We start from the raw sequence: 144,179 nt of genomic DNA, 5'->3' as shown, positions 1-144,179 counted from the left end.
CCACTTCCTTTTTACATACATTCGATCTAAAGGCTTTCCACCCAATTTTTCTTATTCATAATTTTATCTTTTACAGCACATATAACCCAATAAGTTGTTATCACCCTTAATTGTGTCTGAGTGCCTGGTTCCCAAGGGTCCTATCTGATGCGGAACTCCAGAATATGTTACAAGTATATTCATTAAGATTATTCAGCATTAAGGTAAATTTTAGCTCAAGGGCTTTTCGCAATATCTCGTCTGACACATGCTTCAATTGGAAATCAATTATGCTTACAATTTCTTTGGGGTTTATCCTCCATATTACCAATATGCACTTCATTTCTTTGATAGTTTATTTTTCTCCTCCCTTTGTTGACATGCTCCTATTTTATGTCCTTTCATTATCTTTCACCATTTTTCCTGAGATCTTGTTTTCCCTTCAAACTTTTATTCCTATTAATATTTATTAATACTTAAATATTAATAAATTTTATTCATATTAATATTCATAATTTTATTCATATTAATATCACATTAATATTTTATTCATATTATTATCTTTCTTTAATTCATGGTGATACAGCCGGTGACCAATTGATTCAGTTCTATATCTGTATTTTTTTGGTTATTCTACTCTAAAGAAGCTTTTCCTCTTCTTTTTCTCTGGTTTATAACATTATTTTATAGAACCTATTTCATTTATTATTATTATTGTTAATCTTTGAGATGTTAAAGAAAAGCTGAGCTATATTTAAAGTTAGAAAGAACCTTTACTGGTTCACGTAAAGTTCTTTATAAAGCACAAAGTTGTAGGAATGAATGACTTGATTTTTTCTGGACAAAAGTGACTGATAGCTGACATGTTGCTCATTTCCCTCCATTTGTTTCCTGAACATAGGTGTTCAGGAAACACCTGAACTAAGTCTAGGGATCTCCTGCCAATAGACACATTCTGTTTCTATTGTTGAAAATAAGAAATGTTGGTTTTCTCTTCTAATAAGTGTCATCTACTCTGCACTGCAACATTCTGTAGGTGTCTCCTTACATCATCTGCACCTCTGTTTAATTTTTTTTTCTTTTTTTCTTTTTTTTTTTTTTTTTTTTTTGAGACGGAGTCTTGCTCTTGTCATCCAGGCTGGAGTATAGTGGTACGATCTCGGCTCACTGCAGCATCCACCTCGTGGATTCAAGCAATTCTCCTGCCTCAGCTTCACGAATTGCTGGGATTATAGATGCCTGGCACCATGCTGGGCTAATTTTTGTACTTTTAGTGGGGACGGGGTTTTGCCATGTTGGCCAGGCTGGTCCCAAACTCCTGACCTCATGTTATCCGCCCACCTCAGGCTCCCAAAGTGCTGGGATTACAGGGGTGAGCCACCACGCCTGGCTACTTCTGTTTAATTTTGATGATATTTGACAACCTGTTCTTTTACATTATAGTTGATATTCATATGACTTTTAGCTTTATCCAAAATGAAGATAACATTTTTCCCTTCCTTTCTCTTTATTGTTTGAGGATAATTTCCAAGAAGAGAAAGACATTAAACTGTCTACTTTAATATTTTTAAACCAGAGTTTTATATTTATATTTTACACATAATGCATTAGGGATACAATTTTCAAAACTACTAAACAATGTATTTTTTACTCTTTTTCTTAATCATATGTTTCTGATTCTCCCTACACATTGAATCAGTGACATCACTTCAGAGAGAGAGAAAACACCACAGAGCATTTTTTAAAAGTACTGCTTAGCTTCATGTCTAAAATTAAATTTTGGCAAGTCTAATGAAAAAAGACTATATAGTAATGCTTTGTTGTAAATAACAATAAACTATTAAACAATAAATATCTTCTTTAATATATAACAAACAAAATGTTTGCTATAAACTATAGTTTTTCCTATTAACTATCATTTATGGAGGATGGAGAATATGACATAAGAAAGAACCAAGGTAGGAACAGAGGTCTAATAAAGGAAGAAGTAAGAGGGAGAAAAAAGGACAGAATCGCAGGCTGTAGCTATTCAGGCTCCCCTCTTGCAGTCAAAATATGGAGGAAAGTTGCAACAGGGGATAGTAACAAGAGTGTTATCTGGCGTAGCTAGCATAGTTAGCTCTCTGTGTGGCTAGTCCTTGCTTTCTAGCACACATCTCAAGAAAACTGCAAGCTCTTTGGAGAGCCTTATGATGAAGGGGATACCTGACATACAATGAGGAGAAACTGACATACATAAAAATGGCTAAAAAGATGATCAGCGTATAGGTCTATATCAGGACCTCTCAGTCCTTAGTGTTTGGTATGGAACAAGGGGGAAATCCAAAAGTTTCTATATACCCTGCTCAGAATAGCTGAGCAACCAATACACAAAGAGAGGGCAGCGATTGGGCCAAGGAAGTGGCTGAGTGTGATGACCTTGAGCTCAGAGTCCATGACAAGTCAGACAAATTTCAGGAAAATGTGCAGTTACAATAATCCAAAATTAGTGAAATTCTCAGAGACCACAAGCATAAACATGCAGTCCAATGGATTAACATAAACCTGCCAGACTGCAGATAAGGTCAATAGAAAAAAATAGGATAGTAGATAAAACAAAGTTCCATTTTTCTGAGGCTAGAACATATTTAACCCTCCCCAGTATCCAGGCACCATTTCAAGAAGGACACATGAAAAGAGAAACTGACAGAAAAAGGAAAAGAAAGAGACTTAATGAGGAGTAAGAACTCTGAAGTAACTTAAACTTTTTTAAACTTCAAGAGGCTAAATTATATTCAACTGGTAAGTTTCCAGTTTTTCTACCAAAAATCAGAAAAATAGACACATGCAATTATGGTTGTAGAAATATTAACAGTTTGACTTGTTTTTGCATATAGTAGCTATGAAAAATTGAAATTACATTATATACAAGGTAAACTTTTACCCTGTTTTCTTAAGTTAATGTCATGAAAATCACTTTCAATTTTATTAAAACTATTTGCAAACATCTATTTTAACGACTATATAATATTCTACCTTGTATAGACTGTAGTTTAAAAAACAATTCCATTGATGCTAGGTACCTGTATTTTTCTTTTATTTATTATAAAAATTATGACATAATAAGTGAGCTATCTCCTACTGTCCTAGAATTGTGTCTAATGTCAAAATCTGGGGACAATAATTACTAATTATTTCATATTTGAAAGGGAATCACTGGTGAGCAGTCAACAAAGCGAAGCAAATGTCACTCCTCAAAGCTTTTCAGAGGTGTGTGATGGTAAATCTTATATGTCAACTTGACTGGGCCATGAGTGCCCAGAGAGTTTGTCAACTATTATTCTAAATATTTCCAAGAGGGTGCTTAGATGACATTAACAAATTGATAGACTCAGTAAAGTAGATTGCCCTCCCTAATGTGGATAGATCTCCTACAATCAGTTGAAGGCCTGAATAGAACAAACAAAAGAACCAAACCCTTCCATAAATAAGGAGAATTCATACTAGATGACTGCCTTTGAGCTGGGATATCTGTTTTTCCAGCTTTTGGCCTCAGATTGAAGCATCACCTCTTCATGGGTCTTGAGCCTGCTGGCCTTCAGACTGGAACTACATCACCACCTCTCATGGGTCTCCAGCTTGCTGACTGCGGATATTGAGACTCATCAGCTTCCATAATCATGTAGATTGATTCTTTATTTATATATTTATATCTCATGTTGGCTTTGTTTTTTGAGGAACCCTAACACATGTGACAGAGCTTTTGCAACCTAAGCCTCATACTCACATATGTAATCTCTCAAATAAAAAGACAGGGCAGGAAAAAAAGAAGTCAATAGTCAAGAGACATGGGCTATGCCTAGAGACCAGCGTATGGGGAAGCAGGTTAGTCATTCTCCTCTCCCTAGAGAACTTGAGAGGACTGCTTCCTTCATACCCTAAGCCAAGTAAGGTGGCACCTCTGAGACACTTGCAGAGACAGTAAGGCCTGAAAAGTGGGGAGAGTGGCATCATTCTCCTTCTAGTGGCTTGCCACCCTGCATCCCTATAGACCTCTGCAGTGCCCCCAGCAGAGTGGAATCAGTTGTGGTGAGGTACTTGTGAAGAGTACTTACATGTATTCCCTGTTTGCAGATGTATGTCAACAGGAAAAACGGGGCTAGAGATTTCCAAAGAGAGAAGAAACTACTGGAGAAACCTGTGCCAACAAGACCTGAAGGGAACTTGGTGAAGAATGTCCCATGCCCAGTTGTTCTTAGCTCTCAAGGAGTGTAGAAGATGACCTAGTATGGTCTGCAGATCCAAGTGAAGTGTTACAAAGGTTAGAGGAAAAGGAGAGTTACCGAGGTAGATCTGGACCCCTCCCCCCAAAAAAAAACCTTCCCCACTGGGAGGGCTGAAGGGAAATTTGGAGTCTTCATCCATAGTTGGGGATACAATAAAACTAAGCAATCCCCAAGAAACTATGCTCACCATCAATTCAGAGATCAACACAACAGCAGGATGCAGGAGGAAATATAATCAGATGAAATCAGAGAGAGAACAAGAACACCTTCTTGAGATACCTTCTTGGTACACACACCTGGGACACAGGCCATGTTCATAATACAGTCTATTCTCCTCCTTGTCCTGCCCACAGGGGATATATTTTGATGGGGAAGTGTGCCCAAAGTCAGAGCTGCCTTTCTGCCTCATCTCAATCCCTTTGATTCAACAATCTAGTTTTGCTGAGAAGAGGGCAGGCTTTGAGTCAGATAAAAAATCTGAAATCTGAATCTATATAGTACTTACTACCCTTCCATAAGTAAAAAGTATTCAGAAGTTCATTAATTCTGCTCAAAATCTTGTTGAGAGATAGTGAAAAGGGGATTTAACATGCCACAACTTAAATCAGAGGCTAGAAGAAATAATACTATTTCAGGATATATACCCAAGAGGTTGAAACTTCTTAGCCTTTTTAATGAACCAATTATAACAACGGGTTGAAATTAAGAGTCTAGTGAATTATAGCTTCTAATTTTTTTCCCTCTGGATTTTCAGTTGTTTCTTTAGGACAGATTCTTAGAAGTAGAATTACTGTATTAAATATTTTTGGTTATGAGGAATCGAAACACATTTGAACTATCTTATATTAAAGAAGGAGATCTCACTGTGATATAATTTCAGAAGTGTGTCATGAACTCCATTGATGGGGATGATACTGGACTTCAGGCTAGGATGTACCCAGGAATTGGAATGCTGAAAAACTTTTCGCTTTATCGTTTTGATTGTCTGAACATCTGCCTATAATTCCTCTGTTGACAAAGTAGTTTCTTCTGCCTCTCTTTAGTCTGAATTTTACATTAGAAACTTTAAATAATCTACAACCAATGTTATTGTATTATTTAAGACCTAAGTCTCTTCAGGGAAAAAAAAAAATTCTCAACACCTAACCAGTTGTCCCAGCTTTCTAATGAATAATTCACCTTCCCTTGCTGATTAATGTTTCTACTTTATTATATATTAAATTATATAACAGAATTTATATATAATCAGACTAATTCTTCATATTTCTGTACTGATTTCATAATTATAGTTTCAGAACATGTTTTAAAATCTGGAAGAGCTAATCTTTCTAAAGAACTTTTTTTCACTGTTCTTAGCTATTTTTCACCTTTTCATGTAGTTGAATTTCAAAATCAGCTTGTCACAATTAAAAATGAAAGCGTTAGTGAAATTTTGACTGGGATTAGATTAGATTTGTGCATTAATTGTTGCTCCTCACTGGAATATGAAATATCTCCACATTTACGTATTTCATTTTGTGTGTACATGAGTAATTTTTGTTTTTTTTTAAAGATCATACATGAATTTATGAAAGTATCAATTATATTACTTTTTTATTTTCTAATGTATTTTTGCTTGTATATAGAAAATGTATTAATTTGTTGCATTTTTTACTAGTTCTAACAATTTTATCAGTAGATTGTTTTGGCTCTTTAGTTGGTTTTTGTATTTTATATAGTATTACTTCCTAGTTTACAACAGACTTGCTCTTTTCCTTTTTATCCCTGGGCACGTGGATCAATGCTTCTTCTTCCTGCTTCAATGATATGTGCACTTTTAGCTTGCAGTTGCAGTGCTTTCTTTTACATGGACCCCAAGAATTATAGTATGCATTGGAACAAAGCAATCCCACAAATATACATTATTTATAGTGTATTGATTAACAATATCTGTGCTCACAAAAATCAATTAAACAAGATTACATACTATAGCAGTTTCCAAACAGTGCCCTAAAACTATAAACTATAATTAGTGGTATATAGTTCATGTGACAAAATATACAAACAGCCTGCAGCCCTGGTGAAAGACTCTATTTCCTCTAACAGATCCATTAGTTATTGCTCACAGTTCAAAAACTGAATAGCTGTGTCTCCTTTTGAGAGTAAACCCCAGGTCCAGGTATGGTGGAAAGCCTCTGCTATCTAGAAGGATCCAGCCAATATCATCTTAATTGAATATGCATGAGTAGAGGTAGATGCTCTGAGACCAAGAATTTACATGAGTAGAGGTAGATGTTCTGGGTTCACTTATCTCTCCATTAAGGAAAACATCCTTCTCTTAAATTTATAATTACCCAACTGATATTTCTAGCTAGATAAAGATTCCTTCTGTTCAAACACTTAAATGTAGAGAAAATACCACTCAGGAACAAGATGAAGGAATTTGGTATCATTTTTCCTGCATAGATTCCTTGGAATCTCACATGAGGGTTCTGTCCTATTTAGGTTAGCCCTCTTAGAGGAGTCAGGAGCCTGGCCTTCAGTGGATGCCATGCCTAGGTCTTTCATTGTTAGCCTGGTCCCCCCACAGGCTTGTTGTCAATAGCACTGTCTTTGTTCTTGCCTTTTTATCTGAGAGCCACTGACCTGCTATTGCTTGAGCTGAGATAAAATAATAATATCTGTAGATATTCACAGTGGTCCGAGTGGGAGGCTTGACATCACAGTAACTCAGAAAAAGGATAAAAAGGTATAGCTAGCAAACAGCAGAGTGCACGAGCTCCAACTTTAATTGGAGCTGCTATGTTGAACAACAAAGAAAACAGGTTGACTCATTTGGTTTCTATTGTACTGGAGAGATGGGGTTATTTTAGTATGTGTCCTAGCTATTCCTTCTAGAGCATCAAATAGAAATAGATTGGTCCAAGCCCTAGTGAATGCATTTGGCTCATAATATAGTTTGCATTTAAATCAAATTTATAGTTGCCCAAAATAGATTCTCCAACTGCGCAGAAGTCACATAAGTAGCAGGCAGAATGATAAGGGTTTTTTTTTTTTCATGCATTAAAAAACACATAAATTGCTAAAGGTACACTTTTCAATTTTTATCCATCCTGCTGAGACTATTGCAAGAGTTCAGGTTCTCCTCAATTACACTGAAATGATGCACTTTTGTCTGCTGTTCTTTTAAATCCCTATTATCTCTAAATGTGTTTTTCTGCAATACTAAAAGGTGTCAAGAAAATACCAGGAAGCTCAAAAGGTTGTTGGTTCTTTCTTTATTTTTTCTGTTACTTTTTCCCCTTTTTCTTTCTTTTTATGAGGGTTCATGGGTACAGTTTAACTTTATTCTTCCCAAGCAAGGGTCCTCAACTGGGACATTTTTCTTCTTAGGGGATCTTTGACAATGTTTGAAGACATTTTTGGTTTTCACAACTGTGCATGGATGGGGAGATTTGCTACTAGCTAGTGGGTAGAGGCCAGAGATGCTGCTAAACAATCTATATTGTGTAGGACAGTCGCCACAACAAAGATTTATTCAGCCCAAATGTGAATAAGATTGAAATTGTTCCAGAAGAAAAATACAAGATTGATTAGAAATATCTTTAATATGACTTTTAGAGAAGGCGAATTTACATGTTTTCACTCTATACTTTTGAATTTAGATTGGGGGATTTGTGTCTTGTGGGGCTTATACAAGTGGACTGTGCCTTGAAGTTGCCAACATTACTATTTTTAAAAAGTAAGCCATAGATCTGATGCCACTTTTCTATTTCATATTCTCCTCTAATATATTGCTAATATATCTAATTGAAATTATTTGTCTGTGATGGAAAAATAGCACTGAAATTCTTGGCAGTTACATTTACCTAGAAAGAGTGGTATTTAAATAAATTTTAAGTTGTTTTTTTAAAGAACTTTTGATGAGAGGATAGAAGACACTCTATTCTAAAAGGTGGCATCTTGGCATTTGAAAAAGCAGCAGGAGAAGGAAGGTCACTCACACCTTCCCCTTGTGTTTCTTCCCTGAAGCAGGTCATAAAACCTAGGAAGGACACTCACTGACCTTCCTATGCTCTTCTTCCCTGAAGCACATCATAGGACTCTCAGTCAAAAAGAACTCTTCCTTTACTTAGAGCAAAGAAATATCCTTATTAACAAAGACACAGAAATACCAGGAACACTCCAAAAAATAAATAAATAAATAAAAACAGGCCCTTGTCAAGTTCCCCCTAAGTTTTTATCATTAGATCATATCTTTTTGTTCTCCAATCATATTTCTCGACAACTGTTCATTCTTTATCAAACATAAACATAAAAATACACAAGTTTACCAATTTCTTTGAGTCTTCATTTTCAAAGGCTCTCACGTCCTGCAAAACCTATATTAAATAAATATGTGTGTGTTTCCATTCTTAATCTGTCTTTTTGTACAGTGGCCTCAGCTATGAACCTAGTAATAGGTAAGAGAGAGATATTGATTTTCCTCTGTTACACTGAGAAGGCTAAATTTGTATGTATACTTTGATTCTATCAACATATAGTGAAGAGTCTTTGGTGAACCCTAATTTTGTAGTTTGAGTGTTGGTCTTTAATACTTTTACTTTTTATTCTTTACTTTCATTTTTACTTTTCTTTCTTAGTTTTTTCAAGGATTTTGATAGGTAACAATAGTATTTGAAGTTTTTCACATAAAAAAATGCTCTTATAAAATATGGAAAAGTTATACACATATTGAGAGTTCAGAAATCACTTGATCCAAGGCACAATGTGATCAAGGCCAAACAATAAAATCCACATGTGTGGAATGGCTGGAGCCAGTCATCATAAAAATAATAAAGGAATTAAAGAGATCTGTCTTCGGATACCTGTGTTCACATCTGGTATGACGTCTTAGATAAAGAAACATTTTACCTTAACCCGGACCTTAACCCCTTCTCAGGCTTCCAGGATTAGATTTACGCAATTACATTTAATTTTTTAAAAAATCCTTTCTAAAACAGCTCCAACAAAGGGAAAAAAAAACGTGCTTCCTTCAAAGACTCCTACTAAACATCAAGTGTTCAATCTGGTGTTTCTCCAAACCTATCAGTAGAAATAAAAATGTCAATATTAAAAGCAGTGCTCCTTCACTGTGGATGGTTCTGTCCCCCAAGAGATGCATGACCTCTGGAGACATTTTTGGTTGTTACAATTGAGGAGTTAGGTATCACTGTTGACATTGAGTCGGTAGAGGCCAGGGATGCTGCTAAATTCAGGACAGCTCCCCCACAACAAAGAATTACCCAGTCCCAAATATCAATCGTATTAAGATTGAAAAACCCTGATTAAAAGGATAAACCAAAGATGAGTTCATAGGTGAATCCCATTCTCTTTAATGCAGTTAGCTACAGAGTAAGAAACCACACTGGAAAACATGTTTCTAAAGTAATGGTTTTTTTTAAGTCTCTTTTTATTCTTTCATTTAGGGGTTTTGGATTTAAACTCATGATAGTGAGTGTGTATGTTTAAAAAATTTATAAAGCAAATTAAAGGCTACATTGCACTTTTATTCCCATTTTCTCATGTTACTAGACATCATTCCACAGGATGCAGACTTACAAGGCAAACTAGTCTGTCAGTCACTTGAGAGTGCAGACCACTATAGAAGCCAATTCTGACAAATCTGATTTGAAATCGTTCCAAAAAGATTCTCCTGAGACTGACTTTTCCATGGATTTAACCTAAAGGAAGCTCTAGGGACCTTCAACTGATATGTCACTTTATGAATACAGCAGCAAAATCCCTGACCACTAGTCCTCTTGGGTGCTCATAGCGTAAAGCTTGAGTAAGACATAGTTGAAATAAATAAAAATTAAGAGGTGGTACAAAGGAAAAATATAAAGAGCTTTGAATATAGTTTGCCAAAATTAAACAGTAGATAAACTAAAATAAGATTAAAGGGGGAAAAATAGATTATGATTATGAGTAACGGGTTATTAGTAAAAAACAGACATTCGGGCCATGTTCTTGACTTTTCATGTTTACAAGAACCATAGACAGCACTTTCACACTGCTGCCCCCTAACCCACTGTGGGCCAGTTCAGTCACATTGTTAGACTGAAAAACATCATGGGTCTGAATTGTGTGGTCAGTTTCATTTCAACTTTAACATGTATGAATTGTGAAAGGGCCTTTGATGTTCTAAATCACGTAAGCCAGCTAAGTTTATTTTGCTTAGCTCATAATAGATGCACACTAAATATGCATATGTTCCACAAGTATGAAAAATATTAATGCAGATAAGTTACTCCAATGAAAACAATTAAAACTGACATTTTATAGGTGAGCAAACTAAAGCACAGAGTTTATATAATTTGCCCAAAGGTTCATATACAGTGAATGGAAGAGCCAGGATCTAAACATTACTATGCAAATGAAAATAGAAAAATGTAGATAAGAATCACCAGTAAATTCATCGTAAGTATTTTTTTACATCTTTGTATATATTTAAGCCTAGATGTACACATAGGTTTTTAAAAGTAAAAGTATATTATTCATTTTGTCTTGCAATATTCTTTTCTCTCTTAACAATGCATCATAAATGTTATTCAAAATCAGCAATCAGCAAGTCCCATATTGGTAACTGATTAGTAATCTGTGAAACCATATTCCACAAAATATTAAGAGTTGTGCTGCCAGAACCTAAACCAAAGTAAAAAGATAAATAAAATTAAAGTGAATGGTTGCCAAGGGCTGGAGGGACGAGAAAATGTGGAGTTGTTGTTCAATGGGTATCAAATTTCAGTTACACGAGATGAATAATTTCTAGAGATTTGATGTACAACATAGTGCCTATAGTTAACAATACAGTCCTGTGCACTTAAAAAATTGTTAAGAGCCAGGCACAGTGGCTCACGCCTGTAATCCCAGCACTTTGGGAGGCTGAGGCGGGCAGATCACGAGGTCAGGAGATCAAGACCATCCTGGCTAACACGGTGAAACCCCGTCTCTACTAAAAATACAAAAAAAAAAAAAAAACAACAAAAAATTAGCCTGGCATGGTGGGGCCTGTAGCCCCAGCTACTCAGGAGGCTGAGGCAGGAGAATGGTGTGAACCTGGGAGGCGGAGCTTGCAGTGAGCCAAGATGGTGCCACTGCACTCCAGCCTTCCAGCCTGGGCGACAGAGTGAGACTCCATCTCAAAAAAACAAAAAATGTTAAGAGGGTAGGTCTCATGTTTAGTGTTCTTACCACAAGGGGAAAAGGGGAGCACAAAAACCTCTTGGAAGCGATGGATGTATATATTACCTTGTTGTGGTGATAATTTCATGGGTATATGCATATATGCCCAAATTTATCAATTTGTATACATTAAATATGTGCAGGTTTTGTATATCGATTACAACTCAATAAAGCTGTTAAAAAAGAAAAAAGAAAGAGAAATTAACAAAAACCATTTTAAAGGTCTTGTTAATATAAATAGCTATTATTAATATTTTGCTAATATTATTAACTATTATTTCAAAACATAGTGTACACTTAGGGTAAAGTTCATCATGATGGTAGTTGATGTAAATATATATCTTTAGTAGATCTTAAGTTCTAGTTTTTCAGCCTATTTCTTGTTAGATCCTATTAGACTGTTAGTGTTTTTAACTCATAATATGCCTGATTATGAGCACAAACAGAATATATATTACTGAACACTGCAATACACAGCAATAAGCTCAACGAAAACAGGAACATCATCTTTTTATGGATCTCACTCTTCCCATAGGAACCATCATGTAACTTAACATGCAAACTTCTGACATATGGACCAAGTGAGGTTCCAATGTCAATGAGAATATAAATACCAGTGAAAATGTACTTAGAAATTACAGCATTTTGTTTCCATATCATCGTGGATCAGCTTAAGAATCTTGGCCTTATGAAATATACTCCCGTGAAATGGTATAGGTAGAAGAGAGATTACTATGAACTAATGAGAGAGTGGGAGGAGAGGAAATAGAAATATTCCAGGTGGACTTGTATTTCAAGTAAACTTCCCAAGAAAGGAAGGAAGGAATTCTACATAAAAACATGAGGATGTCAAGGAAGTCCATGTACTTCATTTGCTCATTCTTAAAATTAATATTTCTTGAGTATGTCTAAATATCAAATATACGTTGGTGGAAGAAAAGCCAGTGGAGAAAGATGTATTCTTTCTCTCATGAGATGTATTCATTCCCTTATAGATGTATTCTAGTGTCTCATGTATTTTTCTCCTCTTTTCACTGGCTTTGATAAGGAAAAATTGAATGCAGGAGAGACTGAACTATTGTAACACACAAAAAGAGGGCTTTCTTTCTACAGTTAGTAGAAGTGGGTCAATATATGAAAATATCTCATCTAGAAAGATACAGCTTGGCTCAAGCTATGCCAGGGACCAGAAATGAATGCAGAAGTAGATGAATGGACAAGAACCAGTGTGGCAATACAGAATCAGAAAAACAAAAGAGATGGTAACCCTGAGGTGAATTGCAGCATTTCCTTCATCATCTTAGGATAAATTTGAATGATGGAATCCAGTGAGCAGAAATTGGAAGTTAAACCAGAGCCATCTCATATGTCTATCATCCCTTATCAATTAATTTCTAAATTCATAAATATCTACTCACTGTTTGACATATTCCAAACAATGCATTGGGTGTTGACAATACAAAAATAAAACAGACAGACATGTTTTTTGCTCCTACATTTGTTTTATAATTCTTGTTGTTGTACCTCTGAATTATTTAACAAAGTACATATAGTTTATTTCATAGTGTCAGATGTCATTCCTAAGTAAATTTTATGTACAGGTCTTGACCAGGAAAAAAAGACACCTTCAGTATTGGATAGGGAGACAAGTGAACATGGTGGATTCCCTAAGTGCACAGAATTGTTTTAGAGTAGTACATAAATCTGTATCATCTCACTGAGATATGCCAACAGCTTCAAGGACACAGGCATATCTTCTTGTTTTCTGGAAATCCATTATGTGAAGTATCTCAATTATTATTTTAAAAGAAAAAAAAGTCATCTGAGTAACCAAAACAGAAATATAGTCATGCTTTGTTACACCAGTGTGTATGTAAAAGAAATAGAGAATACAAAAAGATAACCCATTGACAGTACTATTGAAAGATAGTTTTAAATTTTTCCTCTCCTTTCAAAATTTAGTTTTAACTTTTAATATCCTCGGTCTTGATACCAAGCGATTTCATGAATCCTGCAGTCCCAACTTTATGTGCTATATTAAAAATATATATGCATTATTATTTCAAACCATACCAAGGAGATAACACTGCCTTCCCAGAGTGAATAGATCATTGCCAATGAAGTAGCTCAGAGGGGACAGAAAAAAGGGGTTGGAAAAGAAAATGACAGGAATAAAAGAGAGAAAGGCTAGATAGAGATCAAGAAAGGAAGACATCCCTTTTCCAATCCAAACAAACTTTATATTTGCAGCAAAATCTAGATGTGGTATGTTACTTTATTTTTCTTTTGGTCCAATATTTTTATTTTTTTAACTTTTATTTTAAGTTCAGGGGTACATATGCAGGAAGTACAGGTTTGTTACATATGTAAATGTGTGCCATGGAGGTCTGTTGTACAGATCATTTCGTCAGCCAGGTATTAAGCCTAGTACCCACCAGTCATTTTTTCTAATTCTCTTCCTCCTCCCACGCTTCACCCTCAAAAGGCCCCAGTGTGTGTTGTTCCCCTCTGTGTGTCCATGTGTTCTCATCATTTAGCTCTCACTTATAAGTGAGAACATGTGGTATTTGGTTTTCTGTTCCTACATTACTTTGCTAAGGATAATGGCCTCCAGTTCCATCCATGTCCCTGCAAAGGACATGAACTCATTCTTTTTTATGGCTGCATAGTTTTCCATGGTGTGTAAGTATCACTTTTTTTTTTTTTTTATCCAGTCTATCACAGACAACTTACAGTATGGGAGAAAATTTTTTGCAAATTATGTACCTGACAAAGGTCTATCCAATATCTATAAGGTACTTAAACAAACTACAAGAAAATAAACAACCTTATTAGAAAGTGGGCAAAGGCTATGAACAGATAATTCTCAAAAGAAGACATACATGTGGCCAACAAACATTTGAAAAAAAGCTCAACATCACTGATCGTTACAGAACTGCATATCAAAATCACAATGAGATACCATCTCATGCCAGTCAGAATGACTATTATTAAAATTTAAAAATAACAGATGCTGGCAAGGTTGTAGAGACAAAGGAATGCTCATACACTGTTGGTGGGAGTGTACATTAGTTCCACCACTGTGGAAGACAATTTGGTGATTCCTCAAATACCTAAAGACCGAAATACCATTTGACCCTGCAATTCCATTACTGGATATATACCTGAAGGAACATAAGTCATTCTATTTTAAAGACACATACATGTGTATGTTGCATGTTAACTTCATCCCTTCCAACCTTTTGTACTTCATGAAACAATTATTCCCTAATTGAAGAAGTTCTTTAATGTAAAAGAAATATGAATTAAGCTATGAAACTGATTAAACCTTTGGAATTCATCAGGAGGCTCTGCTTGAAGTCATCATTGTAAAGGATTATAAAGGATCCAGGATTCATAATAATAATAACAAATAAATAATAAAACAATACCATCAAAATTTGACATCCAAAAATGCAAATTGCTTTTTTGTTTGCAAATTAGATTCATTTTCATAGAACTGTTTTCTGTTAAACTATGGTTTTAATCCTACTTCCTTTTCTAAAACTTTCATATCTAAGGAGCCAGTCGAACAGTTGGAGCAACAAGAACAGCTCAGCTTTATGGTTTCCACCCTACTCATGGTCCCAACTGTGGCACATCACAAAGGTGCCAAGTCTTGGTTTCTGGTTTTTCATTTTTTTTTTCAAAGGGGGACTTGGAATACTTGAGGTAGGAAAGGTGAGAGAACAAGTCATTGTGTATTTGGATAAATTACCTATTATTTATTATCTAAATGCACTATTTTCCTCTTGTGATAATATACGCAGCCATAATCATGTGAGCTCTGAAAATGGGAGAGAGATAATTCAGTTCAGCAAAATTATACTGATTGAAATGGATGTGTAAAAAATATTGAATTACATTTTATAGGAAGCATCCCTTTTGTTCGTACGAATTATAGAGAAGTTTGAATAAACTGGACAGTGTTATAGGTGTCTATAAGACATTTATAGTTCTACTATTGAAGTACTACCTTGAAAAACTCAGCTCAGATATTACTGAGAATTACCTTCTCAATAATTCGGGCTTCAGCTGTGCCTCCCTGACCTATCTGGATTTAAAAAAAAAAAAAAAGTTATCCTTTACAAGGCATTTTGCAGCTTGACCCTTCTACATCTTTTCATATCTCACCATTGGGATATCAAAACAGTTATATGTTTACAGATTACAACACCCTTAAGAAGTATACTAACTAGTGAGCACAGAAATAATTAAAATCATGGAAAGAAAGTATGAAGGAATAAGATTGATTTCCTAAAATCACAGACAAAAACAATTTCTGCTACTACTCACATGAGAGTCATACTTTTTTGCCTGACCTCTTATTGCTGACCCCTTTCCCTAGGAATGTGTGAGCCCGGGCTACAGTTCCAGCATCTGAGATTGAGTGTGGAAATGGGGGAGGGAAACAAGCGTTTGATCAAAGAACCAAGTGGGATTGATGTCCAGGTCCCAGATGAGACTGTGGAAAGCAAGCAGAGTGGAAACATTGAGTGTAAACAGAAGGTGGAGACTAGACATTAAGGAAAACCTCAGGAATAAAGAGCAAGCAAAGTAGTCAAGACAGATTTGGGAGGTAAAGCAAAGACATTTCCAGACATAATGAGATGCACAGCACTGGAGCCCTTTGCTCTGTGCCACAGTTGAGCCCATGCGTGGGGTGGGAACCATGAAGCTGAGCTGTTCTTTTGCGGTAAGGATTCAATTGCCTCCTTACATATGAAAATTTTAGAAAACAAAGGTAGGAGAAGAGACAGCTATGAGAAGAGACAGCTAGTTGAAGTGTCCCATTTTGACAAACATTATCTGTGGTTCAGTGTCAACCTGGGGAGACACAGGTTTAACTTTTAAGTTCAGGGGTACATACGCAGGAAGTACAGGTTTGTTACATAAGTAAATGTGTGCCATGGAGGAATAAAAGTAGGAATAAAAAAGTAGATCTAAAGCCATAATTTCACAAAAAACAATCCTATGAAACAAATCTAATTTGCAAATAGAAAAGGAATTTGCATCTTTGAATGTTAAAAATAAATTAAGTCTCTGAATCAGTCCATGTTCAATAAATCAAAATGTTATCTTGTCTGAAAAATATCATTCCTTCCACAGTTTATGGGCATCCATATGAATTTATCATGTTGTTCTGTTGAGGAATCTTGCGCTTTTTCTTTTCTTTTTTTTTTTTTTTTTAATTATACTTTAAGTTCTAGGGTACATGTGCACAACGTGCAGGTTTGTTATATATGTATACTTGTGCCATGTTGGTGTGCTGCACCCATCAACTCGTCAGCACCCATTAACTCGTCATTTACATCAGGTATAACTCCCAATGGCACCCCTCCCCCCTCCCCCCTCCCCATAATAGACCCCGGTGTGTGATGTTCCCCTTCCAGAGTCCAGGTGATCTCATTGACCAATTCCCACCTATGAGTGAGAACATGCGGTGTTTGGTTTTCTGTTCTTGTGATAGTTTGCTGAGAATAATGGTTTCCAGCTGCATCCATGTCCCTACAAAGGACACAAACTCATCCTTTTTTATGGCTACATAGTATTCCATGGTGTATATGTGCCACATTTTCTTAATCCTCTTGTGCTTTTTCTGCTAGTGAAAACAATGCCTGTTATTGCTTGAGCCTGTTCAAGACAGTGATTTTATCAGTCAGAATGGAGTACATTACACCTGGGTAACAAATTAACCCTGAAATATCAGTTATTTAGCACAACAAAGAATGATTTCTTGTTCACACTACACATCCAATGTGAATCAATGGAACAGCAGATGTCTTTTCTATAATCAGGTAAGGAGAGGCTAATAGAATTCTCCTTCTGGAGTATAGCTGGTGGTAATGATACGATATGAGACATTAGAGAAACACAGAGGCTTTTTAATGCTTTAGTTTGAAGTTTGCACTGCACAACCATGGAGAGTTCATTGGCCAGACCTCGCCTAATGGTCCCGCTGAAATGCAATGTAGGTTGGGAAGTATAACCTCTCATAATGGTGTCAGAAAGGAGACTTGAATATTTCTGAATATTAGTAATATTTACCTGATTTAATATTAAAATAATCAAAATGAAATTCTGAAAAATCATCTTTTAGAGAAAAGAAAGCTATAAGAAAAATAGAAAAAAAAATGAGGACATGGACAGAATCAAGAAGGGACACCAGAAAGCTCATAAAAGTAGTTTGAGGCCAGGCATGGTGGCTCACGCCTGTAATCCCCCCACTTTGGGAGGCTGAGTTGGGCAGATCATGAGGTCAGGAGTTCAAGACCAGCCTGGCCAACATGGTGAAACCCTCATCACTACAAAAATACAAAAAAAAATTAGCCGGGCATTGTGGCATGCTCCTGTAATCCCAGCTACTCAGAAGGCTGAGGTGGAAGAATTGCTTGAACATGGGAGGCAGAGGTTGCAGTGAGCCCAGATCGTGCCACTGCACTCCAGCCTGGGTGACAGAGCAAGATTCCATCTCAAAAAAAAAAAAAAGTAGTTTGAAATGAGGGTGTTTCAGTTCCTTCATAAAGTGCAGTTACTGCACATATGAGATTTTCCTCAAATTCAGAAAAAAAAATAATGATTTGAACCTATGAAAGGTAAGATTTTTAAAAACAAAGTAGGTGAGGCTGTGCTTTCAGAAAACTAGTGAGACCATAGAGAAGTTAATGTCTAGAGGGAGCACTCTACTGAGGCCACATGCCCAATAGAGAATTAAGCCTTGGTCACAAGTTCAGAGCGGAAGATGCTGAAGGAGTGAGCCTTCATGACTCATTGCTATTAAGACAAACCAAATAATGAGAGAAGAGAAGGTAGGAATTCCAAAGGGCAAAAATAGATAATTTTTATGTCAGTACAGGATTATTTGAGTATCAGAAGAGGCTTCTTTGATAGTCACTCTCTTTCTAGTTGCCAGGAGGAAGGAAAGGATGCAAGAGAGCTTTGAGTAATTCTGGAACACTGGTAATAAGACTGAGATCCACAGAAAAAAACATAGAAGATACACGGAGAAAGCCAGGAAGCCTAATCCGAAAAGCATTAGCAATCCCATTGGACCAGCGGGAATCTATGAGTTTAGAATCTGAAGAGCTTGGTTTTAGCAGAATTTGAATGGATTGACATGTCTCACTTTTAGATTGAAACAAAGTGAATGAATCAAGATAGGTATTCTTAGACTTTGCTCCATTCGTATTTTTTTTTCTTTTTTATTATACTTTAAGTTCTAGGGTACATGTGCACAACGTGCAGCTTTGTTACACATGTATACATGTGCCATGTTGGTGTGCTGCACCCATTAGCTCATCATTTACATTGGGTATATCTCCTAATGCTATCACTCCCCTCTCCTCCCATCCCCCAACAGGCCCTGGTGTGTGATGTTCCCCTTCCTGTGTCCAAGTGTTCTCATTGTTCAATTCCCACCTATGAGTGAGAACATGCGGTGTTTGGTTTTCTGTTCTTGCAATAGTTTGCTGAGAATGATGGTTTCCAGTTGCATCCATGTCCCTACAAAGGACATGAAATCATCCTTTCTTATGGCTACATGGTATTCCATGGTGTATATGTGCCACATTTTCTTAATTCAGTCTGTCATTGATGGACATTTGGTTTGGTTCCAAGTCTTTGCTATTGTGAATAGTGCCGTGATAAACATACGTGTGCATGTGTCTTTATAGCAGCATGATTTATAATCCTTTGGGTATATACCCAGTAATGGGATGGCTGGGTCAAATGGTATTTCTAGTTCTAGATCCTTGAGGAATTGCCGCACTGTCTTCCACAATGGTTGAACTAGTTTACAGTCCCACCAACAGTGTAAAAGTGTTCCTATTTCTCCACATCCTTTCCAGAACCTGTTGTTTCCTGACTTTTTAATGATTGCCATTCTGATGTGAGATGGTATCTCATTGTGGTTTCGATTTGCATTTCTCTGATGGCGAGTGATGATGAGCATTTTTTCATGTGTCTGTTGGCTGCATAAATGTCTTCTTTTGAGAAGTGTCTGTTCATATCCTTCAACTACTTTTTGATGGGGTTGTGTGTTTTTCTCTTGTAGGCTTGTTTGAGTTCTTTGTAGATTCTGGATATTAGCCCTTTGTCAGATGAGTAGATTGCAAAAATGTTCTCCCATTCTGTAGGTTGCCTGTTCACTCTGATGGTAGTTTCTTTTGCTGTGCAGAAGCTCTGTAGTATAATTAGATCCCATTTGTCAATTTTGGCTTTTGTTGCCATTGCTTTTGGTGTTTTAGACATGAAGTCTTTGCCCATGCCTATGTCCTGAATGGTATCGCGTAGGTTTTCTTCTAGGGTTTTTATGGTTTTAGATCTAATATTTAAGTCTCTAACCCATCTTGAATTAATTTTTGTATAAGGTGTAAGGAAGGGGTCCAGTTTCGGCTTTCTACTTATGGCTAGCCAGTTTTCCCAGCACCATTTATTAAATGGGGAATTCTTTCCCTCTTTCTTGTTTTTGTGAGGTTTGTCAAAGATCAGATGGTTGTAGATGTGTGGTATTATTTCTGAGGACTCTGTTCTATTCCACTGGTCTATATCTCTGTTTTGGTCTATATTGATATTTCAGTACCATTCTGTTTTGGTTACTGTAGCTTTGTAGTATAGTTTGAAGTCAGGTAGCATGATGCCTCCAGCTTTGTTCTTTTGGCTTAGGACTGTCTTGGCGATGTGGGCTCTTTTTTGGTTCCATATGAACTTTAAAGTAGTTTTTTTCCAATTCTGTGAAGAAAGTCATTGGTAGCTTAATGGGGATGGCATTGAATCTATAAATTACCTGGGGCAATGTGGCCATTTTATTGATTCTTCCTATGCATGAGCATGGAATGTTCTTCCATTTGTTTGTGTCCTCTTTTATTTCATTGAGCAATAGTTTGTAGTTCTCCTTGAAGAGATCATTCACATCCCTTGTAAATTGGATTCCTAGGTATTTTATTTTATTTGAAGCAATCGTGAATGGGAGTTCACTTATGATTTGGCTCTCTCTTTGTCTGTTATTGGTGTATAAGAATGCTAGTGACTTTCGCACATGATTTTGTATCCTGAGACTTTGTTGAAGTTGCTTATCAGCTTAAGGAGATTTGGGACTGAGATGATGGGGTTTTCTAAATACAGAATCACATCATCTGCAAACAGGCACAATTTGACTTCCTCTTTTCCTAATTTTATACCCTTTATTTCTTTCTCTTGCCTGATTGCCCAGGCCAAAACTTCCAACACTAGGTTGAATACAAGTGGTGACAGAGGGCAACCCTGTCATGTGCCAGTTTTCAAGGGGAATGCTTCCAGCTTTTGCCCATTCAGTATGATATTGACTGTGGGTTTGTCATAGATAGCTCTTATTGTTTTGAAATATGTTCCATCTATACCGAATTTATTGAGAGTTTTTATCATGAAGGGCTGTTGAATTTTGTTAAAGGCCTTTTCTGCATCTATTGAGATAATCATGTGGTTTTTGACTTTCGTTCTGTTTATATGCTGGATTATGTTTATTGATTTGCGTATGTTGAACCAGCCTTGCATCCCAGGGATGAAGCCCACTTGATCATGGTGGATAAGCTTTTAGATGTGCTGCTGGATTCAGTTTGCCAGTATTTTATTGAGGATTTTCGCATTGCTGTTCATCAGGGTTATTGGTCTAAACTTCTCTTTTTTTGTTGTCTCTCTGCCAGGCTTTGGTATCAGGATGATGTTGGCCTCATAAAATGAGTTAGGGAGGATTCCCTCCTTTTCTGTTGATTGGAAAAATTTCAGAAGGAATGGCACCAGCTCCTCCTTGTACCTCTGGTAGAATTTGACTGTGAATCAGTCTGGTCCTGGACTTTTTTTGGTTGGTAGGCTATTAATTATTGCCTCAATTTCAGATCTTGTTATTGGTCTATTCAGGGATACAACTTCTTCCTGGTTTAGTCTTGGGAGAGTGTATGTGTCCAGGAATTTATCCATTTCTTCTAGGTTTTCTAGTTTATTTGTGTAGAGGTGTTTATAGTATTCTCTGATGGTAGTTTGTATTTCTGTGGGGTCGGTGGTGTTACTCCCTCTATCATTTTATATGGCATCTATTTGATTCTTCTCTCTTTTCTTCTTTATTAGTCTTACTAGCAGTCTATCAATTTTGTTGATCTTTTCAAAAAACCAGCTCCTGGATTCATTGATTTTTGAGGGAATTTTTATGTCTCTAGCTCCTTCAGTTCTGCTCTGATCTTAGTTATTTCTTGCCTTCTGCTAGCTTTTGTGTTGCTCTTGCTTCTCTAGTTCTTTTAATTGTGATGTTAGGGTGTCAATTTTAGATCTTTCCTGCTTTCTCTTGTGGGCATTTAGTGCTGTAAATTTCCCTCTACACATTGCTTTAAATGTGTCCCAGAGATTCTGGTATGTTTTATCTTTGTTCTCATTGGTTTCAAAAGAACATCTTTATTTCTGCCTTCATTTCGTTATGTACCCAGTAGTCATTCAGGAGCAGGTTGTTCAATTTCCATGTAGTTGAGCATTTTTGATTGAATTTCTTAATCCTGAGTTCTAGTTTGATTGCACTGTGTTCTGAGAGACAGTTTGTTATAATTTCTGTTCTTTTACATTTGCTGAGGAGTGACTATGTGGTCAGTTTTGGAATAAGTGTGATGTGGTGCTAAGAAGAATGTATATTCTGTTGATTTGGGATGGAGAGTTCTGTAGAGGTCTATTAGGTCTGCTTGGTGCAGAGTTGAGTTCAATTCCTGAATATCCATGTTAACTTTCTGTCTCATTGATCTGTCTAATGTTGACAGTGATCTGTCTAATGAAGACAGTTAAAGTCTCCCATTATTATTGTGTGGGAGTCTAAGTCTCTTTGGAAGTCTCTAAGGACTTGCTATATGAATCTGGGTGCTCCTGTATTGGGTGCATATGTATTTAGGATAGTTAGCTCTTCTTGTTGAATTGATCCCTTTACCATTATGTAATGGCCTTCTTTGTCTCTTTTGATCTTTGTTGGTTTAAAGTCTGTTTTATCAGAGACTAGGATTGCAACCCCTGCTTTTTTTTTTGTTTTCCATTTGCTTGGTAGATCTTCCTCTATCCCTTTATTTTGAGCCTATGTGTGTCTCTGCATGTGAGATGGGTCTCCTGGATACAGCAAACTGTTGGGTCTTGACTATCCAATTTGCCAGTCTGTGTCTTTTAATAGGAGCATTTAGCCCATTTACATTTAAGGTTAATATTGTTATGTGTGAACTTGATCCTGTCATTATGATGTTAGCTGGTTATTTTGCTCATTAGTTGATGCAGTTTCTTCCTAGCATCGACGGTCTTTACATTTTGGCATGTTTTTGCAGTGACTGGCACCGGTTGTTCCTTTCCATGTTTAGTACTTCCTTCAGGAGCTCTAGTAGGGCAGGCCTGGTGGTGACAAAATCTCTCAGCATTTGCTTGTCTGTAAAGGGTTTTATTTCTCCTTCACTTATTAAACTTAGTTTGGCTGGATATGAAATTCTGGATTGAAAATTCTTTTCTTTAAGAATGTTGAATATTGGCCCCCACTCTCTTCTGGCTTGTAGAGCTTCTGCTGAGAGATCCGCTGTTAGTCTGATGGGATTCCCTTTGTGGGTAACCTGACCTTTCTCTCTGGCTGCCCTTACCCTTTTTTCCTTCATTTCAACTTTGGTGAATCTGACAATTATGTGTTTTAGAGTTGCTCTTCTCAAGGAGTATCTTTGTGGTGTTCTCTGTATTTCCTGAATTTGAATGTTGGTCTGCCTTGCTAGGTTGGGGAAGTTCTCCTGGATAATATCCTGCAGAGTGTTTTCCAACTTGGTTCCATTCTCCCCGTCACTTTCAGGTACACCAATCAGACATAGATTTGGTCTTTTCACATAGTCCCATATTTCTGGAGGATTTGTTCATTTCATTTTACTCTTTTTTCTCTAAACTTTTCTTCTTGCTTCATTTCATTCATTTGATCTTCAATTACTGATACTCCTTCTTCTAGTTGATCGAGTCGGTTACTGAAGCTTGTGCATTTGTCATGTAGTTCTCGTGTCATGGTTTTCATCTCTATCAGGTCGTTTAATAGAGCACTGGTTATTCTAGTTAACCATTCATCAAATCTTTTTTCAAGGTTTTTAGTTTCTTTGCACTGGGTTCATAATTCCTCCTTTAGCTCAGAGAAGTTTGATTGTCTGAAGTCTTCTCTGAACTCGTCAAAGTCATTCTCCGTCCAGCTTTGTTACATTGCTGGCAAGGAGCTGCACTCCTTTGGAGGGGGAAAGGCGCTCTGATTTTCAGAATTTCCAGCTTTTCTGTACTGCTTTTTCCCCATCTTTGTGGTTTTATCCATCTTTGGTCTTTGATGATGGTGACGTACAGATGGGGTTTTGGTGTGGATGTCCTTTCTGTTTGTTATTTTTCCTTCTAACAGCCAGGACCCTCAGCTGCAGGTCTGTTGGAGTTTGCTCAAGGTCCACTCCAAACCCTGTTTGCCTGGGTATCAGCAGCAGAGGCTGCAGAAGAGTGAATATTGCTGAACAGCAAATGTTGCTATCTGATCGTTCCACTGCAAGCTTTGTCTCATAGGTGCACCCCACCATGTGAAGTGTGAGGTGTCAGTCTGCCCCTAGTGGGGGATATCTCCCAGTTAGGCTACTCAAGGATCAGGGACCCATTTGAGCAGACAGTTTGTCTATTCTCAGATCTCAAACTCCACGCTGGGAAAACCACTACTCTCTTCAGAGCTGTCAGACAGGGACATTTACATCTGCAGAGGTTTTTACTGCCTTTTGTTTGACTATGCCCTGTCCCCAGAGGTGGAGTCTACAGAGGCAGGCAGTCCTTCTTGAGCTGTCGTGGGTTCCACCCAGTTCGAGCTTTCTGGCCACTTTGTTTACCTACTTAAGCCTCAGCAATGGCGGGTGACTCTCCCCCAGCCTCGCTGATGCCTTGCAGTTAGATCTCAGACTGTTGTGCTAGCAATGAAGGAGGCTCCATGGGCATGGGACCCTCCAAGCTGGGTGCAGGATATAATCTTCTGGTGTGCCATTTGCTAAGACCCTTGGTAAAGCATAGTATTAGGGTGGGAGTGACCCGATTTTCCAGGTGTTGTGTGTCATGGTTTCCTTTGGCCAGGAAAGGGAATTCTCTTCCCCCTTGCACTTCCTGGGTGAGATGATGCCTCACCCTGCTTCAGCTCTCGTTCACTGGGCTGCATCCACTGTCCTGCACCCACTGTCTGACACACCCCAGTGAGATGAACCTGGTACCTCAGTTGGAAATGCAGAAATCACCCATCTTCTGTGTCTCTCATGCTGGGAGCTGGAGACTGGAGCTGTCCCTATTCAGCCATCTTGGCACAGTTCCTCTCCATTCGTATTTTTGACCAGAAATCCTATTATTAGTATTATTTTAAAAAGTTTTTGTAGATTTTCATCATCTTTATTATTTGGAATTTTAGAAAAATCTATTTCCTTGTATGTGTGCAGCGAAACCCTTAACAACTCCCAGTGGGGCTCTTTGTTCCAGAAAATACAGCGGTGGAGGTGATGAAAACCCAGGCGGGGTCACAGGCAATGGCAAGCAGGAATTACAGTAAACAATCAAGATGCTTTCATTTCATGGAAGCAAAGAAAAGATAAAGGAGTCAGTCTAGGATGAAGGTAGAGCCCAGTAGGAAGCCTTTGCCTGCCTTATAACAGTTTATTCAAAAGAGGTGGCATGTGTAATTGTTACTGGGATGTCTACTTCTTTATATAAAATCATCCATAACTTCTCCAAGCCATAGTGAGTTTTTAAAGTGGAGAAAAGTAGGTCAGGGAGTAGATCTGCTCCCATTACAAACTTTAGTACCTATCAGAAACATTCTAAGCATATTTTCTACTCCAGGATCTAAGTCACTGGTTAAAACGTTCATTGCCCAAGAAGCAATCTCAATGGAATGTCATTTGCTGTGTCTCCCTAGGTTGACACTGAACCACAGATAATGTTTGTCAAAATGGGACACTTCAACCAGCTGTCTCTTCTCATAGCACATGTGTTCACAGTTGTCAGTGAGGAATTAAGACTGTAACAGCAGGGGCAGTAAGGATTAATCTTGACAGTTTAGTAAAAGGAATGCACAGTTTAGCTTTGCCCAAGTCAGGATGGCTTCCTATTTTAGAAAGAGGATGATTTCAGTTAATAAAATTTAATTTGAAAAGAGCTATGGATAAAAGAACTATAGAAGATATCTTGAGTGACAGCACACCAGGAAAACATTCAGAGTTGTTGATGACTGCCTTTCAATCGAAACGCACAGAATTGCAATAAAGTTTTTGATGATAAACACAGGATTAGTGGAAGAAAAAATAATGCTTGGTAAAATAAAAAGTCACATAAACTTTTTGTCAAGGTTCAAAAGAACATCTGACAGATGCAATACTTCACTGTCTAACTCCATCCCTTGAAAAAGGAATATTAAGAAGGAAGAAGACAAATACTTTCTTTTACAGTCACAGTGAAATTATGCTTAAAATAACTATTGGGATTTTCTACAAATAGAATGTTAGAATGTTTGCTTTTCCAGCTTCCTAGAAATATGGTTCTGTGATTGGAACAGATGTGCTGTTTAGCTCTTTCTCCTTGACCTTTTCACAAGTCTCGTAATTCCAATCAGGTAATGTACAGCTGTTAAAATAAATCTGCCGTTTAGGGAGGATGATGAAGCCTTGCACACTGCAGCTTCTGACTTTGTTCCTGGCATCACGGAATAGAGGTTATAAACTCAGTAATCCGGAGAATATGATAAACACACCCTAATAATCTTGAAAAAAAGTCAAACTCCATTCTTTCCATAAGGAGTGAGATAACCAGGAGAAGGGTGCTGTGGTTAGATGGGACATGAGCACATTAAATCTTCTGATTCAATGCAGCAAGCAGATCTGTATTTTGGGATTGATATTCAACTTTTCTGCCTAAGTGAGGCTTGTACACAGCTCCCATTATTTTTATTATGTTTTTGGTGATCTGCACAACCCTTAAAAAATGAAGAAAGAAATTGTGAGTGAAGAGACACATAAGCCTCTGGTTCTCAGGTCAAAGGCTCAGCAAGCAGCTGTTCAACCCCAAGGGCCCTGCAGAGATTCCTAGCAGTCGTCCTGAGGATGAGATTCTCGGCTTGCATATTTGTCAGGGCACTTACATACCGGACAGCACTCCGGTGCAAAATTGACCAAAAAAGCAGGAAAGCCAGGCACTCACGCACCCCATCTGATAAAGCATCCACCCTAGAGTCTGATGTGTCTCTAGACCTGGGTATCTCCACTCCATGAAGTGTACCTGACAATCCCCAATGGACTGGAAAGAGAGAATGGAGCTTATGTTTATATTTATTTTTCTATTTATTTATTTATTTAGAGACAGAGTCTCGCTCTGTCACCCAGGCTGGAGTGCAGTGGTGCAATCTCTGCTCACTGAAAGCTCCGCCTCCCGGGTTCATGCCATTCTCCTGCCTCAGCCTTCCGAGTAGCTGGGACTACAGGCGCCCGCCACCACACCTGGCTAATTTTTTTTTTTTTTTTTTTTTTGTTTAGTAGAGACAAGGTTTCATTGTGTTAGCCAGGATGGTCTCAATCTCCTGACCTCGTGATCCGCCCGCCTCAGCCTCCCAAATATGTTTATATTTCATCACATTATTTTAAATCAATATTTTATGTGTGTTTGAAAATATGCATAATACACTGGAATACTAGATTGCATATCAAATAATAAATATACATCTATGAAAGAATGCTTAATTTTTTTTTTGGTAAGAAGACATGCAGTCTAAAAAGTTTGGAGACAACTGTTCTAGATTGCCCCCTCTCCCCAGCCAAATGTTCATTAAAAAGGCAAGGCCTCAGAAAGACATGACTGTCATAATAACCCTCTAAATGTCAGCAAACCTGCTGATCTAGGAAAGTGATTAGACTAAGGTTACTATAGGGCAGAGGGAAGGAATAAGGAAGGAAGGGATAAATGGGAAATGGAAGATCCTTTCCTCGGATGACACCTTTCTCCAAAAATAAACCTTTAAACCACAGCCCAAACTATCTACCTTCCTCATCCTCGCCTCTCTGACATACCCTACCTAATTTGGTTTGAACCACAGTAACTCTCATCTAATAATCTGTTAAACCCCGGACGAGATCCAGAGTAAAGGGTGCCATCTTGGAAGGGTGTGTGTCGTGAGTCAAAGAGACGAAGTACACTCAGGAAAATGCAATGACAAGATTCAGGAACATGCAGCTGCAGAGTGTGGTCCTCAGGTAGTTTGTCTGAAAGGTGTCCATGAGCGGAGGACACTGACCTCAAAATTGCAAAACAAGGTCAGGGTCAGTCATGGTGACTCTCTTATAGGTGACACCTATAATCCCAGCACTTTGGGGCAGATCACCTGAGGTCAGGAGTTCAAGACCAGCTTGGCCAACATAGTGAAACCTCATCTCTACAAAAAATACCAAAATTAGCCAGGCATGATGGTGGACACCTGTAATCCCAGCTACTTGGGAAGCTGAGGCAGGAGAATTGCTTGAACCCGGGCAGCGGAGGTTGCAGTGAGCCAAGGTAGCACCATTGCACTCCAGCCTGGGTGAGAGTGAGACTCCATCTCAAAAAAAAAAAAAAAAAAAAAAGAAAGGAAAAAAAGAAAAAAAAAGGCCAGGCGCAGTGGCTCACACCTATAATCCCAGCACTTTGGGAAGCTGCAGCAGGTGGATCTCTTGAGCTCAGGAGTTCAAGACCAGTCTTGGCAACATGATGAAATCCTGTCTATACCAAAACATACAAAACTTAGCTGGTGTGATGGCATGTACCTGTAGTCTCAGCTACTCGAGGGGCTGAGGCTGGAGACTGGCAAGAACCTGGAAGGTTGAGGCTGCAGTGAGTCATGTTCATGCCACTGCACTCCAACCTGTACAACAAAGTGAGATCCTGTCTCAAAAAAAAAAAAAGAGAGAGAAAAGAGGAAACCAAGAGATCAAGTTCAAGAACACAGGTATGAAAGAGCACAGATTGTAGACAGTTGAACCCCAGGCCAAGTCCAGCCTGTAAACATGGTTTGTTTGGTCATAGGTCATAGGTCTTTTATAAAATTTTGAACTGGCTGTAAACATTGACAACTTGGATGATTTTATACAGAAAATGTTTACATTTATGGTTTTCCTTTATAAAAGAAAGATCTGAAAGCACTGTACCCACATTTCTGAATAGCCATCATGGGCTGAGGACAAGTTTTGTGCTTCTTAAACAAGGAGGGCAGAGGCTCTCATTGTCACTGCATCCCTGCAAGGACTGCTGCATGCAGCTATGCTTGTTTCCATTGCTCTAGACTCACAGAGCAGCGACAGAGAAAGCTGAGAGAGGTCAGGAAGGCAAACAGAAACTGAGGATGAGCAGATCTTTCTCATACCTCCTCTCCCTGACCTCATTGCTGCCACGTGCCAGGCACTGCCCTAGGAATCAGCAGCAGGAAGAATCTAAATCTATTAGAAAAGATGAGGTGCCTACTTCTATTGAACATATATTCTAATTGAGAAGACTGGACAATAAATCAATAAATATCAGATATCAGGGACAATAATATCTAATATATTTCTAATGCTGTAATGATCCAGTCACCGTTCTCTCTCTTATGTAGTTTGTGTTCTTTTACACATATGAATTCCCATAGAAACTTCATGAAAGATAAATAATTACATCCTATTTACAAATAGGAAATTGAGTCATGGAGACAAGCAACTTTGATAAAGTCATACAACTACTCCGTGGTGGAGTAATAATGGGTCCCAGCAGTCTGGCTTCAGAGGCAAGGCATTTAACCCCCACGCCACATCATTAAGTATCAAGCAGAGTGTTAAAATGGACTGATACAAAAGAGAGGGACTGACCAGGCAGCTACTTTAGATTTGTAGATCAAGAAAAGCCTTTCTCTGGAGGTGATATTTAAGCTGAGATCTAAAGAACACAACTATGCAAAAACCAAAATAACATAGTAGGCAAAGGGAACAACTAATGTAAAGGACTAAAGTTGGAAAGAGCTTGGCTTATTAGGGACCTGGTGACCAGCATGGCTGTAGCTTGATGGGAGGGTGAGAGGGTTAGAATTACAAAGATGATATTGAAGAGGAAAGCATAGGCCACATTCTGTCTGGGCTTCTCATGTAAGGAAATGAAGCTTAGACTTTATTTCATTTGGGAGCCACTGGAGGGTTATAGATTGAAGGGTGCCATAATTGGATTTGCATTCCAAAAACATTGTAACCACATTTACCTGGACTTTTTATAAACTGACCTTAATGTATATTTCTAGATTCCTCTATTGTTTTTTCTCCTTCATACATTTTTGTCTTGTAACTCCAGTATTCTAGTACCTAGTGTTGTGCTGGAAAACCAACTCTGTGGAAACAGAACCCTGATTTGTAGCTGTAGCCAATTTCGGAGGTGTAAATGCTTCCACAATAGCTCATTTCAAGCTATCAACAATTTAGCAACTAACTTGCAAAATCCCTGAATATTTAACAATCAACTCTTGCGAATCCATTTCAGCAGGCCTCAACCCAAATATCTTGACCTTCTGAAACTCACCAGGTCTTTACATGACATGCCTTTCAATATCCTGTGTTTTTTGCTTGTAAAGCCTAGTCATTCTAGAGCTAATGGTTAAAAAAACAGAATCTTTGGATTCAGATGGACATGGATTCGAACTTCAGCTTTGCAAATCAGTCATGTGATCTTAGGAAAAGGCCCTAACTTCTCTAAACCTCTGTTATCCCATTTATAATACAGGAGTGGCAACAGTTCCTACTTCAGGGTGTTGTTACACAAGAATCAAATAATATTTAAGAAGCATTCAGCAGAGTACTTGAGATATTATTTTATGTACTTCATAAGAACTTTATTTTACTCATCTACTCACTCCTATTAGGAGTTGGGGAAAGCTGTGAAGTTTGTAAAGTTTACCTTTTGGTAGCCTGTGTTTCAAGAAGTAGGACTCTTGCCTGAGACAGAGATACCTCTGTGATGCCTTCTGGGATCCACACAAGAATCTTTGCCTTTCATGTGGAAAGTAATTACTAAATGAGAGAAGATATATTTGATATATAAGATAAATTTGATATATTATATAAGATAAATGGTGGTTTAAAGTATAAGCATTTATTTTATAATAGAGTTTTGTGATGAAAGACTTTATGATTCCAGCAGTAGATGTTTCTTGCCATTGGATTTTATCCTGCTATCCTGCTATTAAAGATTTTGTGATTTTTTTTTTTTTTTACTAGCAACCACTTGAGTTAGGTAGCTAAGTCTCAGCCTCCTCCTGTTGGTTTTTATTCATTGGAATCCTACAGACACTTCATCTTAATGTTTAGTTGTATTACCATGAAAAAATAGCTTTATTCATTGACAACTAAAGGTATTGGTGCTCATGATAGCTTTATTCTATCTTTTGACCTTGTTTAACTTCCAAACTCTCTGAGAATTTCCACATTGGAATGAATTCAGAGTCTATGTCTGCTCTAAAATTCAATGGTTATATATTTTAAAATATTTATAAGCCCCGAAATCACCTCCAAAGCCAACAGGAAAAAATATATTTGGCACTATTCTTGTAAGATTACTATAAAGGCCCTACAGCAAATCAAAGGAGAATATTGAGGCAATTGTATGAATAATTCAAAAGCAAAATAAAATAAAGCAAAACAAGAGCTTGCACTTCTAAAGGTATCAGAATTCATGTAATTTATAGTCTTATTTAGAAATCACTGGAACTACAGTGTGTTCTATACTCACGTTTAGGAAGTCACCAAAGTTGCATTTTCCTTTTGGGTTTTTGGGGGAGATCCTTTATCAAAATCTTGCTTACAGAAATAGTACAATACCAAGTCAAATGTGTATAAAAGCAATCCAGGTCTACTTGTTAATTTACTAGTCAAATTTTAAAAGATATTTAAGAATACTAGAAATAACAAGAAATCCATCAGATCAGATGACTGTATTCTATCATTCCTTTAAATGTATTCTGTCCTTGGCCAGGTGTCGTGACTCATGCCTGTAATTCTAGTACTTTGGGAGGCTGAGGCAGGAGGATCACTTGAAGACAAGAATTCAAGACCAGCCTGGACAACAAAGTAAGACCCTGTCTCTACAAAAATTTTAAAAATAAAATAAATAAACTGTTAAAAAATGTATTGTATTCTAATCAGTGTATTTATGAATCTAAAACCTCATGTGAGTACCTGCCTTAAAGTATGCATCCAATGTACCCCAATATTTTTAACTCAAAGATTGACATTGCAATGTTCTAAATTATCTCTATATACTGCCAACACATTTAGTTAGGGAAGCTGCTAGTTAGTTCCTGAAAGCTAATATGCAGGGTATAATATTCCCTGTGCAGTGTAACCAATGTGGCCAGTGGTATTTGGACTGCTAAAGTGGTTGTATATCTCACTTCAGCAAAGCAGGGCTTGAATTCAGAAAGGGATTGCAGCTTACTATTAAGTATTTTATATCAGCTAGTGAAATATCCATGACCAGGATCAAAGGAATTTTATACTTGCATATATTTCAGGTGGCAACAAGTAATAAGCCCCCAACATTGCTTGTTATCTCCAATTCCTAACTCAGAAATAAATTATAAAATATATTTTCTGGCATGTTTCACAGCTCTGGTGATAGCAAATCTGCATTATGGAACAAGTGCAATTTAAATTATCAATCACATTTTTCTTTATTGGGCCTTGAACATCTATGATTAGTTCAAGAGTAAGAACTATGAAAATTGAAAGAGAATTTAAAAATTAAGTTTAGAGTTTAAAATCTTGCATATTGAAAAGTACATGCCCATAAAGCAGGGACAAATGATTTAATAAATTCCCCATCCATATTTCTTCACTTGCATTATTTCCTTTATTCTGTAATTCCTACAAGATGAAAATTATCTTTTAGAGTCTTTGAAACTTGCAACATCTCCCAGGAGAGCATCTTCACAGTCCCAGCTGACTCTTCTATGTTGATTTTAGAGTTAGTTCATTAATTAAGCACTAGTCTCAGCTGAAGTGCACAGCAATTAGGATGCCAAGGACCGCTTTATGGAGATGCAAGTGCATGAGTACATCTGTAACATATTCTTGTCTGGATTCCTGAAAAGTAGAGAATCTTCTTTAAAAAGAAAAACAATTTTTTTCCCACAGTGTTGTCTTGATGCTCTATTGATCAACTAAGAGAATTAAGTGATTCATGTTGCTGCAAAAAGCTCTGCTAAATAAGGCTGGCTGCTTTTCTGTCCAGAAAAGTCCACAGAGGCCATGAAAGGCTGCCCTAATATATCCAGGCACTTTTCCACAAGAGGCTGAGAAAACTCCACCTATCTCATAGAAATGCTCAGCTTGGCCTTGGGGTGGCACTGGACCCCAGACAGATTTAGCACTGAGACCAGAATAGCCACCACAAGCCTTTGAACAGGCCACAGCTGTACCTGTTGCCACGGGTGAACCGGAAAACCCACATGACTGAGGTCTTCCGGTGGTTTGACATGCTCTCCTCAAGCTTTACTGGAGAGGTGTGACTCAGCTGTGAGCCACGACCGGGCCTTCCTCAGTCCTAAGGAAAGAATCAAAGAGACAGAACTGAATGTTTGCTAATGCAACTGCCATCTGCCACTGTTAAGTCTTATGGTGACAGAGTGCACGTTAATGCCAGATAGACTGAGAACACACACCATCTGTTCATTGCCCTGAAATAAAATTAACTAGGTCATCTGGATTTGGAAACCTATCTGGAATTGTTGACATCTATTCCCAACCTTGAGGATGGAAACTTTTCCCCTTCTTACATCATTCAAATTATCCAGATAAATATTTTCACTCTAATCCGCCTAGTGGAGAAAGTAAATAGATAATACATTGATAATAATTTATGTGTTACCAATGAATAAAGGATTTTCTATCCCCTACATTATTATATTTGTAAGCAATAATATTACAAATTGCTATCCAACTGAATCCTTCTACAAGGAAAAATGTATAATAAATTTAGTTTCAAGAAGAACGTGCAAACGCTGTGTGGTCTTCAGTCTTTGTTGATGAGCTAATGAGATGCAAATTTCTTTGTTTCCAGGCGTTCAGGCTAAAAAGGAGAAGTAAAGAGCTGTAAAACATTTTGCTGCCTTTTAACTACTAAAAGATGATAGGACTGTGGCAAGTAAATCTTGGAAATGACTGAAGGAATGGTAAAAATACATTTTTTTCTTCAAAAGAGTGGTGTGAAAAAGCTCTAATTCCATTTCTGCACAGAAAAACCTGCCTCAGATCTCCCTACTCAGTATCTCACCTTCCAATCAACCCCTCTTATTCTGTTCTCATATTTTTCAGTCTAGTATTGGTCCTGGTCAGTATTGGTCTAGTAGTGAATTTCAGATGGAAAGATGATACAGGAAAGAAAATAGAATAAATTATTGATTTTAGTTCTTTATATTAGCACTTAACTGAAATATAGCTTTCTTAAAGAATGCTCTTTGAAAGTTTCTATTTCCAAGAGTCAATCTAAATTAAATTACAAGAGAAGTTACTGCTTTTAAGAGTTATGGGTATCAATAACAGGAAATAACACAGTTCATTTAGACAACCTGTAATGTGCTGGCTTGAAATAAATCTAGTGAAGCCATCCTTAGGTCCCAAGAAAGTCAAGTGTTAAAATGACCTTCCATGAGCTAGATTATTGAGCAACCTCTGTTATTGGTAACATCTGGGAGCAGAAATTTTTCTAGCCTCGGTTTATGCCTTAAATTTTTAGTAATTTGAACAGACTATGTCTTCAGCCAATTCCTAAATGCATAATGAGTGATTATATGCTCACCATTAAATTTATAGTTCTGAAAAAGCAAGGAGATACACAGTGTAATGTCTTGTGTTTATATCTAGTTAGATAAATAAAACATAAAAACTATGCATAAAAATATGACAAAAATACCAAATTATGTAAAATGTGCCAAAGAAAAGGCACCCTGACTCTGCAATCTAAAGTAGGCCCCCAATATTCTTTCACAGGGTACCTTATATTTTTCCTTCATAGCTTCAACTGCTGTCTATATAGTATTTATTTCTATTTCTCTTAATATATGTGTCCCTACCTCACACCCATTCCTATGAGCTTCATGAGGATACATACTATATAGGATTGTATTCATTGCTTAATTCTAGTGCTTAAACAATGGCTGAAATATAACGAGTATTCTGTATTTGGTGAATCAATTTTTGAAATACACCATATTCATGGTCTAGTGGGATATAATAAAACTTAAACAGATTATAGTAACTTCCCCTCCTTCACTGACTAATTTATTTATTCAACAAGTTTGCTGGGCAGATGCTATGTCAACTTTGCTTTTACTGATATAGGTATATATTATGAATAAAATGCATAAAACTACTTGCCACATGGATCTCACAGTGGAGAAGATCATTAATAGATAATCAAACTCTAAAAGTACATAATTATAGGTAAACATATAATTGTAAAATGTAATGGTATTAAGGACTAAAATAATAACAGAGATTTGACGTACTCGTAGGGATTAGGGAATGGAGAAGGAATACATGCATGTAATTAAGCAAGGAAATTATGATTTTCAGGAATAAGAGGCCAACTGAGAAGAAACAACACGTTTCATCCAAGTTTCACAGAGAAGTAGAGCTGGTGCTGGGTGTTAATTCCTCTTTTCCTTGACAGCACAATTATGTACAAGCACAGAGGCATCTAATGGTACTTGAAGTTAATAGGCGAACAGTTGAATGTTGTAATTCTCAAGATGTATTGTTTTCAAATAACTTGAGCATTAGGTCTTTCAATTTTTTAATTTTACTTTTTAAAATTTGTTACTTTTTTAATTAAATATATTTACATTATGTCATGATCATTTTTGCAATTATTCAGTATAGCATAGATTATAATTTGGATACTTAAGAAGCATCAAGAGTCAAAATTTCTTTAAGAAATTAATTTCATATCTCTTTTTAAAACTGCAGAGATAAAAGCAACCACAAAATAGACTGCAGGAAGGTAAGTAAAATTAACAGAATCAAATTGTTTCTAAATAAACTACTGTTAAAGATTTTTCCAGAAGAGAATTTCACTCTTTAAAAAAAAATTTTCATGTGGAGATAATGGCAGAAATTTATTCCATGAATGATATGTCTACTTATTACATATTCATTAAATATTTAGTAGAGGGGATTAAATTGGGAAATATTTCCATTTAAAAGCTACTTATTTATAGAGTTATTATTATTATTTCAAAAGGCAGCATGTCAAAAATTACAGCAAAAAAAAAAAAAAAAGTATGTTTATTTGGAAGCCAGATCCACACACTATCAAAGCCAATAAAATTGGGCAATGACCACAAACTCAGTTTCAAAGCTGAGATTCTGAGTGCTTGGGTTGTGGCAGTTATGATTTCCTGAATAAGACTTTGTGCTGGGTCCAGAATTCACTCTCTCTGACCTTCAGCCAAGAAAGGAAGTAGCGTGGGTGACCACATTTAACACTTGCTCTGGGGATTTCTCTCTAGCCAAAGCTGAAAGGAGGCTATAACTGGGTAGCCAGGCCTGTCCTTAGCACATTCTGTATTTAGATGGCTTACTTAAACCCATTAACAGCAATATGACCCTGCCCTATGCCCCTACAGACTTCCGAAAGAAAAAAAGAAAAAAAGAAAAAAAAAAAAAACACTGGGGTGGGGTATTAGCTATGGAGCCAACACAAAGAGGGATGAAGAGGGGAAGAGAGAGAGGAAGGAAGAGAGGCCTTATTTATGTCTATGGGATTGGGAATCAAATAGACCAGAATGAAAACTCCAGCTCTTCTGTTTACTAGTGGTTTAGTTTTAGTTAAATTGCATGCCCAGTCTGAACTTCAAGCGTTGTAGTTGCAGAATGTGTATACAGCAGTCACCACTTTAGAAAGTGGTTTTCAGTACCTGGCAGAGAGGTAACATTCAATAAATCTTAGTTTTTGTTAATGCCGTTATTATTGCTTTTGTTATGTCATCTACAGAAGGGAGAAAAGGGATAAAATGCTGTTTCACGAGAGGCTTCGAACATGCCATTTTGTGTGTGTGTGTGTGTGCCGCCTTTAAACCACTGGTGTTCACCTCAATTAGCCCTCTCAAATTTTAATTTGGATCCTTCAGGTAAGAAGCAAAGGAGCTATTCAGCACACAAAAGGTTGAGCAATCTGCCCTAGGACTAATCTTCCCGACAGGCACTCCTGTAGATGAACTGTTTCCCATCAGATAGTTGCCAGGCATGCCCCAAACGTTTTTATTTCTTAAAGTAATTTGAGTAGATTCCTTAGGGGAGATACATTTTTAAAAAACCTTTTCTAACTAAGGCAATCCTTGCTCTCCGGCTAGTTTTAATACATCTTTGTAAAGAGCTCTTAAAAGCTCTAACCAGTTAATCAGAATGAAGATAAGTGCAGTTAAAATATATCATACCAAATAACTAAATAAAAGTAACATAAACAGAGAAAAAAAAACAAATTCTTAACAGTGCAGCTTGAAAATTAATTATAGCACTACAGAGAAAATAAAAATAACCTGGATACACAATTTCCTTCCAAAATAAAATTTTGGATATTGGACGCGAAGTCACATGCTTCTGAGAAATGGGGGAGTTTTATTATTTCCTGTGAAATTGACAAGATACACCAAGATATTTGCTTTTTTGATATCAGCATACTGTGCTTCCAGGGAAGTTTTCTAAAGAGATATACTTTAAACCTAAAAAGCTATACTTATTTTTTGGATTAAAAAAAAAATAGTTACTTTGTCTGACAAGTGAGTGAAAAGGATATTCCCAAAAAAACCCAAGAAGAAAGGAAAATAAGTTTTACCCTGACAGAAGGAATGAAATTCACAATACGGAGGGGTGGGGCAAGAATTTACATCTTCCTGTCATTTTGAATTTGTCAGAGAGGGGGAAGAAAACCAACTTCAGCTGTCAACATCAACTTCCCTCATCTTCCTGTACGTTTTTGAAAAGGCCTATTTCATAGAATGTCTCTTTACTACTATTTCAAATTGAAGGTTTGTATTGAGAGATTCCTTTTGGGATTCAGACAGTTCCCCAAATACAATATCCCTCACAAAGTCTCAGGTATTCACCAAAGGAGACTATATGTCTTCCTTAATCCTGCTTTACCTAGAACGGTTGTCCTATAGTGTTCCCTACTACACAATATTATGTCCTTATGTGGTAGGAATGATCACTATCCTTATGTTCCACCACTATTTCATTCATGTACTCATTTACTCAACCAGTCTTATTAAGCATCTACTATGTTTCAGGAACTGTGCAGATTAAGTAGACGGTTGTTGTAGCCATGGGAATAATAATTAAACAGTGTAGTGATGATGACTTATTCTGATTAAAATACTAGTAGAATTTGCTAATGGATTTTACATGGTGATTAAGAGGGAAGAGAGTTATCAAGAATGACTTCTACACATTTTGCATGAGGGATAGTCAGCAGTACCATTACTTCAAATGTAGAATACCACCAGAAGGGAGTGGGCTTGAGTGTTTGGAAAACAAAAGTTCTGTTTTGTACCTGCTAAACTTGACCCGTTAGGTAAATAGGCTTATATGTCCAGTAGGCAGTTGGATAAATGACTAATGTGCTTATGGGATATTCAGGGTTAGAAAGAGAAATTTGGGAATCCTTTGCCTACAGATAGTGTTAAAAGCCATGAAATGAGATAAGATCATACAAGATGAGAATTTACAAAGGAAAGTGAGGAGGATCCAGAATCGAGCCCTGGGAAACAATGTTAAGAGAAAAAAGAGGCAGCAGTGGAGAATAAGAAAGTGGTGGTTGTGAAGTAAAAGGATAACCGGCAAGTGTTGTCCCCAAAATCAGTTGAACAAAGTACATCAAGAAGGTTAACTGTGACAAATACTGATGGCTATGCGATAGATGAAGAATAGGGCACAGATTTTACCACTGGATACCATTGGATTGGACAAGAAGTAGTTGCTGGAGAGTTTGTGGAAAGTGTTTTCAGTGGAAGTGGTGCACACCTCTTAACGAAACTGCTTCCTTATGGTCATCCTACAGATTAGATCCTGGGTACGCAGAACACAGAACAGGAACCTTACTCATCACTGTATTCCTAGAGCTTAGCACTGTGTCTGACACATAACAGATCCAATAAATACTTGTGGAACATTGAATATTGGCCTTGATCCTAATACTTATTTCACACCCTACCCCCAAGTGCCTTGTGTTTTCCTTCACAAATGGCACACCTCTAAAAGGTAAATATGGCCCCATGTGCATCTGTCTTAAACATTCCTAGAACGTTTACCCCCTCTATTAGATGTTTAATAAAGTGTCTATAATAAAGGTGAAGGAATATGGTGGTTTAGTTCCGATTACAGAAAGAATTAGCATTCTTCCATGAAGAATAAGCAGGAGAGCAGATTGATGAAGTCAGGGAGGACCATTAACAAATAGTCACAAATTCTTTGACACTCTTCTCTCAGGAGGTGGAGTCTAATTCCCTTCCCTTTGAATGTGGGTTGATATTAGCAGTAAATTTCAGAGGCTTGACTTCCAAGACTAGGTCATAAAAGATAATATGGCTCCTGCCTGGCTCAGTCTCTCTGTCTCTCTCTTTCTCTCGTGCTTTCTCAGGACTCACACTTTGAACACTGATATGAGATGTCTATCCTATAGCTGCCATGATGGAGGGACCACATGGAGAGCACCTAAAGAGAAAGAGAGATAATCAAGGAATCCCAATTGTACCCAGACCATGTGCCAGACATGCGAGAGAGGGAGCCCCAGCTGCTATCTTACCACAATCATGTGGGGGATTCTGAGGGAGAACAGCCTGGCTGAACCTAGTCAAATCCTAGAACTATCAATGACTGTAAAAATTGTTTAATGCCACTAAGTTTAAGTTGGTTTGTTACATGTTAATGAATAATGAACAGATAACAGTGTGATTATTCTGCCAGCAAAGAAATAGATTCAAACAGCAAAAGTTACTTTCTGACTGGCCTAAAAAAAAGTTTATAGAAAAGACAGGATTAGAAGAGCTACTTGAATGGCCTCTATGACTTTTTATTGAGAAAACAGATTTCTGGCCTAACTAGAAGACTAATATTTTGAGATAGGTCATACCCCAAAGATCAATTCCAAGTTTGAAGACTATCAAGGATAGCATCTCAGACTAGTTCTTTCATCTCATTTTGCACCAAAGTCCACAAACAAATAACACAAAAGGTATTTGGCAATCGATGAAACACAGCAGTGTAGAAGTCACAATTTTTCTTACTTCTCTTCTTCTTTCTGATGGTATGCTTTAAGTTTACTAGTATAAGCACCTTTCAGAAAGTAAGGAATGCACCAGGTAACAGGAGCCGATAACTGCAGGCTGCTGCTTTTCATTCCAAATGAGGAAAAGGTTAATACTTGAGCAACTTCATTATTATCATAATCAAGTTTTACTTAAGCTATGTTGCCTGGAACCAAGACTGGATGCCAGATTTATGATTTCTTGTTTTGCCACAGTTACATAATCCAATTATATAACACTTATAAATCATCTTATGCAAAAAAAAAAAAAAAAAACTTTAAATTTTCCCTACTCATTGCATCACTGGGCTGACTAGATAGAGGCTTCAGTAAAGCCATCTCTCCACAACCAATCACATCTTTATCTGATAGTTTCCATGCTCATCCTAGACAAGACTCCAGCACTCTTATCAACTGGAAAGTTAAACTGTACCTTTTTTTTTTTTTTTTTTTTTTTTGACACGGAGTCTCGCTCTTTCGCCCAGGCTGGAGTGCAGTGGTGCAATCTCGGCTCACTGAAAGCTCCGCCTCCCAGGTTCACGCCATTCTCCTGCCTCAGCCTCCCGAGTAGCTGGGACTACAGGCGCCCGCCGCCACGCCTGGCTATTTTTTTTTTTTTTTTTTTTGTATTTTTAATAGAGACGGGGTTTCACTGTGTTAGCCAGGATGGTCTCGATCTCCTGACCTCATGATCCGCCCGTCTCATCCTCCCAAAGTGCTAGGATTACAGGTGTGAGCCACCGCCCCCGGCCAACTGTACCTTTTGACAGGCCTTTTAACACATGTGTCCTTCCGAGTCGAAAGACCTCTCTCCTCTCATATTCCCCCACATGGCTTTTCCAGCTTCATAAAATTAACCATAAATGATTATTTCTTCAGATGACTTACACCCAACATCTAAATTTTATTGTTTCGTGTTTTCTAAATGTCTTAAATATATGGAGCAATGACATAATGTGTTTCTTCGCTTCTCCTATTTTCTGTTATTTGATATATTTTAGATTATAAACCTCTAGATGGCAAGGTCAAAGTCTGTTAAATTTATTCTTGAAATGGAGTGATATAACACCCTATTAAAATAAGGGTTTAATAATAATTTAGGAATAATAATGCTTATCTGTCCTTTCTAATTAAAAAATTCAATCACTATATTGAAGTCTTTCTCATACTGTTTTACAATCTCTCTGTTCTTCAGTACTTAAATTTCACCAATTAATTTTGAGTCCTATAACTCCTTTTCTAAAGGGAGTCTTTTCTACATGAGATATGGTAGCTCTGCTAAATTGGTCCTCCTTTGCCTTTTCCTACAAAATAAATGCAGCAGTATAGGAATAAATAAGAGTCTACAGAGAACCACAAAAGAAAACTAATCAGCTGTACTTAATGATTTAAAGGAATGGACAAGAAAATTAAGAATGAAACAAGATAAAACTTCCCTACAGAGACATGTACGTCCAACTTCACACTGGCTGTTGAAAAATGACACCCATTCGGTTAAAAAAATAGTAATAAGAGAAATCAATTTTATACTTTGTAGTTTTTAAATTCACTGCCACTTTGTATTCCTGGGACTCACTCACTGATCCCGCTGGCCTTTACTAGGGGTACATGGTTGCTTTGGACAGAACTCTGAACATACTTGTTTGTATCCTAAGGGCTGGCCCATTAGACTGCTTGGTGAACTGTGGTGAGCAAATAGAATTGTTTTCCACCAATTCTGTTTTCAGCAAAGAATTCTTTTTAATTCTCCTGTCCTGTGTGCTGCCAAAATTCTTAAAATACTGTTCATGGAGATTTTTTTGTTACCCGCCTTGGAGCCCAGATGTAGGAACCAAGCCAGTGCAGCTGGTGAAACTTGGCTGAGTCTCACAGATAATTCAGTGTTTGAACAATCTTTCTTTTTTTATGTTGTTATTATTTTGGAAAATTTGGGAGTAAATGGTTTTAGATGTGCAGGTTGAGGGACTAGAATTCATATAGGCTAAAGATCTCCTATCACTCTTTCACAGAATTTCATCATACTGGGCAAATATAAAAAATCAAATCTCCTCCCTCTTCAAACCCTGTACCTTGAATTAAAGAGACTGACTTTTCAGGGGAATAAGGAAAGGAGAACATTTTCCTGTTGCTTGATCTTTTCTTTTTCGAAAGACTTAATGTCATGAATATAAACACATTATACCCAAAAGCGAAATTTTAAAAGCAAGAGAATTTTAGGAGCAAGAGATACTCATTCAGAAATTCCGATAGAAAACCCAGTGATGCTTAGGGCAATGAAAGTGATTTTACACTAGATTTTACTTCTGCTAAATTCTGGCACCACATTTGCTACTTATAAAGCAATTGCATTTTAGCTGACACCATATTATATTGATATGACATGAACATAATATTAATCTCTCTGACCTACATTCCAATTTTCATTCTTCCATGGAATAGGATAATAATAATAGCAACTACTGCTGAAGAGCTTACTGAATTGTGTTCGTGTGTTACATGGATTAACTCATTTAATTCTCTCCATAAATGAATGGGGGAGGTGCAAGTACTACGCCTAGTTATCCATAAGGAATCTACGACCTACACAGATACAGTGATTTATCCAAGAACTCAAAGCTAGTTAATGGCAGAGCTGAGATTTGAGCCTAAGTCATCTAATTCCTGAGCCTGGATCAGAAATGCTATATTGTGCCACATTTTCAAGGAAGAGGTGGAGTCACTGCTAAAATACAAGGAACTGCACATAACCATGGTCGTGCACACAGGAGTGTGTTTGGTTTTGAACATAACCCACCAATATGTTCGATAGAAAGAGCATAATGGAAAGAGCTTACGAACTGACTATTCAACGATGCTGTGAATTCTTTCTCTCGTCAATGGAAAATTGCCTGTTTGTTTTGCTCTTTCTGTGCAGACTGACTAGCTAATCTGATAGATAAATAAATAAAAGAAAGTGGTATAAATGACGCATAATTACTTGATATATATCCTTTCCAGACACATGTATGTTTTATTAGAAACCACCAGAGCCTTAATCTCCAGGACTGAGTAACATGAGAAACTCCAAAATCGGGATGCATTGCAGAGCAATTCTCACCCAGGAGATATTTCACTACCCTTCAAATGTATACCTTTTTATGTTAAGAGATACTCTACTTGTGAAAATCATTAACCTTTGGGACAAGTCACCAAAACTTCCTTACAATTGCTGATCTTAGAATTATCCAGTTTTTTTTTTCTTCTCCCTATATGTTTAATGACTCAACCATAGCATTAAATATGAAATAGGGTACTTGAGCTTATTTGTTTCTAGAACCTCCTTTGTTTCTAGAGTAATTTAAAACTTCCTTCTAATTCTCCCTGAATTCTAATAACATAATATTTGCACAAGTACAGTTGGTTTTAAAACTTAAAAAGCTATAAGCTTCATATAGAAAAAAGCAGCATTCTATTAGGAATACATGCTGATATTAGCTAAAAGTTATTATAGTGTATTAAATTTTTCAGGCCATATGGGAATGAAAAGAAAGGCATATGAAGATAATGTTTCTTATGTCAAATAGCTTTCATGATTAAAAAATATATAGTTATGAACTCTATCCCAAGGATCTGAAGGGTATTTAAAAACAGTATCAGTAGGTCTCTCCCTTAAATGAATTAGGCGTGGTCCCATCAGGAAGCAAGCTTCCTTTCAAGCTTATAACTGCAACTCGTGCAAACACACACAACATAAAAACGAAGAAAAGAGAAGAGAAGGGGAGAGTCCGAAATTTAAGAAAGGAAAAAATGTAAAGCTATTTTAGAAATATGTAACCTCTTCCAATATGGACTATTTTGCACACCATGTTGTTATTGCAAAAGCCATTAATGTTATGGTATGTCCTGAGATTTGTGTCAGATAATAAACACTCAAGTTGGAACTGGAAATATTGTTATAATATCATGAAATCATCATCATATGACACTAAAACATTAGTGAACACATCATGAAATAATCACAATTTGCAACTGAAGCCTTTTCCCATTTTGCAAGAGAAGTTGGCAAAGCTTGGGTCCGAACACCCTATTTTTCAGGGGGAACTTGGGAAAACAACTGTAGTAAGCAATAGAGGAAGGGTCATGGCATTCATTTAAATGCATGTAGAGTGACTTTGGATCATAAGTAGAATCTCACATCTTTCTGGCTTTTAGTCAATAACTTTATACTCATCTGATGGAAAACATGTGGCAAAAATTTCACCAATGTTCATAAAAAGCAAATATCTTTAAGTACTTGAAGAACTCAAGCATTGTACATTAATGTAGGCACATTTCAAAAATAGCCACTGAACCAATCCCATTACTGGGAGGACTACTGCACTGCATCATTATATTTGACAGGTTCTGCAAATCTCTCCTCCTTCAAATTACCTGAATTTGAGTGAAATCCAGAGGGCTATCTTGAAAATTAATGAAAAAAAAAAATGTACTTTTTTGAGGTATCAAACCTGATGTGCCATACACATAGGACTAAAGGACTTAGGTAGGATTTTTTAATGGTATTTAAAAGACTGCTTGCAGGACATGTCTTCAAACGTATATATTATTGTATATCAATAATGTCTAATGAACAAATAACCATTATTAAATCAGAAAAAAAAATGTCTCTCTACTGACACCAATGTTCTCAACCTGAGGTTATTCATTTAACCAGTACCTAGTATCTCCAGCAAATATGCATTCAACAAAAATCTGTGAAATTACCATGTGGCAGGCACTATGCAAGAATGAAAGATAGTCTCTTGTCCTTGAGATGGCTTCATCTATGGCAGAGACTCATATATACAACTTAATAGAATATAGTATCACAGATATTGTTCAGTTAGAGTTTTAAAAATTTGGTGAAATAATTCATAGTTTCTTTTCATATAATTCTCAAAATCAATAGTTTGTATATCCCGTTCTTGAATTCCATGAGTCTCTAATGAGTTAAATTTTAACAAATTTAAGTTTGAGAAAATCATTACATATTCATAGCTGATATTTGGTAAATTTTTTCTGCTTTGCATGTGTTTTTGTCTCCCAGAGGTTACCTCCTCTCGTATAGAAACAAAATTTTAGAATACTTTAAAATATTATTTCCATCAACATGTACTCCTTATCTGTGAATAGTGACAATAAGGAAGAGAAAGGTGTATTAACATGATATATGGGGCATAGAGAGGAGTGAGAAGAAAATATCCATTAATGTCACAAACTAATAAGCATATAGTTTATCTCATGGACAATATGTTGATAATCAAATAGAGATATTTACAGCATCAAACAATATCACATTTATGAATGAAATTTACATTTTCAAATGAATATATAGCACATACTAGCATCTTTATTTCAAATCAAGTTGTAATTTCTCTGTCTAGATACATCATCAGAGATTTAAAATGTATTCTTTTTAACTGTGTTGTCCTTTATTCATGTCTACAGCTTATTATTTTAGCCATAATAGTATAAGGACTTTTTTTTTTTTTTTTTTTTGAGACGGAGTCTCGCTCTGTTGCCCAGGCTGGAGTGCAGTAGCCTGATTTCGGCTCACTGCAAGCTCCACCTCCCAGGTTCAAGCCATTCTGCAGCCTCAGTCTCCCAAGTAGCTGGGACTACAGGTGCCCACCACCATGCCCGGCTAATTTTTTTGTATTTTTAGCAGAGACGGGGTTTCACCGTGTTAGCCAGGATGGTCTCGATCTCCTGACCTCGTGATCCGCCTGCCTTAGCCTTCCAAAGTGCTGGGATTACAGGCGTGAGCCACCATGCCTGGCCAGGAATTCTTAATCCTATATTATGTGTACTTTGGGTATACTGAGTTAAATTTATTTTCTACAGTTTAATTTCTCTTAGTCTTTTTTTCTCTTATGCATATTTATGTGTGTGTGTGTGTATTTTAAATTTACATTTGACTTCTGTTAAACATAATTATATTCACTTTAGAAAAAACAAAGATGGGAGGGCAAATAATTCCCATAGATGGTTAATGTTTTAGGCCACGTAAAGAGAGAAATACATCACCATCAGTTCATAATAATAGAAGTTATCTATTGAGCGCTTTGAGATCCATGTTGCTTCCTCCAAAGTCTGATGCTTCGTTTCTGTGAAGAGAGCTGAAGAATGTAATCCCTGGGAAGGGAGAGTCACTTTTGAGATTGCTGACTTGGAAGGAATCATTGAGATACCCAGATCCACCCTCTTGCTCTGAGGTCTGAGCTCCAGGTAGACAGCAAGTGACCACTCCACTGAGACCACTAGGATAGCCTGAGGCTGTACAGATAAATCTGCCTCATTCTGGAGTTTCCTTAGAATGTTTATTTGACTTTTACATATGCCTTCCATCCTGATTTCTATAATTAATATAGGTGCTATTTTGACCTCTGTCTTTATTCCTTTTTTATGTATTTGATTCTCTCAGCCAAGACACCGAATAGGAGGTTGCTGAGCCCACTGCTAAAAAACACCCGTCTTCCCCAGCTGGGGTTAAAGCAGATTGAGAATCTGATGCCAGACAGTGTGGGCCAAGTGTGTTCTATGCATGATCCTCATTTATTCCTCACTATAGCACTATAAGGGTGATGCAATAATTATTCCCATGTTGGAGAAGAAGAAATTCAAGTTTAGATAGATTAACACACTTGCCAAGGTTGCAGTGAGAGAGTTGACTTTTAAACCCTATCCAATCCTGGAACCATAAATGTTAACTGCTTTGCTACATGGATATACTGAAATCCTCACTAGAATAAAATTAGCAGAAACTATGGGAGAATCAGGGAATGAATACACACCAGTCCATCCTCTGCCAGGATTCATGAAATAATAGATGGCATTATTAAAGAGGCCCAACACAACAAAGATGGAGCTCAAGGAGAATGACTGATAGCTACTTTGATTATAATGGTGAACATTTTGTTCTACCTCTTGGTCAAAATTCAGAAAGCTGACTGCCTTTACTAGACTTGAAACAAGCAAGTTCAAAATGTCATCTATTTTGTTAAGCCCTAAAGCACAGAGGAGGTAGAAAGCAGAAATAAAATTATCTGTAACACATTGTAGTCAGGTGAGTGATATTATGTCACCTGTAAGTTATTTTGTCTATTCTTTTTTTTATATAAAATGTATTCTAATCAGATAAAGAGATCTGACTTCCAACTAGGCCTAATACCCACACTGTTCTGTCATCTGCAAAAGTGACACAACACTAGCTTAGCTTTACCTTAAGCAAAAAAAAAAAAAAAAAAAAAAAAAAAAAAATGTGTCTGGCAATAAATAGTAAATTTGAACTACTTCAGTTCTCAAAATAAGCTGATGACATTTTACTTCTCTTCTTTCCTTTCCACCTGCTTAGTTTATCTCGGATACTCCAGAATGTCCTTTCCATAGTTACCTATCGATTATTAGAAAAAAGAGGTGGCAGGGGAGACTTCTTCCCCCTCCTACCACTGTCTTTTCTTGGTCATTTTTCAATAATTTTTGTGAGCATATTAAATAAGAACAGAGATAGATGGGGAGGGGGGTTAAAGTCCCTTTGATGTTAATGGAGTTTCAGTTTACTCAAAATAATTCTCTAATTTTTGTTGTTGTTGTTGCTGATCACACTGACATGTAAACCTTAGAAGTAAGAATGAGTTGAGTTGAAAGAGATGAAAAAGAAACCGGGTATGTATGTGATTTCCTTAGGAAATGATGTATACTTAAGCATGATTAAAATAGTCACAAGGAAACTGGCACAGCATTAGATAATACTATTACAATCACTATGTAGTAATATGGGGCTCTCGTTAAAAGCTAAAAATATTTCTGGGAATGTTTTTTTTCATTCAGTACTCTTAGATTGCAAACCTTTTATAAACATCATTAGATATTTGTTTTTCTGCCTGTTTCAAATGAGAAAAAAAGACGTTTTCAATTATTTGGAATGTTTTACATAAATTAAAAAATGTTTGGAATTTTTTCAAAAGGAAGTATGGCACATTTTTTAAAGTTTATTATGCTGCAAAAAGTAACTAATAGAAAATAATTTTCTCTTGAAAAGGCACAATTAATTATTCTAAATAACTTTAATGAAATGCCAACAAAATGGGGGCAATGTGAGAAAAAGGGAAATAAAAAATAAATCTGCTTATAATACCTAAGAATGTCTATTCTTTGTCAATTTTTTTTGACAAATTACAAAATCTAGTTTTCCACAAAACTGCGAAGTCAATCAATACATTGGGGCAAGCAGTTTATTTCAATGTTTATTTCACATTTAAAGTTAACTGTGCATTTCTTTATTTCATAAGTGAATGCCTTAAGTTGGTTTTCCTGGGAAACATATCAAGACTCTGAGACAGGGCCGGGGCGGTGGCTCAAGCCTGTAATCCCAGCACTTTGGGAGGCCGAGACGGCCGGATCACGAGGTCAGGAGATCGAGACCATCCTGGCTAACATGGTGAAACCCCGTCTCTACTAAAAAAAAAAAAATACAAAAAACTAGCCGGGAGAGGTGGCGGGCGCCTGTAGTCCCAGCTACTCGAGAGGCTGAGGCAGGAGAATGGCGTAAACCCAGGAGGCGGAGCTTGCAGTGAGCTGAGATCCGCCCACTGCACTCCAGCCTGGGCGACAGAGCCAGACTCCGTCTCAAAAAAAAAAAAAAAAGGACTCTGAGACAGACATGTGCATGCGGGAGTTTATTGGGGCGGGGGGAGGGGGGGGTGGGACTCAGGAACAATACCTGCCAAGGAGTGAGGGAAGGAGGATTAGGCAGAGGAAGAAGTTGAACTGTGAGGAGTTGCCACAGAGACTTCAGTCAATCTCACTGAGTGGTGAGAAAGAGATATTTCTACACTAAACAGTCACTGGAAGCAGACTGCCCCCAGAAGTGGAAATCCTCTTATGAGAGATGGTTCCTTTTGGCTAAGGTCAGTTCCAAACAAGGTCTCAACTGTGAACTGCCTATCAATAGCCAACACTCTAGGCTGCTGAGAGAATGAATCCCTCACCAGTGAAAGGGGTTTCAGGGGCAAAGCTCTATACCATTCATCCCCTATCCATTACAATGAAAGGTAATGACTAATAAGGGGTGGGATAATTTGCTTCATTTTCTAAATGCCATACTTCTAAGCAAATTTTGATGCTAATGAGGAAGTTTCTATTTGTCTGTTTTCATGCTGCTGATAAAGACATACCTGAGACTGGGTAAATTATAAAGAAAAAAAGTTTTAATGGACTCACAGTTGCACATGGCTGGGGAAGCCTCACAATCATGGTAGAAGGCAAAAGGCACAGTTTACATGGCGGCAAGCAAGAGAGAATGAGAGCCAAGTGAAACCCCTTATAAAACCATCAGATTTCATGAGACTTATTCACTACCATGAGAACAGGATGGGGGAAACCACTCCCACCACTCTCCTGCAACACATGGGAATTATGACAGCTACAATTCAAGATGAGATTTGTGTGGGGACACAGCCAAAACATATCAAACATAGTACTTCAAGGATTATATGCTTTAAAATTATGTACTTAAAGAGAAATATAATAGATTGGTATTTTCTTTTGTTTTTTGCCCAAAATAATGTTCAATGTTATCAATAGGGGAACTATATAGCATAAGAATCAGAGAATAGCTTTGTGCTACTCTTTTATACCTAAAGCATTGTCTATTTACTTGGCCAAGGTTTGATTTCAAAGACGTCTATTAGCTTTATTGAGCACTTCACAAAATGCCAGAAATAATGCTAGAAATGAGAATTAGAGAGACAAAGAATAGCTTCGTTTTCTGGAGTTCACTGTCTAGTGGAACAAAATACAATTGAACAGAAAATTGCAAGCTGACATGACAAGTGCTTTGATAGAGGTGTCTTATGATGCTCAGTTTGAGGAGGACCACCCAGACTAGACTAGGCTGTGTTTTAATCATATTACCTTGAATGAGAGATACTGAAGCCAGAGCTAGTCATCAGGCAGAAAGTGGGAGGGAATCGTAAGCAAGTCCCTTTTTTTGTAGTTTCTGCAGGAACAAAAGGGGAAGGAGGGCAAGCAAGCTTAGCATTTGGCTTATTTTTAAATGTTCAGTGGGCTCTGGGACATTGAATCTGTCCTTGTGTATTAGTCAGGCTTACCCAAAGAAACAGAACCAATAGAGTATATATAGGTATAGATATATAAGAAGGGCTTTATTATGAAAATTGGCTCACACAACTATAGTGGCTGAGAAGTCTTGGAATCTGCCATCTGCAATTTGGACAACCAGAGAAGCCAGTGGTTTAATTCAGTCCCAGACCCAAAGTGTGAAAACCAGGGAAGTTGCTGGTGTAATTCTCAACTCAAGGCTGAAGGTCTAAGAACTGAAGTGGTGTTTGCTGCTTGTATAAGTCCCAGAGTCCAAAGGCTTCTACTCTCATATCAGAGGGGAGAAGAAGATGAGCACTCTAGCTCCAAAATAGAGATGAAATTAGCCTCTCCTCTCTTTTTTCTTCTGTTTGGACCTTCAAGGGATTGAAGGATGCCCATCCACACTGGTGAGGGAGTGGATCTTCCTTACTCATTCCATTTATTCCATTGCCAATCTCTTCCAGAAACACTCACAGACACACCCAGACTTAGTGTGTTTCCAGCTCTCTGGGAATTCTTTATCCAAGTCAAGTTGACACCTAAAACTAACCATTATGGTCCTGAGGCAATTAGGGTGGGTATATAGTGACTTAGATTATGACAGCCCAGGAATAGAGAAAGTTAGGAGTGTTGCCTCAATCAGCTGCTCAAGAACATGAACTGACTGGCCTCTAGCCAGGGCCTCAAAACTGGGTCGAGACAGCATTATTAAAAATCTATATTATAGCATGCTTGTGGGGAGGGAGCCCTGATGGGTGATTATTTTCCAGAAAGTATCATTGAAGTTGAGCTATGAAGAAACTCTAGTGTATGTTCTTTTTGTGTGGGATAGATTTACAATACTAATCATCCATTAAAAGACAGAGGGATGCTGGAAATTAGGGTTAATGTTTATTCCTTTAATCATAAAGAAGGATACAGACGCGAAAAATTACTATCATCATTAGTAATAGAATACTTGTTTTCTTTTGTCAAAAGACTCTTGAAGCTTTTCCACAAAATTAATTAATATCATCACCTATAACATTGCACAATAGTGACTAATGAAGAGCAACTAGAATTTATTGGTAGACATTGTTACTGTACTGATTTTTTCTTTAACCTAGGAAAGAATACTGAAATAATTCTAATTTTAAATCCAAATCAAAATGAAAAGTTTTTTGCTATAGCAGGAATGAAGACCACTAGTGATAACATTGTCAAGAGTTGACAGGAGCCAAACATGGTGGCTCACACCAATAATCCCAGCACTTTGGGAGGCTGAAGCAGGAGGATTACATGAGGCCAGGAATTTGAAACAAGCCTGGCCAACATAGTGAGACTTTGTCCCTACAAAAAATAATAACACAAAAATTAGATATGTGTGGTTGCACGAGCCTGTAGTCCTAGCTACTCAGGAGGCTAAGATGGGAGTGATATAGGATTTTTTGCCCTTAATTCAGCTAAATCCAGTTTCCTGTCTCACAATCAGGAAAAATTAGGCACGTGGACACATTGAAGGGTGATTGGTGGTGGCGGGGAGGGGATTTAAGTGAAATATTAAGTGAAAGGAAAACTCTCAGCAAAAAGAGGGGTTCTCCAAGTAGGTTTTCCTCTCACAACTGCATACCAGGGCCACCACACAGGAGGTGAAGAGGCCAGGCTCCTCCCCTGCATAAGGTGTGAATTCCTTGTGGCTCCACCCTATCCTTGCAGTGAGCATGGGGGCCCTCAGTCTGAGCCACTCCATAATGATTTATTTCTTTTACTGTGCATGTGTTAAGGGATGGAATTTTTCGCCTCAGGCATGTTTAGGCAAGTCCCCTGTGCACAATGGGCTGAGTGAGTTGGAAGTTCTCTGGGGACCTTCTGCTATCTGCCTAGGCGGTTTGCTGTCTCCTGCCTCTATCAGGAAGACTGCCTGAGGCCAGGAGTTTGAGGCAGCGGTGCGCTATGATTGCACCACTGTTCTCCAGTTTGGGTGATAGAACCAGATCCTGTCAGAAAGAAAGACAGACAGAAAGGGAGAGAGAGAGAAAGAGGGAAGGAGAGAAGGAAGAAGGAAGGAAGGAAGAGAGGGAGGGAGAGAGGGAGGGAGGGAGGGAGGAAGGAAGGAAGGAAGGAAGGAAGGAAGGAAGGAAGGAAGGAAGGAAGGAAGGGAGGGAAAAAAAAAAAAAAAAGAGTTGACAGGTTCTCCATCTTTTTCTGCCCTCAATATACCAAAACCCTAGTCCTTATCCTTCATTTCTTTTTCCACTGACAGTGTTATTTTCTTCCAAGGTGTTCTGTTCTCTCTCAGTCTCTCTTTCTAGTCCTCTTTCTAGCCTCATTCTCTCATTTTATTCCTACTGTTACATAATTATTGATTCAATATCCATAAAGCCTCTCAAAATAAACCGTGTCTTGATTCTGTTCCTCAATGTCTCCAGACTGTGTTATCTTACATGCCTCCTAACCTTAATCTGCCTTTCCTAAAATCCATCCCATAAGTGGTCTTGAGAAATATGTGGTGACTAACAGACCAAACCTGTGTTGACTCCCTAAAATACTGAACTAATCTTACCACTCTCCTCAGAAGCCTTAAATGACTTTCAGTTTTCTATTGTACCCAAAGAGGGTGCATAAAGCCATTTATTGAGATTCAGAAAGAAACTATTCAAATGTCTGTTTATGATTATCCTAAAACATTTAGAAATAGCCAGTATTTCAAATATTAAATTCCATTACTCACAATTTCCCAGCACTGCCCATGGTTAGAGACAATGCTGGTATCCTGAGAGATGATGCGATAGAGTCCATACACGTGACCCCCTTACTCCTTCATTTATTTTAGTATGGCAAAGTATAAGAGTGTATGCAGCATATAATCATTCTCTTTTAAATGGCTGATTAGGATTTTTGAAACACTTTGTAATGAGATTAAAGTGGCTATGCAAATTACATATATAATACAGAGATTTGCTAGCTATTTCATGGCAGAGCTTTTAAAATAAGTGTGATATTTAATGAAGAAATATGCAGTTTTCTTTTACAAAAAAGACTAGATTCCAAATGTACTACTTCTTTCTGCAGTGATAAACGGTTTTCAGAAATATGTTGCCCAGCAGATGTTAAAAGAATGAGTACACTTAATCTCTACCCTGAAGGTAAAGATTATAAATTAGCAATGAGTGAGAAAGTAACTCCTATTCAAAATAACTTATGCTATGTAGAAGGCATTTGTAAAACGGATATTTGGAACTATATCTGTCCATATGTGATTTTACTGTTAAAAAAAACTCTCCTATTTGCAAACTTTATTATTTTATTTTATTTTTTCAAATTATACACTTTTTTTTCTTTTTTATTACACTTTAAGTTTTAGGGTACATGTGCACAACGTGCAGCTTTGTTACATACGTATACATGTGCCATGTTGGTGTGCTGCACCCATCAACTCATCATTTACATTAGGTATATCTCCTAATACTATCCCTCCCCGCTCCCCCAACTCCCCAACAGGCCCTGGTGTGTGATGTTCCCCTTCCTGTGTCCAAGTGTTCTCATTGTTCAATTCCCATCTATGAGTGAGACCGTGCAGTGTTTGGTTTTCTGTTCTTGTGATAGTTTGCTGAGAATGATGGTTTCCAGCTGCATCCATGTCCCTACAAAGGACATGAACTCATCCTTTTTTATGGCTGCATAGTATTCCATGGTGTATATGTGCCACATTTTCTTAATCCAATCTGTCATTGATGGACATTTGGGTTGGTTCCAAGTCTTTGCTATTGTGAATAGTGCCGCAATAAACATACGTGTGCATGTGTCTTTATAGCAGCATGATTTATAATCCTTTGGGTATATACCCAGTAATGGGAAGGCTGGGTCAAATGGTATTTCTAGTTCGAGATCCTTGAGGAATCGCCACACTATCTTCCACAATGGTAAGTGAAAAAGAGATTTTCAAATGTGTTAAAATACCTTCCAAGTCCTAGATTTTACTAGGTTTATAAGCCACTTATTAATAGAATAAAAATCCAACACCACCTGATGAACTGGGGAGAATAAATGATTGATATTAATACAGATGGAAATTTACTACTCAAATTTCACATAAATCTCTGTAAGATGAATAGATAGGATTTAAAAATAAATATTGTGATTGATTAAGCCTAGACAATGGTGCATTTATTTCATTTGTATCTATGTTACTTTGTGACATTATTTTCATCTTCAACAACGGATAAAACTAAATAAGAGAAAACAGAGAAACAGTATTTTGGGTTGCCGTATAATGTAGAATTAAACTGAGTTTTCATAAACAATGAGGCAGATTCACCCATATTGTTCTCAGTCTAAATGATATAGTAAATGTTTAATTATTTTAAAAATATACACTAATATTTTGGACAAAGAAAAATGAGTCATGACTAATAAATAAAATGAAATATACATTAAAGTATTTATAATATTTCATTTATGTAATGATAGATACATATATAAATATATATATGCACATATACAGTTGTGCCTCCATGTGTGAAAAGGCACCCCTCTGTATACACAGATTTCACATCCCACACATACTGTATTTTCTATCTGCATTTACTTGAAAAAAATCCATTTATAAGTGTACCTGCACAGTTCAAACTGTGTGTTCAAGGGTCAACTACACACATACACACACACACAAACACACACACACACACACACACAGTTGCATGCTCAATATTTTTGTTTCTTTACTGATGGGGTACAAAGTTTAAGAGCTTGGGGTCTCATTTGGGTTTCACAATCTCGGCAGTATTGACATTTTTGGACCCAGTAAATTTCTGTTGTGGGAAGGGAGTTCTTCTGTGCCTAGCAGGATGTTTGGCAACATCCCTGTTCTCTATGCACTAGGTACTGGTAGCAACCAACCATGCTGTTACAATGCAAAATGTTTTCAGACATCACCACTTATCCCCTGTAAGGCAAAGGAATTTTCCACTGAAAACCACCAGTCCATAAGCTTAAATTTCAGACTCTTAAACCCAAATTAAAATCTTGTAATATCTGAATTCAACTTATATTTCCAATTTTCTGTTTTAAAATCTATATTTGTAACTTTATCTTGTACAACTTTGCTCACTAATCATCCTCTATTCCCACCCCTTCCTCGATAACCTCTTGTAAAACAGTTACATCAAGTCTGTCTTCATTATTGACCCCTTTGTTTCTGCTCATCACTGGAACAATGTTTCCCTGCATTGCTTGATGGCAGCATCTTAACTCACTCAAAGGATACCTCATTTCTAAGGTTTCCTTCAAATTCCCTTGTTAAAATAGGCCTGTCTTCCAAGTACAAAATACACCTTAATTACAGATTTTATGACAGGCTGTCTTGTGTTTCTGCCCCTTGTTTATTTTTCTACCTTCTCAAACCCACACTAGATCTCCTATAAAAGTGTTACACAAATTAAAATTATTGCTAATGCTATTGATAGTGTGATTATTCATTCAAGAGGGACAATGGACTATCATGCAAGCCTCGAGAAGAAAATAGAAGAGCTGTAAATATTTGCAGGGAAAGACGTTCAAAATATATTGCTAATTGAAAAGTGTAACTTACAGAATTCTACATATATAGTACCTTTGAGGAAAAAATATATAAACATTATGCTTATGTATGCAGAGAAAATTTGCGGAGAGATACACAAATAATCTTCAACAGTGGCTATTTCTGGGAAGTGAGAAAGCAGTGAGGGACTACAGCATTCTTCCTTCTGATATACCTTTACACGCAGTTCAGATTTCGTTTTATCATAAACGTGATTTACTTTTATAATTGAAAAGTTAAGAATCTAGTACTTTTCATGGTTTATCTGCATTTTCTTGTTAGAAACCCACTTCCTTGCAGACTGCAAATTTCAAAAGGGATCAAAGTAGTATCTCAGTCTGTGCCTGGAAATGGTTGCCATTTTGATGATTATCTTTGCAACACTGCTTCTCTCTCAGGCACAGTCTTGTTGGCTTGACAGAAGGTGTTTCTAGATCATTACCAGTTAGTAGTATATAGAAAAAATCCTATGTGAGTGTTTGTCTATAGATATCCAGATAGGCAAACCAAAATTTCTGTCACAGAGAAGCAAAGATATTTCTTGGATGCAAGGGTGAAAGGTTAATGCTTGAATTAAGAAGATCAGTTTATCTTCTGGTTTTATTCACGGGAAGAGAAAAATTTGGTCAGCAAGATGGTTTGGCTTTTCTAAGTTCTTTCTTGTAACCTACAGTAGGTATCACACTAGATCTGCTGTTATGAATGTAACCAAAAAGTCATTTAAATTTCTCTGCTTTAAAAGTCAATAACTTATCAATGTCTGCTGTAGGGATGAAGCTGGCCTCCAACTATTATTTTTCCATTGCATGGCTATTATTTTTTACATGGCATGGCTAATTAAGTGGCTAATTTTCCATGACATGGCTAATAACCGAACACAGGTATAAGTGGAGGGATGAATAGAATGTGGAAGACAATGGCAAGGATGATGGCTGTTGTGAGCCATCGGGCACCCTGCAAGTACAGAATTAAGAGATTGTCTTCTTAAAGATAGATGTCCCAAACTCAAGAAACCTTTCTTTTCAATCCGAACCAAGGCAAAAAGAAAATCTGAGACGTGAGTCCTGTGGCCCACATTCCTACCAAGATTTATGAGCATTACTTGCCATTTAGTACTTATGGTACAATCAGTGCTGATTGCATGTCAGCAATACAGGCTGATACAAGCAATGACCTGCTGTTATTGGAAACAGCCTGGTATTCCAGGAATTTCCTGACCTAGTATGCAGAGGTCTTCCATCTTCTTTTGATCCTGTATTTTCTTGGCTAAAACAGGGCATTTCTTCCACAGTGGAAGTAGAAACAAGGAAAATGACTTCTCTTATCAGCTTTTAAGTCCCTCCCATCAGGAAAAGGCAATAAACACATAATAGAGGCCCTTTCAGTGTTCAACTCTGAATTCTAAGAAAGCAGAATGTCGTATTTAGCAAGAAATCTTGGCTCTTGGGCTACCTTAGAAAGAACGAGGAAAATATCTGCCTATTTATTTCTGTATTCTTACCGCCATAAGCACTGAGGGAGGAGAATCTTTTCCTGTCTGCTCACTATTGTAGTTCTAAAAAACAAACAATAAATAGTTTTAAAACAAACAATAAATGCATATTTGCTGAATGAATGGATGAGTATTTAGATACTGCAATGATTATGGCAACTCCTGGAATGCTGATAGCCATGTAGAAAGCAAAATTGTTGTCTTCGAAGATAAAACACTGACTCGTATTCAAAATAAATATGATCTTAACGTAAATTTTGATTAAAGAAGTAAGTTTAAGCTCTTTGTGAACTTGTCAAGAAGTCTAATAGTTTGGGGATGGTAAGATGTTATAGTCATTTCAGAGTTATCTGGGTTTGTTTGATCAATTTAATTTTAATATGTAGGACCAAGTAGTATCAAAATTCTCAGATCTTTTTGAATCAACAAACATGAATGGGGACCTAGAAAATGGAGGTTATCTATGTGTATCAGTCAGGCTTCACACAGAAAAACAAATTTAGTAGGAGATATACATTAAGATATTTATTACAAGGAAATGACTTACATGATTGTGTGGGCTGGCAAGACAAGTCTGAAATCCAAAGAGCGGGCTGAATTGCCAGCCAAAGTTGCTATCTGCAAATTTCATCTTTTTCAGGAAAGCTTCAGTTCTTTACTTAAGGTTTTTCCACCAACTGAATCAGGGCTATCTAGGATAATCTCCCTCAGTTAAAGCATACTGATGTGGATTTTAATCACATCTATAAGATATCTTCACAAAAATAAATAAATTAGTTTGAATTCAAAAACTGTAACCTATAGTATAGCCCAGTTGACATATAAATCTGACCATTATAATGTGGTGGTTTGTTTAGGGGAAGGCAAAGATGATAAGATGCGCTTTTTTTGTTGTTGTTCAGGAAATTCCGTAATAATACTAATAATAAGCTATCCCACGGGCAGAATGTGATTGCTTCCTCAAGGAAATTTTAACTGAAGTGCTCTGGGGAAAATTTAGGAAGAAAAGATGGCTTATAACTCAAAGGATAAGAAATCTTAAGATGAAGATGGGATTTGGGCAGCAGGATCTATCAGGAGGGGATTAGACTCAATGCTATCTTCACTAATAACTCGGTGACTTTCAAAAACATTTAACCTCTCTGAATCTCAATATGATTCTTTTTAATGGGAATCTTGTGCATGTCCTGTCTAACTCTCAACTATTTTCAAAAATGAGATATGATACGAAAACATGTGAAAACATTAAATTATAAAATACCTTACAATATTGTCATTTGATGTTTTCTCTAAATTTTGATATGGTGGCAAGTAGACAAAATAATGCTTCCCACAGATGTCCACGTTCTAATCGCCACAGTCAGTAAATATGTTACTCTAAATGGCAAAAGAGACTTTGCAGATGCAATTAAAATTAAGGATCTTGAGATAAGGAAATTATTCCAAATAATCCACATGAGTCTAATGTGATTTCCAGGGTTCTTAAAAGAGGGAGGCAGGAGAGTCAGAGACAGAGACAAAGTGATGTTAAGATGGAAGCAGAGGGAGAAATGGAGCTGTATGACAGAAGCAGAGGTTAGTGTGATGTGATTGCTGGCTCGAAGGAGCAATGAGCTAAGTATTATGGATGGCTTCTAGAAGCTAGAAAAGGCAAGGAAATGGAGTCTTGTCTAAAGCTTCTGGAGCGAACATGTCCTGGCTAACGCCTTGATTTTTGCCCAGTGAAACTCACTTTGGACTTCTGGCCTCCAGAACTGTCAGATATTAAGTTTCCTTTGTTTTAAGCCACTAAACTGTAGTAATTTGTTACAGCAGAAATAGAGAACTAATACAGATATGTTGTTGTGAAGATGATTTGTTATGTCACAGAATGCTATTTGTCCGCAATATTTGTTCTCTCCTTTGTTGGCCTTTGGCTGAAAAGGTTTAAAATAAGGAGTAACTTTCCCAAATGTATTTGCTGCTGGAATGGCCAATAAAGTTTTTTTTTTTACTCCCTCTGTGAGAGATAAAGAAAGGTACATCCAATTTCTGTAAAGTATCCTTAAAGAAAGTAAGTCTTTCTTTCATCTCTCTTTTTTCTTTAATGCTGTCTATAATTAAGACATGATGAATAAAGCTAGAGCAACCAACTTTGACCACAAGATGGAAGTTCATGTTGAGTATAGCAGAGCAAAAATAGACAATAAGATAGAATTCCTGATAATTGTGAAGTTATTATATTGACTCTTGATCAAGCACCTAGACTTTTGTAGGAGGGATAATCAACTTTTGTCTTGTTTAAAACATGGTTATTTTGAGCTTTCAGTCCCTGACAGCTAAACTTAATTTTAACTAATACATTTCTATTTATCAATTCAGTCAACATTTATTTTGCATGCACAATAAAAATGATTATTCGGTAAAACTCCTACCCCTGAAGGCTGGGTAGAAGTTCATTAAATGAAGATACTAGAGAATTGAATGCCATAAGTAAAAGTATAGAATACAAATCTATTTGTTTTCTTCAGTTGTAAATAAGATGATATATTCTAAATAAAACAGAAATGTATTGATCCTACCTATTCCTCTTGTGCACAAGGTTTGGGATTCCACTCACTCACAGCTAAAGCTTCTGCTGGTCTTGATGGCTTACCTGGTGGTGTGATCCAGATCCTCATCTCTAAGGAATCTGAAGTACTGATGACCATGCCCTTCTCAGGTTGGTTCATCCAAAGACACCTGGGTTATTTCCAAAAATTGGGCAAGGAAGAATCAAGAGATACCCCACAGGTAATGCAATTAAGATAATTGCATTCTAGAAACAGAATAATTCCTTTGATTCCAATCTTTTGACATTTGTTAAGGTAAGCTTTATGGGTCAGTATGTGGAAAATATTTAGAAATGTTCCAGGTTAGCAAGAAAATATTATATATTCCATAGTTGTTTACAGTGACGTTCTTTGTAATGGCTACATATCAGGCTATTATTCATGTTGTTGAAATATTCTATACGTTCACTGTTTTGTTGTTGCTGCTGCTGTTACTAGGTCCATCCATTACTCAGATAGTAATGGATATTAACATCTCCCACAATGATCTATAATAGTAAATTTGTCTGTTTCTCTTTGTACTTCTGTCACTGTTTTTTTGTTTTGTTTTGTTTTTAATGCTGTGTTGTTAGAAAGATTCAAGTTTAGATTGTTTAGATTGTTTACAGCTTTCTGGTTAAAAGATTTTATCTTCCACCATAGAATGTAAGCTGTGTAAAGACAGGGCATACTTCTTTTTCTTTTGTTTACTCATATATCCTATTGAGTTTGAATTATGTTACCGGTGTGATCAAATATTGCATCTTCCAGAAATGACCGAAATGAACAAATGGCTGTTGAGGGCATAGCTGAGATAGCATCTCAGAGAAGTATCTAGGAGTGAGGGGGTGGAGGGGAGATAATGAGGAAATGTAGGTCAAAGCATACAAAATAGCAGAAACATAGGATGAACTAAGTCTAGAGATCTCATGTAAAGATTACAGGTAATAAAAATGTCCTGTGTTTGGGATTTCTGCAAAATGACTAGATTTTAGTTGCTCTTGCCACAGAAACAAAGAAAAAAATGAGTAACTGTTAGATAATGGATATGTTAATTTTCTTCACTATAGTAACCATTTTATTATCTAGATATATCCCATAATATAATGTTACATACCTAGAGTATACACAATCATATATTTTTTTTCAAGAATAGTCTCATGCACCGTCATTCTCAGTGACCCACTCTGGAGAAATTTGTACTTCCCATCCCCACAGTTCTGGGCTTTGCAGGTTTAAAAGTTCTGGTTCCCAAAGCAAGACAGATTTTACCAGGGAAACAGAAGATTCCCACATTTAACTTTCAGCTATGCCTCCTGCCCAGGCATTTTGGATTTCTTGCTTCCAGAAATCAGGATAAAAATGATAAGTTTTCCTGGTGGGGGAAACTGACTCTGATAATCAGGAGAAAGTAGGCTGCTGTCCCACAGTGCAGACAAGGTGAGGCACATGTGGTACCCAGGCACTCCTGTAGGGTATCTCTTGATTCTTTCTTGCCCAATTTTTGGAGGCAACCCAGTTCTCTGTAGATGAACCAACCTGGGGAGGGTATGGTGATCAGGAGCTCTCTTCTCCACAAATCTTTTACAGCTTTCTATAGCCATTCAGGTTTTTTCCTACACTTTTTCCTCTCTCTCTCACACACACACAGTCATTTCATTATACAACGAAGTTACTCTTTTTCTCTTAACAAAGCACACTCTATATTCCTTGCATACCTTACATATAAAATGTTGTTTCCCTTCATTCTTTTTTTTTTTTTTTTTTTGAGACAGAGTCTCACTCTGTCTCCCAGGCTGGATGGAGTGCAGTGGCGTGATCTCGGCTCACTGCACTCTGCCTCCTGGGTTCACACCATTCTCTTGCCTCAGCCTCCCGAGCAGCTGGGATTACAAGCGCCCACCACCATGCCCAGCTAATTTTTTAATGTATTTTTAGTAGAGACAGGGTTTCACCATGTTAACCAGGATGGTCTCGATCTCCTTACCTCGTGATCTGCCTGCCTCAGCCTCCCAAAGTGCTGGGATTACAGGCGTGAGCCACCGCACCCAGCCGCCCTTCATTCTTATTGTTGCTGGTAGTTTTATTTACATACATAGACCGTAATTGTTAACCATTAATAACATTTATTTTACAGTGAAACTAGGAAGTAAACAATTGTCAACTGCTTGTCACATAGCAGCACTTTGTAGTAGATAATCAAATTTTATGAATATATCACCATACAACTTTTAAAGATATATGCTTCTTTATAGTAAATTTTTTTTCCATATGGCAAATAACCATGCTTATCAATGGATCCAAATATTCTTAGTTTCTGTAAGAAAAAAAGGCAAAAATATGTAAACTTAAATTTATAACTATGTCAGTATTTTATCTTACTTAGAAATAATCTAGATGTATTATACATATTTATTGTTTAGCTTAGTTTAGCATAACTTTAAGATTGCAAGGTACTAAAAAGATTTTGGACACTATTTTTAGGCATATATATCAAATTACATATAATATATATTATATATAATTATATATGTGTCAGATGTATATTATTATATATAATATATAATGAAATATATTATTAATAATATATATTATAAATATATTATAATTATAATACATTATATGATTATTATAATAACATTATATTATAAATGCTATTTTAAAGAATGGCCTCATAAATCATCATTTATATCATAAATGTTATAAATATATTAATAAATGTTATGTATATAAATAAAATAGAAGTATATGTAATATATATTAAGTTTTTTTATTTTGTAATTATCCAATGGGTTTTTCTTGCCCACGGAACACACACAAAAAATATCAATTCACTGAGACTGCAGCATTGCAGTAGAGAAACAGTTTAATTGATTAGAGGCCAGCCATGTGGGAGAACTAGAGTTATCACTCAGACTAGTCTTCCTGAAAGCTTGAAAGTTAGGGTTTTTATGAAGCATTTTGTGAGCAGGTGGCTGGGAAATGAGTGCTGCTGATTGGCTGAAGATGAAATCATAGGAGGGTGGAAAACAATTCTTGTGTGCTGAGTTCACCTCTGAGTGGGGGCCACAGGACCAGTTGAGTCACAGGTCTTGGCAGGGTCAGTCATTTGCCAGAAAGTTTGAAGAGATTCTCAAAAGACCATCTAGGTTCCACAGTAGTGATGTTATCTATAGGAGAAGTTGAGGAAGTAACAAATTCTGTCATCTCTGGCCACATGACACCTGAGCAGTAAAAGATTACAGAAACTATGCCTATATCTTGACAGAACACAGGCCTCTCTTATAATCCTAACCTTACGGTCTCTTATTCATTTTTCAAAGGTAGTTTAGTTTTTGGAAGGGCTATTATCATTCTTGCTTTAAAGTTAAACTATAAACTGAATTCCTCCAAAAGTTAGCTTGGCCCATGCCCAGGATTCAGCAAGGACAGCTTGGAGGTTAGAAGCAAGATAGAAGAGCTTGGAGCTTGGCGGTTAGAAGCAAACCAGATTTATCTTACTGTTATAATTTTGCAAAGGTGGTTTCATTTTCTTCTCTCTTGCATTTTCTTATCATGTTACATAAGATGTAACTTTGTATCATCATGTTTAAGTATTATTAATTCTGAATTATAGTTTTTAAGTTGCTGGAAAACAAGGAGAAGATTAAACACACTCAAGAATGTTGTCTCCTCTTCTTGGAAAGGAATTGGTGCATTTTTGGTTGTGAGCAGGACAGCTGTATCATGTTAAGTAAAATTATGACTTTGTTATTTTCTTTATTTGGAAAATAAGTATGCTTTAAGGAAATGTAGATAGATGCCAAGTTGACAAGGGATGGACTTATTATAGTTGATTTTATGTGTCAACTTGACTGGACCACAGGTGTTAAAATATTTGATCAAACATTATTCTTTATGTTTCTTTAAGGACATTTTTGAATAAGTTTAACTTTTAAATGAAAAGATCAAGTAAAGCAGGTTGCCCTCCCTAATGATGGTACTCATTCAATCAGATGCATTTCTGAAAAGAACAAAATGCTGACCTTCCCACAAACTAGAAGAAATTGCTTATGCCTGAGTGCCTTCAAGCTAAGGCATTAGATTTTCCTTGCCTTTGGACTAGAACTGAAACATTGACTCTTCCTGTGTCTTACGCCTTGCAATTTTCAGACTGACCTACACCATTGGCTGTCCTGCTTCTCAGCTCCTTGGACTCAGACTAGAGTGCATCATGGCTCTCCTGAGTCTATAGCTTGCCTACTTACTCTTTAGATCTTGGATCTTATAAGCCTCCATAACCAGACAAGTCAATACCTTATCATAACTCTCTTTTTCTCTGTATATACACGTATGCATGTGTTTCTGTGTGTGTGTGGAGGCACATATATATATATATATATATATATATATATATATATATAATCTATTGATTCTCTGGAGAACGCTGACTGATATACAGATTTATTAAAAAACATGATTACTGTTGAAAGGTATATTCATAAAACTTGTATTCTATTTACATCAACTTTAATCACGTGTTCTTCATTATGCTTGGATTGTGTGTGAAAATTCAAAAGATATTAAACAAAGCTAGAGATTATCACAAGTTTTTTTTTTTCTTTTAACTATTTTTTACAATACTTACATGCCAGGCAAGTACCAAAAGAAAACACAAAAGCAAATACCCAAAAACAAAATTGTTTGTTTGTCGTCGTTGTTGTTTGATTTACTGCTGTGTTTTATATATATGGTCATGAAAATCAAGCAATTTATTTTTACTGCCTCATTACCTGCACATTGTTCTTAGGTTTAATTTATAATCTTAGTAATCTTAAAAATCCAGTAGATGTAAAATAAGCTTATTTGATTTTTAAACTCAGGTAGAATAAAAATGTATGCTAAAATTATACTTAATTCAGAAGACTTAACTTCTTTTACTAAACCAACAATATTAAACTAGTCTTATTACCAAAGATTTACACAAATCATGTGAACTTTAAAAATATTTGGGTTAGTTCCTACATTTCTGAAAATTTTAGGAATAGTCAATTTATTAAAACACTTATTTTTCTCTAAGCCAATCAGAATAGAGCTCTTTTACTAATTTGGTCATGACACTCAGAAGTTGGAAAGTACCACATACACTTAACATACGTACAGACAGATAGAGAGTTGCAAGTAGAGATCTTTATGGCTTTCATTCCAAATTTTAGCTATGCATCAGGCGTAAGTATACTAATATAAAACTCACTAGTATGTATTTGAGTTGGTTTTCATCTTTGCCTCACTGTGTATTTTTATCCAAATTACATTGTTGACAAATGGAACAAGTTGTTACCTGCTCAATATAAGGGCTAAAGCTTTTATATGAATATTTGTAAAGGAGATTTTTTAATTTTCATATGTAATATTATGGAGACTGTGAGCAATTTAACAAATTTAAGGTGAAGGGGCTGAGGATGCAGTAAGCAGTCACCCGCATGCCTCCAAAGTCCATCTGAGGGGATAAATATCCAGTCTATTTCGTTTATCCTCTTTAGCCCCAGGTGTTTTCTTTTGGGGCCCCTGAGTCCTTTGAAAGCCCCAAGTGCCCTGAAGTTCCAATGACTATAGGGAGTTGAGAGACTGGAGAAAGTAAAGAAAGGTCTTAGAGGTGTAAGTTTTCTCAAAGAAGCCATTGAACTTCTAAATGATCCTTGGCAAAGTCATGCCGACAAGAAAGGAAGCAGACAGTGGCAGAACTGTAGTGGTGGAACATGTAGTCATAGGGGTTTTATAAAGGCTGTGGGCAGGTTTCACTTCACTGAGAAGTTCCCATGAGAGAGCAGGGTAGAGTAGGGAGAACAAAAAGGGCTCAAAACAAAAAGTCAAAAAGAAAAATTGTAATATAAGAGGTACCTTCTCCCAAACAAAGCATTCTGGATTCTAACCCAGCTTCAGAAAGTACACTTATTCCAAATGTGACTCAAATCAATAAGCCTTTTTATGGCTTATCCATACACAGAAGAGGTGTCCCCAGAGAAGTTGCAGAATATAATGATCTTATGTATAAGTAAACCTTTTGTATGTTCCTGGTAATTTGTCTGATGTTAGTTAATTTTCAGATACTTGATTATTTGCATCTAAGCAGGTAGAGGAAAAGTTGGATGCAGCTTTTCCTCTACCTGCTTAGTTCCAAATAGTGGATGCAGCCACCATGATCCAAATTCACTCCCCAAAATAGCTGAGCAGAAATAAAGCAAGGACTCATGTTTTAATAGAGAGTGAGAAAAGGAAACAGAAAGAAGCAAGGGTGCTTATGAGTTGAAATCCTTTTGGATGTGGGCTTAGATGAACCCCCCGAGAGCTGGCCAAAGTTCAATAGGATGCCAGTTGCAAATGGGGTACCCAGACTACCCACATTTCTACCTGGTTGACTACAATTCTTGGACCCTAACCTGAGGGTGGGCCACCTATGAGTGCAGGCCTGACAATATGTGCGGCTGCAGGGCATAGAACCAGAGAGAATGTTCTCTCTGTGTCCAAATTAAGCTCTCTCTGGACACAAAATTGATAGAGAAGGACAATCTCATCCAATTTAATAGGTGTCTCACAAACTCACAAGTTAGTGAGGCCATCTTGAACAACAGCCTAATATGCCTATATTCTGGCCTATGATTCTCTTCCTTATGATACACAACAACAGCAACAACGACAACAACAACAAAAACAGAGATAAATGGGCAGACACAGTTACTATTACTGGAAAGGGAAGGATCTATAACAAGAAAATTCAAAAGAAGAGAAACAATACTCTAAAGAACTAGTCTCTACAAGTGTTTTCTCCTGCCAATCTAAAGTTTGGAAAGGAAAGACAAAAAGAGGCTAATACCAACCTCGTTCTGCTTGACCTGAAGCAGACACCCAGTAGTCTGCCTGGTAAGAAAATTTGCCCTTATTGACTTAATCAGATGTCCCAAGTTCTCACCTGGAGTCCCAAGAGTGAACAGGGAGTTCTGACCATCCCATTCTCATCATCAAAAAAATTAGAGGACAACTGTTCCTCTACCTGCTTAGGTTCAAATTATCAAGGATCTGAAAATTAACTAATATCAAATAGATTACCAGGAACATAGAAAAGGTTTACTATACATGCACACAAAAGTTGCTCAAGAGTATTCACTAACCCACTGGATACTCAGAAGTAAAGGTATACATACCAACTTCACAATTTAACAACTTGATAAAAGCAGGAGTAAGGGAGGGAGATGTTTCAATAAGAAAATATGGAAAAGCAATTTTTAAAGCCACCGGGAATGGCCAATCAGTCTTCTTCCTAGAATTCTCAGGAAACTCCTGGGGTGGGGTAGGAGGTAGGAAGCAGAGAAGTTAATGACAGCTCTGTCTCCAAAAGTTTCTGTTTGGATGCAGCTTTTCTTCTACCTGCTTAGGTCCCAGTAGTGGATGCAGCCATCATAATCAAAAGATAAGAGAAATACAGATAAGATTTTAACTGTTTTCACTTTAAAATAACTTTTATGTCAAAGCTGTGATCCTTTTGAGACCAGCCTGGCCAACATAGTGAAACCCCATCTCTACTAAAAATACAAAAATTAGCCAGGCATGGTGGTGCATGCCTGTAGTCCCAGCTACTCAGAAGGCTGAGGCAGGAGAATCACTTGAACCCGGGAGGTGGAGGCTGCAGTAAGCTGAGATCACCCCACTGCACCCAGCCCAGGCAACAGTGTGAGACTTTGTCTCAAAAACAAAAACAAAAACAAAAAAAACCCAAAACACTGTGATCCCTTCATAAGAACAAAATGGGGTACATGGAAATAAGTCCTATTTTATTATGATAAGAAATAATATATTTATACTTATACCTTTGCAGTTTAACTGTCTATGAATCTGGATGACAAGACACACTCCAAAAACAAAATGAAATTATTCTAGTTTTGTTGAATTATGTAGACAGGGATGTCATGTATTTGATATAAGGTGATCTCATTATTAAAGAAAAGGACAAGGGGAAATTAATCCTCAGGAGCAATCTTCTACTTTATTACTCTAGCTGACTGTTTACCTCCGAGCAAGAGGCTAGACCTCTGTATTTCACATTATTATAAGTACCAAATATATCATTAACTTGCATTGTTCCCACATTTGTAATTCAACTAGCAATCTTTTCACAAATTTGCATAATAACTGCCAGCTTCAATATGCTAGTAAATTATTTTCAATTGTATAAAATGTGAGAGCTCAGTGATGTGGGAAGTTGTTCTTCCAGCCTAATCTACTGAGTGACCTCTCTTCTGCGCTTAGCATCCTCATACGGCCTTCAGGCCAGCAGTGGCTCCCAAGAATCCTCCCAGAATCTCAGTTGCCCAAGGCACACTTCATGCTTTAGATACTCCTGCATACTCTTAAGCAATGAGAGAGAATGGATAAAAGAACGCACAGATGGAGAGATGATAGAGATAGATAGATAGATAGATAGATAGATAGATAGATAGATAGATAGATAGATAGATAGATAGATAGATAGATAGATAGATAGATAGATAGATGGATGATAGATGAAGACAGATAAGATAGACAGATATTGGTAACATTAAAAGATAGATATTGATAAATAAGAAGGTTATTTGAAAGAGACTTTTTGAGTGCTCAATATGTAAAATCAGACTAATTTGTTATTTTACTCATTTATTCATTCAAACACTTACTAATTATGAGTTATTATGGTAGAATCTGGAGACACATAAGCAAGTTTTTACCCCCATAGAGATTAGAGTAGGAATGAGATGAAACTTGCAAATAATTAAAATTTAGTGGGTTACATATTGCAATATAAAGCAAGGGAGATTTCACAGATTAAATATGTGAATTTGACCTGGAAAGAAAGATGAAATATGGTTGGACCAGATCTAGGGAGTCTCCATTCTTTGACTCAGCAAAGATCTATCAAGCACCTTTACAGTGCTAAACACTGTGTTAGGTACTTGGAATGTTAAAAAAATAAAAATAAAAACCCAACAAAAACAGTTTCTGACATCAAGAGTTGGGAAATTGACCCATAAATAAGTAATCGGAAGATTAAATTATAGCTTAGTAATTTTGTATATACATCATTGAAAAAAGTATCAAATAATTTTGTCTGCCTAGAAGGAATTAGGAAATGCTTTCCAAAGATGATATGCGGGACTTCAAAATTTCTCAAAAAAGCTTTGGCCTATATTAATTCATATAATTTGGGGTAATACTTACATTTACAGTGTTCATATATCCAACCACCCCAACATCACCAAAATCTAATTATAATTCCATATGTATTTTTTGAAATATCTTTATATTTTTCCCAAACATGTCACTTTCTTCTTATTTTCAGATTTTTTAAGTAGTTTGTGTGAAGCTGTGCTATTTCTTAAAATCTACAGATTTGCTAGACTCTATTGCTTCTTAAAAACAAATACGTCCTTTCTTAACAAGGTAACTATGGAAAGTTTAAAACAATTTTCCAAAGAGTATTTATAAATGGTATCCTACTTCTTCAGATATAAATATCGACAATAGAACTATGGAATGGTTGAATATAACAGCAATTATAAACTCAGACAGTGATTATGAAGTCTAGATCACATAAGCTTTGTTTTAAATACTGATGACAGGCATGCTCAATTTAAGGACCTATATGTTAACATTTTTTCTTTATATTTTTATACAAAAACCCAAATACGTTTGAATTTGACAAGTATTTAATGATCATCCATTGCAAGCAAGGTGTCATGCATGATAAAATCATTAGCAAGCTGTGACTGCTCCTTGAAATGTATACCCCAATATCAAAAATAATGCAACGAAGTGTGAATGTATTAATAGAATTAACAAAAAAAGCCTACAAAGTAGAAAAGAGGAAGAGCTTATGTTTGACATGGAGAATAAGGCCTCACAGAGGGACAGATTTTAGCATCTGGTCCAATAGAGAGGTAGTGGGAGAAGTGTCTTTCAGGTAGAAGGGACTGCATAAGTAAAGCCTTTGAGTTAAGAAAGATCAGCAAGTGCTCAAAACATATTGAAGAGTTATCAACATTCCCGTCTCCCGTGACTAACTGAGTTCAATTTGATCAGATTATAAATCTGAGTTATCAACATTCCCATCTCCCATGACTAAGTGTAATGGATGTCTGAATTCATAAAAGATTATATGGCTATATCCAGGCTCAATAGGAAAAACTGCCATAAGCAATTAGTCATGGCATCTGTGGGTGAGGAGGAAGGAATTGTAGCCCACGGCCCATGTATTTGCTAAGCAGAGAATAAGATATCTGAGCAATAGAGAGAGGTAAGCATAGATGGCTAAAATAACTCAAGCTCAGAAATTCAAGGGCTTTATATTCCAAGATGCCAACAGGTTTATGTTTTATTCTACAGTAGTAGAAGAAAAAGTTATTTTAACTTCTACACTTTCGGGATCTCAGCAAGGTCTCTGTAACAAAAGTTAGAGGTGAAGGTGAGAGGATAGCTTGAACCCAGGAGTTCAAGACCAACCCAAGCAATAGAGAGAGACATAGTCTCCATAAAAATTTAAAAAAAAAAAACAAAAAAACAAAAACAGGCAGATGTACTAGTCTGTTTTCACACTGCTATAAAGAAATAACTGAGCTGAGTAATTTATAAAGGAAAGAGGTTTAATTGATTCAGTCAATTAAACTGGGAGGCCTCAGGAAACTTACAATCAGGGCAAAAAGCAAATGAGAAGCAAGTACATTATTCACAAGGTGGCAGGAAAGAGAGAGAGAACAAAGGAGGAACTGCCAAACACTTATAAAACCATCAGATCTAGTGAGAACTTACTCACTATCACGAGACCAACAAGGAGGAAACCGCCCCCACTAGGACCCTCCCTCAACATATGGGGATTACAATTTGACATGAGATTTGGGTGGAGACACAGAGCCAAACCATGTCAGTGGGCATGGTGCCACTCACCTGTAGCCTCAGCTATTCAGGAGGCTGAGTCAGGAAGATTTGTTGAGCCCAGGAGTTTGAGGCTGCAGTAAGCTGTGATCCTGCCGCTAGAGTCAAGCCTGGGTGATAGAGTGAGACCCTGTCTCAAAAAAATAAAAAAAAAAAAATCAACAAGAGGAAAACATACAAATCACCACAAATTTATTTAGTACGAGTTCTACATGACATAGGAACCTTCATGAGGAAATGACAAGCTAAATAAATGGTTAAATCTGGGGATTTTATGCTAGATTTAATGAAGTATGAAGAGTTATAGAAAAATGTGATAGGAGATAGAGTCTGAACTAAGAAAGGTGAACTGGGGAAAGCTTTTAGGTCCTGTTCATTCATATTCCTCTTAGCATCTCTCCATCTGAAGAAACTAGAATGCTCATTTCCTCTAGAATAGGGAGAGCAGCTCTCACATGACAGTCATATGACTTGCTTGATATGCATCCTTTTCAGGGGAAGGTCAGAAAGTCCTTTTAAGCCCCTTAGAATCCCATTAGGTCTCATAAGAACTTATTCACTATCACAAGAATAGCACGGAGGAAACCACACCCATGATTCAATTACCTCCCACTGGGTCCCTTCCATGACAGGTGGGATTACGGGAACTTCAATGCAAGGTAAGATTGGGGTGGTGACACAGCCAAAACATATCATTCTGCTCTGGCCCCTCCCAGATGTCATGTCCTCACATTTCAAAATACAATCATGCCTTTCCAACAGTACCCCAAAGTCTTAGCTCATTCAGCATTAACCCAAAAGTCCAAGTCCAAAGTCTCATCTGAGACAAGGCAAGTCTCTTCTGCCTATGAGCCTGTAAAATCAAATGCAAGTTAGTTACTTCCTAGATACAATGGGGGTACAGGCATTGAGTAAATATACCCATTCCAAATGGAAGAAATTGGCCAAAATCAAAGCTCTACAGGCCCCATGCAAGTCCAAAATCTAATAGGGCAGTCATTAAAACTTAGAGCTATGAAATGGTCTCCTTTGACTCCATGTTTCACATCCAGGTCACACTGATGCAAGAGGTGAGCTTCCACGGCCTTAGGCAGCTCAGCCCCATGGCTTTGCAGGGTACAGGCTCCCTCCTGATTACTTTCTCAGCTGACATTGAGTATCTATGGCTTTTCCAGGCACATGGTACAAGTTATGTATGGATCTACAATTTTGGGGTCTGGAAGATGGTAGCCCTCTTCCCATAGCTCACCAGGCAGTATCCCAGTGAGGACTCTGTGGAGATCCTAGTAGAAGCTCTCCATTAGGGCTCCACCTCTGCAGCAGACTTCTGCCTGGACATCCAGGCATTTCCACACATCCTCTGAAATCTAGGCAAAGGTTCCCAAACCTCAATTCTTGGTTTCTGTGCACCCACTGGCTCAACACCACATGGAAGCTGCCAAGACTTGGGGGTTGCACCCTCTAAAGTAATGGCCCAGGCTGTACATTGGCTTCTTTTAGCCCTGACTGGAGCTAAAGCAGCTGAGATATAGGGCACCATGTCCCGAGGCTGCACAGAGCACGGGGGCCCTGGGCCCAGCCCATGAAACCATTTTTCCCTCCTAGGCCTCTGCACCTGTTATGTGAGGGACTGCTGGTGAAACTGAAGGTCTCTGACATGCTCTGGAGACATTTTACCCATTGTTTTCGTGATTAACATTTAGCTCCTTGATGCTTATGCAAATTTTGGCAGCTGGCTTGAATTTCTTCCCAGAAAATGGGTTTTTGTTTTCTATCCCACCACCAGGCTGCAAATTTTCCAAAATTTTATGCTCTGCTTCCTCTTAAATGCTTTGCTGCTTAGAAATTTCTTCCACCAGATACCCTGAATCATCTCTCTCAAGTTCAAAGTTCCACAGATCTCTAGGGCAGGGGCAAAATGCAGCCAGTCTCCTTGCTAAAGCATGACAAGAGTCACTTTTGTTTCAGTTCCCCACAAGTTCCTTATTTCCGTCTGAGACAACCTCGGCCTGGACTTCATTGTCCATATCACTATGAGCATTTTAGTCAAAGCCATTCAACAAGTCTCCAGTAAGTTCCAAACTTTCCCACATCTTCCTGTCTTCTTCTGAGCCCTCCAAACTGCTCCAACCTCTGCCCGTAACCCAGTTCAAAAGTTGCCTCCACATTTTCAGATATCTTTACAGTAGTGCCCCACTACTCCCAGTACCAACTTACTATATTAATCTGTTATCACACTGCTATGAAGAAATATCTGAGACTGGCTAATTTATAAAGAAAAGAGGTTTAATTTATTCACCATTCCACATTGCTATGGAGGCCTAAGGAAACTTATAATCATGGCAGAAGGGGAAGCAATCGTGTTCTTCTTCATGAAGTGCCAAGAAGGATAATGTGAGCCAAGCAAAGGGAGAAGCCCCTTATAAAACCATCAGGTCTCATGAGAACTTACTATCACAAAAATAACATGGTAAAAACCACCCCAGTGATTCAGTTACCTCCCACTGGGTCCTACCAATCACATGTGGAGATTATGGGAACTACAATTAAAGATGAGATTTGGATAAGGACATAGGTAAACCATGTCAGTCTAGTTAAACATTTATACCTCATTTTGAGAGGCAGTGATATAAATGGGAATAGCTGCCAACATAAGTTAGGCTGCTATATGGTAAGAGCAATCAGGTATTTAATAAGATGCATTTCTATGGGAACAAAAGAAAAACAAAGATTAGTAATTGGTTAACTAACCAGTTTCTGACTACCGAGGGCAGCCAGTCAAGATTTCTAGACTTGAGCTTGAAACAGCTTTAGATGGTGCAATGAGGACAGCGTTGCAATTCAATTCATTTCTTGGTTTGCAGTTTGAATTAATATCTGGTTATGGTATCATAGTCGTGGTTACTTCTCACAGCAAAGTATGGAAGTTTTTGCCTTTAGAATCTTTTATTGTCATTTTGGATAAATCAATATCCAAGGTCATATTTAGTCAAGTGTTGTAGATTTGCAGGACCTTTTTAGATGGAACCGTCAGGTTTTATTATCTCAATGACACCTAGTAAGGAGGATGAATATACTGGAAACATTAACTACTGGCTTTTTTTCCCTTTCTCTCCTCTTTTTATTTGCTTTGCTGAAAGTTTTCATGAGGAATAATAGGTTAGACTTAGACTTTTAAAAGCCTCTCAAGACTAAGGAACCAAGGCAGGAATTGAATCCCAGATTTTACCTGGAATATGTAATGATTTGGTTGAATTTCTCTCTTCTCAAAGTTCTTACTATATTTTAAAATTGTTGGGCCTACCAATTCTTTACTCATCTGTAAGGCTAAGACTCTTATAAGCCAGGAACTAGGTCATTCAAGATTGTGTTGTAAGTATTGGCTCCATAAAGTCAATCCTAGTTTCTTAGAAGTAGACAGTCCCATTAAAACCTTAGTAATATAAACAATGTTTCTAATTAAGTCCTGTTATGTTATGAGGAGAATAAATTCTTCTTGAATTTAGCAAATAAACATACTGCCATGAAAATAAGAATAGTCAAGAAGAATTTCCAAATTCTGGAGGCATAAGTTAAGGAGAATAAATAAATGTTCATGTTTGCTGAAAAAGGTATAATTTATCAAATTGTTGTTAAGTCATAGTTTAAGAGAAAAGGGAAGGGAGTTCCTTAAATCTGGCAAACAAAACATTAAAGATCCATTAATGTTTCAAACAAAAATCATAAAAATTATAATCATCCTTATTGGTTCATTTAGTTCCATATAATTAATTCTGGTTCTGCCTGATCTCAGGTTAACAGTTGTATGAATCCCTCAGTTTCTTTAGTGAGGGATTAGTGTTCTGGAAATTCTTACACAGCCCATTTGTAAGGTCTTAATGTTACCAGAAACTGAGTCTTTTCCATGAAGCATTTTGGCCTACAGTTGATAGTAAACGTTTTTATATAAGAATCAAATTAAAACAATAACTCTCTGTGCATGAAAAAGTCTCAAAGATAGCCATGGTTAAAGACTTGGTCAGAGTTCAGCAAAAGAAACTACCATCAGAGTGAACAGGCAACCTATAGAATGGGAGAAAATTTTTGCAATCTACTCATATGACTAAGGGCTAATATCCAGAGAATACAAAGAACTTAAACAGATTAACAAGAAAAAATCAAACAACCCCATCCAAAAGTAGGCGGAGGATATGAACAAACACTTCTTGAAATAAGATATTTATGTAGCCAACAGACACATGAAAAAATGCTCATCATCACTGGCCATCAGAGAAATGCAAATCAAAACCACAATGAGATACCATCTCACACCAGTTAGAATGGCGATCTTTAAAAAGTCAGGAAACCACAGGTGCTGGAGAGAATGTGGAGAAATAGGAACACTTTTACACTGTTGGTGGGACTGTAAACTAGTTCATTCATTGTGGAAGACAGTGTGGCAATTCCTCAAGGATCTAGAACTAGAAATACCATTTGACCCAGCCATCCCATTACGGGTATATACCCAAAGAATTATAAATCATGCTGCTATAAGGACACATGCACACGTGTGTTTATCATGGCACTATTCACAATAGCAAAGACTTGGAACCAATCCAAATGTCCATCAATGATAGACTGGATTAAGAAAATGTGGCACATATACACCATGGAATACCATGCAGCCATAAAAGAGGATGAGTTCATGTCCTTTATAGGGACATGGATGAAGCTGGAAACCATCATTGTGAGCAAACCATCACAAGGACAGAAAACTAAACACCGCATGTTCTCACTCATAGGTGGGAACTGAACAATGAGATCACTTTGACACAGGATGGGGAACATCACCCACCAGGGCCTGTCATGGGGTGGGGGGAGCAGGGAGGGATAGCATTAGGAGATATAATGTAAATGATGTGTTAATGGGTGCAGCACACCAACATGGCACATGTGTACATATGTAACAAACCTGTACGTTGTTCACATGTACCCTAGAACTCAAAAAGTGTAATAATAATAATAATAATAATAATAAAATAAAGAAAAAAGATTTGGTGAGAGTTCATCATAATGTAATTGACAAGGAAATTTGGTTGTTTCTGTGGCCTATGATATTTTAAGAAAACAATTGGCATTATGGCAGACAACATTATACCAGACATATGATGAGCAGTGAGGATATTGACAAAGTTTTTGGGAATTTTATACAATTTCTGAAATGGTTATATTAATAACACAGTAAATGTAACCTAAAGAAAACCTGTCATCACTTCTTATGTGACAATGCTTCCCATATAATTTAACATATCGAAAAAACTTGTTAGTTTGATATCTCTTTTACAAGATGAGGGACAAGTTCTATGAATTTTCCAAAGACCTTCTGAAAAATCTCGGAGTTACTTTGAGGTCAAAACGACTCTTTATTTAGAATTTGATTTGAGGAAGTTTATAAAAAATGTCAAAAGATTTTAACACAATTAAATATGACCTTGGTGATCTATTTAACCAAAATAGCAATAAAAGACTCTAAAGGCAAATACAGAAAATTACACAGATGTGAAAAAATTAACCCTTTTAATATTGAAAATACTTGATTTCCTTAAGTAAACATAAACCTGATAAAGACAACATGAAGCATAGGAAATTATTTTAATAAGACAGAATTTTTATTTCCTAGGCAAATTACTTGAAAGGTGAAGAAAAATCTTTCTACAATCTTGTATTAACAGCAGACCAATAATCCAAGAAAACGTTGTCCTTTTGAAAAAGTGAAAATCAAATTCTAGTTTTACATCAGTGTACTATTCTTACTAAAACTAACTTCAAAAAAATCTTATAAATAAATCCATCCAATCTTAGCTGCCTTTGACTACACAGATGCTATTTTTCCAAAATTCCTTTTCCACAGACCTTCTACAACCTTCCTTCTTCTTAATATTGATTTGGCTTTTGTCTTACTCTTTCATTGTTTCTCATTCTGAAACAACTAGTCATTTTACTTTAGGACAACATTAATTTATTTTTTCTTTAACAAAGATCACATCTTTTATGCTTTGAGTACTTTTCCTTATCACAAACACATCTTATTGTTCTTGTATTCTTTATATACAGAGAGGTTTTGCTTTTTTTTTTTTTTACCTTTACTATTTCTATAGTTTCATTTATATAGATTGACTAAAGTTTTAACAAGTTTTAACCCTTAGTAGTCCTAATTTCTGGTGAGAACTACGAAGTAAGCAATTATACACTATCACATACTAACATTTAGTAGTAGTTTAGAAAACTTTTGTGCAGGCGTAAAACAAAAACAAAAAAGAAATTTATGAATACACAATTTCATAATTTCTAGAGGCATGTTTTCTCATACAGTTTTCAAAGTGACAAAGGCATTGTTTATTAACAAACCCAAATATCTTTTGCCTTCAATAAAAATCAAGAGGCCAAAAGTAAATAAACCTTAACTTTTATTAAGCAATTAATGTTCCATTATTTTATTAAGAAATAATGTAAATATTAAATGAATATTCATTATTTAATGTCACTTAGTATAGCTTTAAGATTTTCAGTTATCAAAAGGATTTTAAAATCATTTTTAAGTAGACATTATAAAACAATTATTGTCGAAAAGTTCATTAATACAATTTTTCCACTTAACATCTATTTAACTCACTTTTTCTTAATTATGCTTGAATTGCTCATGAAAATTTAATTAGCCATTAAACAAAGCTAGCCATCATATTAAGTTATTTTTGTTGTTGTTGACAAATCAGACACATATCAAAAATCACAGAAGAATCTAAAAAGTTAAACATGTGGTTTTAATCTTTTTTTCTGTTTTTCCTTTTTTAATGGCTGTGCTTGACATACATAAAGCATACATAAAGCAATTCATTTTTATTGTACATTTCATTCTTAAGTTGGATAGTATTGTAATTCATAATACCTAGTAGTGATAATGTAAACTTGTTTGAGTTTAAGCCTAGGTAGAAAGAAAATTATGTCTGTATTACATTTAATGTTGACAACCCTGAAGATATGCCTGTTTTATTTTACCAACAATCTTAAGGCTAGCTTTTAAAAAAACCAATTATTATCTAAGATACCATAACTTAAGAAGAAAAAAAAAAACACATTTGAGTGACTTTCTTAGTTTAGCCAGTTAGAGGAGGAAGAATGAGTAAAATCAGTGGGAAGAAAGAGGTCTTAGAGGAAACACTTCGGGGAGATCTTAAGTTTCCCAAAGAAAGCCAGTGATGCTCCAAATTATCCTCAGCAAAATTATGCCAAAAAGAAGGAGGTGAACAGAGTTCGTAGAGCATATAGTCAACAGTGGTTGACTGCAGTGGAAATTTGGATTTCAGTTGACTGAGAAGTTTCCATGGGAAGAACAGACTCAACTAGAGAGAACAGAGGTTTTAGAAAAATAGCACCCATCAAGCTTTGAATATCAGCTCCCAATTAGGCCAACTTCTGACCACAGAGCTCTTTACAAGAAGGTAAAAATCCTTTCAGATATCGCATTATCAGGTTTCAGCCAGAACAAACTGTAGATATTCTTGGCAGTATTGAACTCTTTTTTTGTTTTGTTCTGTTTTACCAATGGTATACCTATTTCTAGATACTTAAAATAAAAACCAGTAAGTCTTTTATGACATAACCATGGAGAGCAAGGAGCATCCCTAAAGAGGGTGCAAAAGATACAACCCTTTCAAAATCTAAGCCATTCCCAAAGATAACGAAAGTAAAGAAAGATTTAGACAACATCCTGAGGGTTGGCAAAGGCTGGTAGGACATTAGCCACAAATGAAGTGTGACGCACATTGCTGTCTGGCCATACTCTTGGGCCCTCAACCAGACAGTTGGCTGCCTGCTAACACAGGTCCAAAACCTGCGCACCCCAGCAGGTGGAAAGTCAAGCCAAGATCTCAGGACACAAAACAAGACAAACCAGAAAGCAATAGCTGTCCCTGGGAGAGAAAGGATCAATAACCAAGTGATATTCCCCCCGGAAAATTAACCAAATTGACCTGAGTCACAATTCAAAGAGCTAATTTTTACAAACTTTTTAAAATCTAAATTTGGAAAGGAAGGGACAAGCAAACATTTTACCTTCCTTATGCATCTCTGCACTAAAAACGAGATCCAGGAAACTGACAGAGTAAGAATTTATACTGACAGCTTTTTTCAGTTGTGCCATATCTCAACTGTAGTTTCTGGAGTGATTAGAGTACCCCAATCTTGGACACCCCAATCTTTGTGATCACCAGAAACTGTAGGGGAGGAAAAATATCTTTTTCCTTCTACCCTTTTTGGCTCTCTGTCAGGTCTCTGTAACAAAAGATAGATTAACAAGAGAAAAGCATACACATTTATTTTTCCTATGACGCAACAGTCTTCATAAGGAAATGATGACCCAAATAAATAGTTAGATGAGTATTTTTATGCTAGGTTTGATGAAGTACAGAAAGTTTTGCAAAAAGGTGATAAGACAAAAACAGGTATGAACGAAGAGTAGTGAACTGAGGGAAACTTTATAAGACCTATTCATTCTGATCCTATTAGCATTTCTCCAAATTTGGAGATAAAGATGATCATTTCCTCTGTGTGTAGGGAGGGCACCTCTCACATAAGGGTCTTATGGCCTACTTCAGCGAGGTTCAAACCCTGACACTCCTTTTGAACTTTACATGAGTAGTAAAATATTTGTTGTAAGAGGTTGTATAAAACCCAAAAGTATGTATAGAAAAGTAAAAATCTCTAACACTACTCTAAAGAAGAAATAAATTAGTGTACATTCTCCTAACTTATATGTATACATGTACAAATAGGTGCAAAACATGTACTGCATATAAATTATGAGTCTAAAAGTAGGTTGCCATTACATGGATAGTTCTACAACTCGTTTTTTTACATCAACATCTTTTCATGAAAGTACATAGAAATTTATATCATCTTTTTAAACTGGAACATAACAATTCAATGTATCGTCTCTTATTGACCTATCCTTTAACTAATTGAGAACCATTGAAAATGTTCTGTAGGAAAAAGTAAATTATAAATTTTTAAAAATCTGCAAATCAAAAGGATAAATGTTTACAGGAGAAATAGAAGATGGAAAAAAAAAAAACAAACTTATGTGACTCATGCCTGCAATTCCGTTACTTTGGGAAGCTGAGATGAGAGGATCACATGAGTCCAGGAGTTCAAGACCAGCCTGTGCAACATAATGAGATCCCATCTCTAAAAAAATAAAATAGGAAATCAGCCAGGTGTGGTGGCTTATGTCTGCAGCCCCAGCTACTTGGGACATTGAGGCAGGAGGATCTCTTGAACCCAGGAGGTTGTGGCTGCGGTGAACCATGATCACACCACTACATTCCAGCCCCAGTGATGGAGTGAGACTCTGTCTCAAAAAGAAAAAACAAAGAAAATACTTAAAAGATTATTACAATAGTATAAATAAACTACAATAATGAGAGCTTGGATTAAGACTAACTGTAAAAGATGTTTCAGATACTGTAGTGAAAACAGTTTATAATTATCCTAGTTTACCATGTGACAACAAAAAGAGCAATGAGATGAAAGGCCAACTATGGATGATCGGGGATATCAGGAAGTTATCTCTATAGAAAGGCAACTGAGCAACACAAAATAGTTTATCTGGGGATTCTCCTGCTGTTCACCCTGAATTTTCTTACTTACCCCAGCATCCTATTACTTTTCAAGTTACGTCAACCTGCTCACAACAATATTTCCAAATCTGTACCATTTTATCTATTCCATTCATCACTATCCTCCTTCATGCCCTCATCATCTCCCTCACAGCACTGGTCTCCCACTTCTAATTCACCCAAAATGGCTCTCAGATTAATTTTACTACATGGCCAAAAGTCAAGATAATTCAGGTGGCTAAAGTTCACTGCGTTAGTCAGTGTTCTCCAGAGAAACAGAACCAATAGGATATACATAGAGAGATGATAGAAATAAAGATAGCAATATATAGAAATTTATTTATGATAGGAATTGGCTTATGTGATTATGTAGTCTAAGAAGTTGCACGACCTATCATGTGCAAACTGAAATACCAGGAAAGCCAGTGGTGTAGTTCAGTCCAAAGAATAAAGACCTGAAAACTGGGAGACCAATGGTTTAAATCCTGGTCTGAGTCTGAAGCCCCAAGAACCAGGAGCATCACTGTTCAAGGGCAGGAAAAGATAGATGCCCAGCTCAAATAGAGAGAGTGAATTCACCCTTCTTCCTCCGTTTTTGTTCTATTCAAGCTCTCGAAGGTTGGGTGATGCTCATCCATATTGGTGAGGACGGACCTTCTTTACTCAGACTACTGACTCAAATTCTAATCTCTTCCAGAAACCCTCAGGCACATACCCACAAATAACATTTTACAAGCTATCTGGGGAACCCTCAGCCCAGTCAAGTTGACACATAAATTTCACCTTCACTGTCACTAACAGATACTGTACATCTGCTACATGCCAAGCACTATGTTTGCTTTGAACATATATTGTTATGTCATTACATTTTCACAAAAAGTCATCTTTTGGTTTTGTGACTTTAATAAAATCATTTAATATTTCCTGAATAGTCCATTTCCTGATCTATCAAATGGGGATAATAGTATCTGCTTTGTGCATCTGTTGCATGAAAAGTCTTAATGAATATTAGTCGGTATGATCCTGCCACACAGTTAAGCACAGTTATCTTAGCTTCCATCATCATGAGTCCTCAATTGTATTAAAAACTACCTCTGCAGCCTGACAAACTTTCCAAAAGTCTTGCCTATTATGTATTTCTACATATGCTCCACGTGTTTACATCTTACTGCCTTAGCCCATGCTGCTCTGTCTGACTACAGAATGCCTTTTCTGCCATCTCTACCTCCATACTTGTAAATGCTTCTCACACTTATAGGTATCAATTACATGAGCATATTCTGAGATTTCACATCTAGTAGTATTCTCTCACCTCTCTCATGCCAAAACATCTTATATGTAGCCACTTTATAACACTTTGCTGTATCTTAAATTCTATTTTTATACACATTTGTTTGCATGCCTTATACACGTGGTTTATATACTTATAAATACATACATCTTTATTTCTAGGTTCTGAACTTCCACAGAAGTTGGGAGCAGAGCCAATTCTTTATTTTTTAATGCTTAAAAAGATTATTTTACTATGGTAGGCACAAAAAAAATTGGTTAAGATTTATGCTACATATCTTCCAATTCTTTCTCCAAACACACACTCCATCCTGCTGTCTATGCTGGCAAGCTGATCTATAGGCCTTATCACCAAGCAATGGAGAGGAACAGGCAAGAGATGAGAGGATGGGAGGAAAGACTCCCTTTAATAACCCCCCATCCCCAAATTAATGACATAACTTGATTATGTCATTTTCTTTTTTCTTGTTGGGGCCATCTGCTCAAAATTCTCAGAGATTTTAGATAAAGAGGAGAGGATTTGGGAAAGTAACTTCTTAAGTTCTGTCCTTTGAATCAAGTAAGAAGTCTTTGCTTAGATTGAAGAGGATAACAGTGTGGTAGGAAACTGGAGGAAACTGAAATTAGGATGAGAACAACTGCTGAAGAAAATGCTTTAGGAAGTTAGTTAATGATAAGTAAAAAGATAGCAGAACAGCATGAGGAGCCTAATTGCACAGAATTTGATTGTCAAACTAGCCTGAATTTCTCCAGCAGTGCTTAGCAGAACAAGATCAAGGGGGTTGTTAAAACAAAGCAAAGTAAAACAAAATGCAAGTGATAGAGTTTAACTACATTGGGAACGATAGGAGACTAAGAAGTCCTTGGCTCCAAAGGTGCTAAGAAGGGTCATGAACAGGACCCAAATAGAAGTCTGAAGGGAGACAAGTGAAGCCAAGAAGAAGTTAGTGGGCAATTTTGACTTTTAAGGGAAACATTGATCAGACTAATTGTTCAATATTACTAACAGCAAAAGATACTGATTGTTTTCATTTTTAATTTACAACCAGAAATGGCTTTGCTTACTTGCAGTATAGTTTATGTGCCAAAAGTTAGGCTTCCTATTTTAAGCTATCTTTTCAGATAATATAAGATTTGGATAATATTCTTGTTATTGTTCTGAAATTTTGGGCTCCCTTTGAAAATTTGATTTTACAAACATATTTTACTTTCTAAAATTTAAATTTTTAAAACTTCCTCTCAATTTCTCCTGAATTCTTCTTTTTGTTTCCAAAAATTTGCGTCTTTGACAAATTAAGAACCACCAGATTTTAGACCTTAATGTAAAGTAAGCACAAGGGAAAAGAAAAATGAGAAGAAATGCCAAATGATCGCATTAACAAAACAATCAAGTTCTTGATTGCAGTATTAAAACAGGAGAAACTGCTGTGCTAACTCATATCCTCTACACAAAGGTTACCAGGGGAACCATACTTGCACACTTCCTGGTTCCCAAAAATGTACCAATGTGATGCTTGTGTCTGTCTCTTTTCTTTTCCTTTTTGGAAATCTTAACCAAAAATCTCCTGTACTCTGTGGTTTCCTTGTTATTCAACTTGTAAATTCATTTTTTTTTCAATGCTCACATCACAGAATCCACTAAGCTGGCAATATATAAGAAGGCACTGACATTTTTTTCTCTAAAAGTTATGAGTGCAGCATACAATGCAAATTTCTTCTCCTTCTGGAGCCCCTAAAAGTAAAAAAGTGTAAATTGTTTTTGCCTTTAAGTATCTTTGATTTTTGTTTACTCTCTTCCTACTTTTAGATTATAAGTTCCTCTAGGGCAAGCACTAGATCTATAATTTTCTGTATAATTCCCTGTAGAAATTAGACAGGTCTAAAGCCACAGTGAGAGATAAATAATTCTTTTCAGCTGTTGTTACATGTAAGATAAAAGAGTAGTTTTGGAAATTATGAATTGGCTTTCTTTGATTTGTTAAAATAAACTCAGGTCTCAGATTTTTTTCCCCCATAGGTAAATACCCACATCTAAGAAAGAGCCTGCAGAAAGAAAAGTGTTTTTGTTTTGTTCTGGGAGGTGCATTTACAGGCTGATTGAAAGGGACTGCCACTCCCTCCTCCAGTATCTACACTAGCTTTGCTGCCTGGTTTATGAAGGAGCGGGGTTGTCTTTCAATTCTGTATCAGAACAAACCAAATGGATTGGGCATGAATAATTTTTACTATATTTAAGGGTTTACTAAAATTAATATTCAATCATTAACAAAGGCTATAGGTTAAAGACATACTGATTATGAAAAGAAAACAAATTCTTAGTAAAATGATGAATTTTAAGAACAAATATACATTAATTAATACACTTGTCAAACACAAACACGTGGATTCACCAAATGTTTATTAAACGTTTATATGAACGTACCATGTTATGTGTAGTAGGTATATAAAGTTAAAGACAAATACAACATTTTTACTCTCAAGAAGCTTTAAATGCACCAACGTGTTTTCATGGAAGGATTGCTCCTTCTATATTATCCTGGTTCCAACTGGTTTATCAGCAAAATTTCAATTTTAGACACTACTATTCAAGAAAATCATATAATTTTGACATGTTTTAAAACTACAGGAAAGACTTTATTTGGGATTATTACAATAGGTGCAAGACTACTGCAACAGGAGAAAGATCTGGTTCAACTTCAAACACAGCAAAGACAGCTGAGGATTTATAGCCAATGAGCTGAGCGAGGGGTTTAGTGGCTGGACAATTACTAAGAGGAGGAGACACCAGGGGTAGGGAGATTCATGTAAAATTGACTTAGCACGAATGTTGCTGAAGGCAGGCCAGGAGGATCAGGTAGTAAGTGCGGAGGATGAGGAATTTCATCAGATATTGAGGGTGGGAGGATTATGGCTAACTGAGGTAGTGAGAGCTTTGCTACAACTGGACTAGATAGACTGAAGACAAGGCCCAAGGTCAAAGCCTAGTTAAACAGAGGACTCAGAGGAAAGTGTCTAAAGTTTGGTCTAGCAAGAGAGTCTTTGTTACTATATTGAAGCTGCATTGCTAAATCATTAAAAGTCAGAGTCTCTTGGACTCAATTTGTATGTCTGTAAAACCAACAATGTGGCCGGGCGCGGTGGCTCAAGCCTGTAATCCCAGCACTTTGGGAGGCCGAGACGGGTGGATCACGAGGTCAGGAGATCGAGACCATCCTGGCTAACACAGTGAAACCCCGTCTCTACTAAAAAACACAAAAATCTAGCCGGGCGAGGTGGCGGGCGCCTGTAGTCCCAGCTACTCGGGAGGCTGAGGCAGGAGAATGGCGTGAACCCGGGAGGCGGAGCTTGCAGTGAGCTGAGATCCGGCCACTGCACTCCAGCCTGGGCCACAGAGCGAGACTCCGCCTCAAAAAAAAAAAAAAAAAAAAAAACCAACAATGTACAGTATACCAGAGAGCTCTCCGATTTTATGAAATCCAGCCTTTCTACTTATTATTATTAATTAATTTATTTATTTTGGTAGCTTAGGTAAATCACTTTTCTGCTCAGGGCCAGTTTCCTCATCTATAAAGTGCAGACAAACCCTGCATTAATGAACTCTTTGTAGCATATAAGAGGATATATTGAAAGTGCCTTGAAAACTCTTAATTTCCTATTCGAATCAAAGGTTCTTTTATTGTCAGGAATGCCTGTATTTTCTGTATTCATTCAGTGAACTCCAAGAAACCATAGTCTTTTGCCTTCTGGACCTCAGACGAAGCAGCCATTATCTCCTACAACTCCCTCTGTATTTTGTTAACACCTGTATTGCAGCCTGTTTGACTCTGTATTACAATTATTTACTCATATAGCTTGCCGTTCCACGACCCTTCCTTTAAGGCAAGCAGCTTAAATTATTCTTCTTTGTGTTCGCAGTGCCCATGGCACATATTTGGTTTCAATAAGTATTTGCTGAAAAGATGAATAAATAGTTACATCTTAGTTCCAAGAATATCTACTGAGAGTTCTTTGTCTCTCTAGTTTTCCTGAAGCAGTATCCTCCAAGCAACTAAAGAAACCCTCATTTCCTGACTTTCCAATTACCTTTAATGGTAGCAGACTAAAGTGACACATTACATGGAGTTTATGTTCAAGAACATAAACAAAAACATGTGAAATAAAAATCACATAGAGTCAAAATTGTCTTTGAAAAATGCCAAAAGTAGCCCTTTGATTTTCTTTTGTCATCTTTCTTTCATTAGGGCAATGAAAGCAAAAGCAATAGCTAAAAGAGGATTTTCCACACAGTCTTTCAGCTGAGCATGAGCACTTTCTCTAAGTTAAATGTGTATATAATGAGTTCCATTATATTGTTGGGTCCTAATTCTGACCCCCTCATTTCCTTCTTTCTCCACAGCTGGTACTTTGTAACTCTTGTTTTAGGTTCAGATCTATATTAGTCTCTATTAAAGGCAATGCAAAGCAAGATTTATTCAATAGGTGGGCAGTTAGCATCAAGTTACTGCCTCCAAAGAGTTTGGGTTGATCCTGATTCTGGGTCCCAATTAATCCTTAGTGAATTCTACCTTCTTTCCAAGATTACAGATTTTGCCTAATGGAAGTTCATTGTATCTCTACCCTTTCTCTGATGCATTGATCTCTGTCTGAGGTATCTCCTAGTACCCTGTTCCTCTTAGATTTGGAGATGGGCTTACAATTGCTATTTAGTTCCTATTTACTTAAAAAGGAGTTTTGTTTTCTTTGTACTACTTTCATACTGTACTTACCTTCTTGATATATTTCAAATAGATTTCATAGCAGTACTTCTTTATGTAGTCAACAAACCCATCAAATACTATTTTCTTTTGCAAATGGTGCTCTCTGCCTCCAAGCCCAGCCAACATCTTCTTTGAGGTCCTCACAGTCCTGTCTTGCTACTATGAATCGTATCATCGTACCATCACAGCATCACATCTAACTCAATTGAGGAAACTCAGGTGAATGACTGACTTTTTAAGGAGACCAGACTATTATTCTGAACCAAAAATAACATAGCTTAAACAGAATTAAATCATTTAACACAAAAATCATGTATTAAATAGTAACACATTTCTTCACACATTGACTATCTGCTGGATTTTCTACTTTATTAAAAAAAAATCCAAAAATTAGTCTCCAAAGCATTAGGTTTTGGGGTCATGAAGAGGGAACTGGATTAAACATTAGCTACAACTCATACCTTTGTATATATTTAAAAGATAATAAAAGATGACCTCCCTACCAGGAGAAAACAAGAAGAAATAAGATCCAGGCAATGGTCACTGTGAGATACGCTGAAGAAAAGTGATTTATTTCAAAATCCAACTCAAAGATATGAGATTACTTAGTGTGATGTTCTCCAGGTTCATCCATGTTGTTGCATATAACAGAATTTCCTTTTTTAAGGCCCCATGATATTCCATTGCATGCACGTACCACATTTTGTTTATCTCTTCATCCATTCATGGATATTTAGGTTGTTTCCATACTTGGGGTATTATGAATAATGCTACAGTAAACATAGGAGTGCAGATATATCTTCAAGATCCTAATTTCAATTCTTTTGGATATACACCCAGAAGTGGGATTGCTCGATCATATGTTAGTTTTATTTTTAGTCTTCTGAGAAACTTTCATACTATTTTTGACACTAGCTGTACCAATTTACATTCCCACCAACAGTGCACAGGGATTCCAATTTCTTAACATCCTTGCCAATACTTGTTATCTTTCATTTTGTTTTGTTAATAATACCCATCTTAACAGGTGTGAGGTGATAACTCATTCTGCCAAGTGAAATAACTCTGGTCATAGAAAGACAAATTTTGCATGCTTCCACTTATATGAGGTATCTAAAATAGTCACATTCATAGAAACATACAGTAGAATAATGGTTGCCAGGGAGTGGGAGTGGGGGGTGGGAAGGATAAAATGAGGGTTTGCTGTTTGACAGGCATAAAAGTTCAATGAGTAAGATAAATAAGTTGTAGAGATCTGCTATACAGCATTATGCCTATACTTAACAATATTGTATTGGGCACTTAATTTTTAAAAAAGGTAGATCTCAAGTTAAGTGTTCTTCTCATAATAAAAAAAGAAAAAGAAACAAAAGAATCCCACAATTACAGGGTCAGTTTTTTTTTCTTTTTTTTCCAGTTTGGAAATAATGTGTCTCTGCTTATAGAAGAATCCTACATGTAAACAAAATTATTCATCAAACAGTTTAATAATTTTATATCTGCTTAGATAGTATCCAGCAGTGTGTGACACATATACATATATCCTGTTTTATGTCTTGAATTCAATTTAGAATGTGTTGGAAGTGAGGTATAAAATCAGATCCAGGAATGAGGTGATGGTGAAGATTAAATTTTCCTTATAGACACACCAAAAAACTATGAGAATTGGCTCATTTGTGCAGCCTAAGTCTTCAAACACCTTCGCTGAGATATGATGAGAAATATGTCTTATTTCCTACAGCAGCATGATTTGAATTAATTCTTTCCTACTGCTGTTTCTCCTGCAAGAAAGTACAATACATTTGACCCAACTGCACAAACACAGGAAACTCAGGGGCTCTTTATGAGGCTCTTTGTTCTATGAAGAAGCACCAATAAAAATCAAAGTGAATTTTAGAAGTATCATGTGAAAAGTTGGCCACATGTTGAAAGGTATTTGTATTTTTGTAATTCAGAACCCTCTCATCTAAACGAAAAAAAGAATTGAGAGCCAGAAACTTAGATTTCCATCTATGTCTCTTTATTACCGGGAGTCCTGTGTGATTCTCTACATTTTAGTGCCTTGTAAGGTAAGTATGCTGACCAATATAAACATCCTGCTCCTTTGTACAGGTTCTCATTGACCATACTTCATGCCTCTTCTAATCTGGTCTGGTAACTACATAAAAGTTGAAAAAAGATACACTAAACAACCATATTTAATTAATCTATCACAGGTTCAGGGAAGATATAGTTACAGGTATTAGGTAGTTCTTTTTTTCTGCGCATTTTGTATTACAAAGAAACTAACTTTGCACAGAGAATAAAAAAGAGTTAGGACAATGTATTTGATGGGGTCAGTTGTTCAAATGGGCCTGCCACAGAGGAGGAAAAAAAAAAGATTATTTACAGCATGATTTTTTCCTCGAAGTTCTTTCCAACTTCTTACGAAGCATGACAACACTTTGCTAATCTGCTTTCCTGACTGTGATCTCAGATTTTAAGTCATACGCACAAAAAAATTCTCTCTACTGTTCTCAGGCTTGAGAAAAAGACTCTGTTGCAGATATACTAGAGGAATTTGACATTTTGACGGAGATCAGAATAAGACTATACATTCCTTATGAAAGAGCAGTGTGAGAAAATGGATTCATGAGCTCATATGAAGAAACAATTATTCACAATCTGACAAAAACTGGGCCTTCACAATCATCAAACTGGAAAATGGTATGAAAATAATTTACCAGTCAATCAGGCTTACCAAAGAAAATGCCTTTCATTGTTACGACTATTGCCCCACTAGATTTAACCAAAAATAAATTTTTGCTATGAATGCTGTTGATAAGGGGAAGAAAGCTTTTTCAATGTATGTAAGATTAGGCTTTTCCTTTTCTTTTAATTGCCTGGGAATCAACTATCATTTCATTGCTAGGTTCACTCCTGTAATTTATAGTCTAGAAGTACACCGGAGGTTTAATTCATGGAGCACTAAGCTAGCTTTGCCTGAGCGCTCCATCCCATTATTCAAATTCCTCACGATGTGGGAACTCACAGGACAGTTGTTTTCTTTTCATTTCCATAATTTCATGCCTACAAGTTCTCTTCATATTTCTTACATAACCTGATAAATTATAAATAATTTCAAAGTTACCTTATAATTTACCTCGCTCTTGCAAATGAAGAGTCTCTGAACATGCTGTGTGTTGGACTACTTGTAAAAGAATTTGAGGAGGGGCCAGCACTAGAGTTGCTTTAAAGCACCTGTGCCTTGTCTGGAATGATAGAAAAGCAAAATATAATATAAAATACTAACAAAAGGGAAAGAGGCGGAGACAGAACAAGTGAAATGTCTAAGAACTACTTTTCCTTTTTCTCTCAATGATTTTGGTTTTATAATTATTTTCCACATACCCACAAAACCTGTAAAATATTCACTCAGACAACTCATCACTCCTTTCAACAGCACAGTCCCCCACTTACCCCCACAGCCCCTGTACCATTCACTCTCACTTTCCTTCTGAGGTATATCCTGGATTGGAAAATTGTGACTGATTAATATCACCCTCAAGATTTTCAAGACATTTGCAAATTCAGTATTATTTTCCTTGAGAGCATGTCAGTAACTTCAGGATGTGACTGTGTACAAATAACCCCAAATCATTTCTTGATATATAAGATTATATTTCTAAATAACAGAAAAAATATTTCCTAGTCCCATTTTCTGTGGCGTTTCCTAACCATACAGAGTTTTCTGGTACTTTAGTTTAAAGTAGTAAAATTATTATATAGTACATTAATGTAAAATATAAAATGAGAGTTATATCATTAATTTAATGTAAGTCTGTGAATTGAATACATTAGTAACTGCAATTAATACTGCAAAATCCCAGCTGTTCAGCTGATATATGCCTCCCATTGATTATAGCTTGTATTATGTCAATAAAGAATAGAATTAATTTAGCAGAAAATCATTGGCAATTCATATGTCTATAGTAAAAAGAGGCTCAATTATACATAGTTTATATAATCCTGCATAAATAAAAGAAAAGAGTAATTTAGAATTCCTTTTTAGAACATATTTTTGTCTTTTCATACACAGGGAGGTGAATTCAATTGTTAATAAATATTTATTTTAAATACATGGTCATTAGAGGTTCCTATATAACTCATTATATAAGGGTTCTCCAGATAAATAGAATTTTTAGGAGAGATATATACAATAGAGCCAACAGGATTTGTATATAATATATATATTTTAATGAAGTTTCTAACCTATTATATATGCATATATATTTTACATACACATATATGTGTGTACATATATAGAGATTTATTATAAGGAATTGGCTTATATAATTATGGTGGATGAGAAGTCTCAAGACATGCAATCAGCAAGTTGGAGACCCAGGGGTGATGACAGTATAGTTCCAATCTGAGTTCTAAGGCCTGAGAAGCAGGAGATTTGACAATATAAGTACCGGTTTGAGTTCAAGTTTGAAGGCAAAAGAAATCAAATGCCCCAGTTTAAAGAGAGTCAAGCAGAGAGAAGATAAATTTCCCCTTACTCAGCTTTTAAATTTTATTTAGGCCTTCAAGAGATTGGATGGGGCCCATGCACATAGGAGAGGGCAATCTGCTTTATTCAGTCTACCAATCCAAATGTTAAACTCTTTCCGAAACACCCTACAGATACACCAAAAAATACTGCTTTACCAACTATCTGGGTATCCTTTATCCCAGTCAAATTAACACATACAATTATCCATGACACTCATTATCTTTAAAAGGGTACACGAACTATCAATTTATATCAAAGCTATTACAGACAACATTCTTTGAAATCAAGTTGACTCACTAACCAAAGTTAATGCTAACTCATCTTATTGTTGAAATAGTATATAAGCTAAAACTTTTTAAAAGTAAATTCAGGTATTTTGGTATCATAAAATCTGAACAATAAATGCTTTGGATTCAGAGACCTGGGTATAAATCCTAGTTATGTATTTTCAGGCACTTTCTTTTTAATCCTATGCATTTGTATTTTTCATCTGTCAAAGCACTATCAGTTGGTAAATTAGCAGCATAATCACAGTAGTAGTGTTTTGCACACTACTATGTCCAAAGTTGTGAAAACGTTGGACATCATCATGCAAATTAGAATTTAGATACCTTACAGTCAATCACAGAACCTTTAAGGTAGAAGTGACATTTAAAATGACATATATTAGATATAAGCTTTGCCTTTGGGGTCAAAGAGACCTGTGTATGACAGTCACTGTAGACTGGGTTTTTCAAAATTCACTTAAGTCCTTCAGTTTGCCTTTTTCTACTGCAGAGGCAAAAAAAAGCTAAAAATGTTTCTTATCCCTTATATCTAGAACTCCAAATGGGATTTAGCTTCTTACATTCAGATGGACTTATGCAAGACTTGAAAAGAATTCAGACTGAGTTAATTGGGATAAAAGGTCAGGCATCCATTTTCACATAAGATCACAGCATAGGTAGGAGTTTGTAACATTATCAACAACTGCCAGATTTGGCAAAGGAGTCTTCCTGAACTAGCAATGGCAGCAAGACTCTGGAACTGACCATTGTAGAAGTGGTTCCTTAATTCCACAAGCCAGACCCCCTCGTGGCAGAGTTCCAGCTCCCTTTGTGGTACAGTCAATAGTGTAGAGTTTCTACTACGGAGTCTTCTTTCCCAGGAAACACAGGATGAGAGAGTCTCTGTCTGCCCAAGATACATCTAGAAAATCTGGACAAGAATTACAAAAGGACACATGGGAGCTACAGCCCAGCCAAGGCATCCTTTTATGACAGATAAAGAAACTAAGCTCCGAAAGGCTGGGGACCCACCCCTGGATCACATTTTCAAGATCCATCTAGAAAATCTGGACAAGAATTGCAAAAGGACACATGGGAGCTACAGCCCAGCCAAGGCATCCTTTTAAAACAGATAAAGAAACTAAGCTCAGAAAGGCTAGGGACCTGCCCCTGGATCACATTGTTGTGAGAGAAATTCACATTCAGTGTGACTAGGCCGATATTCGGCCAGAAAGCACCAGTGCATCAATAATAGTTGTATTAGTCTATTTCCATGCTGCTGCTAAAGACAAACCCGAGACTGGGCAATTTACAAAAGAAAGAGGTTTAACGGACTCACAGTTCCACATGGCGGAGGGGGGCCTCACAATCATGGTGGAAGCCAAGGAGGAGCAAGTCACATCTTACATGAATAGTGGCAGGCAAAGAGAGAGCTTGTGCAGAGGAACCTTTCTTTATAAAACCATCAGATTTCATGAGACTCATTCACTATCATGAGAACAGTGCAGGAAAGACCTGCCCCATAATCCAATCACTTCTCACCAGGTTCCTCCTAGGAGATATGGGAATTGTGGGAGTTACATTTCAAGATGAGACTGGGGTGGGGACACAGCCAAACCATATCAGTAATTATTAAAATCTTGAAATATTTCTACATGGATGACAAATTGCTGTGGCCATTAGTACCCTAGATGTCTATGGCTTTTCCCTTAGGGCCCAGTGGACTATCTCACCATGTAGAAACGAAAAGGCAATGCTTATTATAGCAGCAGGATGCTGGTGTTCTAGCTATTATCCTTTCAGATTGTATGCTGTGCACCATCTAATCGTTCAATATTTTTATTCTCCTCCCTTGGGTATGACTGCAGCAAGTGCTTTCTACCACACCAAGTTATTTCTTTACTTAATAAATGCTTTATTGAATTCAATAGAATACTTAGATTTTAAACTGAGATAACATGATTTTTATCTCTTTTTAGAACAATAAAACCACTACTGCTTGTAGAGGAGGGAGGCAGTACTAGAAGCTCAGCAAACTTCTTTTGTTAGGGGGAGCTCATCCAAAGATGTCAATTTAAAAAATTTAATTTTCGACAAGTGAGTAGCAGCATAATATTACTGGTGAGATGCTTAACCAACTGAAAAATGAATCTGAGGAGATAAAAAACCTCAATCTCTAGCACTAATAACAGATACAGAACATAGCCTTGCATATATAATATTTTATAATTTTCACATTTATAATTTATAACAGAAGCTATTTATCAATGATAAGCCAAGAGAAAATAAGCCAAATAATCACTTGGCTATCCAGCAGTATGCAACTGGGTTATTTTACTTCCGGAAACACTAGATGCTTTGAGAATGTTCTTTTTTTATCACATTTATGCCTGTTGGCATCTGGGTTTGACAGGTGCATTTAGCAACAAACATACAAAATCACTATCTTCCCATTATTGCTTGTTATCATAAATTACTCCCAAATTCTCCAAATGCAAAATCCCCATACTTTCCAGACTCTTGATCAATAATGAGTGAGTCATTACACAAATACTGCTGGGATAATCATCCTTTATCCAAGAAATGGAAGATAGATTTTCTGATCTTTCCTGGCATCTAATTCTGCTGTAAAATAAATGTGTCATAATTTATTTAAAGTTCAGGGAAAGGAGAAAGCCCAAGAGTTCCTGAAGTCTAGTGTACTTACTTCATTTAAAATGGACAGATACCTCTTGCTGCTGAATTTAAAAAATCAAAATAAACATAATAGCATAATAGATAAAACTTGCAGAAACTACAAGATTCTCAAAACAAAAGACACCTCAAAACAAAAGTCCTCATCTGTAGGACTTATAATTTTGCTGAAATAATGTTTAAAGAGTCAAAAGAAAAATGTTTTAAAAATATTCAAATAGTTGAAAAATAATGCTTGATATTTAGGTAAGCATAGAAATATGAAAGCACATATTTGTTTCACTGTGCTTTAAAACTCCATGAAAATAAATATATACTTAAATATAAATAATTTTTAAAGTGGGATACCACTTTGCATAATCAAAAACAATGTGAGAGGAGAAAACAGAAAAAGAAAGATGACAATAAAATTTTGAATATTGAAATAGTAATTGACAGCAGGGTGACCAAAGCTGAAACTAAGTACTTGTATTTTTCATTCACCAAATACTCACTGAGCACCTAGTAGGTGCCAGGCACTGTTCTAGAGAGAAGCAAGAGAACAGTGAACAAAAGACAAAAACGGTGTCCTCATGGAGCTTAAATAGAAGAATCCAATCAGAAGAAAGTTAGTTTGTGTCATAGAGAAGCTGAAAACAAATTAAAGGCATACAGTAACTCCGAAAGTGTAAGTGAGGAAAGGTGCTAAAAATAAAAGGGAGAAAGTAAAAGTCCATTTAAGGGGAAATCAGACTGGTACATCCCTTCTCCTACCCTGCACACTCAAGTGACTGCTCCTTCTTCACTTGAGAACAATGTAATTTGCTCTCTGAAGAAACTGAACAAAACAAAGTGGAGGGGAGAAATGAGACTCCCTATTGAAAGCAGAGGAATTAAATGATCACACATTAAACTGTGACACTCGCAGTTATGAATGAATTGTGTCCCCACTCCCCAAACCTATATGTTGAAATCCTAACCCCCATTGTGATGAGGCCTCTGTGAGGTGATTTTCAATAAGGTCATGAGGGTGGGGCCCCATGATGGAACTGGTGTCCTCATAAGAAGAGACATCTCTTAATGAGAGATCGCTCATTTTCTCTCTGCACAGCCACAGTGAGAGATCATGTGGTTATACCATGGGATAAACAGCCATCTACAAAGATAAGAGTCTTTGCCAGAATTCCAGCATGTTGGCACCTGGATTTCAGACTTCCAGCCTCCATAACTGAGAAAAGAGATGCTTGTTGTTTAAGCCACCCAGTCTATGCTATTTTGTTATGGCAGCCCTAGGAGACTAAGATACTCACCCTCCCCCTAGCTGTCTTTCTCTGATTGAACAGACAGACCACAGAAGTTGTGCTTCTTTTGAGAAGCTGAGTGCATTTCAAGACATTGAGGATGTGAGGGAACTTCCTATGAAATAGTTATGTATGCACCAACATGCACTATCTATATACTTGGATTTCAATCAATTGTAATGTCTTCTTAAATGTGAAGGGACAGTAGAGAAACAATGTGCTTTCAGAGAAAGACTCTCTCATAAAGATATTTTTTAAAAGCAGAAGAAAAAGAGAAAAAAATTGAGAAAAACAGAAATACTAAAAGACACAATCAGTGTTGTCTTACCAGAAATGAGAGAAGATACTGTATCTTTTAAGAAAAGAACAAATGCTTGAAACATATTTAAAGAATAAGGAAAAACACTTAGACATTAAAGATACAATTGTACAAATATAAAATTCAGAGAAAGTGGAGAAACAAAGAAAGTACTTAAACCTCTTAGGAGGCTGAACAAGAAGGTAGAAAGAATTACAGAATCAGTTTAGGAGTTGTAACTTCTCATTAACAAGTGCAGAACAGACCAGTAGAAAAGATGAAAAACCATTGAAATAAAATCAAATAAACTTTGCATAATTGAAAAATTGAGTTTCCAGATTGCAAAGGATCACCAAATGTCTATTACAATGAAAAATAAAAGAAGCACAACCAATTATACCATATCAGGGATAAATTTCAGATAAAAAGACACCCTAAAAACTTTTAAAGATGAAAAAAATGTCACAGCCATTCAGAAATCAGAATACCAATCAGAAGTCAGAATGGCAAGAGATTCTCAAAGAAAAATTTGAAACTAGAAAATAATGTGTAGTGTTTTCAAATTATGTGGGAAAAAACTATTTCTAAACTAATATGGTATGCCCATCCTTCAATATCAAGATATTGGGGCATAGATATTTTTGGACATGTAAAAATCTCTAAAAATTTACCTGCTGCATCATCTCCCTGTAAACTACTTGAAGAGTACTCTACCAAAATGAACATATCATTTAGGATATGATAAAAAAAAAAACTCAGAAATATTCTACGTGATATAGAATAGAGGATTCACTGTAAATATTAGCACATAACATTTTAGGAACTGTTGAGGTAATCTCTGAGGCATCTAATGTTGAGCCTGAAGTTGCTATAAGCTAACCAGACCAGGAGCTGGGAAGGAAAGCTGATGTGGAAAAGAAGGAGGACAATGGAGCCAATGAGGATAAATTGGAAGCCATGAGGACAGCTGGCACCTATGAAGACAAACGAGCCTGCAAAGAGAAACCAGAACCCACATCTGTCACTTAGCACCTCCAGCTTCTAAGCCTTAGATGACCTGGAGGAGAAGTTGGTGTGTTTTTCTCTGGAACTCCATTCGTACTGGCCCAGAACTCAGAGATGTTGAAGGAGAAGCCTGGGAGGAGAATTTGTGACACCAGGCATTGTTCCATGCCACTTAGATGAGCCAGCATCGGCAACAATATGAAAAGATTCCACAGTGCCTGGTGTCTTACACTAATTCTCTCAAACTAAGAAATATGGCTCCTGTTTCACTGCCATCCTCCAAATGTTCACCAAAATGTCCCATGAAGTCAATGCTAACTTTGAACCACATTGGGAGGAGCATTCTGGGAAATGTAGCTCCAGTTTGTCTAATTCAACACAATACAAAATCACCATCAAGAAAGACTTAGAATTCAGGAAATAGGGAATCCAAGTAAGGAGAAAACGAAGAGTACTCTGAGAATGATAATGAAAGCAAGTACAAGAAAAAACTCAACCAACCAAAATGCCTGGAAAGAAATCAATCCAATTGGAGCAAGAGGACAGAGTGCTCTAAGAAATATGAATTCAAAAAAAAAATGTGAACTAATAGACTAACTGGGGTATTTGATTATAATTAGAGGTGTTTTTTAGTTCCTGCTGGAGAGTAATTAAAACTACAGAAAAAAAAGAATAGCTGTACAAAAAACAAAGAGTAATCAAAATATGCTACACTGCTCAGTTGATAATGATATTTGCATCATTATAATCATCTCTACATTGAACAGTGATTTAACAAAAATGAAGACAAAATACATAGAGACAGGAGGAAAGGTAGTATGAGAAAACTAAAACAACCTCAGTCATAGTGGGAAGTCAGAACAGAATGTGAGGTTATTTTAACCATTAATAATAGAATTTATTTTTAGAACAGTTTTAGATTTACGGAAATATTGAGTGTATAGTACAGAGAGTTTTCAAGTAACCTCCATATACGTAGTTTTTCTTATTATCTTGCATTAGTGTAGTACATTTGTTACATTAATGAACTGAAGGTGATATATAATTATTAACTGAAGTCATAGTTTACATTAAGGCTTACACTTTGCATTGAATAGCTCTATGGATGAGGAAAGGGGCTAAAATGCATAATTTTATGCATTCACCTTTAAAATATCATGGAGAACAGTTTTACTGCCTTAAAACTTTCCTTCATTTCAATTATTTGTTCTTCTCTCCACTCTCTAAAGCCTGGAAACGACTTATCATTTTATCGTCTCTATATTTCTGTTTTTTTCAGAGGGTCATAGAGTTGGACTTATACAGCATGTAGCCCTTTCAGATTGACTTCATTCACTTAGTAATATTCATGTAACATTGCTCTATGTGTTTTCATGGCTTAATAGATCATTCCTTTTCATCATTGATCATTTTATTCTATGCATGTACCACAATTTGTTCATCTACTACTGAATGATGTCTTGGTTGTTTCTAGCTGTTGGTGATTATGAATAAACTTGCTATAAACATTTATGTGCAGGTTCTTGTGTGGATTTAAGTTTTCAACTTATTTAGATAAACATTTAAAAGAGCAATTGCTGTATAATATGGTAAGATTATGTTTAACCTTGTATGGAACTAACACTGTGACTGTACCATTTTATATTCTTACCAGCAATGAATGAAAACACCTGTTGCTTTGCATCCTTACCAGTATATGATATTGTCATATTTCAGATTTTAATCTTTCTAACAGATGTGTAGTGGTATATAGTTGTTGTTTAATTTTCAATTCCCTTATGACATACAATTTTTAAGTTTTACATGTATATTTGCTATTTGTATATCTTCTTTGGTGAGGTGTCTGTTCAGAACTTTCTCCCATTTTAAATTGGATCATTTTCTTATTTTTGAGTTTTAAGTGTTCTTTGTGTATTTTAAGTGCAAGTTCTTTATCAGACATGTATTTTATGCATATTTTCCCATTCTGTGGCTTGTATTTTAATTCTCTTAATAATGTATTTGCAGAATTTTTTTAATTTGAACAAATTTTACTTTTATAGTGTGCTTAAGAAGTTGTATCCAAAAACACAGGGTCACCTATATTTTCCCCTATTATCGAAGTTTTATATTTTGTGGTTTTTGTTTAGTTCTATGATCTATTTTGAGCTAATTTTTGTGAACTGTGTAAAGTCTGTGTCTGGATTTTTTTTTTTTCCAAGTAGATATCCAGTTGTTCCAGCATCACTTGTTGAAAAGATTATCTTTTCTACAGTGAATTGCATTTGTTCCTTTGTCCAAGATCAGTTGACTATATTTGTGTGGGTCTATTTCTAGGCTCTCTATTCTGTTCTGTTGGTTTATGTGTTTATTCTTCCATAACATGCTGTCTTGACTATTGTAGCTATATAGTAAATCTTCAATTTGAATAGTGTAATATTCTTCTTTGCTCTCTTCTTGTGTGTTATGTTGCCTATTCTGAGTCTTTTTGTATTTTAATATAAACTTTATTGTCAATTTGTTGATATCCAGAAAATAACTTGCTTGGATTTTGATGGGAGTTGCAGTGAATGTGGAAAATAAGTTGAGAAGAATTGACATCTTAGCAATATAGAGTCTTTTCTGTCCCTATACATAGAATATTTATTTAGATCTTCTTTGATCTCCTTCATCAGACTTTTCTAGTTTTATTTGTATAGATCTGGTACATATTTTATTTGATTTATACTTACATAGTTTATGTAAACAATTGACTTTTTAATATTAACTTTTTATCCTACACCCTTGCTATAGCAGCTTATTAGTTCCAGGAACTTTTTGTCAACTCTGGGATTTTCTTCATAGAAATCATGCAAAATATGCAGTCATGTCATATCAAACAAATATAGTTCTATTTATGCCTTCCTGATATGTACACCTTTTATTTCTTTTTCTTGTCTTATTGCATTGGCCAGGACTTCCAGTACAATGTTGAAAATGAATGGTGAGATGCAGTATTCTTGTCTTTTTTTTATTTTAAGAGCAAAGCAATCCTATTAATAGTAGGCAGTCAGAACATAATACATAACATTTTTAAAAGCAATAAATTGACATCTAAGTGAGTTATTTTAAAATCTAGAGTTTAAAATCAAATAAAACTAAAGGAATTTAATAGTTTGTCTCTGTATCATGGAATGAAAGAGTTAACAAGAGGTGACAAAAGAATCTGCTATTTATCACTGTCTTTTATTAGTATTTGATTTTTAAAATATATTACTATTAATCATATTTTAATATTTTTATTCATAATATAAATAACGATAAATTATAAAAAATGGTAATATTTTCAGGATAACTAGGACAAGTTATGTAAATCAATTAACATTGTTTCTAGCACATAGAAATTAACCATTGAATGTTGTTCTTCACATAACTCTTATTGTTGTTCACATAACTCTCTAAAAAGAAAAAGATGGGGATATTTTGAAAAGTAATTATATTACTATTACTTTCAAAGGGAATAATAGCTAGAAAGGCAAAACATAGTAAGTTGAGATACAAAGGTGAATTTCAAAGTAATGATGGCAAGCAGTTAATGGTTGCTTAGTAGATTTATGCAAATTTACAAAAGACTCATTTATATGACTTGGTCATGAGAACCTAGCTTTATTGAAATAGGTGGACATTAGCTCTGAAAAGATGGAGGAGAAAAAAGAAAAAAGATAGAATTCAAAGAATATATGGAGAGTACATTCTTATGGTAGTCACTATGAACACATTTTTTTAGTCCTTCCCAGTTAGTATTTGATTAGATGTCATTTCTTTAGAGTTAAAAAATGAATTAATGTCTTTTTCCTTTTTTCAATTTCTCTTTTTGAATATCAAATCAATGTAAAGTCAAAACGTTAACCATATAAAGCCAACATAACTTACCAAACATCTTTTTCTCACCCAAAACTGCATTTTTTGGGGGATGAGAGAAAGAAAGGTCAAAGTTCTTTCTTCCAAGAGAAAGTAATATGTTCTTTGTACTCTACATGTCAATCACAAAACACATTTTTTTTCTCATTTCAATTATAAGAATTGAATTTGAGGACTTCTTCGTATAAAAGTGAGGCGATCTAGACACCCTGAAAGACCATCTTGCTCAAGATAATTAGGCTTCTGATAAAAAAAAAGTTTTAATGCACTTTGGTTATAAAGCAATTAATAGAAAATTTTTATCACCTCTCAAATTCCTCATCTTAAACACCATCAACCTTTTATGTCTCTCCTAACACCTTTGAGAAAAAAAAAATAGCTGAAACAAGGACAGAGAGGAGTGAAAAGCAAGCCATCAAAAGGTAGGCTTTCTCTAAAAAAAAAAAAAAAAAAAAAAAAAAAAAAAAAGATAATATCAGACTTTGAGTTTCTTTTCTATGCTACATAACAAATTATCACAAACCTAACGACTTAAAGCAAAATATGTTTATGATCTCAGAGTTTCTATTATTTAGGAGTCTTAGTTTAGCTAGGTCCTCTGCATGACAGCAATCAAGCGGTAAACAAAACTGGATTCTTATCTAGAAGCTTGACTGGGAAAGGTTTGTTTCCAAGCTCACTAATGTTGAACGAATTTATTTTTTTACACCTATAAGATTCATGGAAGCTTCTTTCTTCAAAGCCAGCAAGGTCAAAACTTTAGATCTAGTCTGATAGAAAGATGTAGTCTCATACAATGAAACACAATGATAAAAATACCTTCCAGTTACCCTTGCCACATCCTAGTAGTTGGAATCAAGTTGCAGGTCCTCCACATTCTCATCGAGAGGGGATTATATAAGTTCTTTAAAACCAGGAGGTGAGAATTATGGTGAGAATTATAGTAGCCATCTTAAAGTCTGTCTATAACAAGACTAACATATAGACCAAAACTAAGGACAATGAGATGAAAGAGAGTGGAACTTCAGATTGCTTTGTTTAGGCAACACCTCGAAGGGGCCTAAAGAGGTTACTCACTGTTTATAGCACCATCTGGCTTCTTGCAAAAGATAAGCGAGTCTTTCAGATATTTACCTACATAAAACTCCTGTTTTCATGTTATTTCCAAATAAATTTCATTTCTTTTTTTTTCTTGTGAGACAGAGTTTTGCTGTTTCACCCAGGCTAGCATGCAGTGGTAAAATCGCTACTCACTGTTGCCTTGACCTCATGAGCTAAAGCCATCCTCCTGCCTCAGTCTCCCAAGTAGCTGGAACTGCAGGCATGTACCACTGTGCCCAGCTAATATATATATATAAATATATATTCTATATAAATAATAGATATTATATATAAATAATATATATTTATAATTCTACATAAATAATATGTATTATAAATATATATTATTTATATATACACACACACATAGAGAGAGAGAGAGAGTCTCACTTTGTTGCCTAGGCTGGTCTCAAGCTCCAGGCCTTGAGCAATCCTCCTACCTCAGTCTCCTAAAGTTCTGGGATTACAGGCATGAGCTGCCACACCCAGCCTCCAAATATATTTCAAATCAACATATATTTCAAACCAGCTTGTATTTGAAAGTCATCTCTAGATAATAGCATTCTCTATTTAGGTTTCTAGGCTTAGTAATACTAAGACCAAAAAAATTTAAATTTATTATTTAAAAAATCTAACACACAAGGAATAAAAATAAATGAGAGTCTGAAAAAGTAACAAACAGTAGCATTATGGACGCAAGGCATTCAGATATTACAATTATCAGAAATTGTTTATAAGCTATGAATTCAATGTCTGAAAAGTTAAAAATGAGATTTCATTTTAAAAATATTCGAAATGACATAAAAAATAAACCAAATTTTAAAAATAAGAAAGTAAATGTTTCAAAGATAAATGAAATTGTTGAAATCAGAGTTAATGAACAAGTTAAAAAGCAGATTAGAAACTGTTGAAGAGGTAATTAGTACATTGGAAGACAGAAAGAATAAACACAGACTCCTACATAAAGAGAAGATGAAAATGTCAAAGAGTAGCTTAAATGATATAGAAAACAGAATGAAAATTTTTAAATACATTTTACCAGAGTCTCAAGAAAAAAAGATAGAGCATATAAGGGATAAGTGAATTTGAATAAATAATGGCTGAAGTTTTCCAGAACTAAGAAATACCAATCTACTTTTAAGAGACCAAATTAATTCCAAATAGAATAAACAAAAAGAAATTCATACTACCATCTACTGTCATTAAATCTTAGAATATCAAGCTGATTTTCAAATGTATGTGGATGAGAAAAAGTCTGTGAGTTGTTAAGATATTGTTCAAGATGAAGTATAAAGAGGAGCTACTTGCTTTGCTAGATATCATCTTATTACAATGCTATTGTAAATGATATAGAGATTTAGTGGTGCAGGAATAAATAAAATAACCTGTGGAACAGGAAAAGGAAAAAAAAAACAGAGCCCCAAATAGGGCCACATATATATGCAAACTCAGGATATTACAAAAATTCCCTTGAAGATTATGAGGGAAAGAAGAAAAATTTAATACAATTCATTTGTACATATGGATAAAATCAAATCAGATTTCTACCACACACTGTAGACAAAAAAACATGCAAGATAGATAAATTCTTAAATGTAAGAGGCAAAACTTTAAAATTTTGATAGAAATTACGAGAGAACAAATTTTGAATTTGGGTTAAGGAATTTTTTTAAATGCTAACCATTAGAGATAAGATTGATAAATTTGTAATAAAATTAAGAAATTCTATTTATAAAAAGGCACTGTGATGAAAGTGAAAATCAACCCATTGTGAGAGACAGTATCTGTAACATACATAGTCAACAATGGATTAGCATCCAAAGAATAAATAACTTCTACAACTCAATAAGCAGAATAAAATAACACAAGGAAAAATTGGCATAAAAACCAAGAGTAGGAATATCACAAAATAAGAAGCATGAAGAGTCAATACAAATAAAAATATATTGTCATATAATTACAGAATTGTAAATTAATACCACAGTGGATCAGCTGGTTGAAATATAATTTGACATAACTGCATTGGAAACAATTTGGTCCCATCTTACATAGATGAACATTTCAAAGTTCCCATAACCCATCCATTTTACTTCAAGGGATGATCTTGGGGAAATCCTTACATGTACACACTACTAGGCATGTACAACAATGGTTATAATAACATCATTCATAATAAAAAGAAATATTTGAATGGAAGCAATACAAATACCCATCAACAAGAAAATGAATAAATCCTGATGAGGAATATTACGTGATATGTAAGGTGACATTTAGAAGTATAATGTTGAGCTAAAAAGTCAGTCACAAAAGAGGACATTAAGATTATTATTTCATTTTTGTAATGCTCAAAAGCAAGCAAAGCCATACAATAGATTGCTTAGTGACATATGTATGCCACTAACAACAATGACGATAATAATAGTTAACAATTAAAACTTACACACTGCCTACTATTTATAAGACCTACTTTTGTATGCTACAAATGTATTAAACAATACAATTCTTATATGAGGAAAATATAATGATCATCAAAATACTAATTTAGAAACTGAGGCAAAGAGGATTAAAAAAATGCTTATTGCAAACAGTCTGGCTCAGACTGCCTTCTTAACCATTATGGTACACTACATAGAAATTATAATTGGGAGGCATGTGTTAAGGCAGGGAGTTAGGATGAAAAGGAGCACACAGATTGATGCAAAGGCACTGGTAACATTTAAGCTTTTAGGTTCAGTGGTGAGTTACAGGTGTGCATTTTGATATTTTCTACACACACACACACACACATATATATGTAATACATGTCATTTTGTGTTTTCAAGTTGTATAAAAATATTTTTGAAAGAATACAATGTAATGATAATTAGGTTGTCTCACATCAATGGCTACTTCCAACAGCAAGATCAGATCTACTTTTCTCTACTATTCTACTTAATGATGAGTCTCCTGTAAGTATCACTAGTTGGTTATTTTCCTCCATAGTAGCATTGTCCAAAACATTTTTTATGGATTCATTGTCTTATTAGCTACAATAACCCTATGCTTTAGATATTTTTATTCTCAATTTATTGTTGAAAAAAGTTAAAGCACAGAAAGAGGTTAAATATAACAACATGATGAAGGTGACACAGCTAGAAAGTGCCCTAATCAGAATTTTAACAATTCTGACAAACGTCTTGTCTTTGTGAAGCACAAGTTAGTTTCATCCACTTAAAGCAGAAAAAGAAAGTAAATTAACTATAAAATAGACTATCTTAAATTCACATACATGATTTTTTGCTAGTATTAATTCCTTATGCCAGTAGTTTCTAAGCATTAATTTATTTACCCTTTGTTCATAATAAATGTTTACTGAAGCCTAATATATAAGACTGATAGAAGCAAAACTCCTTTGGTTAGAACAAAAATAAAGATTCACCTGCAAAGACTTTCCCAGGGTTTCTACTAAACATATTTAGAAAATTTACAATATTTTATTGGATAATTGAAAGATGTCAGTGATAGACTGAATTATTGTATCCATTCTCCTCTCTCTCTTTCCTGTGGAAATGTAACCCAGGCAATTGCCAGGATGCTTAGACGTGTCTCCCTTTAAAACAGGCAAAGTATATTTTCTCTCCTTGTTGCTGTCAACATTAGCCATGTGACTTGCTTTGGCCAGCGGAACAGTAGCAAATGTGACATGAGCCCTTTAAGTGCTGTTTTGTAATTTGGCTTGAATTTTTGTGCTTCCACCATTACAGTTAGAAGAGCACGCTCTTAATAGTGCTTGTTCTACAATGGGATATGTGGAGTAAAGTCCAACCTGAACTGCAGATAAGCCCTCAGCTGAATCCAATCAAGTTCAATCAAGATCGGAAAAACTTCAGCTGACCTACAGATATTTTCACAAAGAATAAAAATGGTTATGGCAAACCACTGGTATTGGGGATTGTCTGTCATGCAGCATTATTGCAGTAAACATTGTCTAATACAATAACTGTGTTACAATTCAGAAAACATTTATTAAAATAACAAAGCTTGGAAGTCCAAAATATACCAAGTTCCTCAGAGTTTAAAACACTTCCATGAGATACATTACCACATAGTGAAAGAAGCATGTCTTGGCTTCCAGTGTCTCACAGATTTGATTTGTAGAGAGAAATCTGAAATTACTAAATATCTGGGCCTCAGTATTCACAACCAACAAATAAAGTATTTTTCTGGATTAGAAATTATATATAGAAAGAGTTTAGAGCATGTACACATTTTACAAATGGTAGTTTTTATTTATTACTATGCATTCTATTAAGCAAGTTAGTGGAAACCCAAGAACTGTTACAGAAAAAAAAGCACCCTGAGAGCAGAGATATATTATATTTTCCTTTATTTTATTTTCCCATTTCTTATCTCAAAGAAAAGAAAGTGGCAAACTCACTATGTCTATGGCATATGTACAAAATAAGGTAGTAACTAATGTAAAATCCCTTTATTTGAGATTTCAAAGCAAAAAATTCAATAATTGAGTTCCTACTATATTCTTTGTTCTAATTATATTTTGTCATTTAATATTTACAACATGGTTAGTCTTTAGAAAAAGCATAGGCTACATATGGTGACAATAGAAATGCTCAGAAATTGCTTTGTAATCAGAATATACCTCCCACCAGAGAATCTGAAGCATATTTTGAGCTAATGCAAATATTCTCAGAAGGGATAATACTTTAGGTTATATTAATCATTTCTACATTATGATGAATAATTTTATCTGCTCTATTTATGGAAATAATTTTTCCATTATTATATACTTCCAATTATTGCTTTTTAAAATATAAAATAGTAATAATTAGAAGTATATAATAATGGAAATTTAAATATAATGGAAGTATTTAATAATGGAAATTTAAATAGAAATTTTTTATATTTAAAAAAGTAATAATTGAAAGTATATAATAATGGAAAAATTACAACTTATTAGATAGCAGACTGTATTATGAAGTAACAACGATCCGAAGGGTGAGATACCAGTGCCAAAACAGAAATAAAATACAAATAGAAATCAACACATAAATCATACAACTGATAAGAGTTTAGTGAATGACAAATGAGGCATTTTTAAATCAGAAAAAAAAAAGTAACAAAAAATCTTGGCTAACTACAATGTGCCAAATTTAAATTCTTAGCTTGTACTTTTGTTGTTGTTGTTTGGTAGAGACTGGGTTTTGCTATGCTGCCCAGGCTAGTCTTAAACTCCTGGGCTCAAGCAATCTTCCTGCCTCAGCCTCCCAAAGTGCTGGGATTACAGGTGCGAGCCACCATACCTGGCCGGCCTTCCACCTTAAGTCAAATTAAATTCCAAATGAATTAATAATTTAAATGTAAAAAGTAGAAGGGTAAAAGTCCCAGACTGAAAAAAAAAGATCAAATATTATATATCTGTGTGTTAAGAAAAACTAAAAGATAAGCCAAAAATGAAAAATTAATTGATCTAGCCTTGAAAAAATATAAAATATCCATCAAAAAAGACCCACAAAGTTAAAGACAAGCAACAAACTGAGAAAAATATATAAATTGTGTATGGTACATCAATTAATTATATGACTAACACATAAAAAGGTCTTGCAAATGGATCAGAAAGATAATATCACAAATTCAAAACTTGGAAATGCCTGTGAGTAGCCAATTCATGAAAGAAGAAAAGTAAAGGCTAGGCCTGGTGGCTCATGCCTGTAATCCAGTGCTGCTTTGAGGGCGATGAGGCAAGAGGACCACTTGAGGCCAGGAGTCTGAGACCAGCCTGGGCAACATAATGAGATCCTATGTCTACAAAAAAAAAAAAAAAGAAAAGAAAAAAAAGAAAAGAAGGAAAGAAAGAAAGAAAGAAAAGGAGAAAGGGAGAAAGAGAGAGAGAGAGAGAGAAAGAAAGAAAGAAAGAAAGAAAGAAAGAAAGAAAGAAAGAAAGAAAGAAAGAAAGAAAGAAAGAGAAAGAAAACAGAGAAAAAAAGGAAAGAAAGAGAGAGAGAAAGGAATGAAGGAAGGGGAAAAAAGAAGGGAAGGAAGGAAGGGAGGGAGGGAGGGAGGGAGGGAGGAAGGAAGGAAGGAAGGAAATCATTCACGAGAAGGTAAACCATAAATCTTGGTACTATTTTTTTTCTTTTCTCATTCTGCATTTCCTAAACCAACAGAAATATTTCTAGTACCAGACAGTGTATCAAGTGCTATTAAGTTATTTGACTGGAAAAAAATGACAGAGATTTCTTGCTCAATGGTCAAATTTTCATCTTGTGGAGCTCAGTGGACTTGCTTGCTCTTATTATCTGCTGAGAACTGAGAGTTCTAAATTCAATTCAAATAATTAAAGGAGGTTTAGTGCCTACAAATATAAGTTAGACAGATGTGGAAAACTAAGCATGCTACAGAAGAAAACTGTCACACTAAAGTTAATAGGAAACAAAATTTTTGAATATCTCAGAGAAATAAGAGATACTTTTCTAAAGGGAAAGGAGAAAGCTAGTTGGGCAAATGGCTAAATACTTTTGAAGAGAGAGAATGACTATAAGTTCAATCTTGTTTATCCTGGCTAGTTGTACCAAGAACAGTGCAAAAACTTGATAGGAATAGTCTGAGGCCATCCAGCTAGGAAGTCGTATTTACTCAACCCTCAAGTTTTAATTTCTAATAATATCCATGATCTCACACTTGTCCTCTGACAACTACGGTCCTAGGTCTTTAACTGTAGCCAGTATTTCCACTCACAATGGTAGTGAGCACCTGCAATCCAAGAGTCACATATATTGTATGCATTTAATTAAGGCCAGCCTTTAGCTTAATTTCTGGACACACTACTCATACTAGCATCTCTGTTGCTTGGTGCTATTCTCTGTGCTTATCATCTGCCTCTGTCCCTTGTTCTTGGTTTAGTCTTTGTAGACTTTTATCTCTGGCACACTGTGGGTGTCTTTACAAGGTCTAGGCCTAAAGGCATCTGATTTGTCAGACTACTTCCCACCTAACCATCTTTCTTCTGCCCTGTCCTTCAGGAGAATTGGATCCAACATTTCAGGTTCTGCATTGACAGAATTGGGGAAAGTAGATTTGGGAAGGTTCTGGAAATCTGATAGCAACTAACATTGAATAAACAGCTGTAGTATGTTCTGCAAGGTAATATGAAGACTATGAAGTGCCATTCCTAGATGTACAAGCGGCGTAGAGTCTAATTGGAGAGACAGCAGAACTGTGCAAAACGCATGCAACTTAAAGCAAATGTTTACCTGGTACTCACAAAAGCAATGGAAATAAATTTTCTCTGTAATTTAAACCAACAACTCCTTCCTACAATTATGAATAACTAAGTCAGAAGTGTATTTGGGGATGTGAATGATTCAAAAAATGGTCGAAATGTCTTGCTTTCGATGTATGAATATATACAGCTTTGTAATAGAATTACATTTTCCATGACATACAATTTTCTATGTCATCCTATTATCTTCAGGCAAACTATTACTTCCTTTACCTCTTTACTGAAACTAAGGACTGAAAACAGATGTGGGGCTGGGCGCGGTGGCTCAAGCCTGTAATCCCAGCACTTTGGGAGGCCGAGACGGGCGGATCACGAGGTCAGGAGATCGAGACCATCCTGGCTAACACGGTGAAACCCCGTCTCTACTAAAAAATACAAAAAACTAGCCGGGCGCGGTGGCGGGCACCTGTAGTCCCAGCTACTCGGGAGCCTGAGGCAGGAGAATGGCGGGAACCCGGGAGGCGGAGCTTGCAGTGAGCTGAGATCCGGCCACAGCACTCCAGCCTGGGCGACAGAGCGAGACTCCGTCTCAAAAAAAAACAAAAAACAAAACAAAACAAAAACAAAAACAAAAAAAAAAAAAGAAAGAAAACAGATGTGAAGTTTGAAATGAAATGCTGAAAGTAAATAGTGGTGCACTGAAGGCATTGATTTCTTTTCAATCTTTCTCTAATGCATTAATTTAAATAATGGGATAACAATTTGAAGCATGTCCTTGATTTGTCATAAAGTTTAGCGTTCTAGGAATTTATTTTGGATGTACTCATGGAAACAAATGCCATCAAGTATGATGGCCAGTGTGTTTATCCGGGAAGTCACCTTATACTTTCAAAAAAAACAAAGAACATGCCTCTGGTAGTGAGTCAGTATTTTCACTTAAAACAGTAGACTGAACTTGATGTGGGAAGAAAGGGTTGTGTCTGATTCTTGATTCTTGTTTTGTTTTTGCTGCAGAACCTGGCATTTTACCTGGTAACTCAGAAGTGCTCAAAAAGTCTTTTTTAAGCTGAGCAGGACTCAGCCGTTGTGGTAGGCAGAATAATGCCCACTCAGGGATAGATGTTAAGGCCTGGAATCTATAAATATGTTAGATTATATGGTAAAGAATGACTTTAAAACAAGGAGATTATCTTGGATTATCTGAGTGGGCCCAATGTAATTGAAAAGATTCTTAAATAAAAAAGAAGCAGTCACAACTAAGAAATCTGCAAAAGCAGTAGTCCCATACTATGGAGTCCACCAAATGATTACTACATTGAATATGGTTTGGCCACGTCCCCTCCACCCAAATCTTGTCTTCAATCGTAGTTCCCATAATCCCCATGTGTTGTGGGAGAGACCCAGTGAGAGTTAATTGAATCATGGGGGCAGTTACCCCATGCTGTTCCCATGATAGTGAATGAGTTCTCACGAGATCTGATTAATTTAAAGGTGTCTGACATTTCCCTTGTTGGCACCCATTCTCTCTCCTACTGCCTAGTCAGGAGGTGTCCTCTGCCATGATTATCAGTTTCCAGAGGCCTCCCCAGCCATGCAGAACTGTGAGTCAATTAAACCTCTTTTCTTTATAAATTACCCAGTTTCAGGTATTTCTTCATGGTAGTGTGAAAACGGACTAATACAACATTCTTAAGATAGTATCCAGCAAGCTTGCTATTCTCCACACAAAACGACCTACATCATACTCCACCCAGCCTCTCACATAGCTTACCAGATGTATGTTCAGTCATTCAGGCTGTCTCAGTCTACTCCAGTTGCCCTAACAAAATACCATAGACCAGGTAGTTGAAACAACAGAAATTTCTTTGCTTCCAAGTTCCGGAGTCTGGAAGTCTGAGATCAGGATGCCAGCATAGTCAATTCTCATGAGGCCTCTCTTCCTGGCTTGTAGGTGGCCGCCTTCTCTCTCTGCACTCCACATGGCCTTTCTTCCGTGTGTGTGCGTGGAGAGAGAGAGGGAAATCTCTGGTATCTCTTCCTCTTCTTATAAGACCACCAATTCTATCAAATCAGGCCCCTACCCTTTGTGACCTCACTAAAAGTTAATTACCACCTAAAAGCCCCATTTTCATATACAGTCATATTGCGGGCTAAGGCTTCAAGATAAAATTTAAGGGAACATAATTCAGCGCATAGCACAGTCTCACTCTCATTTACATTCTTTCCCAGTCTCCCTGGCTAGATATAAATATTTCCTCAGCTATAAGGCTTCCTGTTGTGTCCTGCTCCTCCTTAGGCATGCCTGCCTTGAATGACTGAATACTTGCCCACATAGAGAAATCAATCAATTCTGTTGTATTCCTCAGCTCAGAAAAGTGAACTAACTGAAACCCTGTAGTGTGTAGCAAAAACAGGCCTTTCACCCACAATTCTCATAAAGTGGATACATCGTTCCAGACTTGTCAGTTGTAATAAAATATACTCTTCTCCAAGTTATTCGAAATCTCCTCTTAGCATATGAAAGAATGGGCTTTTGAATGCAGAAATTTTGATCCCTTAACTTTTTTTAAATTAACTGTAATAAATTTTGACTGCCAGACAACTTAATCATGGAGTATGAAATATCTAATTTCCAAGGTATTAGACCTTCTCCTTGATAGTTAAGCATCATTTTCAGGTAACCTCACTGTGAACATTCCAAGAACATTTAACATGTTTTTATTATATGTGTTATAATGATAATATTATTATATGTGTACATGTAAAGAACATGCAAATATTTAAACCCAGCCCCTAAAGGAGCTGGAAATGGTACGTCTTATGTTTGCTTTACTCTTGCCAAAGAGAAAGAAAAAATAACACATACACAGGAGAGAGCAGATTCAGATGATCCTGCCTGAAGCTTCATAATCAATTTACGAATCCAGTAAATATTTCTTGAACACTTACTTCAATAGAACTGGAATTATGAAAATTAGAAAAATGGAAAACATCCATTCTTATGAAAAAACATAAATAAATAATCAACCACATAATGAGCTCTCAATCTAATAGACAGAGAACTATAAACAGACAGGTACAAGATCAGAGCTATGAACAAACTGTGATAAGCAGGGACAAGTATGAACATTGGAGCAAGATACCTTGAGGCTACTAGGTAACCAAATAGTTTTTTCAGAAGAGATAATAATTGAGCGTTTCTCCTCTGCCCATAAGTGAGGAGAGAAGCTTCTGCCCAAGCTTCTGTTTTTCTCTAGCCATGTCTTAGCAATTTTCTGAGGAAACATTGTTAATCTAAATAGTCAAATCTCAGAATATTCACTGGAACCTACTTTATACTGGGGCAGTTCCTGAGTTGTAAAAGGCATAAGGCCATGCTCATAGTCTACTCTTCCATTTCTTGCTTTCACTTCCTGCTCCTATGAGATGAGCATGAGAATGTAGCCACTCTCATTCATGCAACTATTCTGATGCTTTGGATATTCTAGATTACATAAGAGGAGTAGGACGTCCCTCTTATGCTGGTCCTAAATCATATACTATATCACAGTTCATCAGAGATGATAGACAATGGAACAATAGAAGGTGCTTTTCTGGCATGTAAAATAATTATAATTCCCCATTTGGCTATAATTCCTTGCTTATAAAGCTCCCTTACTTTCTAATAGGGAACTTGAAGGAGGAGGATGAGTGGGTGTTTGGATTCAGGGACCAAAATTGCATTTTCAAAACTTCATCATCAAAAACAGCTTGAGCTGAGTCTTAAATGATAAGCAGGATTTTCTAAGTGAGGGGTAGGAGGTGGGGGTGGGAGGTATCTGAAACAGGCAGCATAAGGAGAGCATTTAAGAGCAGAGCAAACAGCACCAGCAAAACTGATACAACTGCAACATAGATAGGGTACATGGAGGAGAAGAATAAAAGATGGCATGGCTGAATAGGACTGGGTCCAGGTCAGGAAAGCTTGGTGGTCATGCTAATATGATTGGATTGTATTCTGTAGACTGTCAAATGCAATAGAAGAAATTTAAACAAAAGAACAACATAAAATATCAGTATTGTTGAAAGGTGTCTTTGGAAGTAGAATGGATAATCACTAGGAGGATGACAGCAGCTAGGAGACAATGAAATAATGCAGACAAACGAGAGCAGTGGCAAAAGAGGAAAGAATGAAATAAATATTTGAGTGTCTTTGAGATCTAGACCACTGTTCTAGGTACTTCACAGCCATTTACTTTTATTTTCCCAAAATAACCCTGTGAAAATGTTGGGACTGAGAGATTGCATGGTACTTAGCTCAAAGTCTCAATAGCCATAAAATAAGAGAATTAGAATTGGAAGCCATGTCTGTCTTATTTCAACTCTTACTCTCTTTTTACAATGAACAGTCTTATACATCAGAGAGAATTTTAAAAAATCAATATTGAGACAAAAGAAACTAACTAAATGTGGTGGAGGGAAGAAGATGAGGGATGGGCCAGTTGATTCATCACTGAGACAATAAACTGAATAGAGGTTATCATAGAACAGCTAAGCATAAATGCCCCATATAGTTGAATGTTCAATATACGGAACAGCAAAATGGCCTGTGCTATAGGCATAGACTTGAGTGTCACCACCACACAGAATAACATTGCCCAAAGAAAAGACAAAATGAGAAGAAAATAACAGTAAAGATGTTGTATACACATCAGAAACCAAATCAGTTTTGTGGGTTTTTTGTGTTCTTTTGAGCATATAAAAGTTAACATAAAGATTCTTAAATCAGGATTGAAGTGCTGCAAATGTCAAAATGGAACACTATGGTAAATATAGAGGTAGCAATAGCACAAACAGTTGCCAGCACTAGAGTTAGAGGGCAGGAGAATTGGAGGTTATTAAAACATAGAAGCTTAAAGAATGGGTCCTGAGGAAATATAATTTAGACCTCTAAGGAAGAGCATGCCGGGTATCTCCAAGACTACCCTCACACTCAATAATTAGCCAGAAGGACTCACAAGACTAAGAAAAGTTCTTATACTCATGGATATCATGTATTAAAGTGAAACAATACGGATGAAAATCAGCAAAGGGAAAAGGTATATGGGCACCATTCTCAACAACAATAGGTACAAGTTTGCAAGAGTCCTCTCTGAGTGGGGTCACACAGATCCACTTGATTCTCCTAGCAACAATATTTGATGACACATATGAGATATTGACAACCAAAGAAGCTTACCTTAGCCATGTGTACAGGGTTTTTATTGGGTGTAGTGAGTTGTCCCCCACCTCCCTAAAAGTTATATCCCAGTCTTACCTGTTAGTGCCTGTGTGTGATTTTGAAATAAGGGCTTTGCATATATAATTAAGACTCTCAGGATAATATCACACTCTGGAGGCAGGGACAAGGGTGTGGAGGACACAAGGCTAAAAGATAGTAGATGTGTGGCTCCAAATTACTTGGATCATATGAGGTTGAATGGATCCTATCAATCAACTGAGAAGAATCCAGGAATCAAGATGTGATTATCCAGGAATGATCTCTGAAGGAACCTTTGGTCTAATGTTGTCTAATGTGTGGATCCTTGTGGCATATATGGGAAAGTCACAAGGGTTTGAGTGTCATAATAGACTTCTCAAGAGATCTGGTTGTTTAAAAGTGTGTAGAACCTCCTCCTTCACTCTCTTCCTCCTGCTTCCACTATATAGGATGTGTTTGCTTCCCCTTCGCTTTCCACCATGATTGTAATTTTCCTGAGGCCTCCTGAGAAGCAGAAGCCTGTATATACCACAGAACTGTGAGCCAATTAAACCTCTTTTTAAAATAAATTAACTTGTCTCCAGTACGCCTTTATAGCAGCACAAGAATGGACTAATACAGAAAATTGGTACCAGAAGTGAGGTATTGCTATAAAGATACCCGAAAAATGTGGAAGCAACTTTGCAACTGGGTAATGGGCAGAGATTGGAAGAGTTTGGAGGGCTCAGAAGAAGACAGGAAGATGAGGGGGACTTTGGAAATTCCTAGAGACTTGTTGAACGGTTTTAACCAAAATGCTGATTGTGATGTATGAACAGTAAAGTCCAGGCTGAGGACTCAGGCGAAGATGGAGACTTATTGGGAACTGGAGTATATGTCACTCTTGCTATGCTTTAGCAAAAAGATGGGTAGCATTGTGCCCCTGCTCTAGGGATCTGTGGAAATTTGAACTTGAGAGGGATGAATTAGGGTATCTGGCAGAAGAAATCTATAAGCAACAAAGCATTCAAGATGGGACCAGGCTGCTTCTAACAGCATATTCTCTTATGTGTGAGCAAAGAGATGATCTGAAACTGAAACTTACATCAAAAGGAAAGCAGAGCATCACAGTTTGGAAAATTTGCAGCCTGATCATGTGGTAGAAAAGAAAAACTCATTTTCAGGGGAAGAATTTAAGCCAACTGCAGACATTTGCATAAGTAAAGAGGAGTGAAATGTTAATAGCCAAGACAATCAGGAAAATGCCTTTAAGACATTTCAGAAAACTTTGTTGAAGCCCCTTCCATCACAGGCTTGGAGGCCTAAGAGGGAAGAATGGTTTTGTGGGCCGGGCTCAGGTCCCCACTGCCCTGTGCAACCTTGTGACACTGTTCTCTGTGTCCCAGCCACTACAGCTCCAGCCATGGCTAAAAGAGACCCAGATACATCTCAGACCACTTCTCCAGAGGGTGCCAGCCATAAGCTTTGACAGCTTCCACATACTGTTAAGCCTGAGGGTGCAGAGATGGCAAAAGATGAGGCTTGGGAGACTTGCCTAGATTTCAGAGGATGTATGGAAATGCCTGGATGACCTGGCAGAAGTCTGCTGTGGAGGAGAGCCCTCATGGAGAACCTCTCCTAGGGAAGTGCAGAGGGGAAATGTGGGGTTGGAGCCCCCACACACAGTCCCAAATGGGGCACTTCCTAATGGAGCTATGAGAAGAGGGCCATCATCCTTCAGACCCCAGAATGGTAGACCCACCAACAGTTTGCACCATATGCCTGGAAAAGCTGCAGGCACCCATTGCCAGTCTGTGAAAGCAGCTGCAGCAGGAGCTGTACCCTGCAGAGCCACAGGGATGGAGCTTCCCAAGGCCTTGGGGGCCCACCCTTTGCATCAGTGTGACCTGGTTGTGAGACATGAAGTCAAAGGAGATTATTTTGAAGTTTGAAATTTGGGGCTGGCAAGCATCCTGTAGTCCCTTTGTTTTGGTCAATTTCTCCCTTTTGGAATGGGAGCATTTACCCAATGCTGTATCCCCATGGTATCCTGGAAGTAACTAGCTTGTTTTTTATTTTACAGGCACATAGGCAGAAGGGACTTGCCTTGTTTCAAATGAGACTTTGGACTTGGACTTTTGAGTTAATGCTGGAAAGAGTTCAGAGTTTGTAGGACTGTTGAGAAAGTATGACAGTGTTTTAAAATGTGAGAAAGACATAAGATTTGGGAGAGGCCAGAGGCAGAATGATATGGTTTGACTCTGTGTCCCCACCCAAATCTCATGTTGAATTATAATCCCCAATGTTGTAGGTGGGCCAGGTGCTAGGTGACTGGGCCAGTTGTGAGGTGACTGGACCATGAGGAGTCGTTTCTAATGGTTTAGGACCATCCCCATAGTCCTGTCTCATAATAGAGTTCTCATGACATCCGGTTATTTATAAGTGTATAGCACCTCCCTTTTCATTCTCTTCCTCCTGCTCCCGCTGTGTGAGACATATTTGCTTCCCCTTCATCTTCCACCATGATTGTTAGTTTTTTGAGGCCTCCCCAAAAGCAGAAGCCTGTACAGCCCACAGAACCATGAGCCAATTAAACCTATTTTCTATATAAATTATCTAGTCTCAGGTATGTCTTTGTAAGAGTGCAGAAACAGACTAATTAGTTTAGACATATTAGTTTATTTTTCTATTGCTATAATGATCCAAAGTAACCCTAATTATCATTATAAAATAAAAATAGTTTAGAATGTTTTCTTTAGATTCCCCACATAACTTCAAGGTAGAACGATAATCTGTTTGTGTTCTTATGTAAGAGACTCGAATAACACAGAAGTCTTTTAAATGATCAGAACAAAACTGAAGAAGAATATAAAAAATTGTGACAAAGATTAAAAGCCAAACTAGAAGTAGAAAGAAATTTTAAGTCCCAAACTCATTAGGAGGTAATGGAGCACAATTTTTAAGGGAATGACAAATTGCCTTTAATTTTGTTATTTTATGTAACAGTTTAAAGCAATAGTTTTTGAAGTTCACACAAATTGTGATTTACAGAGGTTAACATACTTCTAAAATACAACCAAAGTAGACAAAGGTATGAGAAGAAAATGGAGAGACATGGGATAATATCCAGGGAAGAGCACCACCTTTTAACATTTCTACTTAGTCAATTTTTAAATTACATGCTTAAACAACCTATAATAAAAGTGTGAAACTACAGAAAAGCTTTGGAGAGCCTACTTTTAATTCTAGGCATTAAACTTAAAAATTGTTCATATCATTCTGATGTCACTTTTACCTGGAGATTAATGAATTCCCATTCTTAAGAACTTTTAGATACAGTCAAGAAGAAATTCATAAATTTATATGTATTTAATCCTCTACTAGAGTGAAGAAGAGATAATTTTTTAAGGTAGCAATGTGACCTCCAATTATTTAACCTGCCCTGCCAGGGACAAGTGCTGTGGGACTAAAACCAATCATTAGATGACTGATTTGAAAGAAAACCACTGGAAGCAAAGTCAACAGTACAATCAGCCACTGATAAGGTAATTAAAGTCCCAGCTTCCTAGTGTAGATTGTTAGAAATAAAAGATTATTTTAGTGATTCTGTGATCTTGCCCCCACCCCTGCATCATTGCCTACTGTTTTCCCCAAGAAGAATCAATCATCATCAGCCATAGTAGCCTCCCTTCTTTTTCCAAATACATTTAGCATGGTGATCTAGTGGTTAGGGTACAATGCGCTCTCTCAAACACATCTAGCAGGCCCTTGCCTCATGGTCTTTGCTTCTGTTGTAAGGTGCCTGGAGCACATGTAGATTCAGATCTTTATGTAAATGTCACTTTTATACATAGTAGTTGCATTATTATCCTATATATAACAGGTGCCCCACTTCTACACTCCTCCCATTATTCTTTATTGTATCACTTGTTATAGTTTTCCTCATATGTGTTATCACTACCTAAGCCATACCATAGGTTTGTTTATTCATTTGTCTTTCTCTTCACCCTAAAATAAAAGCTCTAAGAGGGTAAGGGCTTTTTGGTTTAGTCCATTGTTTTATTCCTAGAACATAAAATAGTGCCTAACCCTAAGAAGTCTTTCAATAAATATTTGCTGAAAATTGTTCACATGATCCCATTATTATTTTAATCTGTTTCGGTCTTTGTATTTTCCAAAGATCAAATTTAATGCCTTGATGATTATAACAAGGATAGTTAGCTTACCTTTATTAAGGTCTTGCTACGGGTGAAGTGCTGGGTGAAGCACTTTGCAAAGATCTCACTCCCTGCAAGCCTGTGAAGAGAGGTATTAATAAATTTTCCATTGTATACAGTAGAAAGCACAGCCATAGAGAGATGATTCAGTTGATCAAGGTCACTCAAGGATCTCAGCCTAGTTCTGGCTGACTCTAACCTTCTGCTTTTGGCACTCATAGCTGAATTAAATTCCATTTTAAGTAAATACAAATACAATCATATAAAGGCTGTATCCTGTCCTACAGGTCTAAGTGATACGTTCTTTATGTGGCTTTTCCTTTCTCAAGGCTTTTGCTAGTCTATATGGCATTTTGGTATGATTTGCAAGAAGTACCTTCTGGGTGGCTCAGGTGGAAAAAGGTGTATCCACTGGGCAGTAACAGCCCTAGAAGTAGAAAATGCTTTTGTGAAAAGAGAAAAGTGTCCCTTTTCTCCTGGCTGATCCAGCCCTTCTCTAAGAAATACGGCCTAGATAGTAGCACACAGGTTGGATTTCAGTACCACTTGCCTCTAAGACTGATGCTTGTTTGCACAGCACAGATGCACAAATTCCAACCACCTTCTCCTACCTTTCCTTCTTCTTTACTCTGCTGTGTCTACATTTTCCTTTCTCTTGTTCCTTGAACACTGCAAACCTACTCCCCTCTTAGGGCCTGCACAGTTGCTGCTACTTTTGTTCAGGAAATCTCTTTCCCCAGATACTCTCCTAACTCATTAGTCTCTGTAAATGTTATTTCTCAAAGAAGCCTTCTGACCATCTTACATAAAAATAACACACCATAGTCATTTTTTTATATTGTGATGCTACATTTTTATTTTATATAATTCATCACTATCGCTTGATATTATGTGATAGGTATTTGTTTAATTCTTTCATGGGAGGCACCCTCATATTATTTTAGGTGGAAGGACCCAGTTCTACTAACACATTTTTCTTTGTAAACTTTAGCTAACTGATCTATACGGCTGTCTGTGAAGTGATTTAGCTTTCAATTACTGGAAATACGTCATCTATGCTATAACTTGACATGAGTTCTTAACGCATTAACCTAGAAAGTGGCAATAAAATAAAAATAAACTTAGGGTCATAAATACAAATGTACCTGAATATGATAGGTATCTATATAAAGTAGGATATGCTTAAATTAATTTTTAATATCAACATGGAAACACATAATTGTGAAGTGTTCATCAATGACTTATGGATCCCCTCCTCTTAACTTCTCAACAAGAATATATCACACCTAAGCTTTTAAAATACTATCTTTCAGAGTTTTCATGAAGCATAAGAAAGCAAGTGATTGGAACATAGTAAGTGAACAATAAATATGAGTCCTTGGCTTTATTCCCTATAAACTCCCCCCACCACACACACACACACGCACACACACACATCATAACATATGTTTACATTTCAATTGATCATAGACTATATTTTAGGAAAGACTGGCTGTTTTACCTCAATGATTGCAAGTCTATAACTAAAATAATTAAATAAAGCCAAAAATGTTGTCAGTATGCTCAGATATTTTTATTTTGTAGCATTTATCTTAAGGTTACCAATTCTATTTCTTAGTCAACTAGTCAGTTGCTTTCACCTTGAATTCACTGCTTCTAGGTTTGTCTAAAATAAGTATTAAAAAAAAAACAGGCTATTTGAAATAGCATAAAATTCATTCTTTATTTCTTATAGAATAGTGGGAGAAATTTTAATGTAGTTAAAAATACTATAAACAAAAGTTAGATAATATCTGACATATAAGTTGCTGCATAGCATATTTTTATATCCAGTATATCTCAAAAGATACAAACTACATTTTCACAATTTTATAACTGTAACAAATCAGACCAGAGTCTTTTTTTTCCCAGATAAATGTAACCCTTTCCAGAGTCTTTTTTTTTTTTCATATAAATGTAACCCTTTCCATAGTTTAAATTACAAGAAAAAATATGCAGAATAAAGAGTCTTTCATAAAGTTTCTAGAAAAATAGAAAATATTCTTCTAAGAGCACAAAAATATTTTGCAGCTGGTGACGGACAGTTAAATATTATTATTTCTCATATGTTTTCTGCAATCAAAATCTTTGATTAGCTGATTCTGAAATAACTACCAATTAGTCAAAGACATCAGGACCCTTTAATTATTTAGAACAAAATGGGTTTATGACTTCTCGTGTATAAGCATAGACTTTAATTTTTTTGTACTTTTTGCTGTAATTCTAATGCATTAAAAACTGCAAACATGAATTGCAAAAAGGTGTCTGGGGAAAAAGAGAAGAGAAAGAACATGGAAAGAAGCATAGTTCATAGTAGAATATAATTACTAAATCTTCATTAACTCCCTGGACTAAAATTAACTCTAAGAATAAAACGTATTCCTAGCTTTAGTCATTTACAACAAATCTCCATGAGAATGTTCTCTTTACACTTAAAGTAAATTTCCATATTACAGTATACATTATTGTCATGAATAGTAATGACGGACTTAAAAATTTTATCTTGGTAGATAAGCATTGAAATCTAATATAACCCATATTTCAAAGGAGTTGTGACAAATAACTAGGGATGAAGATAGAGTGTCTTGGACCATGTATCAGAGATATAAATCAAACCAAATATTTCTATCTCTTCCTTAGCAGGAACAATACAACTTTTTTTGTTTCTGGATGGAAATGTAAAGAGGAGTTACATTTCATTTTATATAGTCAATAAATAAAGCTGTTATTTCAATGATTGACAATTATATGTGTATTATATTTAATACATAAAAGTTATATTATATATTATACATTTAGAAATATATACATGGAATATAGTTATATAACTATAAAACATACTATATATTATGTACATAAAATTCTATAACATAAGATACCTCAAAACGCAGTGGCTTAAATATGATACTTGTGTTTCTCTCACATGGTAGTTCAGAACTGTGTAGATTTGGCAAGGTAGTTTAGTTCCATAAGCTTATTCAGGGATACAGTCGCACTATCTTGTGCCTCCACCATCATCATGAACATTGTCCTTACCTGCAAGGTGGAGGCTTGCCACCTTCACATTCCCATTCTACCATATGGAAAGATAAGAGAGAAGGTCCAAGAATAGAGGGCTATCTTCTTTCAGCAGATTAATTAGAAGTTGTAGGCATCACTTATACATGCATATACTAAATGTGATCACATAGCCTCACCTAGCTGCAAAGCAGACTAGGAAATATCCATAGCTGAGTGGCCACGTGTCTGTTTTAACTTGAAGGATTCTATTACCAAAAAGCAAGAGGAAATGGAGGCTGCTGATCCACTATATTTATAATTCCATATACACTTGCATAGTCTATATATGTATAATTCCATATATATGTGTATGTGTGTGCATGTGTTATATATACATACAAATAGCTTTCTTGAAAACTATGTATATATGTACGTGTGTGTGGATATATATATTTCAAGTCAAATTCAAGAATTAGCTAGTGAAATGTAACAAGGACTTTAACCTAGAAAAACAAAACCAGTTTTGAATAAAAAACCATAAATTTTTAATTAAATTTAGAAAGTGTAGATTTTATTTCATAAAGCACATCATAAATGTTTAAATTGTGAATAGATCGATAAAGGTTAAGAGAGAGGCCTAAAATCCCTGAGGGGTCAAGCAGGTCTACACCATTTATTGAAGCTGCCTTTCACTGAGTCACATGGTAAAGTGGCAGAGCTTTGGTGTTCTTGTCTGAAACATGTTACACCTACCCACCTACCGTGTGGGATTTTGTGAGAATTATCGACAACTGATTTTAAAAAACACATCAACACAGGTATATGTGTAATATGTATCTACCCAGTGCAATGCCTGGCACATACTAGGTTATCTTATAAAGGTAAAGACAATTATTAGTATTACTTTGAGAAAATGTTTCTTTATGAATTGCATTATCAGTCTTTGATATTTACTGATGATGAACAAACATAACAAATATTCCAGAAGCACTCAGAATCTAGGGGTAAAGCTAATCAGGAAAGTAAACAATTTTAATAATATAAAATAAAAACACAAAATATTTAAGTTATTGCTAGTATGTGTTTGCAAAGAAAAGTTACCCAGCTCAGTGAAATTGTGTGTGTATGTGTGTTTATGTGTAAATTCCACCAACTCCATCAGTACCATACTGTTTTAAGTACTTATTGGAATATTTTTAATTTTTTATTTGTAGTCAGAAAGTAAAAGTACTGATAATAGTAATAATACAATAGAATCAAAGACTAAAATGATCTAGTTGTCTACTCAGTAATCTTTAGCTTTAATCAGATGCTCACTATACTATATTAGGTCACTTTGGGCTAACTGTAAAAGAAAACAACAAACTTAAAAATATATGAAATGCTAGATGCACAGCATCAAAAACAGTGGCTAAAACATGAACTCTCCTGATAAAAGAAGAACAGATTTTGTCTAGAAATTGAAGGGTTCCTATGGAGAAATGCAGAGATAGCTAAATTTATAGAGATTAGCATTAAAATATACAAAGTAAAAAGAATGTCACACATTTATAGAAATTTAATAGAAATGCAGCATATCATCAATTCCCTATATCAAGAAAAACGGGCTTATATTCAACATTCTTTACCTAGATTTCCAGGAGAGTTAATAAGCCACTCAAGTCAGCATCAAAACCACATCCTCCACCTCCTGCAAAAGTTCCTTCTAATTTTTTTGCAAAATCACAATCAGTAAATCTTTCGGCTCAACATTAAAAATCAGTTTCTTGTCCAGGTGCAGTGGATCACACTTGTAAACTCAGTGCTGTGAGAGGCCTAGGTGAGAGGATCACTTGAGACCCAGAGTTCAGGATCAGAGTGGGCAACATAACAAGGTCCCTATCTCTACAAAAAATAATTAAAAAAAAAAAAAAAAAAAAAAGTCAGGCATGGTGGTGCATGCCTGTAGTCTAGTAATAGCTATTCTGGAGCCTGAAGTTGGGGATCACTCATGTCCAGGAATCTGAGGTTGCAGTGAGCTATGATGGCACCACTGCACTCAAAATGCAGATAAGTTTTTTTGATGTGCTGCTGGATTCAGTTTGCCATTATTTTATTGAGGATTTTTGCATCGATGTTCATCAAGGATATTGGCCTGAAGTTTTCTTTTATTGTTGTGTCTCTCCTCAGTTTTGGTATCAGGATGATGTTGGCTTCATAAAATGAGTCAGGGAGGAGTCCCTCCTTTTCCATTGTTTGGAATAGTTTCAGAAGAAATGGTACCAGCTCCTCTTTGTACCTCTGGTAGAATTCAGCTGTGAATCTACCTGGTTCTGAGCTTTTTTTGGTTGGTAGGTTATTAATTACTGCCTCAATTTCAGAACTTGTTATTGATCTAGTCTGAGATTTGACTTCTTCCTGGTTTAGTCTTGGGAAGCTGTATGTGTCCAGGAATTTCTCCATTTCTTCTAGATTTTCTAGTTTATTTGCATAGAGGTGTTTTTGGTATTCTCTGACAGCATTTTGTATTTCTGTGGAGTCAGTGGTGATATCCCCTTTATCAGTTTTTATTGTGTCTATTTGATTCTTCTCTCTCTTATTCTTTACTAGTCTAGCTAGCAGTCTATTTTGTTAATCTTTTCAAAAAGCTGCCCCTGGATTCATTGATTTTTTGGAGGGTTTTTTGTGTCTTTATCTCCTTCGGTTCTGCTCCGATCTTAGTTATTTCTTGTCTTCTGCTAGCTTTTGGATTAGTTTGCTCTTGCCTCTCTAGCTCTTTTAATTGTGATGTTAGGGTGTCAATTTGAGATCTTTCTAGCATTCTGATGTAGGCATTTAGTACTATAAATTTCCCTCTTAATGCTGCTTTAGCTGTGTGACAGAGATTCTGGTATGTTGTCTCTTTGTTCTCATTAGTTTCAAAGAATTCCTTGATTTCTAACTCAATTTCATTATGTACCCAGGAGTCATCTGGGAGCAGGTTGTTCAATTTCCATGTAATTGTGTAGTTTTAAGTGAGTTTCTTAATCCTGAGTTCTAATTTTATTGTACTGTGGTCTGAGAGACTGTTTTTAGGATTTCAGTTATTTTGCATTTGCTGAGGAGTGTTTTACTTCCAATTATGTGGTCAATTTTAGAATAAGTGCCATGTGGCACTGAGAAGAATGTATATTCTGTTGATCTGAGGTGGACAGTTATGTAGATGTCTATTAGGTCCACTTGATCCAGAGCTGAGTTCAAGTCCTGAATATCCTTATTAATTTTCTGTCTTGTTGATCTGTCTAATATTAACAGTGGGATGTTAAAATCTTCTACTATTATTGTATGGGAGTCTAAGTCTCTTTTAGGTCTCTAAGAACTTGCTTTATGAATCTGGGTGCTCCTGTATTGGGTACATATATATTTAGAATAGTTAGCTCTTCTTGTTGCATTGATCCCTTACTGTTACGTAATGCCCTTCTTTGTCATTTTTGGTATTTGTTGGTGTAACTTATGTAGGATTGCAACCCCAGCTTTTTCTTTTTTTTTTTTCTTTTTTTTTTTTTTTTGGCTTTCCATTTGCTCAGTAAATTTTCCTCTACTCCTTTATTCTGAGACTATATATGTCTTTGTACATGAGATGGGTATCCTGATTACAGCACACCTATGGGTCTTGACTCTTTATCCAGTTTGCCAGTCTGTGTCTTTTGATTGGGGCACTTAATTCATTTACATTTAAGGTTAGTATTGTTATATGTGAATTTGATCCTGTCATCATGATGCTATCTGCTTATTTTGCACACCTGATGCAGTTTCTTCATAGTGTCACTGGTCTTTATATTTTGGTGTGTTTTTGCAGTGGCTGGTACTGGTTTTTCCTTTCCATATGTAGTGCTTCTTCCAGGAGTTCTTGCAGGGCAGGCCTGCTGGTGATGAAATCCCTCAGCATTTGCTTGTCTGGAAAAAAATTTATTTCTCCTTCACTTATGAAGCTTAGTTTGGCTGGATATGAAATTCTGGGTTGAAAATTCTTTTCTTTAAGAATGTTGAATATTGGGTCCCAATCTCTTCTGGCTGTAGAGTTTCTCCTGAGAGGTCTACTGGTAGTCTGATGGGCTTCTCTTTGTAGGCAACCTGGCCTTTCTCTCTAGCTGCCCTTAACAGTTTTTACTTCATTTTGACCTTGGAGAATCTGATGATGATGTGTCATAGGGTTGATCTTGTGGAGTATCTTAGTGGTGTTCTCTGTATTTCCTGAATTTGCACATTGACTTGTCTTGCTAGGCTGGGGAAGTTCTCCTAGATAATATCTTGAAGTGTGTTTTCCAGCTTGTTCCCATTCCCCTTGCCTCCTTTAGGTATTCCAATCAATTACAGGTTCATTTGTTCTTTTTATGAAGTCCCATATTTCTTGGAGGCTTTGTTCATTCATTTTCATTCTTTTTTCTCTAGTTTTGTCTGCATGCCTTATTTCAGCAAGGTGGTCTTCAAATTCTTACATCGTTTCTTCTGCTTGGTCAATTCAGCTATTTATACTTGTGTATGCTTCATGAAATTCTCATGCTGTGTTTTTCAGCTCCATCAGGTCATTTATGTTCCTCTCTAAACTGATTGTTCTAGTTAGCAGTTCCTCTAACGTTTTATCAGTGTTCTTAGTTTCTTTGCATTGGGATAGAATATGCTCTTTTAGCTCAGCATAGTTTTTTATTACCCATCTTCCGAAACCTACTTCTGTCAATTCGTCCATCTCATCCTCTGTCAAGTTCTGTGCCCTTGCTGGAGAGACGTTGTGATAATTTGGAGGAGAAGAGGCACTCTGATCTTTTGGGTTTTCAGCGTTTCTTCATTGATTCTTTCTCATCTTCGTGAGTTTGTCTAGTTTCCATCTTTGAGGTTGCTAACCCTTGGATGGGGGTTTTTGTGGAGCCTTTTTTTGTTGTTGATGATGCTGTTGTTGTTGCTTTCTGTTTTTCTTTCAATGGTCAGGTCCCTCTTCTGTAGTGCTGCTGTGGTTTTCTGGGGATTCACTTCAGGCCCTATTCATCTGGTTCACTCCCACACCTGGAGATGTCATTCAAGAAGGCTGGAGAACAGCAAAGATGGGTGCCTCTCCTTATTCTGGTATCACTGACCTTGAGGGGCACCAACCTGATGCCAGTAGGATTGCTCCTGTATAGGGTGTCTGACAACCCCTGTTGGAGGGTCTCACCCAGTTGGGTGGCATAGGAAACAGGACTCATCATAAGGAACAGCACTTTGATTGTCCCTTGGTGGAGGGTATGCGCTTTACTGGTGGGAAACCCACTTCTCTGGGCTGCCCAGATTCCTCAGAACTACTAGGAGGAAACGCTAAGTCTGCTGGTCCGCAGGTACTGCAGCCATCCCTTCCCCTAGGGGCTCAGACCAAGGGAGATCCAGGTTCTGTCCCTGAGCCTCTGGCTGGAGTTATTGAAGTTCCTTCAGGGAAACCACACCCAGTGAGGAGGGATGAGTCATGGTCAGGCCTGAAGGCACTCTGGCCACAGTCTGCCATAGCTGGTGTGTTGTGCTGTGGGGGACACGTCTTGAGACCAAGTCTTCCAGCTTCCCTGGCTCCAGCAGGGGAAAAGCATGGTCTGGAGCTATAGAGATGAATGCTGCCCTTCCCCCACCCAGGAAGCTTTGCAAATTAGGCAGTTGTGAGTCCCAGTGCTGGCTGCTGCCCCTCCGTCAAGGAGTTCAAAGGACCTAGACAGCAGGCAGCTGCAGCTGTGGTGCTGGTTGACCCTCCCCACAGGAGCTCGGTAGACTTAAGCAGATTCCAGCTGAGAGGCTGTTGAGAATCTGCATGGCTCTGGGGTTGGGAAGCTACGCCGCAAGGGCATAGGTTTGCGAGTGGGATCTTCTGATCCATGGGTTGCACAGTTATGTGGAAAAAGCATGGTTTCCCCGACTGGATAGCATGCTCACTCACCACATCCCTTGGTTTGGGGGTGGGGGCTCTCCTGCCCCATGTGGTTCTCAGATGGGCTGCCTCACCACACAGCTCTTCCTTCCTCTCTGTGGATCACGCCAGCCTCCTAATCAGTTCTGATGAGAGAACCTGGATGCCTTGCTTGCCGGTGAAGGAATCATATACTTATTATAGTTCTTTTCCATGGGAGCCTATGATCACAGCTGTTTCTAGTTGGTCATCTTGGCCCTGCCCCCCCTAAATATTTACAATTAAAGGTCTCCTTGTTAAGCTTTCTTTGATGCCAGCTTCAATTCCATTGCATTTTTTGCGAACCTCTGCCTTGATTCCCTGTTTTCTATCAGGATTGTCTTGAGATTTACCCAGTTGCCTGCAATTCCCAGGGCTCCATAACAGGTGCTCAGGAATCTGGGGTACTGCAGGGGACTGGGAATTTGCTGGGCCTAACCAAGGCTGTTAGTCAGCGTGCGGCCCCACACTCAAGGTCCAGGACGGAACGACGTTTGGTATCAGGACGCAAGCCACCTCCAGCCCGGGCAGCCCCCTCTAGATATTTTATAATGTGTTTTAACACTTTGGAAATAGATATGCCTTTGCTGCTCAGTTTTTTAAATTTTACTTTTATTTTTTTACATTAAAAGGAAATATTTTTGTATAAATATACATAAGTACAACTATGTTTTCAATGTATATTTCTGTTAGTCTTAACTAACCTTAGACATTAAACCAGACCCTAATGATAGAAGTGTGAATGTAATCAACATAGGTCCAGCTTTCATGGAATTAATACCAAAGGGTGGCATGAGACAATTAGAAAACAGTTAAAACTATAACAACTAGAGCTAGTATCTACATAACTGAGGAGTCCAGCTCCAGGCCAAAATCCTATGTGTGATCTTTGAGGCTCAACCATAGGCAATTACAAAGACTTTACCTGGAAGGCCTTGAGAGGGAGAGCTGCCCTCCCAACTCCAGACTTCATGCACAGTCATCAATCTCTTTGCGGTCTCTGGAAGGAGTTGCAGTCAGGGATTCAGGCTCCTCCAGCTGGCAATGCTCTTACACACATCACATTGCTAACCAGGAGCCTCCATTCAGAGGCCATGGCCTTTCCCAGGTGTCTCTGCTGAGACCACCTTATTTGGGGAGACTTGAGAACACATTTTCCCACTCTGACTCACTATTCAGTACTTTCTCTTTCCTAGTCCTTCTCTCTCTCCTTCCTTAATCCCCAGCTACTATGTCCATCAGATGGCAGAAGCCTTTTATTTGAGCCAGAGCATAAAGCCAAAAAGTCAAGCTCCAGGACCCACATGCTTAATAGTATGTTCCACCGACATTTGGTCATTCCAAGAGTGATGGGTGCCATGTAGAAAGTGTAACAGGAAAAAGTAAGCAGCATTACAGATAGTGGCCAAAGAATGGATCTCTCAGGATGGGACATTTTAGCTAAGATGTGAGCAACATGAAGTAACTGAGGCTGGGAACATATGGAAGAAGAATGTTCCAGGCGAAGGGAAGTACAAAAGTCTCTAAAGCTAGAATGAGCCTGGTGTACTCTAGAAACAGAAGCTGGTGGGTAAGACTGCAGCCTGGGAGCACATGACATGGGAAGGAAAGATGGGAGATCCTCGATTACAGAGGGCCTTGAAGAACATGGTAAAGAGTTTGATTTTATTCTAAGTGCAATAGAAAGTCACTGGTAAGTTTAAACAGGGGGTGTCATGACACAATTTCTATTTATAACAAGATTACTTTGCTGTGAGGAAATTGATGAAATATATATATATATATATATATATATATATATATATATATATATAAATACTGTAGGGACATCAATGAAATTGCCCAGGAAAGAGAAAAAGAAGGATACTCATATTAGGCAGAATAAATGCAACATTCATAGGCAAAGAGCCGAGAAATAAGCATGGGGAACTGAAGGAGACACAACTCCGTTGGAATGGCTAAATTATTGGGTGCCTGCTGGACAGTGACTAGTGGGAAGGCTGAGAAATTGATCAGCATTCATACAAACGTGACCCATGCTTTGATAAGGAACCTGATCTCAGAACAATTAGAGCCCATTGATATTTAAAAGAAAAGTAAAAGTTTCTCACTTATGAAGTCAAATCTAGCTCCTATAAAGGGACAGAGAAATTAAAAACATATATAAACATATAGATCATATATTTAGATACCCAGAGCTACCCTGAAGGCAATTCCTTATAAATTGGACATTGCCACCTCTGGCCCAGAATATCTAAAGTCACCCAAAACAGTAAGTAGATGAGCAGGTCTTCTCCATTCAGAGAACCATCTAATCCTGAGTAGCCTGGCAAGATGTTAAGGGTAGATGGGGTGTGTCATGCACCTGGCTGCTCTTAAGCTGAACATTTGGCTTTCCTGAGGCAAACGTCATACCCTTGGGCATATAGAATTTCACACTGATTCCCAACCCTTGCCATGTTTGCAAAGGCACTTTAATAAGGCCTCTATCTTGATTTCTCAATTATGTTTGCTTCCTCTACTGGGATAAAAGTCTTGTCACAAACTTCAGAAAAGGAGAAAGGACTCCGGCCCTGAATTTCCTTTCTGAGGGCTGAATTCTGCAGATAAAAATCCTCATTTTGTCTAAAGCCCTGTCTCAAAAACCACTGTGAAATCACAATGCTATCTCTGATTGCAAGTATCTCTTCACTGTCTACATACTCTATGTCTTAGTCCATTTGACAATTCAGGATGTTATTCCAAAATACCATAAACTGGGTAGCTTCTAAGCAAAAGAAATTTGTTTCTCACAATTCTGTAGGCTAAAGGCACTAACAAATTTAGTGTCTGTTGACTGCCTGTTTCCTGGTTCATAGATGATGTCTACTTGCTGGAACCTCACATAGTGGAAGGGGCTATCTTTCTCCCTGTGGCCTCTTTAATCCCATCTATGTGGGCAGAGCCCTCATGACCTAATAATTTCCCCAAAGCCCCACTTCCAAATACTATCAATTGGGAAATTAAGTTGCAACACATGAATTTCGAGGGGACAAACATTCAGACCATATCACTCATCACTTTGTACTCTTTAACCCCAAATCAACCTCTTTATACAGCCTTATGTTCCTATAAATATCCCCACTATTTCCTCTCTCTCCATGAGCTAACTGTAAGTCCAAGCATTTTAAACAGCAATGGCCCTCAGTCCATTACATTAAGCTGATAGCTTTAGAGAATTAAGTACTAAAAAAGGTCAAATCCTTTTCCCTTTAACCCAGAACTCATTCCATTTCCTGGTGGTTTGGGACTTTTTGATATCACAGACTTTATTTATTTTTGGCAACTACTTTATTTGGCATACTTAAAAATAAAACTATTATCTAACCATAAGAAAAAAAAATAGACAAATATAATTAAGGGACATTGTGTAAAATATTAGTACTCTTCAAAACTGTCTAGATCATCAAAAATAATGAAAATCTCAGAAACTGGTCACGACCAAGAGGAGCCTCAGAAGACATGACAAATAACATAATGTGGTATCTCGGATGGGATCCTGGACCAGAAGAGGGACAGTAAGGAAAAAAACTGGGGTGTTCTAAATAAAGTGTGGAGTTCAAGAACAATTACCAATATTCGTTCATTAATTATGACAAATACACTATACTAGTATAAGATGTAAGTAGTAGGAAAACTAGGTGTGACATATAGAAATTATACTAGCTTTGCAAAAATGCTGTAAATCTAAAACTGTTGTAAAATTGTTATTAAAAATAAACAATACAATTGACAATGATTCTATATTTTGCTTTATTCCAGAAATTATACTCTTTGTCATGGAATTTCTTGAATTTCATTTTTAAATTAAATTTAACTCCCTCTTTTCTTTTTAAGAGATAGAAAGATTTCCTTTTTCCTGAGCATTTTGATGAGGTTATTTAGGGTCAGGTTATCTATAAATATTACAACTGGTCTCATTTGGAGTTAAAAGGAGAACACCAAAACCCATTTTTGTTAATTATTTATTTCTAAAGCTACTGATTCTTTCTTTTGTATATTGATTTATATGAGCCAAGCAAACATCTTGACCACTTTATAAAGGTTTCATTATGTTTCCTTTCTATTTCTCCAAAATGCATCTTCTCAACTGACGCATTTTCTATCATCTAAACACTTGTAGAAAGAAGATAATGTCCTCATCTTCAGCAATGATGATAAAGGACCATATGGTAGACTTAGGGAAAATAGATGCTCCCCCACTTAGTAGCATTTTGACCTTGGACAAGCTCTGCAATTTAGTTTCCTCTATATTTCCTCTAAAGCAGAAATGATAGTAGTAACTAACACATATGTGTTATAATGATTAAATTAAATCCTATATTTAAAATGCCTAGCATAGGACCTACCACATAATAAGGTCACAGTAAATGGTAGTAGAGGGAGAAAAGAAGTACTATCTTTTTCTCACCCATCACAAGGTTCACGCTGAGTCCCCTATAACAAATGGCAGATTAACAAGGAAAAGTATACAAATTTATTTACTGTAAATTTTAGGTGACACAATAGCTGTCAGTAGGAAATAAAGACCCAAAGAAACAGGGAAACATGGGTATTTTTATGCTATGGTTGATGACAAGTGGACAGTTATGGGAAGTATGATTGGACAAAGGAGGTATGATCTAATGGTAATAAACTGGGGAACTTCAACAATGTCTGTTTTTCAGATTCTTCTTGGCACCTCTGTGTCTTCAAGGATAAGAATACTTCTTTTCATTGGGTACAGGGGCACCTCTAGAATGAAGGTTTTATGACCTGCTTCAGGGCGTTAGCAGCAGCAAATCTGTACCATTCTGCAGCAACCTCAATTCTTGCCTCCTCAGAAGAAATAATTTGATCAATGGGACATAAGGCAGAGTGAGAGACTGAGGCAAGTTTTAGAGCAGGAATGAAAGTTTATTAAAAAGTTTCAGGGCAAGAATGAAAGTGTGTCCAGAATTTATTCCTTCCAGTGGGTTCTTGGTCTCCTGACTTCAAGAATGAAGCCGTGAACCCTTGCAGTATTACAGTTCTTAAAGATGGTGTGTCCAGAGTTTTTTCTTTCAGATGTTCAGATGTGTCCAGAGTTTCTTCCTTCCAGTGGGTTTGTGCTCGCCCTGACTTCAGGAGTGAAGCTGCAGACCCTTGTGGTGAGTTCTACAGCTCATAAAGGTAGTGTGAACCCAAAAAGTGAACAGCAGCAAGATTTATTGTGAAGAGCAAAAGAACAAAGCTTCCATGGCATGGAAGGGGACCCAAACAGATTGCCACTGCCGCTTGGGTGTCCAGCTTTTAGTCCCTCATTTGGCCCCACCCACATCCTGCTGATTGGTCCATTTTACAGAGTGCTGATTGGTCCACTTTACAGAGTGCTGATTGGTGCATTTACAATCGTTTAGCTAGACACAGAGCACTGATTGGTGCAGTTACAATCCTTTAGCTAGACACAGAGCAGTGATTGGTGTGTTTTTACAGAGTGCTGATTGGTGCATTTACAATCCTTTAGTTAGACACAAAAGTTCTCCAAGTCCCCACCCAACCCAGAAGCCCAGCTGGCTTCACCTCTCAAAAGGAAGTAAAGTACACTTGGAAGAGGGCCAAGTGGGTGACTTGAGAGAGTCAAGTGCCTAGTTTGACCTTTGGCCAGGGTCTTGTGTTACATCTTCCCAGATTCTTTCCTTGAGGTGGGCTGTCTGCATGCACAGTGGCCTCCCAGCACTTGGGAGGTACTGCATGCATGGTGTGTTCACCGGAGTTGTGCACATGCTCACTTGAGGCGTTCTTCCCTTACCAGTTGAATGTCCCTAAAAGTTCATGTACCAGTTAAACTCTACACTTTTGCCTCTTAGTGTGCCTGCTTGAGCCCACTTACCCAACTCCTGAGATCTTATCAGAAAGCTGCTGATCACTGGTTTCAGATTTTTTCAATCTATTTAGAGACTGCCTTTCCTTAGTGTCAGCTGTGACCAACTTTTATTTTAGAGAGACAGTGTAACAACCACCTGACCATTACCTGATGGTTGCCTGACATTCCTGGTTGTGAAGGGGGGCCCTTTCTTGCCCTGTTCATATCTGCCTATTACCTACTCTAACAAGGGGAGAAGGGCAAGGGGAAGATGAGAGTGATCTTCCTGTTTCTGCTGTTTGCTCCAAAGCCAAGGTGGCATATTTTAGTGTAGTGTGTCCTGAACCCCATCAGTGGTTATTGTTTTTAGGGCTGTGACCTCCTATGAACCCATGTGTGACACAGAATGCAAACCACCTTAGGTGAAGCACATGAAATATATATAAATTTCTGTCAAGGTCTAGATATTCCTAAGACTGGGAATCAGAACAAAACGAGAAATTAGAGAGAAGACCAGGCAATGATGGTGATGCTGCAGAGCCCAGGACACATATGGAAGGGTAGAGCAGCTGGGCTTTTGCTAGGGCTTTATGTCTGTGCAATGCATGGGAGATACTCCTGGCTTAATATCTCTTCATATGTGTAAAGAGATTGCAAAAGTTTAAGGGAATTTCATTGTTTTTGAGACTCTGTAGAAGCTAAAGCAAGTCTCCTTTGGATGCTAATCCACCATGTTGGCTTCTGATTAACCCCAGTTCTGGGAGGGCCTCTAGGATTTCCAGTTTATCTATGGTTCCTTGTGTAATACTAGATGCTTACCATAAATCCCGTTCTTAGGTCAAACAATCTTGAAGTTATTATACTTCAGTTGTCCTATACATCCCTTCTGGCAACCCCTTCCGTGTGTTAGATAAGTCCTGGTTCTGGGGGGTAATGGCATGCGGATCCATCATCTTGTCTCACCACTGCTGGAGACACAAATATAGCTCTTGTTTGTAAGTCTCTGTTAAGTGTTTTCTCCTAAGAAGCTGGGTTTGTCTGCCTCTTTCTTCAGCCTCTCAGCTTCCTCAAACTTTGGTGTAGGTTTGAATAGACCTGCCCTCCTTGAAACAGACCTCCTCCCATAACTGGAAAAGAGAAAAACAAAAGAGAAACAAAATGTTACTATTGTGCATACTAGCTCTCTCGGGAGACCATGTGAAATATAAATATTGTGTGGGATTATTCAGTAAATAAGTATTTGTTGAATAAATGTTGCAAAAGAGGCAACCAATGGTTTTTTTTATGGAACATTGCATTGAACATTTTATTGAACATTATATATGTGACATGCTTTCTACATATCTCATCTTGTTTACTGTTCACTATAAATCAGAGGTAGATTTACATTGCCCTATTTTTAAAAAATAGTACTTTTCTCATTTTAGAGAGCACAAGAGATTCAGTAGCATGTCCATTAGCAAGTCATTAAACTAGAAAAAGTGATTGGATGCCAAGTCTAACTCCAAATAGATATTGGAATACTTATTCATTGCACAGGCGCTATAGAAGTATAATTGCATGCATGATAGAACTCCTGCCCTCAAGGAGCTTACAGTTCTCTGGGGAATACAGATGGAGTAAGTGACATGTAGGTGCTATGGGATCACACAAGCGAAACCCTCACTCGGAATTAAATATTTAGCCTTTATGGCACATACTGAGCCTTTTAAGCACATATAAGAAATGTACTTTGCTCAATATATGAGCAAAGCAATTATTGCAGTTAAAAACCTCCCATGTCTGAGGGAGGTTTTTAGCTGCAAGGATTGCATCTTGGGAGATGGACTTGGGAGGTTTTTAGCTGCATGGACTGCATCTTATCTGTGAGCTACACCACAGTGTAAGTAGGTTCAGTACACCTGTTTCAAGGAGAGTACATGGGCCCAAATCCACTTAACACCATGTGACTTTTGGTATTCTGTGCCTCAGCTTTCTCATCTATTAAAGAGAGATGCTAACAATTATACTACTCCTAGGAAAGTATCTTTACAAGACACTTAGAATAGTGCCTGTCGCATAAGTACTCAACTATATGTTTGACTTCCTCCTCTTGCCAGCCAATATGCCTGGCAACAGCAGGCACTCAGTCAATGTTTCTGAATCAAAGCAAAGGTTTTGGAAACTCAGAATATATTTTAGACAACTCTGTAAATAAACTCAGACTCAATGGAAGAAAAAGCCAATCTGGCACAAAATAACTAAAAACAATAAAGTAAAAATATATAAATACTCTCTTCTTCCAGTGCCAGAAGGTGAATGTGAAAATCCAGGCAACTGCCAGAGGCATATAGATGGCAAAATTTTATGATGATGCTATCAACCAGTCTTCTTTCAATTTCTTTATCTGTGGTTCCCTTCTGTTGCCTCCACCATTACCATCTTACTTTATTCTCAGTTTTGGTAAGGCTGGAACATTCTCCTCTCTTCAGTAGGGATGGTGGGGTGATAGTTATTGGTCTCCACTGAAACAGATAATTGCCTTGGATATAGGCAAGCAATTCTATACCTGCTGGCATATTATTTAGGTTTCTGTGAATATTTATCTATAGTTAATTGTCTTTTAACTTCTCAGTAAAGGAGACCCTTGCTATTCATTACAATAGTAGGTACCAAGAGAAGTAAAGTATGATGTGGGAATAGAACTGAAATCAGAGACATCTGAATTTGGGAGTTTCATTAGAATAGCAGAACACAGTAAGAAATCACTTACAAGATTAATTCTCAAACTTCATTCAAGAAGGAACTAGAAAATATGTTAATAAGCAGCACTGTGATAACAAACCAGGATTTTCCAAATTGACCTATAGGGAACAATAGAAGAAAAATTTTAATATATCATTTTTAAAATAATAAAAATGATTTCCTTTTCTAGAATGACCCAAACTCTAATTTTGTGTCTGAGGCTCATAAAACTAATCATAATGAGTTCATTTAGCATGATTATGGGGTGTGGTACAGCTCTTCAGAAGAAATTTTGTTCTATTATAATTTTATTCCAGAGCACTATATCATTAAAGTGAAATATTAATGATATTTTTATTACAATTGTCAAGAAAATTATGGACAGGATTCCAAAAACATGAAAGCTTGGAATTGTTTTAAAAACCTACATTTTTTAAATGTACTATTCAAAGACTTTCAACTTCTTAAAAAAATAATGTATAATGACTCTCATTTATCATGGGTATTTATTATTCCAAAATTATATAAATGCTCAGTTGAATCAAAGAGCAGCAATAAAAAAATTTATATGAAAGATTAATTAGAACAGAATATTTCCTTTTAGAACAATTCTAAAGGAGCTTGATGTGCTGGTGTTCATTTTAATTAGAATGTTCACTTTTAAAAAAGTAATACTTTTTTTTTACAACTGTATCTACCCTGAGAAAAAGAATCCTTTCAAATCACGGTTCTTTGGGGGATATTAAAGTCGGGTTTTGGCTTCCAAATGACTATGTGTAACCTAAACCACGAAAATGTGTCTTGTTTTAAATTCCCATGGACAAAATTAGTATGAGTCTTGAACCACTGTTTCCTGTGGAAAATACTAGCCCACATTGGGAATAAATTTTCCTCTAAAACCTTGCTGGTATTATGGAACAATTTTGACAACAGGCTTGCTAGTAAGTAAAGATTTTTTATTTTTTTGGTTTATTATTATTTACCACTACAAAGTTCGGTAAAGTCATTACCTTAAATTTTGAATGAAAATTTATTCAAAAACATATTTCAATAAGAATAGGCTAAGGGAATTTTGTGTCAAAGATTTACTTTTCATTATTATTTTTGTATTTCTTTTATCTTTCTAAGAGTATAGCTAACAGATGAATACAGTAGGTAGATTAAGTAGGTAAACATTAATAACAAAATGTTTCTCCCAAGGAGACAAAGTTGGCCTCGATCTTAAAAGAAAAACGTATATACTTATCAATAAAGTCAAACCTTGTTGATTTAACATTTTTGACTTGCTCAAAGTTCTTTTGTCTAATAGCATAAAAGGCCAGACTATAACTGGAATTAATAAGGAAAAAAAATAAAGAATTTTAGTTGTTACAAAATTATTTTACTTAATCACACGTAGTCAAGGGGCACCATTTCAGGACTTTTCTCATGATTTTTTTTTTTTTTAACTACGTTTTCAAACACAGCTCAAATCATGTTGGCATTATGTTATCTGAGCTATGAAGAATCCAAATGGTGATGGGTGCCAGTTTTCCTGTTGTCCAGGATTGTAGAAGAGATAAAATCTCTAGAAAAGGAATCCCAAGCAACAACAACAAAGGCAAAAGAAAGCTGAGCCCATTTAATGCATAACCCAAGTGTTGCAGATCTTCTCAGTTCATGGAAACATCAATCTTCTGCCGAATTGTATAATATGGTATTAGAATATGGTCAAAACTCTTGTTTAACAGTTTAAGAGTACATGAGATGATAGTTATACTGATAAGCCTCAATAAGCTCCTATCTTACTTGACCCCACTGAAGGTAACATGTGAAACTCTAAGTAAAATATTTCTTAAAACATTATTTGAATGCATGGGAATAAAAAAAAAAAATTAGGCAGATTCTGGAGGGAATTTGAAAGTTGAAAGAATGGATTGCAAGAAATGAACTGATGGTTTTTATAGCATGCACTATTAAAATGCCATAAAAATACCAATAGAAAATCTGTAGTTTTTCTGACCTGAAGATTTAGATAAATCAATTTATCAAAGGAAAATGATGAGAATAATCCCAGAAAGAAGAGTTCTAGAGAGCTGGAATTTCAAATTTTGTGTGTAAATCTTCACAATTATCTGACCAATAAGCCATGCATGCCTAGAACAGATTTAAAACATTCCAGGTAAAGATTTTTAAAAATGAACCATGATCTGAGCTCCCACCTATAAAATAAAGTTTATAGTTTGATTCCTAAAAAGTTAATTGCCCAGTAAGACAAGAACAAAGGTACTCTGAAGAAATACATACTATAACAGAATCCATAGACTTCATAATAGATCATCAAAATATCTATGATACAACCCAAAATTATTTGACATATGAAGATCCAGGAAAATGTGAAAAATCCCAAAATCTGATTTGTTTCATGAGGAAAGACAATCAAGACTATTATGAGATAACTCAAATTTTAGAATTAGAAGGCAAGAAGTTTTAAGAACGTCTTGTAACTATGCTTATTGAGGTAAAAGAGAAATGCTTATAATGAAGAAACCTCTGTAGAGAAATATAAACTATATTAAAAATAGAAATTCTAGAATTGCAAAACACAAAAGATAAAAGAAATATTAGCTAGATGGGATTAATAACATAATGAAGATAACATAGGAAATAATTCCTGAATAGAAAAATAAATTAATAGAAAATATTCAACCTGAATAATGCAGAGAAAAAAAGAAAGAAAATTAGAAAGCTCTAGTGGCCTCTCGGACAATAACAGAAGTCAAAGAGAATGAGCACTTCAATTAAAAGGTGGAGATTATTAGAACAGATTAAAAAGCATAAACAAACACTGTCAACAAGAGATGCATTTTAAATATAAAGGCAAATAGGTCTAGAGTAGGTACCTGGCAAAAGATATACTATGAAAATAAACTTAAGATGGATGATTGGTCCAAAATAATATAGGACAATATAAGCTTTAAGATACATAATATTACCAGAGAAAAAGGGGGCTACATCACAATGATAAAATGGTCAGTTCATCAAGCAGAGAATAACCATATATGTGTAAAAACATAATAACAGAGATTTGAAATGTATAAAGATAAAATTGAAAGAATGAAAAGGAGAAATAAGCATGTCAAAAATCATAGAAGGAGATTCCAGCAGTTAATAGAAAAATAACAACAAAATAATCAAAATACACATACGGGATATGAACAAAGCTGTTAACCACCTTGATCTAGTTGATACTTATAGCTCCCTATACCCTAGAATTTCAGGATCATTCTTGTTTTCAAGTGTACATGGTATATTTGTTGTGACAGAAACATATGCAGAACTATAAAGCAAGTCTCAATAAATTTAAAGAAATTGAATTTGTAGAGTATGTTTACCGGCCACAATGAAATTAAATGCAAAATGAATGATGAAAATTATCTAAAATAATGCCAAGTATTTAAAAATTAAAGAAAACACTTCTAAACAATCAATTGGTCAAGGAAGTAATTAGGGGAAAATTATAAAACATTTTGAATTTAAGGAAACAAAAATATAGTTTATCAAAAATTGATGGATTTAGTTAGTGTTTGGAGTTGTTTAACAGGAAATGTTTCTATTAGTAAAGACAGTATGTCTAAAATCAATAACCTGTGAGTCCAACATAAGAAGCTAGAAAAAAATAACAAATCTGAAATTTGATTATTTGAAAAGATTGACAAGATAAATATACAAGATAAAAAGACAGAAGACACATTACCAATATAAAGAATGAAACAGGAACTATCAGTACATATTCTATAGAAATTAAAAGAAAAATAAGAGAGTAGTAAAAAATTTTTATACTAACATACTTGACAACCTAAATGAAAAAGACAAGTTATCTGAAAAAATACAACCCACCAAAATGGTTACAACATGAAACAGGAGATCTGAGTATCCATATATCTATTTTAAAAAATTAATTTTTTATCAAAATTTTTACCAAAAAGCTTCAAGCTCAGATACATTCGATGTTGAATTCTAGTAAACATTTTAAAACTAAGTATCACCAGTTTTATACAAACACTATCAAAACATAGAGAAGACAATAAAGCTATTATTTAAAAGTTCTAAATCAATATTCCTCACAAATAGTTGCTACTTAGCAAAATCATAGCAAATTGAATCCAGCAAGGTATAAAAGGATAATGACCAAGTAGAGTTTACTCAAGAAATATGATGCCAGTTTAACATTGATCAACTTAAATTTACCACATTAATGGACTAGACAAAAATTACACGATTATCTCAATAATGCAGAAAAAGCATTTGACAAAATTCGACACCCATTCATGGTAAAGACTCTCACTAAGCAAGCCATGGAGGAAGCTTTCTTCAAATTGATTTAAAAAACAAAACATAACTCTCAGGTAATATCATACTTAATGGTAAAAGATTGAATGCTTTTATTATAAGTTTGATAGTAAGGCAAAAAATGCCTATCTCATAAGTTATATCTGAAATTGTACTAAAGGTTCCAGTTCTTGCAACATGGCAATAAAATTAAATAAAGGTCATAAACATTAGAAAAATTTTTAAATGTTACTATATAAAGTTTTGCATAAAAAGAAAACCATTCAGTTGGTATGCTTCATCCATGATTCAGCATAAAGTTTTGGAGGTTGATTCATGCCCATATGTATATCAGTAATTTGTTCCTTTTTATTGCTGAAAAGTATTCCATTGAATATACCCACAATGTGTTTATCTTTTATCTTACTGATGGATAACTTTTCCAAATATTCTGGATTTAGCTATTTCTAGATTTTTGGCTATTATAAATAAAGTTGATATGAACATTATTAAACACATATTTTTGTGAAGACATATTTTCCTTTCATTGCTTTTGTGATGACCTTTCTGATCACAGGTTAAATGTGTGTTTAATTTTGTTCAAAACCTTTTCCAAAATTGGTTGCTCTTTTATACCGATAGTCTATGAATTCTACTTGAATCAAAGTTCACCAACTTTTGGAGTTGTCAGATTTCTCAATTTTAGCCATTCTCGTGAATTATATAAGGGTATCTCATTGTGGTTTTAATTTATTTTTCTCTATTGATAAAATTAAAATGTAGATAATTTTTTCATGTGTTTATTTATCTCCTTTGATGAAATCCCCATGAACTTTTTTATAGAAACTAACGAATGGATTGTACAATACAAATTTTAAAGATCTAAAATTACCAAAGCAACCTTGAAAATGTAGCTAAATATATTTGATAATGTAACATAATATAAATAATAATAAATATAATATGTGTTGGCAAAAAACTAAACATTTTGCCATTGGGTGGGTGGAGAATGAGCAGGAAAGGTTGTAATGGAATGTTCAGGGTAATTATAATATTCTATAAGTTTATAGGGATTTGAGTTGCATGAGTACATACATTAGTAAAAAATTAGCAAACGTACACTTGAGATTTGTGGATTTTGTTGCATATAAATTTTACCTCAAAATAAAAACAAATAGGAGATGATAAATATGCTGACATATTTGATGGGAAGTATACTGATGTCTGTAATTTATTTTGAAATAAACCAAAATTAAGAAGCCTTAATTGTCAAACTGATAATTGTCAAACTGATAGAGGAATAGATGAATCAATATATGTTAAAGATCATATCATAAAATGGTAATAATGGAATCTACACAGGTGGAGGGTAGTTGAATTCTTATAAAATCATTTAAACATTGCTGTAGATGAGAATTTTAAAATATTTTTTTGGAAAGCAAAGACATGAAATAGAATAACACATTTCTGAAATATTTCAAATAAAAATAGAAAATATTAATTTTGGCACTTCAAGCAGCCATTTTCCATCTCTGAAAATTCAACAATGTAGAATAACTTATTTTCCTTTATTGGTAGCTAAGTAAAGCTGTTTTTCCTTATTAAAGAGAGAATATTTTCCAAAACAAATATTTCTTATTTTTTTAACTTTCCCTTGTTGAAGCATTTTCTTAAATAGATTATGTTCCAAAACAGCTTTCAATGTAAAATGACTTACGTAAGGTTACCTACTGTCCTACAATGTGCTTATTAAAACATCTGCATATATTTTTAATGCTTACAGAATCCAGAGTGATTTCCCTTTTTTAAAGCACCAAAATTGGCTATTTGTGCCTACCGTGTTTTTTAAGTCTTACTTAAGTTTTAGCAATTTCATTAATCTTTTCAAAATCCTGAATATTTTTATTTTTGTACTGTCTATCGTACATTTGCCTTTTATTTCATCAATTTGTACTTTTAGCATTATTATTTATTTTGTTTTTTGGGAGGAGGGAAGTTATTTTTCTGTTCTTTCCCTGACTTTTTGAGATAGACAGTTAATTGTGTCTTTTCTTTTCTTATATCTTATATCTGCATTTAGATCTATAAGTTATTGTCTAAGTTCTGTCACTCATGGTTTTATGTCAGATCTTCATTTCATTTGGTTTGAGATATTCCACTGTGATTGCCTCTTCGCCCAGTGAGTTTTTTAAAAGTATATGGCTTGATTTCTAACTCTGCCACTGTGGTCAGAGCATATGCATTGTTTTATTTTAGAACTTCAGAAGTTATTTATTACCCAGCTTTTCTTTTTTTAAATCATAATTAATTTAACAAAATCTAAAGTTAAATACTATTTTAGTCCCCATGCCACTCAATATATTTTAACACTAATAACTCCCTGCATATTTACATGATATCATTTTTCATTATTTTAGTGTTCTTTTCTTATCCTACAAACTAGAGATTATTCATATTTTATACAGCAATGTCTGTTAAGGTTTCATTCCAATTAACAATTTTATTCGTGGATCATTAATTCTTGTATTTCGGACTGCCATTTTGTTGGGCTTTTTTTTTCTTCTTCCTGAAGTTATATTCTTCAAAATTACTTTATATAAGTAATTGGTAGGGAAGTCTCTCTATTTTTATTCATCTGAAGATTTAATATTTGCACTAATTTGGGGCAAACAAACATTTCTTGCAAGAACACAAAAAGCACTATCCATAAGGAACCAGCATGATAAATTTAATTTCATGAAACTTAGAAACTTTATCAAATGTTTAGCAAAAGACAACACTGAGCAAAAATATGAACAACAGAGCACATTCAAAAACATGTTTGCAGTTCATGTAACCAACAAATATCCAAAGTATTTTTTAAAAAGAGGAAAAGCCCACAAATCGATAAGACAGAGACTTTCCCTAAGGATGCAATAGCATTTCTCAAAAGAAGATCTCCAAATAAATATAAATACAAGAAAAGTTGCTCGGCCTCATTTGGCATTAATGAAACATGTTAAAATTACAAAGAGATACTACTATACTTCATAAGAATAGTGAAAAGTTTAAGGTAACAATACAAATTGCTGGCAATGATTTGGAGCATTTAGAAACACTTCCACAATCATATGATTTTTGTAATTTTTTATATGTTGTTTTTACTCAAATATAATTGGTTATTTACAAAATGCAAAATGAAATTTCAATGTAACTACTAAGAAATAGAAATATTATGTGTATATATATACTATAAGATAAAGTGTGTGTGTGTGTGTGTGTGTGTATATATATATATATGCACACATGTATTGTGTGTGTGTGTGTATTCTGACCTATTAGGTAGCGGAAAGTAAAGATATTAAGAAAATGAGTCAACCAGACAATATTTAGAGGCAAAAAAGGTAAATTTAGATCCATATTTCACTTCAAATACTACAAAAAATTCCAAGTGAATTAGAGACCTGAAAGGGTTTTAAAAAACAAACAAATTTTTGGAGAAAAACATAAGCAATTTCTTTCATAACTGGAAGTTGGAGAAAATATTTTAAACTATGTCCAACATCAGAAAAACAAACAAAAAAATTGATTAAAACATGTACAAGTTATTTTTTATTGTCTATGGAGGAAAAACACCATAGACAAAGCAAAAACAAAATAATTGAGGAAAAATGTTATCTGAAATTTGTGTGATAAATAAAGTTAATTACCCATTTTTTAACTCTTAAAAATGAAGAAGAAACAAATAAATTGATATAAACATGGGGAAAATATATGGCAAGGAAATTCAAAGAAGAAAAAATGAAAATGATTCTGAATCACCTGAGAAGGCAATCAACTATTGTGATTGTTAACACTGAGCGTCAACTTGATTGGATTGAGGGATACAAAGTACTAATCCTGGGTGTGTCTGTGTAGGTGTTGCCAAAAGAGATTAACATTTGAGTCAGTGGTCTGGGGAAGGGAGATTCACCCTTAATCTGGTGGACACAATCTAATCAGTTTACAGCCAATATAAAGCAAGCAGAAAAACGTGAAGAAGAGAGATGGGCCTAGCCTCCCAGCCTACATCTTTCTCCCATGCTGGGTGCTTCCTGCCCTTGAACATTGGACTCCAAGTCTTAAGTTTGGAGACTTGGACTGACTCTCCTTGCTTCTCATCTTACAGACAGCCTATTATGAGACCTTGTGATCATGTAAGTTAATACTTAATAAACTCCCCTTTATATATATCCTACTAATTCTCTAAGAGAACCCTGACTAATACAACTATTAATTGGAAAATACAAATTAAATTGTATACAAATTCCTATTTGTCACCATCAGATTTAAAAAATTTAAGTTTAACAACATCTGTGTTGGTCATGGATAAATAGTCAATGTCATATATTTTGGATAAGAATATAAAGTA

Source organism: Theropithecus gelada, chromosome 11 (genome assembly GCF_003255815.1).
Source record: "Theropithecus gelada isolate Dixy chromosome 11, Tgel_1.0, whole genome shotgun sequence".
Taxonomy (NCBI): Eukaryota; Metazoa; Chordata; class Mammalia; order Primates; family Cercopithecidae; genus Theropithecus; species Theropithecus gelada.
Note: the sequence above shows the minus strand (reverse complement) of the source record.